At 44.8% G+C, this 144,179-nt stretch overlaps 1 protein-coding gene across 3 annotated transcripts; it reads right to left on the bottom strand.

The window, feature by feature from the left end:
- Positions 1-63,988: 63,988 nt before the first annotated feature.
- ICE1 (interactor of little elongation complex ELL subunit 1) lies at positions 63,989-122,710 on the bottom strand. 3 transcript variants are annotated; one of them, XM_067730346.1, is made up of 19 exons: positions 122,388-122,710; positions 109,429-109,487; positions 108,759-108,793; positions 106,439-106,457; positions 105,568-105,679; positions 103,973-104,049; positions 102,973-103,010; positions 100,683-100,765; positions 100,426-100,465; positions 100,286-100,342; positions 93,663-93,749; positions 91,542-91,951; positions 84,601-89,316; positions 83,200-83,368; positions 80,449-80,609; positions 77,435-77,625; positions 75,461-75,567; positions 69,097-69,195; positions 63,989-65,027 (listed from the first exon to the last, which is right to left on the bottom strand). In XM_067730346.1, the coding sequence occupies exons 1-19, from the start codon at positions 122,469-122,471 to the stop codon at positions 64,846-64,848; spliced, it is 6,726 nt and encodes a 2,241-aa protein (XP_067586447.1). In that variant the 5' UTR covers positions 122,472-122,710; the 3' UTR covers positions 63,989-64,845. The 3 variants fall into 3 exon arrangements, with proteins under 3 accessions (XP_067586447.1, XP_067586445.1, XP_067586446.1); XM_067730344.1 differs by lacking the exons at positions 106,439-106,457; positions 108,759-108,793; positions 109,429-109,487; positions 122,388-122,710 and adding an exon at positions 107,494-108,677; XM_067730345.1 differs by lacking the exons at positions 75,461-75,567; positions 108,759-108,793; positions 109,429-109,487; positions 122,388-122,710 and having other exon boundaries at positions 64,889-65,027; positions 106,439-106,932.
- Positions 122,711-144,179: the final 21,469 nt, after the last annotated feature.

The raw sequence follows: 144,179 nt of genomic DNA, 5'->3' as shown, positions 1-144,179 counted from the left end.
GTTGGTCAGAATACAGGTGACAAACAGGGACCTGCAATTTGTATGTGAAGTGGGCGCAGCCTTGTGGGTCTGGCCCTTCACCTGTGCTAACGCTCAGTAGTTAGTGTCAGAATCAAACTAAATTGTAGGTTGCTACCCACAGAGGACTGGAGAATTGCTTGGTGTGGAAAACCTATACATTTGTCAGTTTTTCTTACAAAAATCCTAAAACTATAGCTGTCCCCATTTTTTTACTATAATTCCTATAATGAGTATCTTTATGGCCAAATACTCATGCATGTCTGCGATTATCTTTCTACGATAACGCTTTTATAAGTGCAGTTGCTTATTTTAAAGACTTTGGCTGTGCATGTGCCCCATCCTGTTCTTTAATTCTGTTGGCTGGGGCGGGGGGAGATGCTCCTATTTCTGCTCTTCCTAACCCTATTATGAACCACAATAAACTCATTCTTAGTCCAGTGGGAGCCCCTTCCCAGAGACTCAAGACTCCTTCTCCTCTTGAGCTTCTCAGGTGGACCACAGGAACTTCAGCGCTGCTGCAGGTAAACAGCGTGAGGGGCTTTTATGGGGCTGGGGTGTTGCACCCCCTGAAATCTGAACCTGGACCATCAGCAGCGCCACCTGCAAATGCACCGTAGGAAGCTCCACCAGCTTGTGGGAAGGGCTCAGCATCAAGGTCTGTCAGTGTCTTTATTTGAAGAGCTACTTGCCCCAGGGCAGTTGCTGATGACGCATGTGAATCCGGACCAATATGTAAATTAACACGAAGTCTATTTTCATTCAAGTTCCAGCATAGAAGCACCTTTTCAATTTATAGTTCTGCTCAGCAACTCTATTTTTTTTTCATGTCTCATTTACGAGAAGCTTCCAAGTATAATGTGCTCAGCACTGAATTAAATCAATACCCACATTAACATTCTTTCAAAGGCAGCAGCCCATCATCCAAAGCTCTCACTTCCTGTGACCTTGCTCTACATGCAGGCTTGGCATGTGCTTAGCACCATCTTTGCGACGGCCCTTGCCAGCGCAGGCCGGGCGTCATCCCCCAGGTAATATCCAGGTTAATTAACCTTTAGGTGAAAATGCCGGGGATCCATGTGACACTCACTTCCTTCCTGCTCATTATGTTCAGTCCAAAAAGCAGCAATAAATGCATTAATTAGGAAAATGACTAAACACAGTGCCTCTATTACCTTGGCAGTTAATCTTCTCTGCAAGATGCCTGAAAAGTCACCCTCATGAGTGTGGCTTCTGCACAGGGGAGAGGAAGCTGCTTGAAGCCCTGGGCCCCCCACTCTCTTGCTAGAAGATGAACTCAAACTTCCATCAGGTAATTGCCACAAAGTGCCCAAAGGGAATGTGTGTTCACCTCTTCTCCCAAGCCACCCAGTTGAGGGGGCTCTTAGAAAAAAGCATGGGCATTGTCACCTTTGCCACCAGCAGAAAGTGCAGACCCCATCCCACAGGTGGGGATGCTCAGTGGCTGTCTAGTGTCTCATGATGCTTGGATAAAAGGTTCCATGTGTGGCTTGAATGGAAATTAATGACAATGTTCAGAGCTTGTAAGATGGAGCAACATTTCCAAAGAGAAACAGAAAGGTGATTCGTTGACATACCCCTCTATCAAGGGTACGTGATCAAAGCTAAACAGGATGATTCCTCATGCCCTGCTTCTCACCCCAGATGGGTGTGTTGGAGCCTGATCTGTTAATATCTTGCTCAACCAGGAGCATTCTTGGGGGTTGAGTTAACCTGCACTCACTGGATAAATGTCAGAGCACTCACACCCTCTTCTCTGGTCCAGGCCACCCTGGTGAGCCCCCAGGATGCTCTCCCTCCTTTTACTCACTTCCAAAACCCAACTCAGCCATCATCCACTCTTCCTGACTCTGCCAAGCTCCCTCCTCACCCACGGGCATTATTCTTTTCTCCCCTATGTCCTACTGACCTGCTTACAAACCACGCTGCTATACTCTCCCCAGTAAATCTACATCCATCACATTCATGCCCACATCCTCACACTCCAGAAGGCTGCCTACTGCATAGTGGGTGCTCATGCATGTCTATAGAATCTGATTTAGAAGCATATATACGATATCTTCTGTAGAGATTTAAGGAAAGAAAACCAAGTAAGCTACAGATTCAATGTGCAATGTTAACTAAAATGAGTGAGGCTCTCTTGACTACCTGGTGTCGGACAGAGGAGAGAAAGGGGACAAGGAACCAATGGCTGTTTCACAGCAAAGGTGCAGGATGCTTCCAGGAGAATCTTGAGCTCCAGTTCACGGCCAGCAAACTTCCTTATGAAATAACCCTCTGTCCCATTCCCTGCAAGGCCTCACAACTTTCTTTCCATCCTAGAATCTGTATGACTTACAGTAAAAATACAACTAAAGCTCTTGAAAAGTGAAGTTCGAGAGTCCAGTATTTTGACATTTTCCACTTTCTATGAGGAAAGCACTTATCAAATTATTAAAAATTAACATATTACCCAAAGTGACTGAAAATATCATTTCCTCAATCAGTTCTTAACATTTGCCTTTGACAGAACCGTTACAAGCCCTTGTTCCTTCCTTCTTGGTCCAACACCATCTGCACACCCAGGGCCTCTGTCCTGTGGGGCTGGACTGTGTACAGGCTGAAAAGTTAAAACTGCATTTCTCAAGGAATTCTGCAAGGGAACTCCAATTCTCAAGACTGGTCTTCTCTTTAATCTGAATGAGGAAGTTGCTGACATACTTAAGTATTTCCAGAGTAATTTGCTACTCTATTTGGAGAACAGTGTAAGGTCCCAGAATCCTCCAATCAGCTCCTTAAAAACTGAAGTTATTTCACTTCCAGGAAGCTCATCTACCTTGGACCTCACTTCTACTCTTATGGGAATTAAAAGTGATGTCATTTCTCTCTCTACCGAGGCCATTCCAACTGGTGCACTTGAGAGTAGGAAACTCCCAGCCCTAAAATCTGCCCTTGGCCTGTTATGGGTTGAGTCACATCCCTACAAAATTCACTGAGGTCTTCACGCCCAGAGCCTCACATGGGAATGGGGTCCTTGTAGATGGGTTAGTTAAATTTAGATGAGGTTGCAGTAGAGTACGGTGGGGTCCTAATCCAATATAACTGATGTCCTTATAAAAAGGGGAATTTGGGACATGGAGACATGCACACAAGGCGAGCACCATGTGAACATGAAGGCAGAGATCAGGCCAAGTTTCTACAAGCCAAGAAACTCCAAAGGTTGCCAATAAACCACTAGAATTGACGGGAGAAGCCTGGATCAGGTTCTCCCGCACAGCCTCAGAAGGAACCAGCCCTGAGGACACCTTGGTTGCGGACTTTCAGCCTCCAGAACTGTGAGACAATAGAGTTGTGCTGTTTAAGCTGCTCTTTCTCTGGTGCTTTGTTACAGCTGCTCCAGACCTTCCTGAGATCCCTAAATGCCTAAACCTGGCTTCTCCTGTCCTCTTGCACCCGGTGCTGGCTTCCACGAGGAGACAGGAAGCAGTCCTTCCATGTGTTTGCTGTGTCACTAGAGCATGGGGCTGACTTGTGAATGTGTCCTGAAGAGTCCCTGCAGAACAAGCTGCCACCCTGCAGGTTTAGCCAGAAAGTGCAGTGAGAGCTCAGAGACAGGAGACAACAGGAATCTGGGGATGAGAACCGTGCCTCGCATCCTTGCCCCACCTCCCTCCATGGAGACTGAGGATTGAAACCCAGGACGAGGGAACATGCTGGTCCAGGATGCAGGTCAGTATGGACACAGAGCTGGTGGGGGTGGGTCCCTTGGTCGCTGGCATCATCAGTACTGATGCTCACCCTTCCTGCAGCTGCAGTGCCAACGAGTGCCTGAGACTGCCTTCTGTCTGGCAGAGCTCAAGCCTCATCTCAGCTCTGCTCAGTGAAGACCTGGCAGCTCCACCCCCTTTGGGAAGTTCAAGCGCCCAGGTGATGCAGCAGCTAGGATCTCAGTGCACCTGCCCCTTGGAGCCTCCAAAGCGTGAGGTGGGGCATTGCGTCTGCAAAGGCCAGAGGTGAGCACGGCCGTCTGGCCACCTGTCCCCACCATGGAACCTCGCAGCCACAAGGAGCAGGTTGGGAGTGTCTGCCGTCAGGGGTGAGAGCAACAGCAACACCTCCCCATCCCATCAGACCACCCAGCAGAGTTGCCGCTGGACCCCAGGCCAAGCCTTCAGGCCACTCCCCTCTTTCTCCACGATGGTGCAGCACCCAACTCCAAAGCTGTCTTGTCTTTATTCCAGAACCAGTTCATTGGCAAGAGGAGACCCTCAGGACTGTATCCTCCATAAATTCCATGTTGAGAGTCGGGTTGAAGCATCTTGAGATGGAGAGCAAGAGTGTGAGGGAGAGAAGGAGCTGATGTAGACTGTCCCAGCAGGGAGCTGTCCCCAGACGGCCCTGTGCAGCCAACCCTCCCGCCACCCGGCCCACCACGGCTCACAGCCAAGAGGAAGGCATGCTTCTGCCTTTGGCCTTCACTTTCCTGTTTCCAAATCTCACTGCTCAGACATCCTCTCGGGAAATATTTCTACCCTGGAACTCACCAGAGTGGAAACTTCCCAGGCCCCACCTCCCATTGCACTAAACCAATGAAAGTATTTCAAAAGAGGGTTATTTTTGAATGCATAGGAAATGTCCATAGTTCACATTTGCAACCTCAGGGCGATTGTGTTGATACCACAAGGTGCTGGCATGGAGCCCCCATGGGGCCATTGAGCTGCTGTGCCTTGAGCTTGGAGAAAGGGATGGAAACCTTTTAACCCTACTCCAGGGTACAGACATCCCCTCTTTCTGCTGTCTTAGCCCAGACAGTGCTACACCACCCATGATGTCTCCCCACCTCAGCTGGAGGACAGTGTGGGCTGTGAAGCACAGAAATGAGTTCCCTTAATCACTCAGTGCCACTGTGATGCTGCTCTGACTTCCCCGCATTGAGTTAACCTTGACACGGCACCATCTGCACATCACCAACCCTCTCCGCGTCCCTGTTCCTTCTACATCAGGGGAGTCTGTTTGCAGCACATTCACCTGAAGCAAGCATCACTTCATCCTGATATTCACACCTATGTATTCCTGACATCCTAATGACTCTTAAATATGCATAATCGTTTCCAAGAAAGGCATTCCACACTTTTTAATCACTTGCATAAACCGACCGATTTTGAGAGCTCGTCCCTGGAAAGGGGCACAGGCGAGCTGTAAATTTAATTTGCTCTCACATCTGTTGTCATTACAGCGGGGCCTCCTGGGCTCGGCGACAGTCCCGGACTCATATGTTCTAACTCCTCATTTTTGTTGTGACTGTTTTTAATTATAAGCACTTCCACCAAAATGAATCACCTTTCAGAATTCCAGCCAGGGAAGCAATTTTTCCCTACTTAGCTAAACTGGACCAAAGCACATTTGGCCAAGAAACGAGGAGGCTGAGAACAAATCCATTTCAGGAGCAGTCAGTGTCTGCTGCTGTCAGTTTATGTGCTCGCGGCAGGGAGGGCTGGGCACGTTCTGGGATTCTGACCAGCATTTCCAAAATTTTCTCAGAAAAAGACTGTCAAAGGTTGAGGTGCATGTCAGTTTCAGGGATCCAAACACCCGCTAACCTTACACAGAGCCATCTTTTTGCTTAGAGGTCACCTCTTTGCTCCATACTTTTCCCTGTATTGTTCTGTAATTAGTTAATATCAAGGAGTAAGTGTTCTTAAGAAGCAAGGCTGTGGGTTCAAACGGGTTAGCTTGGCTTGTTCCTGAGCCCCCTGTTCCACCCCAGACAAACCTCAGTTGGTGTGATGCTACATGACTGATGCCCATCGGGAGGGAAAAAGGATATGTGACTCTGGGGACTTTACAATGGCTGGGGGGTCCCAAGCAGATGCTCCAGGGAAAATCCAGGTGGAGGTGATATTCAAGAAGAGGATGAAAATGGAGGTGGGCAAGGGAGGGGTTGACAGAGCGATGAGGAAAATCGTGGGATCAAGTCATCTTTGATATTAGAACTCTGCTGTAAAAAGCAGTCCATGCAGCCGTTTCATCCACCTGACAAAAGTCAGGGTTGCTGATGGACACAGGCAAAACAGGTCTCATCCAAGACACAGAAGGACTTGGTGCAGCTCCTGTCCAGGAGCTGAGTGTGTATTTCTGTGTCCTGGACAGACTGCGTGCGTTGAATTTTTCTCCTACAAGCTGGTCAAAAGCAAGTCGAATAACCCTGTGTATCACGTGTGTGAACTTCAATCTTCCTCGTGACCTTGGGATGTAAGAACCATGAATGTTCTCTGGGGCCAGACGAGGAGCCTCAGCTCCCAGAGGGCTTTGTCACCCATTGACCCCACCTGTGACCCCACCAGTGATAAAACCGTTCCCACATCCCGGTCCAGGATCCTGGGCTTTCTGAGTGTCAGCGTACGGAGTCTGCAAGCCTGCCTCATGCCACAGGTGCTGTTCTGAGCATCTGCATTTAGGGGGGCTCTGAGGGTTTCCCAGGAACTTTCCTAGGTCTCAGGGCTAGGATTTGGCCCTGGACCCTGACTCCATCCAGGCTCTTAGCCACCCGTCCCCCCTTGTCACAGCAGCGAGATTGCTCTTTTGAACCACACGGACCCGGACAGACATGGCTCAGAGGCAGCTCAAGCATCACAACCCACACACAAGACAAGAAAGTAGGTGTCTCACCACTGGCTGCATTGCCACCACCTCCCTGGTCCCCCGAGTGTGCCCAGGGCAGAGCAATGGGCATCCACCCTGCCCTGGAGGGACACTCAGTCACATCCTTGTTGGCTCCTAGTGATTCCAGCCCCCTGACCCGGTGTCAGAGAGTCCAGGATCTGGCATGCGGCCCAGTCTAAGCTGTAGGTTCCCCTCGAAGCACCAGGCAGGGTGGCGGGAGTGGGCAGGCAGGACACCATGGCCACAGGGAAGGGCTGGAGCAGCAGCTGCCCATGCAGCCCCGGTCAGCATCCTCGCACACACCTCTGCAGCACAGGTCCTGGGCATGGACGCTGCACTGCAGTTCTTTGTCTTTAGCTGAGACACTGACCAGTGTGTCTTTATTGGGGGAAGCAGGGACGTTTCTCAGTAGAAAGGGGCTCTTTCCTCTCCCATATGGTGGGGGTTCCTGGGGTCCTCCCGTTTTCCTGGTGTTTCTCCCTGTGTTGTCTCCAGATCGGGCTGGCTGGCTTTAGCAGCAGGAGGACAAGTTCTCCAGGCCCTGTACTCGGGGGGCTCCACGAGGGCCTCCTATGGCCACCTACTCTTAGCAGAATGAGGAGGCCATGGGGCCAAGGGGTGGACCCACCGGAAGCCTGTGCACATCCTTCTAGAACATCCTGCAGAGCCCAGAGCCCAGAGTTCCTCTCCCAAACGACCCCACGTCCCTTTCTCCCAGGCATTCTCCTAGCTCTGTGTCCCCAGTCCAGCTCAGCGCCCAGTGTGAAGCCCCGGCAGGGGATGCAGGAAGGGATGGACGGATGGAGCACAGACCCTGATCTAGGTTGCCCCGGGCATGAGCAAGGCCCCAGGGGCTGTGAGGACCGAGGTGGGCTCAGAACCAGGCTGCGGGCCTAGAGCCGTTCTCCCCATCCTGGAGCATCTGAGAATCCTGTATTCAGACCAGCCTTCCATCCAGGTCCCTGGAAAGACACAGCTGCCCGGGGGAGTTAGAATCTTCACTGACATCCGGCCTGGGCAAAGGGCGCTCCTCAGCACTGCCCAGGGCCCTGAGTGCTGGTCTGTCCTGCCCACGTCCAGTAAGTCCCCCACCATGTCCTGTGTGGTTTGTAAAGCAGCCAGGTTCCACACGGAATGGACATTTTCCTGTAGTTCTGTCAGAAGGACAATCCCTCCGGAACTCCTGTTCAGGTGCCTGAGGGGACCCCGGTGTTTTGTATGGTGCAAGGGGGTGATTTTTTTTCTCTCAGAGCCCAACTTCGAGGGTTAGGAAAGAGAAAGGTCCTTTTAGAGGAGAGTTTGATGCTCCCACAGAGCCAGAATCCTGACAGAAAGCAGCAGCCCAGCTCCACCTCCATCTCCCTTTACATTTACAATCCTTCATTCATGCTTCCTGCCCTGCAGGGCCCCTGGGAGCTCATGGAGACGTGGTGAGACCGCAGGAGCAGCAGCAGCGCTGGTTGGCAGTAGGGGCCACGAGGCCTCTGGCAGAGGAAAGACTTGGGGTGGGTTTTAGGGGTGTGGGGTTTGGCCGTGTGCATGGATGGAAGGTGAGAAGGCCTTCCAGAGGCAGATCTGGGTAATAAAAGGCTGAGTGCACGGAACAGGCAGAAAGTGATTGAAGACAGAGAACTTCTGATCCAGACTGTTATGGATAAACGTGGGATATGACCGGAAGCATTCATGGAGGCAGGTGGGGAGGGCTCTGGAGGCCCCTGAAGGTTCTGGACTCTCTGAGGCCATGGAGCCAGGGCACTGCCTGATGGGAGCTGTATTTCCTATGTAAGATGCCCTTGTCTGCATCACCTTTACAGGGTGTGGACCAGGAGGCGGGTGCTGAGATGTGAGGAACACAAGGGGGCCGGTTCGCACAGGGGCTGGGACCACGGCAGCACACCCTTCACACGTAGCATTTACCACCGCCTCATGGTAACTCCACAAGTGTGGGCTGGACTCCCATACAGAGACGAGGACGCAGATGAGTATAAAGCTCAAGTAATTTGCCAGGAAAAGCACAGGTGACACACCAGGATTTGTGCTTGGGCCTGACTCCAAAGACCATGTCCTATCCATTACTTCATAGTGAGGTATTAGAAATTAAAAACAAAACAAAACACATAAATCCATACAGCTTGCTGATGGATTAACATAGGAGGCAAAAGAAAAGAGAAAAAACAAAAGAAAAATGTCTTAAGTTTGAATAAACACTCCATGTATAAAGCCAGGGAAGTTCAGGGTGGGGATTTATTTGGGGAAAAGATCGTAAGCTGGGTATTAAGCATGTGGGCTTCTCGACAAAAGAGGGGCATCTGAGGTGGACTGGCCAGGATGGAGTTCAGGGCGCGTCTCTACAGCTTAGGAAGGAAACCATATCGGGGTCGGGGGCTGCATGCTGGAGACGGGGTCACAGAGGTTAAGGGTGCAGATCTCCGCAGAGAAGCGCTGCCAGGGTCAACGACACAAGGGAAAATAAAGTTTCCGGAAAGAGGAAAGGGTCCTTTGTACTGAGTGCCTCAGAGTTCAGGAAAATTTTAAAAGTATGTTCTTAATTGGTGATTTTTCTTTTCTCTGAGTAGAAAGAATTCTTGACCACCAAAAAAAAAAGGTTAATTTTTAAAAGATTTGTATATCACGGAGAAAATCAACAAAGCCAAAGTTGGTTCCCAATATTATATCTGTAAATACTCCCCCTCCGTGAGTGGGGCTTAGCCCCGCCCTAACTGCCCTTCTTGAGTGTGGGCTGCACTTAGTGACTCACCTCCAAAGACAGAGGATGGACAGGGAGAAATCAGGTGTGGAGGGTCTCCTCCATGCCCTTATCTTTGGGGAGGTCCCCATTCCACAGACGAGTCAGCAGTGGCCAAGTTTTGTGGGTGGGCTGAGGCCACGTGTGTCTTCAAGTGGGACCCCTTTACAGGAACCCACTCCTCCCCTCAGCCCTGGGTCCTGGAGCACATCCTCGGGCCGGATGTCTCCAGGGACTCATGGACAGGCAGACCAACCTCACTTTCACTGAACTAAGACCAAACCAACACATACATTCCAATAAAAACACAGATGACCAGAAAGTGACACCTGGCTGCTGGCGGAGTTCTGACCCCTGAGACAGTGAAACCAAATAAGTCTTGGCAGCATCCGCAGTGTGTGAAGAAATTTCACCTCTTAATGGATCGCACTACATTTCCTCCTGTCGTGGTCAACTGCCATGATGCTAGGATATAATAAGTGGCCCCATCATCTCCACTTGTCATCCTGTCGCCAGCTTTTTTTTCTTTTACTTTTTTTTTTTTTTTTAACGATACTGGGTTCAACTCTACAAATTCCAGGGACCCTGGTACAAATGGCTTTAAAATGCCTTATCCACACCTGAGCTGCAGCCTTCCTTTCTGAGTGTCCCATATCATCTGTCCATCCTACATGTGGAGTCACAAAAAGTGCTGCCAGCCTGATTTCTCAGACCTCTGTCTCTCTCTGCCCAGGAAAGAGGACTTGCGGAGGGATAGGCTTCCATCAGGCCCAGTAAGCGGAAGAGGAATCAGCAAGCTTATCAGGGTGGAGGTCTCAAGTGGGCACGTTTGCCCATGTCTGTGTCAAGGAAATGACACCCAGAGGACACTCTTTCTGATGCCGTTCCTTCAGCAAGGAAGAGATCACAGCAAATGATGTTTTGAGTTCTTCCAGCTTCTCCACTTCTTTGGGGTGCGGCAGAGTCCACAAGAGGCATGGCTAGAGCCCATATCTTTAGTCCAGGGGGTCCCAGGAAGGAAGGAAAGATGAGACAGAAGATGAAGATGTTTCAATAGCCTCTATACCCACTGCAGGATTCCTCTGGAAGCAACAACTTCTAAGGTTCTAAAACAGCTCACTAGTTACATGATTCATTTAAGCAAACTTTTCCTAGACTTGTCTGATCATGAAAATCTCCTGGGAAAGTTTTTAAATTCAGAATCCAAGGCCCTCACATGAAAGATTCTGATTCAGTCTTTTTTTTTTTTTTTTTTTTTTTTTTTTTTTTTTTTTGCGGTACGCGAGCCCAGGCTCCGGACGCGCAGGCTCAGCGGCCATGGCTCACAGGCCCAGCCGCTCCACGGCATGCGGGATCTTCCCAGACCGGGGCACAAACCCATGTCCCCTGCATCGGCAAGCGGACTCTCAACCACGGCGCCACCAGGGAAGCCCTGATTCAGTCTTTAATCATCACATGGAATCACATGATCACACGAGTTTGGGAATTTAAGTCTTGGTCTTTGTATTTGGAGTGATGACTCTTATGCTGAAGACTTTGCTGAGGATTATTTTCCATATTCCGATCAATATCGAGGAGTACCAAGAGCAATAGAGGACAACACAGAATCACATCCCTTCTTATGGCCCACTGTTTGTAAAGGACGCTGCCTGACCCTAGATGCTGCGCACAGGCATCCCGCAGGACGTGGGTCGGGGGGAATGCAGTGATGCAGGAATGGCCAGAGTGGAAAGGAGAGGCAGACAAAAGCATAGAAGCATCAGAAAACGGGCTCATGGTCCCCCCAAAGGGCTGTGGGATCCCCCACCTGCTCACCCACAGCACCGACTCTAACCTATCATCCTACTTAATCTTCTCAGGAGATGGTCTTCTTTGTGAGGGATGGTCTAATGGGATCAGTGATTCAGAAGCCTCTTGCCTAGTAATAATTACCTTATCCTGACTCACCTATCCTACACTAGCAAGGCTGCCACCACTCCCCAGCCCAACACCTGCACAGACATCACCAATCAATAAGTGAGCACCTTCTGAGTGAACCAGTCCTTCTCCACAGCACTCCAGGAAGCCAGAGCCACCATTCTGAGTGGACACATGAGAAGAATCCAGTTGGCCATGTCAGGGCTAGATGTTGCCCTCTCCCAGTCACACAGGATTGAATCTCTCCTTTTCTCCTTGTCCTTGTCCCTCTCACCTCATATCCATTTCCTACAAAGGAATACACGAGAATGAGAGAGAAGAAGATGACGGCAGAGCTGGATATCTTAGTATACCTTCTTGTCAAGATTATCCTGCTGGATGTCCAGGCGGGGATACGCTCAGTAGGTATATCTGAAGGGAAACTTTCCATCCAGAAGAAGAACCATCCATTTGAGTCCCATGGGCACTTTCACTTGAGGGGCATTTGTTCAAGCCACCGGTACCAGGGTACCAGGGGTGTCATTCAGTACCAGGGACATTTCAGAGTGCAGAGGTTCTGGAGTGTACATTTATTTCCGTGCACTTTAAAGAATATCACACAAAACAGCTGAGAAACTGGAAATAAGCAGACATTTAAAAGATGCTAGAAGCAAGTAAGATCATGAAAATGTGCTGGACAGAGTAATAGGAGAAGTGGTCTGTGATGAGCTCAGGAAACAAGGTAGGTACAGAGAAATAGGGACACAACTTTCCATTTGTACTTTCACCTCACAAAGCACTTTAAAACTCGTCTCACACTCCTGCATCAATGCCTCAGGGGCAGGTAGCATCAGCCCTCCTTGTCAGGTGAAGCAATGAGGAGAGACCCACCCTGTGGTCTGAACAAGGTCACAGAGCTCATTAGTGGCAGGTCTCTGACTCCTGTTGGCTCATCAGCTAAAAAGACAAAAGTACAAGAAATCACCCAAACTGGAAGCAGGGCAAAAGGGAATAGGTAGAACGGCTTGGGACAGAGGCAATGTTTAAACAAGGACACAAAGGAAGGAAACAAATTGGGAAGAATCTCTGAACAGAGGGAAAAAAGACAAGTTGGGACAGGAACAGGTCTTCATTCTGTAAGTTAATGACACGGCTCTGTGGATGTTAGGAAAATGACAGCCGGTGGAGGGAAACAGTTTAGAGTAAGCTGGTTGAAGACACAGAAGCCAAAGTTCAGGAGGAACCCTGCGAACACGACCGGTGTTGGGGAAATTTCTAACGGAACACATGGAACACATTGCTTTACAGGGGAGAACAGTGCTGTTTCAGCACGGAGAGCACCACCAGAGGGAAACCAAGGCAGAGGTGACTCACACGTCCAGGACTTTGATGAAACTTTTTAATATTTTGTGTTAAAAGAGTTTGCTGGTGTGTCTTATTTACCTATTTGACATTTATTCTCCAAGAACATTTTGAGCCAAGGACATGAAAGTTAATCCAAGGACTTCCATATAGAACTATCTGATTGGCCATGACCAGCTACTTCTAGTATTTTTATTATAGGGGTTTGCATTCACAAGACATGGTGATTCATTTTCCTTGGAGAAACATCAGAAGAGGGTAGCTTTTAGTAGCCATTAATCCTTGTGACCTCATTCACTATCTCTTCAAAGAGGGCAAAAAACAGAAACAGATTTCAAATGGAAGCTCTTTTAATGAGCAGTGACAGGCAGGCAATTTGGGTGTAATGATCCCTGAGTCTGTAATCAGCCACTTGGTTAAAAAGTGTCCCCTGGGCTTCCCTGGTGGCGCAGTGGTTGAGAGTCCGCCTGCCGATGCAGGGGACACGGGTTCGTGCCCCGGTCCGGGAGGATCCCACATGCCGCGGAGTGGCTGGGCCCGTGGGCCATGACCGCTGAGGCTGCGCGTCCGGAGCCTGGGCTCACATACCGCAAAAAAAAAGAAAAAGAAAGAAAAAAAAAACCTGCCTATCGCAATAGCCAAAAGGTGGAAACAACCCAAGTATTCATCAAATAACTGATGGATGGATAAACAAACTCAGTAAATCCATATAATTTGGCCATAAAAGGAATGAAGTCCTAAAATATGCTACAACATGGATGAGTTTTGAAAATATTATCCTAAGTTAAAGAAACCAGACACAAAAGGTCACATGTTATATAATTTCACTTATACAAGATGTCCAGAATAAGCCAATATATTGAGAAAGAAATATGTTAGTGATTGCCAGGGGTACAGGGTCTCCACTGAGGTGATGCAAATGTTCTGGAACTGGATAGAGGTGATGATTGCACAACATTGTGAAGGTACTAAAAGCCACTAAAATGTATACTTTCAAGTTGTTTAAATTGTGAATATCATATTATATGAATTTTATCACAATTTCAAAAAAAAAAGTTTTTGGGAACTTCTCTGTGGAAATCTGATGCAATGAGTTCCATTGAATGGAAAGGAAGTTAGGTATGAAAAACCATGCAGGATCTATTGACTTACGAAAAATAAAGCCAAACAAACAGCAAAAATTATCAATGCACCAGGTGTTTGTGGATGGTAAATTAAATAGCTCATTCCCCTTGGCGCTGGGCTGCACGATTCTAGGACAGGGTAAATGAATACACGACATTGAACATAAGTCGTGCCCTGCTCATTAGTCAGGTGTATTGTTCTGCCATTCCCATGCTTAATTGTTCTATGCAGCTTCATTTCATTGTGACTCAGAGAGACTTGGGCGTCATCAAGGTCAATGCCAGCCTTTGGCACAGGCTGCCTGCCCATCAGGGCTCTGAGCTCTTCCTCCCAAAGCATATCTCCACCACTGGCATCTATGGGTCCCCAACCCTAGAGACAAAACCTTGTCTTTAGATGGTCTCAGGGAGGAGACAGAGTGTCATGAGATGTCATCTGTTAAGTCTGCATGACACTTAGCAAAGTGAACAAGATCTGGGACGAGTGACCAGCAGCTGAGTTACCCAAACCACAGTGTGCTTCCTACAAAGGCTGAGGTCAAGCTGGGGAGCCCTGAGGCCTTGCACAGACTGAGGACAAGAAGGAAAAGACACAACCATTCTAAAGTAGGTGGTTTTAAACAAAAGAAGATAGGGGTGGGCTAGGAAGCATTTCCGATGAGGGGTGGTGGAGCTCTGACCATCGGCTTCATTGGTTCCACCTGTGCACAGGCTCCACCCTGACCTCAGCCCCATCCTCCTGTGGTTGGCCCTTGACCTTTGCGCAAGCACTCCAACACCTCCTTTCTTTTCCAATGCCATCAGGAAGGCAGACTTGAGGCTTCCAGAATGTTCCAGCTGCGTGTCAATCCCATGATCAAATTCATAGGGTCAGAGTCACAGCAGAGATGGAAACATCCCACCCAAGGTGTTCTCTGCAAAGGAGGGCAGGCGTGTCCAGACAGTCAGACTTTGGACCCAGTTGCTCCTGTTCATTTCTATCCCTTAATTGCATGCAGATATATTCTTGGCGTTTGGCAGTGTTAAAAGATAAACTGAAGCATCTAAAAAAATGTGAGAGTTTGAGCAAAAAAGGATTTGAATCAGGCAGCCTCCAATCCAGAAGAAAGAAAGGAGCTCAGAGGAGCTGTACAAAACGAAACACCTTTATAGGCAGAAGGAATGGGGACAAGGAAGTTATTCTAGGCAAAAAAAAAGCAGTCTGGTTATTGCCAGGTTACTTTCCTTGAGGGGATGGCAGGGTCCATCAGGCAGAGCCCTAACTGGCTCTGATCAAGAGATTCCGATTGACTGGTTTAAGATACGTTTTCAGGGAGAGACAGTACTGTAATTAAATTGTCTTGGTTGGGGGCTTAGCATAAGCAACTCCATTTGGGGCCTGTTGTCTTGTTTTTAACAGCTGACTTGGGTATTTTCTTCCATGATTTAGAGCAGTGTTTAAAAATCACCATGGCCAATTTGAAGCTTTCTAACCATGCAGAAGAAAACAATTTCCCTTTTAAGACTGTTTTAGATATTAAAGTGGGTTTTGTTTTCAATGTTCAAACAACAGCAGGAGGCTTTAATGAAACTGAAAAGAAAACCAAACCGACTAATATATAAAGTTCTGGAAACTGTAAATTTCTTTCTAGGCACCCAAGGTATGCACCCCATGCTTGTCTGGACACACATGGAGGGGATATGGAGGGCCACCCACTCCTCTGCACTGTTCGTTGATCACACTATCACATAAACAAAGCCAAAGGCCTTTGTTTTATTAAATGCCTGGGCCTCTGTGCTTGAGAGAACACAACGGTGGGCACTCACCTTACACACACCCTCCACTGTCTGTTCACACCCACTTGTCCATGGGAAATCCCTCCCCATGTCTTGTTATTTCCTCCTTAGGAACCTGATCTATTAGCTTTTTTTTTAATTGTTATTTTATATTGGGGTATAGTTGATTAACAATGTTTTGTTTCAGGTGTACAGCAAAGTGATTCAGTTATACATATACGTATACCCATACTTTTTCAGATTCTTTTTCCATATAGGTTATTACAGAATATTGAGTAGATTTACCTGTGTCATACAGTAGGTCCTTGTTGGTTGTCTATTTTATATATAGTAGTACATATCTGTTAAGCCCATTCTCCTAATTTATCCCTCCCTCTTTCCCCTTTGGTAACCATAAGTTTGTTTTCTACGTCTGTGGGTCTTTTTCTGTTTTGTATGTAAGTCCGTTTGTAGCATTTTTTTTTAGGTTCCACATATAAATGATATCATATGATACTTGTCTTTCTCCGTCTGGCTTACTTCACTTAGTGTGATAATATCTAGGTCCATCCATGTTGCTGCAAGTGGCATTATTTCATTCTTTTTCATGGCTGAGTAGTATTCCATTGTATATATACACCACATCTTCTTTATCCATTCCTCTGGACATTTAAGTTGCTTCCATATCCTGGTATTGTGAAGAGTGCGAACATTCAATTCTTTCCTGGTAGAGCTGGGGTCAAAGGAGTTCTCCCAGGTTGAGGATGGGACCATGTCAGTGCCCACAAGCAGGCCCTAGCGGGGCTGTGGGGGCACAGTCACGCCCCACCAGGGCTCTCATCTCACTCGGATCTGATGGGAGGACGCATGCCGGGCACACACGGGAAGAGAGAGGGAGGGGGTGATGTGGAGGCCAAGGTTGCTTACGGATCCCAGGCTGCTCCTCGGTCTTCAGAGAGGGAGACAGGAGGCCTGCAAGGACTTGGGGTGCGGGGGGACATTGTGGGACATTTACACATGGGAAGACTCACTCGATATGTGTGCCTGTGTGTGTGGTACGCGTGTGTGCACATATCTATATACATGCAAACACAAAGTTGAATATATAAAATACACAGCGTGCCCGTAGCAGTCAGCGAGGTCTGTCATACAGAGCACCACACGCTGGGCGGCTTAAACAACAGAAACATGTTCTCCCACAGTCTGGAGGCTAGAAGTCCAAGACCAAGGTGTCAGCGGGGCTGAGGCTGTGAAGAAGGATCTGCCCCCGACCTCTCCCCTGGCTTCTGGGTGTTTGCTGGCAATCGTTGCTCTTCCCTGGTTTCTAGAAGCATCACCCTGATCTCCGCCTTCATCTTCACATGGACTTCTCCTTGTGTGCATGTCTGTGTTCAAATAAGGACACCAATCCTAATGGATTAGGGGCACACCTGCTCCAGGGTGACCTTCTCTTAACTAAATACATCTGCAAGGTCCCTATTTGCACATAAGGGCACATTCTGAGTTCTGGAGGTTAGAACCACAACATATGAATTTGGAAGGAATGTAATTCAGCTCCTGACTATAAACACATATGTGAGTGCAACACGTACTCAGACATACTCAGCCCACATCCTGTCTGATTTCTTTCTGAAAAGCAAATATCAATTTCCACTACGGGCACACACACCTTCTGGGCCCTGTGCGGGTCCCTGTGCCATGTGGTGACAAGTACAAATGTCACAGGGAATGACAAACCTGGATTAATCCAGAATACACAGCTAACTCCTGGCTTTCTTCTTCATTGTCCTCTGTCTGTGAGTAAAACTGCCCACCGATCCAACCACCCATCAAGGGGTTTCTGAAACCCCACTAATTCTTTGACTCCATGGAGACAGGGGTTAGGAGAGACAATCTCTGGCATCAGAGGTCCCGGACACACACCCCAACTCTACCATTAATTAATGTAAACAGAAGCACTTTCCAACTTTGTGCCTTGATTTCTTCATCTAATGCAATTTATGCATTGAATGGAATTCATTCATTCCATTACACATTCAGAAAGCTCTAATACACTCACCATGTGTCAGTTACTGTGTAAAACCCTGGACAGCAGAGAGGAAGGAGAGGCAGCCTGAGGGCCCCAATCCTCCACTCTCCTCCGTCTCCCAGGTCCAGTAGTCCTGAGCTGGCAGAGCGGGAGCAACGAATTTCCAACAATCTTGTCCTGCAGTGAGCACGGCCACAGGCATCCTGCAAGCTTTGCTGCTTTCAAGGCTGCAGATATTTCTTTCTATGCAGGAATTGACACATACAGCCCACCCCCTTCCAGGGACCTTGCAAAGAGAACAGATTCGTGGGTTGCAGAGAGGAAGCACACAAAAACCTCCAGCCCGTTGGAATCTAACGGCCACGCCTATGCTGGTTGTTCTCCCTTTGCTCCCCCATCACAAGGCCCTATGGGCTGTTTGGACAGGGCTCACTTGTGTGCTGGCTTCCTTCTGGGTGTGGCCAGCAGGAGGCACCAGCAGGGGATTGGAGGGAAGGAGGGAGGACAGGCTCTCTCTCCTCCACTTCCTGTCCTAGGCCCCATTTTCCAGCGGTGACTGCGGTCCCTTCCTCACAGCTCCCGCTCAGCTCGGATAAAACCCTTTCCTCCCTTTTATTAAAGAAAAAAAATCTTCATGACACTTGTTAGAGATGGCGAGGCAGATTCACTCAGAGGGACTATGGCAATAGCTGTAGAAACTACGCAGCAGGGTTTTGCAGTAGCAGGGAGAGAGCTTGGGCTCAACTCTGAATATGGTGAGGAAAAGTAGGAAGTTACAGCCAAGGAGGGATTCTGGCTAAACTGAGCTAACAGTATTCCTGAGGAAGGCAGGCTGGGGGATCCCCCATCACCTTGGGGATGGAGAGGGTGAGGACCCTAATCAGATAGATACCATGTTCAGACACAGAGGGTAAGGGATTCTGGATAAACCAACCTAGCAGGATTGTTACTAAAATTGGGTGATGTGAAGGTGGACACAAAAGTCCAAAGGACAGGATGCAGTTGGGAAGAGGGCTCTGAGAACCCTAAGTAGAATTAGTCAAAGAGAGACACTCTGCCACCTTGGCCCTCTGGATCTGGGAGAGGAACAGTAACATTCCTTTGCTGTTTCCTTCAAACAAGGCTGCACTTCTGAGACCAGGCCTTTCCTTAAGTGCTCTTGAACCATCTGAGACCGATTCTATCTTCTGCTGAGACCCTGACAGACACAAGCCTTGAGTCCAGTCCAGAGCTGTGTGCATCACCAAGTCCTTGCAGTACCCAACACAATTTACAGTTTTGTTTCTGATGTTACCCTTCAACAGAAAGCTCCCAAAGATCTCCTAACAACAGACAGATTCCTCCTTCAAATTGGAGCCTGTGAAGGGTAGACAGACATTCCCCCTGATCTACAATGTGCTTGCAAACCTCTCAAATGAGTGGCTTGTGAATCGGAAGGATGTATCACTGTCAGTTCTGCTATAGACACAAGTCTGCCCCTCACATCAGAGAACCCCAGCTGTAGAGAACAAAGTCAGACAAAATCAGACCATGAAGACAGCTGGAAATGTGGTTCCCAGCCAGAGCGAAGGTTGTGTGCATTCTTCCTCTGATGCATGTTGATTGCCTTCAAAGACGGCTCCTCTGTTCCACACAGCGGTGCCCACACTTCCATTCTGAGCCTCTTTTTGTCACTGAGAACAATGCAAGCACCTGAGCTCACTACCAGGAGTGACCAATCTTTTCTTGCTGAAAGGGCCCAACAGGAGACTCAGGCTAGGCATATCAGAATTGGGGAAAATGTGAATTTAGATGCTTGCTGGTTTTCTCACACCCAAAAAGTAAAATAACATCTTTCTTCTATTAATCTCTTTTTTTATTGATTCCAGAGACCAACAGCAGTAGAACCAGAGTAAATACTTTGACTGTAGTTGTTTAAAAGCCACCTAATGGGGGTGCATGAAGCCTGTATTTCATAGTCTGATGGCCTGGCGCTGAACCTTGAAGTATACATTCTGAAGAGGAGCTGACCAGGCTCCAGTATATTTTCTTGTCTGTGTGGTCATCCCAACGTCCCTTCCGTCCCCGTCACTCATGTTCCCTGGGTGGCCTGTCTTGTTTTGCTGTACTTTCTGTAACTCAAAGTCAGGCATCTCCTTCTCCTGGTGACAGCTGCAGTGGTTGCCGAAAGAGACAGCGCTCAGCCCCCAGCCTCCTGCAATACTGAGTGAGAACTGAGCCTGGACAATTTATGCTGAGCATCGGAAAGACAAATCACCTTGCAAATAAAAACACGTAGAACTGTACTGAGGTTACTTCATGTTCTAGGAGTCAAATATGCAAGGCTGAACGATGCATCTACTAAAGGAAAAAACTGTTTGTTCAAAGGAAGGCTTAAGTGAATAAAAGCCTCATGTTCTCAAGTCTAAGCACCCTGCTGGCTGGATACTATCTATCTATCCATGTGCTGGAGTTTACCCTGCATTCAGGTGTATATGATGTGTGTTCATACAGTCAGGAGATGAAAGCATACCAGCTAATGTTGACCATCTTCAAGGATAAGGTGATAGATCAGGGCTCAGCAAACCATGGCCCATGAACCAAACCCATCCCACCTCTTCTTTTTGATTTGATTTGATTTGATTTTTTTGTTTGTTTGTTTTGTTTTGTTTTGTTTTGTGGTACATGGGCCTCTCACTGTTGTGGCCTCTCCCGTTGTGGAACACAGGCTCCGGATGCACAGGCCCAGCGGCCATGGCTCACGGGTCCAGCCGCTCCGTGGCATGTGGGATCTTCTCGGACCGGGGCACGAGCCCGTGTCCCCCGCATCGGCAGGCGGACTCTCAACCACTGTGCCACCAGGGAAGCCCTGATTTGATTTTTAAATATTTTTTGGGGGGGGCTTGTGTTATTAACCTATTTATTTACTTACTTACTTACTTACTTATGGCCTCACCACGTGGCATGCAGGATCCTAGTTTCCCGACCAGGGACTGAGCCTGCATCCCCACAGTGGAGGCAGAGAACCCTAACCACTGGACCAACTTGAAGTCCCCACCTCCTGTTTTTGTAAATAAAGTTTTATTGGAACACAGCTACTCACCTGTGTTTATATATTGTCTATGCTGCTTACCCACTACAGCAGTGGTATCAAGTGGTTGTAACAGTCATATCTGAGCTTCAAGCAAGAAGGGGGTGTGCCCTTCTTGCACACCCAAGGGGGCCCAAGACTCTGCAGAGTTTCTAGGGCAGCTAGGGACATAGGAGGAGCAGCCAGGTGGTCCCACACAATGTTTAAGGGGGTGACCATCTCCATGCTAACTTCACAGACCATTAACAGAAAACACAATTAAGTTGGCAGGACATCCAAGTGCCATGAACATTTTAGAGCAAAGGGATTGCAGCACTGAGTAAAAGCTGTCATTCTGAACATGACCACAGTGGTGCAGAAGAGATTGGTGAGAAAGGACCTCAGCTTGGTGGGTAGATTTAATTACTTTCTCACATGTTATGTGCAAAATTCCTGTGAAACAGATTTCTCTAATATATGGTGAAGATATTGCTATACAGATGAGTTCCAGCTCCACTGATACCAGATGAATCCTTCCCAAAGAAAACAACCAGAAGATCTGAGAAAATATTGTTGAAATGTATTTAAAGATGCCAGAAAACTAATACAGCAATAAAAATTTTACAGAACCAAGGTTTGAGAGAAAAATCAAAAAGTGAGCATGGCATTTGGGACCATATTACCCTAGATGCTTTTCTTCAAGCTGAAATGAGCTGCAGAACTTGTAGAGATAGGCAGAGCCTTTGACAGATGCCCAGGGTAGGGACAGGATCTAGAATTCAGGACATCCCCAGCATGGAGGGCAGCTCTGCTAAATACCTCAGCATTGAGTTGGGATGTCAAAGGAGGTAAACCTAGGAATAAGGGTGAACCAGAAGTAGATGGAACCTTGGAAACAAACTGCAGTCAAGCTCTGAACTATGCTCATCCCTGAGAGAGACAAGGTAATCTCAGCTTTCTAACTCCCCTGGTCTAGTTACCTTCCAGAAGTAGACAAACTCCCAGTGTAGGAAGAGAGGTCATTCAGCACCTCAAATTATCACTATGACTTTTCAAATACAACACCTGCATCCAGTGAAAAATTACCATTTATAGGGAGTCAAGAAAACATTATTTAAAACAAAGAGAAACAGTCGACTCATAAAGGATTCAGACACAGGCTTTAAAATGTCTTAATATGTTTAAGGAAATAAAGGGTAGACAGAGAATTTTTGTAAAGAGCTGGAAAATATTTTGGTACAGAATTTTATAGAGAACCAGAAACTGTTTTTAAAACCCAACTGGGCATTCTAGAGCTGAAAAGCTACAATGACACCATGTTAATGTATTTAACACAAATTATAAAAAGCTGAAGATGAAATTAGTAAACTGAAAGGTAAGTCAGAAAGAATTGTCCAGACAATGTAATATAAAAAATAGAAAGAACATAAGAGATACAGGGATGTGGTGAAATAGTCTAAACTACCTACAATTGAAGTCCCAGAAACACAAGAAAAATATAAAGAGGCAGAAGAAATAATGTCAATATGGTAACTTTACCATGGTAATAATGGTAATTTTCCAAAACTAATGAAATACACAAAGCAATATATTCAGTAAGCTTTACAAATACCAAACAGGATAAATGCAGAAACACTACACCTAGACCCAACATAGAAAAAATATTAAAAACAAAAGAGAAGGCAGGCAGAGAAAAAAGACACATTACTTTCAAAGTGTTATCATAAGATTTAAAGCTGACTGTTTGCTAGAAGTGATGGAATCCTGGAGAAAATAAAATTATATCTTCAAATAACAAAAACAAGAATTTAAATTCATGTTAATCCTAGAAAAATGTGTCTCAAAAATGAAAGTGAAATGAAAACATCTTGAGACCAAAAAGGAGAGAATTTTCAACATGAGAACCACACTAATAGAAATGCTAAGGGCAGTTCTTCAAGTAGAAGACAAAAGACTCCAGATGAAAACTGAAAGAAGAAACAAGAGTGCAAACTTAAACATGTGAATAAATCTAGGCAGAATCATCTGTACAAAATAATAATAATGTAGAATTCAAATCAAGGGCAACAGTAACACATGTGGTAGGAGGACGCTAGTAGAGTGAAGGCATCCTAAATTTCCTGGATTGGATGGAAATAAGTAAAAAGATTGATTTCTATTAGACTTTGTAAATCAAGGCTGCCTGTGGCATTCCCAAGGGTAATCACCGGTTTAAAAAGAGTACTCTCCTATGAAGCTAATATGGGTGGGGAATGTAATTGATTAATAAAAACTTAACTAGTCCAATAAAAAGGGCAATCTTGGGACTTCCCTGGTGGTCCAGTGGTTAAGAATCCAGCTTCCAATGCAGGGAATGAGGGTTGGATCCCTGGTCGGGGAACTAAAATCCCACATGCCGAGGGGCAACTAATGAGTGCTACAATGAAAGATTCCCGCATGCCACAGCTAAAACCAAACACAGCCAAATAAATAAATAAATATTTGTAAAAAGGAAAATAAGAAAGGCAATCTTAAGAAAAACAAGAAAGAAAATCTTCTCTTCCAGAGAATAACATCTTTGGAAAACCGTTTTGCATTGGCAGATAATAGAGTCACTTGTTGCATAACAAAGTGGCACTGAGAGCAAGGGAGACACGATGGGCTTTTCAATAAATGAGCCCATTGGATCAGCCATATGGAAAAGGTGAATTTTAACCCCTACTTCTCACAATACAATAAAATTAATTCCAGGTTGTTATAGATACACCTGTGAAATACAAAACAATAAAGATTCTGGAAAATAACATCAAAGAATATCTTCCTGACTGAGAAGTAGGAGAAGATAAAAATGAAAAGAGTGATAAAATGACATACGTTAAACTTAAGTGTATTCATCAAAGAGACATGACTAAGGAAGTAATATTATTGTATGAGCTTATTAGTGTATTATATTAGTTATGTTATTTACATCCTATCTAACTGCTGAAGACCTTGCATCCAACACCCCTAGAGAATAACAAGAAAAAGACAGACAATCCTATGGGAAAAAAAAAAAAAAAAAACAGGCAAGAGATTTAAACAGGCAATTTCACAAAAGAACATATCTAAATGGTTCATAAACACATGAAAATGCATCTAATATTATTAGTCATTTACAGAAATACATATTAAGACTACAATGGAACACCATGACACACCCTCCAAACTAGATGTGTCATGGATTGACAGTAACAAACAACCATGTTGCCTGGAAATGTTTGGCATCTTTTGAACAAATGCCTGCCCTACGTCGCAACCATGGTACTCTTTGGTTTGTACCCAAAGACATGTATGAGAATACTTGTGGCAGCCTTGTTCATAATAGTCCCAAACTGGAAGCAACTCTAATATCCATCAATAGCGAATGTATAAATAAATGTTAGAATACTCATACTGATGAAACAACACAAAGCAACAAAACTGAACAAACTACAGCCACATATGACAACATGGCTGAATCTCACAAATATAAGTTGAATGAAAAACAAACAATAACAAAATAATTATACTATTGTGTATGATCCCACGCAGATAAACTCAAAGCCAGGCAAAACTGATCTAAGATGTTAAAGTCACATGGTGGTTAGTTGTGACTGGGAGGCAGCATGAATGGCACTTTTGTGTGCCTGGTGATGTCCTATCCTATGTCTTGACCTAGACATTAGTACACAGGGGTATTCAACTGGTAACAATTTGTTGGTTGTACATTTATGATTTGTACATTTTATGGACATATGCTATATTTTATTTAAAAAGAGAAAATGTGTGCTTTCAAATGTCAAGCTTGAAAGCACAAGAACTTTAAAATTTGTTAGCTGACGTTGGAAATAAGTTCCTTGGGAGCCTCTAACTTACCCTTTTGACCAGATTTTGATATGTAATTCAAAATAGTTTCTGTTTACAGTACCAGTATTTGGTACTCTAAAAGACACAAAAGTTTATGGAATAAATAAACAAATGGAACTTTGAACATTTAACAACAAAAAAAGAATATAGCTATTCTTTGGGAGTAGAGGGCAGATCCACTCTGAAAAAACAAGTCCTTTATTAAGTCATCCCCTAAGGACTGATACGGAGCAGGACCTTATGGGGCTCTTGGTCACAAAAGTCTTTCTGTGTCCCGCCATTTCTTGATTATAGGAAATGGGCTTCCTTTAGCCTCCTTGACCTTCCCTGAGGCATGGACATATACACACTACCAAACTAAGATAGATAGCTAGTGGGAAGCAGCGCATAGCACAGGGAGATCAGCTCAGTGCTTTGTGACCACCTGGAGGGGTGGGATAGAGAGGGTGGGAGGGAGGGAGTCACAAGAGGGAAGAGATATGGGAACATATGTATATGTATAACTGATTCACTTTGATATAAAGCAGAAACTAACACACCATTGTAAAGCAATTATACCCCAATAAAGATGTTATAAAAAAACAAACAAACAGTTGCTAATCAGAGAAAGGAGGGGATGCAGAGACAAGGGAGGAACAGTCAAAAGAAACAATAGTGTAGCCTTGGGGCAGGGTCCTGGTTCCCCCTCAAGGGATACACACAACAATATCTTTGAGCTGTTCTGCAAGTACTGAAACCTTACCAGGTGGGAGAAGTTAACTGTCTGCTGCCCACAAGCATGGAGACCACAAACGGGTTGGAACCAGAAGGTTGATGATACTGACTCCCAATTACCTCACCACCAACCAATCAGAAGAATGTCCATGAGCTGATCACGCTCTGTTTGAACCATGACTATAAAACTCCTCACTAACCCCTCCAGGTCAGGACACACAGTCTTGGGAGCATTAGCCCACTGTGGCCCCCTTTGCCTGGCAAATCAACAAAGCTATTCTTTTCTGCTTAACCCAAAACTCTGTCTCTGAGATTTAATTCAGTGTCGAGGTACAGAGGTCAGATTTGGCTTCAGAACCTTGTAGACTGCAGAGCAGGTGTGTCTTTTGGCCCAGAGACCAGAGCCTGGTAAGAGGATCCCAGGTCTCTCATAAAGTTGAACTCTTTCTCTTGACCTCTGCCACAGAAAGGTCATCTTGAACTATGATATGGATATATGTGAGACAAAAGTACATGGAATTTGAAATCAAAACACCTACAGTTTAGACTCAATGCAGCCATTAAACTAGGTCATTTTTGTGGCATTTTAGCAAAGAAGATCTAGAAGATAAAATATAGATTATCTTATTATTCTGTAAAGTAAGCATGAAACATTACAATTCCATGGCCTTTTTCATATAGATTTTAAATAAAATGTAGATGATTGTATAGTCATAACTCCCACTGGGGTTGGGAGCGAATGAACCACAGAAAACAAAGATCTGGTAAAGAATCAGGTGGGTCAAACTCTCCCTGGGAAGTTGCCTCAGACTAGGCATTTCTGAGATCTTGAGTGATTGAGGGGTCTTCAGAGAGAAAGCATAAGGAATCCCAGTACATCTTGTAGCTCCAGGTTTCTCAGAACAAGTATGTAAAGCTGGTTCTGCTGGTATCTTCTGGAGAGTCAGTACCTTGAGCTTGTGGTCTCTCTGTGGTCTGTCAGGAGAAGCTCTGTCCAGTTCAGGTAACATTAAAATCATCATCAGCAATGACTCCTACAACAGTCCACATCCTCACCATTAACTCTGAGAGAGCCCATCTAATCTTGGATGGCATAAAATACTATGATATTCCTGGCAAAGGCTGGTATATTAAGCCCTTTTCATCTGCTCGCACCCTCCTCTAAACATTTTTGTCTTCAATCTCAACCTCTACACCTCACAGGGTCATGTGATGGATGACACCCTGACTTCAATATCACACATGTGAGGATAGGTTCATGGGAAGACCCTTCTGAGAATCCATAGCATAGCTTTTCCAAAAGAATTACCCCAAACAAGAGAAGTAAGACTCCATTAAGGAGAGTTTCCAAGTTGACCAAATCAGACTAATAATAGGAACTACATCCCAGGGCTTTAGGCTTAAGTTAGATTAAATTAGAGGTAGGTGATTGAAATAGAGTGTCCTCTATAAATGATAGGTATCACCACTATTATTATTGTCCTCATCACCATCAGCACCATCATCACCACCATCATCATTATTGTCATCATCATCATCACCATCATCATCCCCATTATTGTCATCACCACCACCAACACCATCATCATCAATCCCACCATCATCATCACTATCATTGTCACTGCTGTCATCACCATCAACACCATCACCATCATCAACATCATTCTGGAGCTAGTAGACTGCTTCTGTCTTCTTTTTATCCCACCTCCCACACTCCTGAATGCTCCACTCCAGACCTGTGGATCTAAATGTACCTAACTGTGCCCATCACAAAGGCACTGGTAAAATGGTGTGTTCTCTCCCCCTGACCATATGAAAATGGCAGGGATACATGTCAACATCCAACTGAGCACTGCGTGAGCCAGATACACCACAGACAAGCCAGGATGCATGTCTATGAGTTCAGTGGACACAGAGCAGGAGGACTCCAGTCCCAGGAGATGGTGTGACCAGATGGCTGAAAATAAAGATATTAAGAAACTGGCTGCCTGTGACCTTGAAAGTGCAATGACTCGTGGCCTCAGGGAGCATTTTTGAGACGCTTTTGCCTTGCTGTTTTGAGTGAAGCTCATTGTGATGCTTGCCTGTTCCACTTATTTATAGTGAGATGAAACCCAGGTGACTTATTTGGCAGCAGGGAATGCTGCTGTTTTTAATCAAAGCAAAAAAAAGACAATCTCTTTATTGAAAAGATGTAACCTCAAGGCCTTTTACAGATGGCAGATGTGTGTACCTTAAACTTACATTCCTTTGAAAAAATAACTCTCTTGAAAAGCAATCTGTATGTTCTTAATTTCACAATAAAACACTTCAATAGGTCGGTCTTTCTGAATCAGGAAAAAAAAAATAAAAAGCGTAAGTCCACTGTGACTCAGAAACTATCACACAACATAAGCCCCTGGAAGGTGGCGATGCTGGAGTAGTACTGAGTTCAAGACCACCGAGTCTTAGGCTGCTAAGAGGCAAATTTGATTTTATAACATAAACATGAGAAGTCAAGACAATGAATAAAATGTAAGGACACAAAATGTTGCATAGAATAGCAGAGCCCAATGTGTCTGAGGAGGCTGTAAGTGTAGATTTACTTAATGTCTGAAAAGACTTCACACCCACAATTAAAGGAGAAGTTGCATGCCACCTGGCACTATCTTCCACACAGCAACAATGGAGAGTTGAAACAACTGGATAATGATGCTTAAAAAACAATCAGAAACACAGCAACCTCTATGCTTGCCCAGGGAGAAAGCTGAGAAGGCAAATATCCAGGGAATAACTCCTTCCCAGGCTAGAGCAGACAGGAGCAGCATGATTTTTCATACCAAGCAGTGGAGAGAGATGACTTATATGGTGATGTTGCTAAGGAAAAACATTTGACTTCTTAAATTATTTGGGTCTCATGACTATAGAAGACAATGTGTAGAAAACATACATTACCTCTGGATTTCTAATATGATTTTTTCAGCCAACTAGATGAGGGAAAAAAATCATCTTTCCAAGTTACTCTTTATTTTTTAAAAAACTGGTTTGTATGAGGGCAGACATAACTTTGCCCTCTCTTTAGTTGTTCTACTATTCTCAAATGACTCGTACCATAAAACCCATTAATAGCGTAAGGAAGTCTTCATTATAAAAATAATGAGTCAGTCAAGTGAGATGAACACAGCTGAGGGGCATTAGAGCTTGGGACCTGAGATTGAGAAGAAAAGTATTGACAAGGTCTGGACTGGCTAGGAAAGTGTCTCCCCAAGACTCGAGTCTACCTTGAATCTCTTAATGTGACTTTATATGAAAAAAAGGGCCTCTGCAGATGTAATTAGTTAATGAAGTCACTGTGGATTAGGCTGGGTTCTAACCCAATGACTGTTGTCCCAATAAAAAGAAAATAGAGACACACCCGGACGAAGGCCATGTGACGACAGGGCCAGAGACTGGAGTGATGTGTCTGCAAGCCAAGGACTGCCATGGACCCATGACAACCGCCACAAGAGGAAGAGGCAAAGAAGTGTCCTTCCCTGGAGTCTTCAGAGGGAGGGAGGGAGGCCCTGCTGACACCTTGATCTCAGACTTCCGGCTCCCACAGCTGTGAGCGAATAAATCTCTGTTGTTCTAAACCATCCAGTTTGTGGTGCTTTGTTGCAGCAGTCCTGGGAATCGAAGACCAGGTCCCTTAGTCTGGAGAATGGAGCCCACAGACCCAGAACCTTGCCAGGAATCCATAAATGCTGAGCATTTTAAACCAAGCAGGACCCTGTGGGGCTCCTGGGCACAAAAGTCTTTCTGTGTCCTCCCATTTCTTGATTACAGGAAATAAGCTTCATCCAGCCTCCATGACCTTCCTTGAGTTCCAAAGGGCAGGTCCAAACAATTGCTAATTAGAGAAGGGAGGGGATTCTGGGACAAGGGAGGAACAATCAAAAGAAACAACAGTACAGACTTGGGGTCCCAAGGCTGTGTGCTGGAGTTCAGGGGTCGGAATTGGCATCACACTCAAGTGTCCTCTGAAATTGTGAAGGGCAGAAATTCCTGAAGTAGATTAAACAGTGCTGGCCTCAGTTTACCCCACTAACTGACAGACACCGTTTCCTTCCGTGAGTTCTGTTCATCCTTTGAGTGGGATGTATTCATTTTAGTCTTGATCAGGCTTAGAGAAAACTCTCTTTTATCATCTAACCTGCATTTCAAAGGCCTGGGATGTCTTTCAATAGATAGTCAAAGGTTTTTAGCTGAGAATGCGGAATTTCTGCCTGGCGTTTCAGGCTGCCCCGGCCATCCCTCCCCTTCGCTGCATCCCCTCCCTCTCCTGGCCCTTCCTGCTCTGCCTGAGCTGCACCAAGGCTCCTCTCACTGTACGTAAGTCTTCCCTGTTCTGCGCCCCGCCCCTTCTATCTTGTACGTGTCTCCTTTGCCTCTTCAGAGCGTGGTGTGCCAGTTCCCTAGGGCTGCAGTAACAGCGTCACAAACTCGGTGGCTTAATGAACAGAATTCTCTTCTCTCACAGCTCTGGAGGCCAGAAGTCTGAAACCAAAGAGTCAGCAGGTCCCCAGAGGCTCCAGGGAAGAATGCGATTCCTCCCCCTAGCTTCTGGGGTTGCCGACCCGTGCCTGGCATTCCTTGGCATGCAGCTGCATCCTGGTGACCTCTTCCTGTCACCACATGGAGTCCTCCAGTGTGCCTCTCTGTCCCTGCCTCTCTCTCCTCATCAGGCAATGCATTAGGGCCGATCCTGTACCTAGTTCTGGACCTCGCTCTCTCTTTCACAGGTTCTGGGTCCCTGGCCTCCTCTCTTTCTGGTCCATCATTTATCTCTGCGTCTCCACCAGAGGGATCTCTCCAGACAGAGATCTACTCACTGCCTTCCTGCTCGGCCTCCACTGACTCAACAGACACGGCAGAAAGCCCGAGCCTCTGAACCTGGTTTGTACAGTTCTCCCAAACCTGGGCCCTTCCTGCTGGCCCTCTCCCCTGTCTTGCTCGACACCCAAAATTTATGTCAGCAAAGCAGGACAGCTTGGAGACCATGGCCCAGAGTGGCATGTTTCATTTGGGACATTTGCTTTTCTTTTTTTCTTCCCTTTGCGCTGGGGGTAGGACACTAGCATTCTTTTCTGCTTTCTTTCCTTGTTAATTGTCACCAGTCAAGACCAAGTTCAAGGCCAATCTGCAGGAAGGCCTCTCTCCCCTCCACCCCACCCCAAACCAGGCTGGCAGGGCAGCTGCCTCTGGGCCTCCAGAACCCAGCACACCCTGCACAGTCAGCTCTAAATATTTGCCCTTCTGTCTGTCTCCTCCCCTCATCTGTGGGCTCCTTGTCTTTCCTGGGAGGGCAAAAGACTCACAAGACACTGCATAGTTAGTTAGATATGAAAGTCTGCAGTTCAGGATATTGGTCGTGGCTGGAGATATAAATTGGGAACCAAGAGTGAATGTATATTTACCACCAATAGACACAAGTTTAGCTAGAGAGGGAAGAAGTCGAGGATAGAACCTGAGGCATACCAAGTCTTAGAGATCAGAAGAAAAAGTAAGTTCTGCAAAGTCCACTTCCTGGATTCAGGAGGAGAGCCAGCTGTGTGTTCCAGAAGCTGAGTGAAGGCAGCCTTGCGGAAGGAGGCTGTGGTCAGCTGGGAGCACCTGCAGCATGAGGGCCAGGTAAGAGGGATGCCCAGAATTAACCCCTGCACGTAGCCCTGGGGTCGTCACCTGTGACCTTGACCAGAGACCACTGGAGAGGTGGGGACAAAAGCCTGATTGAGTCATTTGAAGAGAAAACACTGGGGCAGCTCCTGGAGGGACCAGTGGACTAAAAGGAAGGTCGTTTCTTAACTGTTGGAAAGAATAGCACATTCACTTGCTGGTGGAAGGACCCAGCTGGGGAGACACTGATCATGAAGGAGAAAGGGGCTGAGACGAGATTGGATTTAGGGCATATGTTCATGCCGAACACAGGCGGGAGACAGAGACATGGGCACAGCTGGCAGAAGGCAGTTGAAGAGACAGCTGGAGCTTGGAGCAGTTCTTTTCTGATCATCCCTGTTTTCTCCATGAAACTAAAGAAACAAAGACATCAGTTAATGTCGAGGATGGAGGAAGAGGTGGTGTGTATTCAAGAGACAGGAGAAGGTATAAATGGTGATCAGGGAGCATAGTATGAAGGCCAGGCAGCTTTCAGAGCCACTAGAGGTCAGTGCTCATGGGTTTAAGGGTAGAAGCGTTTGGGCAATTGTGTTTTTGTCCAAACTCAATCTTCTGCCCAGGTGAAGGGGGACTACGGTGTCACCAAGCGCATAAGATGCAGAAATAAAGGAGCAAGGCAGCTACTGTGTTAGTGACACCACCCTGTGAAGTGTAACTCCTTCTTTAAGAAAAGGAATTGAGTAACTTGCCCAAGATCACTGAGCTAGTGAGGCGATGATTTGGGATTGAAATCCAGGTCTAGCTAACTTGAAAAACATTGATCTTTCCACCACCGTATTCACTCAGTACTTAATACAGAATTTAACATTATACATACCTATGTCTTCTCTGAGTTTTCTGTGCCATTATGCCATTAATGCCATTTTGAATTGCACTGTTTTTATTATTCAGCATTAGTTCTTTGTTTTTCCAAGTGTTTTAAATTTAATTAAGGTATGTCCTAAACACAGGAAAATCAGAATTCAGACATGTATGGTTTGATGAATATCACAAAGTGATAATTACCAATGAGTTTCTTATATCTGTGAATTGACATCTTCCATTGTGTTTGGAAAATTCTCAGCGATTATCTCTTTCAGGATTGCCCCTGGTTCATTCTTGTTTTCTCACCAATTCTAGAAATGTCACTCAGTCTCTTCTTTCTTTGCCATGTTTTTCATCATTTATTCTTTCTATGATTCAATCTAGATGTTTTCTTTCAACTGTTCCTTAGTTCTTTGGTGAAATTCCTAACTTGGCTTTTAATTATTGAACATATTAATCACAGTTATTTTAAAGTCTGTGTCTGATCATTCCAATATCTGCATCTTCTGTGGTTTGGTTCCTAGTTTTTTCTATTTGTCTTTGGTCTGTCCTTATTTGTTTTCACCCCTGTTGTTTTAATCTGCATTTAGAACTTTAGGCATGAGAAATTAGAGCTCCTGTGAGGCACTGGTTTGTGCTATCATTCTTCAGGGAAGGCTTATTCTCCCTTGAGACAGGCAGTCGGGGGGCGAGGGGGCTCTAGGCTTCATTCTTTGTGAGACTTCATCTATTTCTGTTTCACCCTTATTCTTAAGTGTGACCCTGCAGGATTCCCAGCTGAAGGCCTTCTCCTTTGTGTTGGGCTCTGAGATCCAATTTTTGCTGAAAGCTCTGCAGATACTCAGACTTTTAGCCGGTACACAGGCCTTGAGGGGAAAGTGACACCTCCCTCAGGGTTTCTTCAGTGCCTCTCCTTCCATCCGGCATCCTGGACCTCAAATTCTTGCTATCTCAGGAGCTCTGCAATGTCTATACACAGATGGGCATTTTCTCATACAGTGTGTTCAGTTTTTCCTGTTACTCTTGGTGGAAAATTTGGTCTGCATTATCTCATCTTCCAATACTAGAAATGCAAGTCTCTTCTTAACTGTTTAAAGCATTTCACATGGGTTCTTTTATATCCTCCGTAGCCCATCAGCAGGGCAGATGCCTAGAAAGACACCTTTCACTGGGCAGTACCCACAGATATGAAGTCAAATGGTGCAGGGCATGCATTACATTCTTTAAAGTCATCTCCTCAACAAAGTTTTCTTTTTTCTTTTTTTCTTTTCCTGCCTCCTTTGGTTTCAGGAAGGGCCTAAAGAGTTAATTTTTATGAAACTGGGAAATCTCTCTCAGGATTCATCATATTGTGTCCTTAGATATTGTCCACCTCTCATTAAAGCATCCCAGGTTATTTACTTATAAGTTTCAAGTAGTGGTTGGGGCAGAATAAGGTATTTGGAACATGTACAACCTAACCTTAAACTTAATAATGTGTTCTCAGAAAAAAAACAAACAAACAAACAAAAAAAAACTTTAAGAAAGCCAGATGACAGAGCAGGGAAATGTAATCAAGCGACTCAGTCTTCAGTGGAAAGAAATGGGAGATTTATTATATATTTCCTCTTGAGATCCAGCCTGGAGAGTGAGGGTCAGTGATGCGTTTGAATGGAGGAGGTGCTCAGGGTTGACCAGTACACAGCCCCACGCCTGGTCACTCTTAGGACCCCATCAAGCAGCCTGCGAGGGAGGGCAAAGAGGTGAAGAAGTGGGGTGGGGAGCCACCTCTGTAGGAATGAGCAGAGGTGTGCTCACAGACATGGAAAAGCTGCAAGCCCTGTGCCCAGTGAGTATTTCTGCTCACTCAGAAACCACACTCCCTAACACAAATTTATCTCAGGTGCCAAATTTAATCTGTCAGCACTGTGTTGAGAAAGATCCTGATGCTGAATCCAGGTCAATGACAAAGGGTCCTACTACAATGAGTGGTACCAACCTGAGGCTTGGGGTGGGGAGAGCAGCAGTGCCAGTGTTGTGTATTTGCCACTTGTCTCATTGACGTATGTGTACAATGACAATTATCCTATACGTTCATTATTTATTCACTTGTTCTTAAACAACCTCATGATGTAGGTAAGACAGGTATCATAAATCCCATTTTTCAGGTAAGAAAACAGCATTTTAGAATGTAACAAGATTTGACCACATAATCCACAGCTTCCTACTGAGCTTCTGTTCCTATTCAATTTTCCCATAGCTGCTAGGAAGACAGTCAGCACCCGGTGACCAGGGCATCAGGTAAAAACGTGGACGATGCAGTAATATTCATAGCGTTGCTCTCAGAGAACACAATAAATACTCCCTAAAGAACAGTAAACTATTCTGTCCATTCATGTTAAAAATTTTTAAAAACATAATTAAAAGATAAAAGCTATGAATGATCATGAATTTAGACTTTTTATATTGCAAATGGAATAAATAAGTATAGAACAACACGTATGTGAATTTATACACGGATTTTTTTTCAGTAAACACATTCTATAGTACTAAACGATCCGTGGTTGGTTGAACCTGCAGGTGCAGAACTGCATATGCAAAGGGCCAACTGCACAGTTACACATGAATTTTCTATTGCACTGGGGGTCAATGCCCCTAACCCCTTCGTTTTTCAAAGGTCAACTGTAGTTGATGCCCCAAACGTATAAGGAAATACAAAAGAGGTTGAAAACTTTCACTGCTAATTTTTGTGCATACCTAAAAATAAGGCAGGAAAACAGCCATTTAACTAAATTAAAAATATATATTTGGGCCACGTGCTAAATGCATAAAACATACTAGAATATAATCTAGTATGGGTTAGATTAATGTATAAGTAACTATAATCCAAGACAGGATATGAGAGTACTTGCCATTGGAGAGACACAAGAAAACAGAATGGGAGATCATTGAGTCAGGAGATTTGGATATAACCATTCAGCATGATTATTGAATGAATTACATTTTTATAACTATATAAAATTTACTGTCAAATTTAAGAAAGCAAAAAAGAGAGAGGGAGAGAAAGAGAGGAGTATTTCTTTCAACCTTATAGATTGACCCTGATCCTATGTGTTCTTTTTCCTGGACTCCTCAGGTGGGTATGAACAAACCCAGTCTATAATGTACTCACATCTATTTCCTGGAAACTTTCTAGAATTGTGTATAATGAGCATCTGATAATAAACCAATTTATCTCAGGACTCGTGGCATGGATTTTAATTTCTGCTTACAAATTTTCAAAGGTTAATAAAAGAGAAAATAGAGTTTCTACAAGTGAACACAGAAATCAAGAATTTGTTGTAATTCCTGCCACCTTTAAATAGAAATGTTTTTATACTATCCAGCATGGACTACTACCCCTCTTATTACTTAGCTCTCCTGGAAACAAGATCCGAAAGCCCCTCTGCATCAAGTGTTTTGGCTTCTCTGGAGGCTGAACAGGTCTGCTGTAGGCAGAGGGAAGGTCTTTAGTTGCATTATCAATTTCTAAAGTCTCTGACCATGGACACTCTTAGCAGTGACATCTCCTCCATCCACTTATGCCTTGGTGCTTAGGTCCTTGTAGGCAAAAGAAGAAAGATCACAACTTCTTTGACACTCCTCCAGTTAAGGGGCTGAGTCTGTGTCCCCTTCCCTTAAGTGAGAGCAGGCTTGTGATTGCTTCAGTCAAGCAGAATGGTGGAAGTGACCCTGTGTCTTCTGAAGCAAGGTCATAAAAGCTGTGCTGCCTCCACGTGGTCTCCTGAACCCAGCCCCATGCAGTGAGAAGCCCAAGCTGGTGGGGAGAGGCCACGTGTGGGTGCCCCATTCAACAGTCCCAGGTGAGCCTGGCCTTCAAGCCATCCCAGCCCAGGCAACAGATGTCTGAGTGAGGAAGCATCCAGATGGTTCCAGTCCCCAGCCTCTGGTCTGCCCAGTCATTCAAGTCTTTCCAAATGAGACCTCGGACCTCCCTCCTGTGCTCTATAGAATTTCCTGACCGACAGGATTTGTGAACATAATAAAATGATTGCTGTCTTACCCCACGAAGCTTGGGGTCATTTTTTACGCAGAACTCAACCAGAACGCCCACAATTACATATGCCCATGTCACTCAAACTTGTCCTGAGTCCCACCTCTCAATCTATTTCTATCCTGACCTCAAATTCTCTGCCAGGCCTTATGCAAATTTTCCATCTTAACACTCACCCAGCTTTACACTAACATTCTTCTCATTGTACAATAATATTTTGTTGTATTTACTTCCATTTTTAAAACTATTTTACTATCACGGGATGTTTCCATTCTTTTCCACTTGGGGTAATTAAGGATGATGCCATCATAAATATCTTTGTATGTGATTTTATGCTTGAGTTTCAGATTAGTTTTAAAGGGTACATTTTCAGAAGTTCAATTACCAGGTTAAAGAGGGTTAATGACTTTAGGCTCTGGAGGCATATTGGCAAATTTATTTTCAGAGTTATAACAATTTAGAGTGACACCAATAATCTATGAGCGTACCTGTGCCTCTGTGCCCTCTCCGGCTAAATTAAGTTTTATAATTCAGAAAAGTACTAATTTGAAGCATAAAATTCACAGTTTTGTTTATCTCACAAATGCATGTAGAGGTGGAATGACACGGGCAGCTAGAATCATAAGCACATTAAAGCATGAGATACAAAAACAGACGGAATATGATTTAGAAGAAGAGAGAGAAAGCAAAAGGAATGATTGTCAAGTCTAAGTGGGAGAGAGAGAGAAAGACAGAACAAAAAAGAGATGGAAGAAGGTAGCAGAAGAGACCCTCAGATCATGGCAAGGCCAGATACATAAAGAGAGAGAGAACCAAAAAGAGAGATTAATTCCAGGCAGCTGCATGGGTCACTGTATTGAGTAGGGCTCTGTGGCTCCATCAAAGCTCATGGCGGGGGTGGCGGCGTGGCGGGGGGGGACTTCCCCAGTGGCGCAGTGGTTACGAATCCGCCTGCCAATGCAGGGAACACGGGGTCGAGCCCTGGTCCGGGAAGATCCCACATGCCGCGGAGCAATGAAACCTGTGCGCCACAACCACTGAGCCTGTGCTCTAGAGCCCGTGAACCACAACTACTGAGCCCGTGTGCTGCAACTACTGAAGCCTGTGCACCTAGAGCCTGTGCTCTGCAACAAAAGAAGCCACCACAGTGAGTAGCCCCCACTCGCTGCAACTAGAGAAAGCTGCACACAGCAACAAAGAACCCAAGCAGCCAAAAATAAAGAAATAAAATAAATAATTTTATTAAAAAAAAAAAAAAAGCTCATGAGGGGTTGTTCTCCATGGGGTTTTCCGGACAGCTGTGTCCGAGAATCAGACCAAGGTATTGGAGAGACCCAGACCCAGAGTCATTAAGAGAATGAGAAAAAAAATAATCTTGATCAGTGGTGTCACTATGATAGAATGAATACCTTGTTTATCATTCCCAGAGTTTCCTCAGAGAGTAGCAGGAGGATAGAGCACAAGCTTTAGATAAATAGCATTAGGGAAAAAAAAATTACAAAAAAATATTTGGAATGGGAGTGAATTTGGCCAAACAGATTCAAATACCCTTACTGTTATTTTCCGAAACAACTAACAATTCATCTTCTCTCAGGTAAATGTAGTTCCTTGAACTAAGAAATGTATAAGAATATTCAAAACATCCTTTTCAAGACTGTGCTCCTTGGGCTTCCCTGGTGGCGCAGTGGTTGAGAGTCTGCCTGCTGATGTAGGGGACACAGGTTCGTGCCCCAGTCCGGGAAGATCCCACATGCCGCGGACCAAAGAGTGTGCTCCTTGAAATCCCACTGTTTAATGGTCAGCTCACTGTGCTGTTTCTTTTTTTTTTCCACAGATACCAAGGGCTTACGATAAAAACATCTGGTCTGGGTGAGCTTGTTTTTGGAAGCAGCACATTATGTAAATAAATATCTGCTTAAAAATGCTTCCCACAATTGCAACTGATATTGTCAGCTCCCCAGTTTTCCAAGAGCAATATGAGATAAACCACAATTAAGTCTTCTAAACAAGAAGAGAATGACAGATAAAATAATCATTTTTGTTTAAGCTCTGTTCTGGGCTAGCATCAAGGACCTTTGTAATTCAGGACACTGCAGGCTACTGGACTTGCAGAAAGAAACACCTCTTTCCCCAGACCACACTCAAGTGCTTGGCATATACATTTCACATATACAAGCAAATTCATATTTTATTTTCTGCTTAGCTGGGAAATAGGCAAACTAAACACTAGCTTATAGTATCAGCGATATTTACATGTCAGGTGTGACCACTTATATTGGTACACTGGCCTATGATATGCAAAGGTGATTTCCTTGTATTATCCCATGTCATTAGCACAACAATTCTGACAAAAAGCTGTTAGTGTCTCCATTTTTTTCAAAAACTGGTCCTAAATAAATCCAACTGCTTGCCCACATGTGGGGAGCTCAATGCTGAGGAGAGAAATTATACAACTGCCATTTGGTGCAATTTCAAACCAATGTTCTCCTACTGCACCTGGGCCCTCAGACCCCCACCCCACCTGGGCCCTCAGAACTCACCACACCTGGGCCCTCAGACCCCACCCCACCTGGGCCCTCAGACCCCACCACACCTGGACCTTCAGACCTCCAACCCGTGCCTACCTCACCTCCCACCTCGGCGAGGGATTCTGTGCTGTGCCCAAGGGCCGGCAGGACACAGGACAGCGCGGCAGAGCAGGTTCAATCAGAGGGTCCTCGTCTGGGAGCTGGCAGCCTTTGGTGATGTTCATGGTCAGGTTCCCGAGAAGCAGACCTGAGACAAGGAATAGAGTGTGTGTGATGAGGAGGACGTGCAGGCGGGAAATGGTGTGAAGTCGAGGCTGGACCAGGAGGAAAAGTCAAGCGGGATACAGCCCCAGCCTGACCCTGGAGGGGCCGCGGGGTGTGAGTTATGCCTCAGTGCAGTTCCAGCCCGGAACAAGGATGCTGCGGTCACACTCCCACACCCGGGACTGGGTCACCAGCCACTCGGGTGGGGTGGCAGGACCTAAACTCTGGGCATTTCCTGTCTGTGCACGTGGAGGATGGGTCAAGGTCAGTGCCTCAAGGAAGAGCTACAGCTCCAGTGGGAAGGTGGACGCAAAGGCAGGGAGGGATCTGAGGGGATTTGGTAAAATACTGGCATCGTCCTCCACAGGTAATAACTATCTTACTGTTTAATGCTTACCACTGTGCTCCAGCCACTGTTGTTCAGCCCTGTATGTATGTGGATTCACTTAGAAGGATCTAACAATCCTCATTGTCCTGGTTTTGCCGATGGGCAATTTGTGCACAGAGGTTGATTCAGTGGCCCGAGGCCCGATTTCTTGATGGTCATATTCCTACAGGTGGCAGAGCCCTGCCCCGGGGGCCATATTATAGGCCAGTGTCTGCACTGCCCTTGTGTAAGAGCCCATTTCCTCCTCTGTAAGATGAAAGGGTTATGAGAAGATCCTTCTTGATTATGACACGATGGTGAATTACCCTGACCAGGAGCAGGGAGAACCAGAAAGGGAACCAGCTGACCCAGACAGCCACAGTCCTGGTCAGTTCCAAGTACAGTGAGCCTCTGGCGCCCATGATCACTTTGATACTGGAGGGAATGACCACACATGTTTAACTCCACTCTCATAGGACCTCAGTACAAGGGGACCTACCCCATCCTCTTTCATGGGTCGTAACCAACTAGCTCCTATGTTGAATTTAGTCATTTTTAAAAACTGGCAGTTTTGTTTTCTCACCTAATGAGAATTCCAGAGGCAGGTTGTTGCTGGCCTTGGTTCAGTGGCTCAGTGATATCAGGAACACAGTGTCTGCTATTTTCTTGGCTTTCCTTGTGGTTACAAGATGGCTGTTGCAGTTCCAGCCATCACATCTAAATTCTAGGCAGCAAGAAGAATGAGCAGAAAGGGAAAGGGAAAGTGGTAAGTGCCAGCTGAGCCTTCTGCCTTTTAAAGCTTTCCCAGAAAGCCCACCCAAGGGCATCTCATTTGTCAGAATAAAATCACACGGCTGAAACCAAGTTCCCCTAAAACCGAGTTCCTCTGCCGAGTTTAAGATTAACCTCTCTAGCAAAAATTTTGTTCCCTTTCTTGTCCCAAACTTGTTCCCCTCAAGATTGAGGAGTATCAAAGTGAAGGGGGAATTAAAATCACACAGAAGCCCCTGTGTACCTGTCCTTTGTAGTAAAAGGCTTTAGTCTCTCAGGTCTCCCCTGAGTCTCAAAAGGCTGGCTCAAGAGTTAATGATCAGGAAATGTGAAGGTGTAGAAACACAGACTAGCTTTTGGGCCAGGAGACAGGTAACAATTTAGACTATAGACCAGCCACATCACAGAGTCACTGAACTCCCAGTTCCCTGAAAGATAGAGATAAGGGCCTGACACATCTTCCTAAGTTGTTTTTACAGGGAGCAGACCCACCCGATGGAAACTGCTGCTGCAAGCACAGAGACCCCAGACCGGCTGAAATCAGAAGATTGGTGATGCTCAAAACTCAACCTTGATACCAACAAATCAGAGAACTGTGCACAAGCTGACCACACACCTGGCAGCCCCCTCCCTCACACTGCCTTTAAAAACCTCTCCCTGAAAGCCATCAGGGAGTTTGGGTCTTTTGAACGTGAGCTGCCCATTCTCCTTGCCTGATGCCCTACAGTAAAAGCTGCACTTTCCTTCACCACAAGCCAGTGTCAGTAGACTGGCTTTACTGTGTGGGCAAGTGGACCCAAGTCCAGGTTCAGTAACATGGCCACCCCATGTTCAAAGGAGGCTAGAAAATATACTTCCTTAATTGAGTTCATTGCTGCTCCAAAATGAGAATCCTATGGGTGTATCAGTTTCCTATTGCTACTGTAGAAAAAGTTAACACAAACTTGTTGGCTCAAAACAATATCCATTCATTCTCTTTCTGTTCTAGAGGTCAGAAATCTGCCGTGTCTTAATGGGCTACAGACAAGGTGCGGGCAGGGCTGCAATCCTCCTGGAAGTCTAGGGGAGAAGGTTTCCTTGCCTTTCCCAGCTCACAGAGGCTGCTTGCATTCCTGGGTCTGTGGCTTCCTTCTATCTTGAAAGCCAGCAAAACCCAGTCAAGTCTCTTCTGAGTTTTTATCTGTCTGGTTCTCCTTCTTCTGCCTCCCTTTTCCACTGATAAGGACCCTGAGATTACTTTGGTTCCATCTTGATCATTTAGTATCATCTCCCATCTCAAGATCAGGAAGGAATCAAAAACATTAATTTCCCTCTGCCATTTAAGGTAATGTACCCACAAGTTCCGGGAATTAAGATATGGACATCCTTTTTTGGGGGGAGTAATTTTTCTGCCTACCACAGTTGGAAGGGAAGAAAATATATATATATATATATATATATCAGGTGAGGGGCCACCAGCAGCATCTACCATTTTGGTGACTATACGCAATGCTGAAGTAAAAAGTTCAAGTAAATAATTCCTTTTTACTCAGTATGACAATCTCTAGGTCCATCCATGTTGCTGCAACTGGCAATATTTTGTTCTTTTCATGGCTGAGTAATACTCCATTGTATATGTGTACCACCTCTTCCTATCCATTCATCTGTTGAGGGACATTTAGGTTGCTTCCATGTCTTGGCTATTGTGAATAGGGTTTCAAAGATAAGTCAGACAAATATATGATATCGCTTATATGTGGAATCTAAAAAAAGGGTACAAATGAACTTATCTACAAAACAGAAATAGAGTCACAGATGTAGAAAATAAACTTACAGTTACCGGGGAGAAAGGAGGGAGGGGAGGGATAAATTGGGAGATTCGGACTGATATATACACACTACTATATATAAAATAGATAACTAATAAGGACCTACTGTGCAGCACAGGGAACTCTATGCAATACTCTGTAATGACCTATATGGGAAAAGAACCTAAAAAAGAGTGGACATATGTATATGTATGACTGAACCACTTTGCTGTACACCTGAAACTAACACAACATTGTATATCAGCTGTACCCCAATAAAAATTTTAAAAAAACAAGCACACACGCTTTTTCCCACTTTCAACAAGATTATAATATCAAGGAATTTAAGAGACAACCCTGAAGTATCTGATTTTTAGCGTGGAATTGGGAAACTGCGGGTCAAGAAGGTTGAGCAGCCTGCGCTAAGCTGCTGAGCAGCAGAGCTGGGAGTTGAAATTGGGGGTCAGGGGTCAGGGGCATGTTGGAAGCAGAGCCTGGTTCTCTTTCACCAGGAAGCCACATCATGTTTGTACACAGGTGGAGAAATTTTCTGTAAGGGACCAGATATTTAGGCTTTACGGCTGTTTGGTCTCTATCACAGGACTCAAGTCTGCTGACAGCCACAGAGAATAGTAAACAAACAGCCTGGTGGCTGAGTTCCAGCAAAACAAAAGCAGCAGGTGGACCCAGTTTGGCCCAAGGGCCTAGTTCACTGAGCCCTGGTCTAGGCAACGATATCATTGATAGTTTGTTTTATGAAACCTCCTTGAACCCTGAGTTAGTGCTGAGTCATGGCTCCTGTGGAAACATGGAGCCAGGCTCCTGCACGTCTCTGGCCACACATTTTTGTGAACCGATCAATACAGAACCTGGTTTTATGTGTGTTTCTGTTTGAAGACACTTGTTTAATGTATAGTTGAGTTATTAACATTGAACTCATGCCAGCATCTCTGTAGCTCATGATTGAGTAAAGCTCATCTAACACATGTATTTTCCCCAAAAGGCACATCACAGCCTTCTTGTCCTTAGGACCCTGGGCAGCATTTCAGCATGATGCTCGAGGGCAATTTTAAACAGTAAAGTCATCAACGAGAAGCACAAGAATGAGAAAACTGTGTCACTAAATAGACTGTGAAAAGGACGCTAGTTTACAGGGTGAGAGCCGAGACCAGGAGGCAGAGTTCCTTGGTTCCCCCTCAGCTGGGACCGTGTGTGTCAGGAACTCAAATTTCCCACTGCTCTGGGCACATCTGCCAATGACCATAAAAACACCAAGAGTATTGATTTGGGGTTACAGATAAATGTTAGCAAGTAGGTGAATGCACAAATATGGAATCCGCAAATACTAAGGACCAGCTGTGCATGATGTTGGTAACCAGGTTACCTTCACAATGAGAGATGTGACATGCTTGGTGACCGTAGGATGCTGACATCACCAATGAGAACGGACCCTGGCCAGGCCCCGCCCACAGCATCTGTCAGCATCACTGGTGGGAATCTACAGTTCTGCAGGTCAGAGTATTATGACACGGTGCTCAGAGGAATAGCATGTAAGTAGCCACATTATCCACAGAACTGGGATACTAAAAGCCCTGCCCAGGCTGGAGCAGTGACCCATGTCCCACACGATGCCTGTGAAGCCTGGTGCTAGCACAGGGCCCGAGGTGGGAGTCAGGGGAACTTCATACATGTCAACAAGACAAGTGACCAAGCTTGGGCCCCCAAGCCCTGGTGTCCTGGACAATGACCCACGGTTCTAGTGTGATGTGGCCTTGGGCAGGCTACTTAGCCTTCCTGTGCCTCGGTTTCCTGACCTAAGAGTAGCCACCTCACGGGAGCTTTGGGAGAACCAGAGTTGTCGTCTCTTCTCATCCTGTAAAATCCCAATAAGATGAGCTACGTCTGCGCTTATGGATCTCTCTATCTTATTCCATTTCACACGCAGAAACCAAACCTGGAACATCGTGTCCAGTGATGGATCCCACATAGTAGAAGACAAACTAAAGAGATGCCGTTTGCGACGATACAGATGGACCCGGAAGATATTAAGTGAAATAAGCCAGACACAGGAAAACAAACTATATGACATCATCGATATTGAGAACCTCATAAAGTCAAAGCCATAGAAGCAGAGAGGAGAAAGGTGGTTGCTGAGGGCTGGAGGGGAGCGGGGAATGGGGAGACATTGATCAAAGGGTACAAAGTTCCAGTTATAAGATGAATAAGTCCTAGAGATCCACTGTACAGCATAACGGCTACAGTTAGTGGTACTGTATTGCATACATAGAAATCTGCCAGGAGGGTAGATCTTACGTTAAGTGTTCTTATCACACACACAAAAATATTAGGAAGTAGGAGGAGGAAGAGGAAGAGGAGGAGAAAGAGAAGGGGAAGAAAAGAGGAAACCTTGGGAGGTGATGGATGTCACCTATTACACTTAGGTGGTGATGATGGTTCCATGGGTGTTTATCTCCAAATTTATCAAGTCATGTCTGTTAACTATGTACAGCTGTTTCTATGTCAATCATACCTCAACAAAGTGCTTAAAGGTACTTTATCTCAACTGTCCAAAGCACAGATTAGAGTAGAGGCTCTATTCTATCTCGCGTGGTTTCAAGCTTCAGAATTCTAGCTGGTTCTGCTGGACAAGGAGATGTAATGGTTGTGTGAGCTATAAACTACAGCAAAGTCAGAAAACAGATTAGAAGAGCTGTTTCTTACAGTGGAATTTGACCCCAAAACAAAATGGCATACAACCGTGCCGCATGATTTGGGGTGAAATTCTCTCCCAAACAGGCAAAGTCCACGTGCCAGGCTCCAAGACAGTTGCTGAGAAGCTTGACGTTTGTCAAAATGAGACGTTCAGGGTTTTCTTGAGGACCTTTCAGAAAGTCCCCACCAAGTGCAAGGGGCCAACAGCTCAGTGACAGGCAGCAGGATGAGCCGGCCAGTTCTAAACCCCGCCGGCTGGGCCTTTGTGGCTTTCTGTGCATCAGGTGGTAACGCTGTGACCTTTCCCAAACGTGTGGAAATAGAACTTTGATTAACATATTTGTACTCCTCGTAGAGACCTTTGTATATATACAGGGCAATCTGCTTGTTGGGTGAATACTTTGTACTTATTTATTTTTAATAAATTTATTTATTTGTTTGTTTTTTATTTTTGGCTGCGTTGGGTCTTTGTTGCTGCGCTCAGGCTTTCTCTAGTTGCGGTGAGCGGGGACTACTCTTCGTTGCAGTGTGCAGGTTTCTCATTGTCGTGGCTCCTCTTGTTGCAGAACAAGGGTGCGCAGGCTTCAGTAGTTGCAGCATGCTGGCTCAGTAGTTGTGGCGCATGGGCTTAGTTGCTCCGCGCGGCATGTGGGATCTTCCCGGGCCAGGGCTCGAGCCCATGTTCCCTGCGTTGGTAGGTGGATTCTTAACCACTGCACCACCAGAGAAGCACCCTTTGTACTTATTTGAAGACTATTCTGGATCCATTTCTCCCATATGTTGCAAAATAGTGAAAAGTATCTCCCTGGGAACAGAGGCAGGTCAGGCCTGGGTCAAGAGTGGCTGGAGTCAGTCCTTCTGGACCTGGACAGACCGGAGAAGGGGAGGACACCAGTGGCTCTTATCAGAAGGGTGCCTGCAGGGCCCCGTGGTGGAAGGGCTGGGCTCCCCTTGCTCAGATCCTGTGGCGTCTACACTGGGCAAGGCTCATGCAGAGTGCACGTTCCTCATATTGCCGTGAGGCTGAGCATGAAGGTCTGGTCCCACAGAGGGTACAGCCCAGCCTCCTGAAGTTGGTTCAGGTGAGGCGTTCACTGTGGACCAAGCTCCTGTGCACCCATCGCATCCGTAGGATGCCTTCCTCAGAGCCTCTCTCTGCCCAGGACCCTCAGCCCTGGCTTTGCCTGAGCCACGAGGCATCTCCTGAGCCTCTGGGGACCCCAGCTGCCTGCCCAGAGGAAGCCCTGCTCCAGCACCATCAGCGCTGGCCTGAGGCTGAGCGGCTCCCTGCCCTTGTCTCTGGTACTGGTACCACTTCTTGAACCTGTTAAAATGTCAAAGGCTTGGGACCTGGCTCCCGAGCAGCTGTCCCAGTAAAGTGCAGTCCCGTTAACTTGGGGAAAAATTTGGTCAACATGACCCAGGACACAGGAGCACACACTCCCCCTTTTTCCTTCTGCCTGGGGGCTGCTTTGCCTGGAGCCATCCTGCACAGCAGAGCAGGTTCACCTGCTGAGCACCTACCTGGCTGTGGCTCTCCCTGGCACTGCTTCCCTGCTGCTGTGGACTGAATGTGACCCCAGCCCCCCAAATTCATATGTGAGATGGTATTTGGAGATGGAGTCTTTTGGAGGTAATTAGGTTTTCATGAGGTCATGTGGGTGGGGTCCTGTGATGGGATTAGTGTCCTTAAAAGAGGAGACACCAGAACTTACTTCCTCTCTCTCTCTCTCTCTCTCTGTCTCTGTCACATTAGGACACAGCGAGAAGACCACCATCTGCAAACCAGGAAGGACGTGGCCCTTGCCAAATCTGCAGACACCTTGATCTCCAGAACTGTGAGAAATAAAGGTCTGTTTTTTAAGCCGGCCAGTCTGCATTTGTTATGGAGCAAATGAAAATGGCAGCCCTGGTGTCTCATGCCCCAGTACAGCACCAGCATGTAATCCTTTCCCCAGGCTCTGCTAAGACTTTCACAATCACAATCTCTCAGACAACCTATAGGGGTCATCCTATTGTCACCTGTTTCCCAGATGTGGAGAGTGAAGGATTCGAAGAGGTATGGCCAAGGTCAAATTGTGGTGAGGTCAGGGGCTGCACAGAACTTTGTACCCAGAGGTCTGGCACAGGGATGGCATCTCCTTACCCACCACCTGCATGATCTGTAATCTGTCCAGGAGGACAGGCCAACATGTGGAAGGGGTTCACAGACAAGAGTTTCCCTTTCCCTCCATCTGTCTCTACAATTATTATGGAACATTGGCTGTCTTTATTTCAAGATAGTTTTGTGACATGTGGTAATCCCCAAATGTGTGTTTCTAGCTGTGGGGAGAATCATTCCTGCAACATCCCTATAATCACTTGGACCGCATTGGGAATTGAGGTTCAGAAACAACAAAATGAATGGACTGTAGAACATACACCATTAAATTATTCTGCAAGATCCTTAAAATGAGTAAGCACCCATCCTGCTATTTATTCTTGGAAGCTGGTGGTTGTTTCTGAAACTACTTGCAGCATTTTGATTTGTATTATATTACCAAAAAGTTATTCAATTTTATTATATTGGGTTCTTTTTGACTTTACAAGCAACTTTCTGATCCCATAAAAACAGATAAATTAAAAGTTGGCTGTGGGGATTGAGTCGTACTTGAGTTTGGAGCCCCTCACCTTGGTTCTCCATAAGGTTCACTCACAGCAGGAGGGCCATGCACGGTGTCCTGTCCACCAACTGCTTCCCTTTCGACCTTAGAGGACATTATTATTGCTCATAGGAAGCCAGCCATGGTGGGCCACTTGCAGATAATTTGGAACCATTATTGGAGAAATTGATACTCTACGTGGTTCCTGGGCAGTTCTTAGGCACACGGCTGGTGCACACAATCCAACTGATGCTACAGGAGAGAAGCAGGTGATGGGCCTTCAGGCCAGAGCTGAGGGGCCAAGTGCAGGGCCTGGGGGTGGGGGGCAGTGGAGGGGGGTGGGCAGGAGGCAGCCTCTTCAGGGCAGGGCAAGAGGAAAGCTGCAAAGAGGGCGAGCTTTGGCTGTGTTGGGAAGATTGGTCCTTGTCCAAGATACTGACGGGAAGGGAATCCCTGGATGTGGAATATGGGGAACAAAGCCAGGCGGACGGAGCACACCCAGCAGCGTGTTCAGTGCAGATGAGTCGGGGTAGGAGCGGGAGGGGACGAGACTGGAGAAACAATGGGTAAGTGACGGTAGTCTTCCCCTGGACCCCCCAGACAGTCAACCACAGCGACAAGTAAAACTGAGCAGGTGATTGTAGAGGCAGTGAAGTAAACACACTAATGATGAACGAGAAAGGACCCAAGGCTCCCTGTGCCTCAACTCTAAGGTGGGGGTGTCAGGCCCCACCCGGGTCCCGTCTGTCTGTGCCTTTGATGAGGAAGGAAGAAAGGAGAAGAGGCGGAGCGGGTAGAGGGGCAGGAGCACGGGTACCTCTGTCTGGTGGTCGGCGGTCGGTGTGGGGAAGCATCAGGGTCTACGGTGGAATAACGGAAGGTCCTGGTGAGGGCAGCTCCTCCTGGCTTCCTCCGCAAGCCACCGCCTTACACTCCTGCTCTGGAGCCTGTGGCCTATCCCAGTTTGGATGCAACTGTCTTTTGAACTGTGTGCGCATTACAACCCCACACCCTCTCATACACTGAGGATCTCAGGCTGCAGCTGGGATTCATCGTGGGATCTTAGGGTCTGTATTGCGCACCACGTACTAGATGGAGGATGCCATGGCTTTCAGAGGCAAACATGTGACCACAGAAAGGACCTTCTGGGGACACAGAAGCAAAGGGCTTAATATATCCTGAGGGGCAGGGTGGGGCGGGGCTGCCCCCTGCCTGCACTGTGTGGTTGTGTGGGTGTGGTCCAGGTGGGATGGACAAAGCCCCCTGTCCCCTTACCCCCTTCATTCTGGGTTTCCCGTCACACTCAAGCAGCTACTCCTACGATAACTATGAGATGTTGACCTTCACCCACCTGCTGAGTTCATGCTATAGTACTCAACAATGCAATGGCCCTCAGCAGAAAGAGGTACATTGTGATTTAAAAGCCCAAAAACACCAGGAGAAAAGATTGTGGTTTAACAATTTTGCATCTGACCACTATTTTTCATGGGGGAAATAATGAACAGGTACATCAGGATGAATTATGTGGTGAGCAGTACAACACCCCATTCCAGGGATTCTGGATTCATAAATATGAATGCCCCTGTCCACAAACATGCCAGCTGGAAGACACCCTCATCAATCACTTCACGAATGCTTCCTTCCAAATAAATGACCTTTCACGTTGGGCCACCTGCTTCCTCTGACTCAGGATGCTGGGCTGGGGCGGAGGGAAATACAGCTGGTGTGTTAGTCTGGGTTCTCCGGAGACACAGAGAATAGGACATATATGTCAGGGAATGTGGCTCAGTGTTTCTGGAGGACCGTGATATGATGAATGGATGGACAGATAGACAGATAAGTGTGATTATAGTCTCTCTATACATATCTCTGGATATATAGATATATGTAGAGATATCTATATAAATTATCTATATATTTACATATATCTATATATAATCTATACTTCTAGCTATAGGTATGTAGAGACAGAGAGAGGAATTTATTTTAAGGAATTGTCTCACATGATTCTGGGGGCCAGAAAGTCTGAAGACCATGGATCAGGCTGGGAGTTCAGGTAAGATTTGCCATGGCAGTCTCAAGTCTGAATTCCCCAGGGCTGCAGGCTGGAATGTAAGGCAGGGTTTCTGTGTTGCCATCTTGAGGCAGAATAGCTGCTTCTTTGGGAAACTTCAGTCTAGCTTCTTCTTTGGGAAACTTCAGTCTTTGCTCTTGGGGCTTCAACTGATTGGATGAGGCCCACCCACACTATTAAGGGTAATCTCCTTTATTTAAAGTCAATTAACTGTAGATGTTAATCACATCTAGAAAGTACCTTCACAGCAAGAGGTATACCGGTGTTTGACCAAAGAAACAGCACAACCTAGCCAAGCTGACACCTAAAGTAACAACCCCAGCTGGTGTCTATTCCCTTCTTTCTGGAACTCCATCAGGATGAATAGTCATCTTTTCCCAGAGAGCAACCATGCTGCTGGGTCAGCTACCTCGCTGTCCATGGACCAGAGAGATCCGTGGTGGTAGGAGATCACAGAGGGAGGAGCATGGTTTCTTTCTTTCCCTCTAGAAATTTCCTTGTGAAGGCAACTTCAGGTTTCAGGTCTGCTCTCTCAGACAGAGGGTGGCAAAATGATCCAAATTCACACAAGGAAGATAATTTTTGAATATAATTTACACACATTGACATGCTCAGATATCAAGTAGAGTATTCCATGAGGTTCTATGAATACTACGAAGGCACAGAGCACTTTCACCAGCACACATCTGCTGCCTCACCTTCCCAGTCCCTCCCTCCCACCCAGAAACCATGGGTCTCTTGCTTATTCTAGACATTTATACCTATTGAATTATACAGTATGTGCTTTTCTGTTTGGCTTATTCCAGTCATCCTATTATTCTGAGAATTACACCTGTTACATGCTTATCAGTCATCTATTCCTTTTTAAAAAATTTTCACTGAGTACTAATTAACTGTATGAACAAGCAGAGCTTATCCATTCTGTTGATCAACCGTCCAGGTTTGACGGTTATAGAAGTCTTATAAGAGGTTTTGCATGGACATACATACACATTTATTTTGCACACACACCAGGAGTGGAATTACTAGGTCATAGAAGTAGATTTAACACTTCGAGAAACTGAAACTTCGCCAAAATGGCTGTATGTTTCACAGTCCCGCCAACATGTGCAGGGTCTGGCTGCCCTAGAGCTGTTCCAGATTTGCTGTGGTCAACCTTGTGCATTTTACACATTCTAATGGAGCATGTGGTAACACCTCATTGGGTTTTTAATGTACATTTTCTTGGTGATTAATGAAGTTGAATAGTTTTTCATGTGCTTATTGACCACTTATATACCTTCTTTTGTGAAGTGCCTGTGTGCCTTCGCCTCTTAAAATTGGGCTGTCTCCTTGTTATTGAATTTCAGGAGTTCTTTATATATTCTGGATACAACTACTTTGTTTTATGAACATATTCTCACAGTCTGTGACTTGCTTTCTTATTTTATTGATAAGGTTTTATGATGAAGAATTTTTGTGTATTTGATGAAGTCTAATTTATCATTTTTGATTTTATGATCACACCTTTTGTCTCACAAGAAATGTTTTCTTACCTCAAGGTCACAAATATATTCTTCTATGTTTTTTGTTTTGTTTTGTTTTAGGCTTTACATTTAGGTCTGTAATTTGTCTCAAATAGGTTTTTGTTTGGAGTGAATTAGTGACTGATGTTGTTTTTTTGGTTTTGTGTTTGTTCTGTTGGACCTCACACAAGTACATTTCAGACACTGATTTACAAGGTGTTAATATTAGCAACAATAAAATCTTTCCCCAATTTGGCTATTAACACAAGTTTTGACAAGTGGCTTTAATACACCTGGGAACATTAGGTGACCTCAAAAGAGCCAACTCCTCTTCTTGCATTTTTAAGCTTCTCTGCATGGGACCCCTCTGACTTACCAACCATATTTATTTATCACTGTCAGACTCCTGCTGTCAAAAGAGCACTTCTTTTCACTCCTCCTGTGTGTAGCATAGCATGTGTGACAGTCTCCAGATGGTATTACCTCCCTTGATTTTTTTCTCTCTCTACTTTTTTAAATTATGAAATTTACTATTCATATTGTACATATTCACTATGTACAATATTCACTATGTACAATATTCACTATTCAATTGTACATATGTACAATTCCAAGAATACACATTCACATTGATAAGGTCTTTTAAATTTATACAAATTTGTACATTTTTGGTGCTCTTCATTGCTTCCTACAGATTTGGGGTTGAATCTGATATAATTTTTATTTAGTCTGAAAAAAATATTTTGGTATTTCTTGTAGAGAAGTTCCGATGGGGAGAAATTCTCTTAACTTTCATCTCTAAAAATCTATTTATTTTGCCTCCAATTTTTTAAATTAATCTTTTCTTTTTCGGAAAATAGTAGATTCACATGCAATGGTAAGAAATAGAGAGAGATTTCATACATCCTTTACTCAGTTTCCTCTAATGATAATATCTTACAAAACTACAGTAAAATATTATAACCAAGATATCAGCACTAATGCAATCAAATACAGACTATTCCGTCACTATTAGGATCTCTCATGTTGCTCTTTTTAGTAACTTCTCTCTCCTCTCTGCCTCCATCAGTGACCCTTGGTAACCACTATTCTGTCTCCCCAGTTTATAATTTTGCCACTTCAAGAATGAAATTATTGGATGGAACAGTTTGAGATTGCTTTATCTTTATTTTTTTTTGGTAAGATATGGTAAGATATGGAATTGGTAAGATATGGAATTCTAGGTAAGATATGGAATTCTAGGTTAACATTTGTTTGTGTATGAGTGGGATATGTGTGTGTGTGTGTGTGTTAGTGTGTGTGTGTCCTTTGTATTTTTCCAGATCAGTGTTTCCTGAGCTTTTTGGATTTGTGTGTTGATGTCTTCCATCAATTTTAGACCATTCTCAGCAAATATCTAATTAAATATTGCTTCTGTTCTCTTTTTTCCTTCTTGGGCTCCAATTACAGACATGTTGGACCATTTGATATTGTCCCATAAATTAAGACACTCTTATCTATTCTGTTTTCTGTTTTTTGTTTGTTTGTTTGTTTGCTTTCTTATTTTTGGTTTACTTTTTAAACCTCAATTCACCTGTCCTCAAGTTCACTCATTATTTCCTCTGCTGAGTCATTCTGTTATTAAAACCAATCAAATATTTATTTCTGATACTCTCTCATTTCTAGAATTTCTACTTGATTCATTTTTGTAGTTTCTTTGTGTCTGCTGAAATTCACCATCTCCTTATCCATACTGCACACTTTTTCTAATAGATCATTTAGCATATTTCTAGTTATTTTAAAGATCCTGTCAAATAATTCCAACATCTCGGCCACCTACAGTTCTACTTCTATTATCTGTTTTCTTTCTTCATCATGAGATGTTAGAACAATAAAGTCTAAAGTAAATAATATTTCCCTTTAGAAAAGAGTTTTTTCTTGTGTCAGGTCACTGGTTTGGAGTGACGGAGTTAAATTTGTTCTATAGTTAAACTGGGTCTGAGCTTTTGGGCAAGTTTAGTTTGTTTCAGTTCACTACTAGCTACAGATATTTTGAGAGTCAGCTCAGAATTTTCCCTTCTGCAATGCTCTAGGTGTGAACGCTACCAAGACTCCCCAAATTTATTCATGTTTTCCACCAGCTTTCCACACCATGATGGATCTCTCTCTGATTTACAACCCTACTGACAGCTTTGTACATTGTTGGAGAGTTCCCTTTACTTTCTGGTCCAGCCACAGGCTTTTGGAACTTGTGAAGACTCTGTTCTGCCTGGAATGCCTTGGAGGGATTCCTTTCATCTTTCCTGTCCCACTTGTAGCTATTATCAGTGGAAAACCTGAAGTGTTTTGGAGAGTGGAGGATTCTCTCAGGTCTCTTGCTTATGCCCAGACCTTGGCAGCTGAAAATCCAGGATGCCTTTGGCTGACTTATCTCAGTTCTCCTCTCCTTTTGTAGCTGCATCCTCAGCTCTCTGACTGGTTTAGAAAGACGGTGACTCTGTGGCTTATACATCTTGTCTGGGTTAATGAGAACAACAGTCTCTTGTCATTTTCTACCTTCTAACCAAAGAGACATCTTCCACATGTCTTACCTTCTGTTTTCTCTCATTTCATCTCTCTGAGTTGTTTTCTGGGTAATTTTATTCAGAGCAATCTTATACCAATATCTCATCATTTGTAACTAATCTGCTTTTATCCTGTCCTTTGGCTTTGTACTTGGAATGCATGTGTGTACGTATTTGTATCTTTTTGTTTTTAGAAGTTCTATTTTATTCTTCATCAAATCTGCTGCCTCATAAATTTTCATAATCTCTTTTTCTTTTGCTATACTTTTATATTGCCCTCTTATTTCTTTAAACATATTAAAGACAATAATTTTATGTATTCTAAACCTGATAAATAAAATATATACAAACTCCATAAATCTGACTTCAAACAGAGTTTGTGGTTTCTGGAAATTCTCACTCGTGGAGTGTTTTTTTTTTTTTTTTTCTCATCTGTTTAATAATTTTGTCGGCATGAGTATGAATTCATGCTCCTTGGAACTTTATCTGTGGGGAGTCTTCAAAAATGGGGTTTAAAAAGAACTTTTCTCTAATAAGGATACACATTTGCCTTTTCCAGGTGCTTTAGTACTACTGAATTGGAAGCACTGTCAACTAATTTGGAGGGATTGAGGCCACATTCCTGCCCAAGTTCCCATGAGTACAGGCCTTTGGATAGAAATTCTCATGCAAGATTGTGTATGTGTGTGTGTGTGTGGGGGGGGGGGGTTCTTCCTGTTCCTCCCATAGCTAGGATGGTGGGGGGGGTGGGTTTCAATTCCTACCTTCTCCTGTGGATTTTTCCTTGGCTTGACCCGAAGCTTCCTGCGTTTATGGGGTGGGATTGTCAGTGATGTGACCACATTCTTCTGGCCCCAGGTTGTCTCCTTTGACCTTCCTCATGGCCCATAAACCTCAATCTCATTTACCATCCGAGACTGGTTTCCTCCCACCAGGTGCCATCCAGGCTGGTGCCCCAGTGATCCCAACCCCCATGGATTTCTTCCCTGTCCTTTATGAACTTCAGGAGATTCCCTTATTTTCTGCTGGCTCATATGGGCATTATATTTTAAATATTTGATTCAACATTTTTAGTTGTACTATTTGTCTGCAACTCTGCAGGATTCCCTCTTTATCTGCTACTTCGGCCCTGCTCTCCTGACAATGAATGGATCTGTCTGCAGTTTCCAGGGGCCCTCAGGAGCCATATTTTGAAAGCACACTTCAGGATTTGGATAAGTGTGGGGAGATGTGTGTCCTTCTCGGATAAGGTAGTTACATGCTCATCTGGATATCCACCATGCAGCCCTTCCAAAAGGGAAAGCCTGCTCCTTCCTCAAGCCACTGGCCCATTCTGACTTTAAAAATATCATGTGAAAGTGATTCTCATATTAGTCTTTATTTTGGTAACTGTAAATGTTGACATGAATGTAGATATTGCTAAGTTGAAAAGTAAATGTATCGTTACTACAACCTTACTTTTACTGTTTTAAATCTCATACAAGCCCTTATGATTTAAAGAACAGTGCTTAACACTTATTTCTAATTTTAAGTTAATTGTTTGGCAGAAATATATACTTTTAAATAATGACTAGACATTGTCTGGTGTTAATTCCTCTCACAGACTTCTGTGAGTAAAAGGTTGAATAAGTCTGTGCAAGCTTAATAATTTAGAAGGGGAGTGCATAATCAAAGCTGTAATTACACAGAAATGTTGTGAGATAGTCTGGGGTAAAATCTATCTGATAAAGTAGAAGTAACTGTGAAGTCTTAAAATGTGCTGTTTTCCCTTTCTGCAGAGAAGAAACCTCACATGTGGATACACACAATGGGGCAGTGAGCCAGTGGCATGGATGTTGAAAACCAGGTGGGTTCTAGGCTAAAGCCAGAGACCTGGTTTGCATCCTACCTCTGCTGCTGCCAGCTCTGTCCCGCCAGGGCCCTGGCACCATGGATCGGGTGAGATGGGTGGTGGCGAAGTCACTGCAGAGACCTCTGTGGGGACGATGCCTGTGTCCTGGGCTGGGGAGCAGGGGAGGCTGATAGTGATCTTGCTGCCGGTCAGCTAACTGTCCTGCTCTACCAGCCAGGGTACACCAGCATCTTTCTTCTTCCAGGAGATGCCAAGATGAGACAGGAGATACATGGGCCCCAGGCTGAGCCGCTAGAGTTTGTCCCCTGGGGACAGATACTCCAAGATGAACATAACAGCAGGAGGATAATAGGAGCAGCTGAGCCCTGCCCAGATAAAAGATAAAGACCACATATTCCTCATTCTCGAAGTCAAGGGGACCTTTCTGACCACACATGTGCAGAAAGACTCCTTGAAGGTCAAAAGGGAAGGGGCACCACCCCATAGTAGGTGATGTCAGCCTTCCCATAGGTCTCTGTGCTGGAATCCATCTTGGCTAAGGGAGCACACGCACACAGGGGAGGACCCTGAGATAAACCACATACGGACTCAGAACCAGGCAAAGCAAGATGATTGGCCACAGTAAACCCAGAAGAAATGTCCCATAAATGTGATTCAAACTACCACGAGGGCACGACTCTCTGAGCCCACCCGTGTGAGTCTATTCACAGGTACTCTTTTCCTCCTAATAAACACTTCACTTGTTTCACTACTTTCCATCTCTTTGTGGAAATTCATTTCTACACAGCTGACGGGCCAGGGGCTTGTCACTGGCCACTGTCCCTAGTGGCCTAGTGGCTAGGATTCAGTGCTCTCACTGCTGCGGCCTAACTTCAATCTCTGGCTGGGGAACTGAAATCCTGCTTCAAGCTGCTGCAGGCCAAGGCCACCCAAGATCAAAGAGACAACGAAGTGGCCTTAAACCAAGTCTGACCTTTCTGTCACCTTTGTCACGTCTGCTCAGTCTAACATGGTGAAACACATGATCTGGGATGCAGGAAACATGCTTCATCCCCGGACACTGGAGACCTCACAGGATGCTAGAAGCAGCCTCAGGTTCCTACAGTTCTACTTAGTGCTCTTTGCAAGCCCACATCCACAGATGCTGAGGTCACCATGCCTGCCTGAGCCTATGGAGATGGCAGTGCCTGACTTTCAAGCAGGCCCCCAGGAAGTCAGAGATACAGTATTCCTCTGTTTTAAAAAACGGTAGTTTGTCTTGACAAACTACCAAGTAAAACTTTTAAAAAGTTAATCAAATAAAATTAGTGGCACATAATTGCTTCAATCGTTAACAAAGAATATTGTGATATCCGTGTGTGAACTTGAACATTTAAAGCAAATTCTCACTCCCCACCCCCCCAAAAAATCACCCAGATACAACAACAACAAGAAAACAATAAAGGCAAATGCAAGCTGTCAAAATAATATCATTCCAATGGCGTCAACTAAAAAACCATCAGGATCCTACTGGAATTACTGACTGAAACAGATGTCTCCAAGGCTGAATGTCTCCTGAGCTCAGATTCTCATTATCTGCGTGGGCAGTTTTAGGGGCATTGTCTGTATTTTCTATAGAAAAAAGTTTTGAGCCCCGCAAAATTTCTTGGGTGACTCATAAAAATATCATTTACGGTATACCTGGCTTGTTTCTGCTACACTGAGACAAAAGACAAGTCCCAGGGGTGCAAAAGCCAACTGAAGTCACAAAAGAATACAGATATTCCAGACTCAGCCTCCATCTGAGAATCCACGCCAGTAATCCCGGGTGAGTTGCACTGTGGTCAGGTTAAAAGGGAAGGGTGCAATTTCTCATTGCTTTCTCAAAACTTCTGTGCTGGAGGCCCCTTCCTAGGTCCCTCAGAAGCATTGCCACCACCAGCGGATGCAGCCTTTGCCTCCGTGGAAGTTTCCTCCTTACAAGACACCAAGAGCACATTTGGGTTCCTGTGAAATCTACCTTGATGTCCTTCTGTTTCTTTTATCTCCTAAACCCGTGTTTCTGTGTCTGGGCGGAGGAGGTCCTTGGGATGGGTGGAGAGGGTCCTGTGCTCACGACCAAAAGCCCCCTGCCAGGAAGGTCAGGCAGCTGTCCGTCCCCAGCTTGGAGGGGAGCAAGGGAACTGATAAGATCAATGAGTTTTCCATTGAAAACACTTGCATGAGATTAAAGAGAAAAAAATAAAAATAAAAATCAACTTGAGGAGCCAGCACAAGGGTTTTCTTCTTTTAAGATTTCTTTCTCCCTCTCCTTTCTCTCCACTTGGTCAGATTGTGGAATTTGAGTGGAAAGGAATGCCAGGGAAGGACAAAATGCAAAGCTCAACCTGTGAATTAAAACAAATTGTTCATGGTAACATTTCCTTTTTCTAAGGTGCATTAAAAATGGGATGCACAGCTAAAGAAAGCCAGAAAAAAAGAACGTGAACTTACACTTTCTGAAATTGTATTTACCTTACTTTAGTTTTTCCAATGCCAGTATTTCTATTTAGAAATTAAAGTTATGCATTGCAAAACTGCATCAAAATCCAGAAAACTCACTTCCCCATGACTAAACAAATAGGTTTATAAACAGAAAGACACATTAAAAATATTATTCCGGATGATTGCCAAGGTGATAGGAGATAAATTTCAGTCCCTTTAAAAATACAAATAGGAAAGGTCAAGAGTGAATGCTTTTAAAATTGTATTTTCTGCTCCACTGCTGATTTAACAGACAGATTTTCAATATGCAAATAAGGGCTGGTCCTCAGTTACAGACATTCCGAGAGGTTAGACCCTGAGTTGCCCTTTTCCTCCTTCCCTGAAGGCGGCTCTCCAGTTCAACTCAGGTTCCTTGAGTCTCAGGCAGGAAGAGCAGCTATAAACTGACCTGCAGGAGGCGCTACTCACATTTCATAAAGCAATTCTTCAGCACTTTAAGGCGGGATAGGGGTTGTGTTTGGTTTTCTTGGGCTCTTCCTCGGCCGATGACACGGCTTCAGAGCAGATATCATGAGTCTGGAGAATGGCTGTCACCACAACAGAACCCAAGTCTGCTTTTCTAGATGCTTCCACACTAACAAGTCTCCGGAGGAAGCAAGCACCCTACCCTGGCAGGTTCTCCTCAATATTCCCAGGGTGATGGGAAAGCAGAAACTTGAGACAAGTCCTGCCAGCCTTTGGATCATTGATGGGAGCGTCCCAAAATGATGGCAGCTCAGGATCAGAGGCCCCTTGACCTTCCTCTGCCTGCAGGGATGTGGGCTGGCAGGGGGCTCCACTTAAGCAAAAAATAACCCTGCAAGCTAAATGCCTCTTTGTGAAAACTCTATCCTCTTTCTCTGGGAACTTATTTTTTTCCCCAAAGGTGAAGCAATGGTTGGAAAACATATAGGGATACAGGCCAGGAGACCTTTCTCCTGCAGAAGGACACCGACACTAACCCCCAGTCTTCCTATGAAGCATGTTTCTGGAGTCACGCGTGGGTTGCCCAAGCACTTGCAAATGTGACTGTTGTCTTCTATGAAAAAGTCCTGATTACCCGCTGGTGGCTGACGGGCAGCCTATGTGGGGCTTTGCCCAGCGCACGTGGGGCACGTTCCCGGCTGCTGAGAGACTCGTTGGGCAAGGTGCCCTGGGCAGGGCAGAGTACCTGGCACTCGGGTTTAGGGCCTTATCTTGTCAGTTGCCTCCCACCCCCAGGGCCCTCCTGAGTCCATGTGACCAAGGTGCCTTCAATACAGCAGGAGCAGAGCAGTAAAGGACAGACCAGCATCCCTGGTGACACGAGGGTACCTTACCATGAACGCACTGATTGCCCTAAACCCCAATCCCTGAAACATCACAAGGTGTTTTTTTCTTCAAGAACTGTCACAAAACTTTAAATGTGACCGTTACTTAAAAATCTGTATGGTTACCTCCTTTCAGGTTTTGCTGCGTTTTTATTAAGGACAGTTTTAAGAATCTAACTGATGCTGCTGGCTTGGACTTTGTTCATGAAACAAACACCCACGGAGTTAGGAGCTGAGGTGTTCAGGCTGCCTGGGGTGACAGCTGGGTGGAGACCCGACAGCACTGCCTGACAACCCTTTCCCCGGAGCTGCAGGCTCAGGAAAGGCAATGGAGAGCAGAGCCGAGCGGAGGGCACGCGGGGTTCTCCTCCTGCTGGGTGACAAGAGGACAGCAGCCCCGAAGCTCTCCCTTCCCCATGCCTTCCACACTTGGGGACAACTTCCCGAGTGGAAATGCACTCAGGAGACAAGGCAAGCGCCTGAGTTTGTTGTTAACCTCGGGGGCCATCAGAAGGAGCAGAGCAGGGGCTTCCCTGGTGGCGCAGTGGTTGAGAATCCGCCTGCCAGTGCAGGGGACACGGGTTTGAGCCCTGGCCCAGGGAGATGCCACATGCCGCAGAGCAACTAAGCCCATGAGCCACAGCTACTGAGCCTGAGCTCTAGAGCCTGCGAGCCACAACTACTGAGTCTGAGCTCTAGAGCCCGTGAGCCACAGCTACTGAGCCTGCGAGCCACAACTACTGAAGCCCGCGCACCTAGAGCCCATGCTCCGCAACAAGAGAAGCCACTGCAATGAGAAGCCCGCGCACCACAACGAAGAGTAGCCCCTGCTCCCCACAACTAGAGAGAGCCCGCACGCAGCAACGAAGACCCAACACAGTCAAAAATATATTAATTAAAAAAAAAAAAAAGGGGGCAGAGCAGGTGTGGCCCATGACGTTCCTGCTCCTCCAGCCAGAGCTGGGCCCGGGGTCTCTGGAAGGAAGCCCAGAGCCTGGTCACAGAGCTGTCTGGGGAAGCAGGGCCTGCGGGATGGCGCAGAGGGGGACGGACATTCCAGTGTGTGGACTGTTTTAATGTTTAATTTACTACATGCATACAAAACTAGCATGAAAACATTAAATAAAATAAACATACTGGATTACAATTTAAGCTATTAAAGTGGATACTTAATAGTACAAATTTACATATAAAAACATGGCAATCAAGAGCGGGCCTTCTGTGAATGCAAAGGGCGGGGTGGGGTTGAGGTTCACTTCTTTTGCCCCCATTCTCCTCCTCTTTTGAGTTTTGTCAGTTGAACACTCACAGTTTAGGGTGAGATTATCTCAGAGCAGCAATCAATGGCTATTTGTTAGGAAAAAAATAATATTCTTAAAGATGACATAAAAAATGAAAAAGAAAAAATGGTGGGGACTAGATTCAGTTCCAGATGGTGGAAGGAAGTTAACATGCTCACCTTCTCTTCTTCCTAAATCTCCACTGAAATCGACCAGGAGGGGGACAATGGGGGAGGCTGCCTGCAGAGCGGACATCTGACCTGAAGGCAGTGCAGCTGGGAGAGCAGAGGTGGCAGGCACCCAGGGCAGGGCAGGCTCCCTGGCTGCAGGGAGCACGCCCCTCCCTAGAGGCTGGTACACACCCGACAACCCAGGTTGGCACCCAGTGGGTCCAGGGTGAGGCCGTGCCCTTTGAGAACCACTGGTCTGGGGATCAGCCCGCCAGGCATCCCCTCTCCCTGTCACCCAGGGCACAGCCCCAGACAGGTGCAAGGCAGCATCACCTTTCCCAGCAGGACAGCAGAGGCCCCTGAGGCAGGAAGCCCTGATCCTAAAGCCCTTCACAAACGCCCAAAGTCCCTCGTAAAAGCAAGCAGCTGCTTCCATTTTTATAAAACTGAATCAACCATCTCTCACCACCACTCTTCACTCACAATTCTTTGTCTACATCGTTAGAACTGTTCAGCTGTGCTGAGCAAACTGATTGCAATACAGTGACGGCTCTTTAATTCATAAAAATCATCCGAGCATACGAAGACAGAAATGTCACACTATAAAAGGAGGTCTTCCTTAAAATTCTCTGTAGAAGCAAGAAAAGGAACCTCATGTTTGTTTCACAATCACAACAAGCACACTGAATTTCTCTGAGAAAGTGTCAGGCAAATTAAGGAAAAAAGAGAGGGAAGTGTTTAGGTTAATGGCTCTGTCTTACTTCCCAAAGTCCCCTAAATTCCTAGAACACTCTTCAGGGAGACCTCTGTGGCATCGTTGGCCCTGGTCAGGCAGGTTGATTAGACTCCCATTCATGATTCTCTGTACTATGGTTCTAGGAATGCTATTTGTAAAGAACTGAGCAGGTTCCAGGTGGGCAGGTGACTTAATCAGGCCCGTGTCACAGAACCTCTCACCCACTATCACTATCACCCACCTGCCACTTGTTTATTCATTTATTTATTTTTGGTCAAAGCGTTTTGTTTTAGGATCGTCAGAAAATATCCAGGAAAGAATCTGACCAAACTGGAAAAGTATTTGCTTCTATTTTGGGGGGGTGGGGTATTATTGTGCTCTTGAATTCCATCAGCTTTACAAGTCACCCTTTCCACACATCTTCTCCCACTTACTTCTGGAGATAAGGGGCCTGGGCAGTAAAACTAACTCTGTTCAAAGCCCACAGCATGAATGGAGAGCTGTCCTCCTGAGTGCCGACTGCAGACAGGAGGGCCTTTGCGTCCTGGATCTTGTTGCTCACGGTGGGACCACAGCGCCCTCTCACGGCGCCACGCTGCTCATTCCACTCCAGGTACAAACCCCTTCAGGTCTCCATCAATACCGTAAATTTGTGAGTTACGCCGTCACATCCTCTCTTATAAAAACAAAGTAAGCAATGTGACCAAGTATTCTCAGGGGGGTGGGGTGGGGGATTACAGCCTGAAGTGTCACCTCCAGGCTGATTTGTGCTCGGAAGAAAAAGCTGGGGCCTCCCTAGGAGGTGCATGGGGACAAGATGACCGTTAAGGTCACTAGCCACGCTTCTCTACGCCCTCCGCACCGCCCGCTCCTCGGGCCCCCGAGTCACGTGAGCGGCTGCAGGAACAGAGGGCCAGGCCCGGGCCAGGCTGCCTGCCGCGTGCGGGACCCAGCCAGGTTGCCAGGACCCCTGTGCCTCCTGGGTGCACAGACTGACGCCAGCCTAAAGCCCCACCCAACTACAGGTTCAAATGTTTACCTACCTTTGTGCGTGTGTGTGTGTGTGTGTGTGTGTTTTGTTTTTTTGTGTGTGTGGTACGCAGGCCTCTCACTGTTGTGGCCTCTCCCGTTGCAGAGCACGGGCTCCGGACGCGCAGGCTCAGCGGCCATGGCTCACGGGCCCAGCTGCTCCGCGGCATGTGGGATCATCCCGGACCGGGGCACAAACCCGTGTCCCCTGCATCGGCAGGCAGACTCTCAACCACTGCGCCACCAGGGAAGCCCGTGTGTGTGTGTTTTTGATAAAACTCTACAACCATGTTCTGCCCGGGGACCAAAAACTAAATTTAACCACAGCTTAAAATTGTTTCACCCTCTGAGAGTGACGCAGCACAACAGGCAAGCTCAGGCCTGTGTATTAAATTCAGGACCGGATGCTGACATGTAAGCTCCATGCATCCTCGTGGGCAAGGAACGGCAGCCGGCAGCCAATGTCAGGTGCCACCTACCCTCCACCAATTAAGAACACCTCAAACTGTTGAGGTTAAAAAACGTTTTGAATCCTGTGACAAATCTATTCACTAGGCAAATATACCCCCCAAACTGCATCTGCAGACATGCTCTCTCTCCCCTACCCCCTTTCACTCCGCAACCCTCCCCGAGCCCATCGTTTGTGGGAAACGCTCACCAGTCTCACTGCCACCCACAGGAAGCAGAATCCAACCACTGGCCACCCCCTTGCTCACCGACCTCGCAGCCTCAAGCAGCTCAGGGGCCAGCTGCCTGCCTTCCTGCCTCCCTGACTCGGGCAAGGTAGCACGAGCCGAGGTGCTTGGCCACCACCTCCTGCCCTGCCTGGCGTTTCTCCCTCCCCCCTCCCCCACGCATCTTCAAATTACCCGACCTGCCAAGTGCGGGAGGCTATCTTCCTCCCCAGGTGACCATGCGCTTTAAATAACCTGCAAACTCAATCAGCTTCCTAGCTTGTGTCCCCACCTTGCCCAAACTCGACTTCCGCCTGTAAAGGATCCCTGCCACCTCCACTTGGATGTCTCACGTCCCAGACACACGCCTAGGACGTGTAACTCCTACCACCAATCCCGGAGCTCCTGTCCCCAAGCCCAGGTGCCGTGGGAACCCTGATTCCTATCTCCCCATCACCCCCAGTTCACGAACTCAGCATTGATCCCATCTCCATGACCCGTGTGGCATCCATCCACCCCGATGGTCTGCACGGCCACCAGCGTCAACCCCCAGCCTCCTGACACGTCTGCTTCCCGCCCCACCCTTCTCCTGCCCTGCGTCACAGCACAGCACCGTGAACCATGACACCTGCTCCAATCTCCCCAGGAACGTGACCGAGCCCAGGGCCGCCCAGGTCCCAGTGACTGGCAGTTACCTGTGTCACTGAACAAAGGACGCTCGCCCACTTACACAGTATGTTCTGGCCATACCGGCCTCCTGCCCACACACGGCAGGCTCTTCCCCTCTCAGAGCCGGCGCACCTGTCTGGGAGGGACGCATTCCACGGTCCCCTCCTTTCAAGGTGGGCTCCCTTCTCTCGGGTCCGAGCTCACGTGTCGTTACTTCCTTGGAGGGACCCTCCTTGACTAACAGAGGAGTCTCCCTGCTATTCTTCTGCAGATCGCTACATCTCCCTCACCACACTTAAACCCCAAATTTGGACTGCTGATTTATTGGGGTGACTGTGTAGGGTTCTACCAACAGTTCACAGGCCTTTGAGAACCTGGCCGTGACTTTCTTCACCAGCTCCTCCCAGCAAGGCCCTGGCACAGAGCACAGGCCCAAGAGACAGAGGTAGAAAGAGGGAACACACCAACAAAAAGCATCCAAAGGGCAAGGCAGAGTTGTTTACAAATCTCAGTTTGTTATAATTACTTAAAAAACAGGAGGAAGAAGTAACAAAATACTTGTCAAATGTGATTTTTAAAGGGTAGCAACTGTAGCTAAACGAAGACATCCAACCAGCACTTATCTGGTATCTGCTCTCACTAAGAGCACCTGGGAGAGCACCCAAACCCGATTACATCCGGGCAATCCACCACGCCTCCGTCCAGGAGGGAGGTCCCTCTGGCAGGCCACTCTCCTCTGTCTTTGGTTGGCACTGACTATTTGGTTCATCGCTGGTTGGAGCAGAAGTAAGGCCAAGTGTCACTTTTTACTGATCAGGACAATCGTGTGCATGGCTTACTTTTATTTTTTATTATAAAAAACACATACAAGAGTTTTAAGAAATGATGAATATAAGACAAATCAGGACCACGGTGAGTTATTAAACCCATTTTCTATGTACAAATACTAAAATTCCGAAAGTGGAATATCATCAAATGTGAGACACATTATAGGCTGTCCATATATACACGGCACATGCAGAGACCTGCCCGCACTTGGCTGCGTCTGTATGTACACAACGAGGTACAAACACCCGCGGTGACCTCTATCCTCAGCTCTCCTTTTCCTGATACATAGTTAAATATTTGCAAGGAACTTTAGAGATCTGAAGAAATGCATTAAAGGAAGTTCTAAAGGCTCTCCCTGTTTATTTACTCTGGTCAGCTACACTCTATAACTTGAGAGGAGCTCTGTAGCCCAACTCCAGCTAAGACAGTGGAAGAGTCTTCGAGGAGCACTGTTTTAGCCTCCTCATCTTTTCCTAGTCAGTCATTTGGGCGCAAAGTCCAAAATTGGCTCAGGAACCAAATCAATGTTTTTACATTAAATTCATTACAAAATGCCACTCAATTTTTAAAAGCGACTAAAAGGACACTTTCTGCAGCAAAAAAGGGCTAAGTTCAAGTTTTTGTTGTTTGACCAAGACACAACAAATTACAATCCATGTCATGTGATCACAGCAGCCATAAGTGAAATGTGTGCGGTTTAGGGAAAGCAGCCACTGCTTCCTTCTCCGCCCCCAGCACTTGTTATCTCCCTGACGTCTCTCTCTGGAACCTCGGTTTGCACCCTGGAAGCTGACTGATCTATCTCCACTCGAGCAACGGGAAGGCACTTCTCCGGGCACAGCACGGGGCAGTCAGCCACAATCCTCCGTACACAGAGCGCTGACCTCCTCTAGGGAGCTAAGCACTGCGGAGGGGACGCGGTGAGAGGTCTCTGTGCGCCAGGCTTCCAGGATCTTGGAGATCTCCGCTGGGTTGCTGGGACTTAAGTCACACAGAGCGTACACGGCTGCCAGCTGGATACCCCATGGTATGTCTGAAAAGAATTTCCACATCAGTCATCACACAAGAAAATCTTCGTTATGCAAAATGTTAATGATCTAATAAAATACTATTCAACAAATACTTTCTTCCAGCAATGAAAAGTAAATATTAAAAAAAAAAAAAACACAATGAAAAAATTCATTTAAATCCCTTCTGCAAATGGAAAACAAAAACAAAGCAAAACACTGCACAGCTCTCTACAGGTTCCTGGCGCTGCCTGTACCCAGAGGACGACGAGCCGGAGTAGGGGCACAGGACCTGAGGCGCCTGCCCTCTCATGATCAGTGCTAAGCTTTCCAAAGTGGTCCTGGAAGGATCACACCCTCATGTTTAAGTTTTAGTAAAATGTGGACCCCAAAGCATTTGTCAAATAAATGACTCCATTATACCCCCGGAAGTGTTTATAAGTGGACTTTGGAAATGAAAAACATGATGAAATGAGAGCAAGTGAAAAACTAATTTTTAGTATGTAGTACAGCATATACAATACTCTTACACACTAGATTATAGTATATGACTATTGATCATGGCATTTAATTGTAGACTATAGCTAGGTTAGAGATTATGGTGTATTAGAGTTCTCATTCAGTATAAGTTTATTTAGGAGTTATTTAATTCAAATTTAATTTAGTTCAATTTTAGTTAAATTCACTTCAATCATTTAGTTAAAAAATTTAGGAGTTATTTCATTAAAGCTTATTAACTATACACTGTTAGTGATGCAATGCCCAATAGGGAAAACTACTACTATTTAAAAATAAATATCACAAAACCCACACATTCAAATGTTAATGCTGTAGATGTAGATAGTACTACAGCAGCTTTAAAATTACATTCCCTGGGCTTCCCCGGTGGTGCAGTGGTTAACAATACACCTGCTGATGCAGGGGACAAGGGTTCGATCCCTGGTCTGGGAAGATCCCACATGCTGCAGAGCTACTAAGCCCGTGAGCCACAACTACTGAGCCTGTGCTCTAGAGCTCGCGAGTCACAACTACTGAGCCCCCGAGACACAGCTACTGAAGCCCACGCACCTAGAGCCCGTGCGCCGCAACAAGAGAAGCCACCACAATGAGAAGCCCACGCACCACAAAGAAGAGTAGCCCACGCACCACAAGGAAGAGTAGCCCCCGCTCGCCACAACTAGAGAAAGCCCGCGCACAGCAATGAAGCCCCAACGCAGCCAAAAAAAAAAAAAAAATTTTAAATTTAAAAAATATGTTCCCCTTATCTTATCTACATGGTAATTAGAGAAGCATAGACAAGGGCACACAGTAAAGACTTAAAGTCAAACAGTCAGAGTTTTACACAGGGATTTAAAAATAATTATAAGACCATGTGCACTGTGTAGGCTCTGGACTCGGGCAGCCTGGCTGTGACCTGGTGGAGCTAACCAGTGCCAGGCCTCCAGCAAAGTATGCTTCTTGCAGGGCGTTAACTTCCTGTGCATAGAACAAAGTCAACGTTCAAGCCCTGGAGGGCCAGCCCCAGAAGGTCACCTTGGGGACCCCGTGCTGCTCTGTGGGACAGGGCCTAACCCAGAGCAAGCCCAGTGCAAGGCCCTCTCGCTCCTCCCAGCAGGAGGGCCACACTGTTGCCAGGAAATGTCCACCCGGCATCTGTGGCGAGACAACCCGTCGGCCACTCCCTGGCTACTCCCTGATGACAACACACAGTCTAGACGGTAAGAGTACATTTTCAGGGCCGTTACCTCAGCAGCTATTCTAAAATCAAAGAAGACAAAAGTTCTCATTAGCTCAACCTGCCATGCCTCACCCTGAAAGCAGAAGACAACCTACACGTTAAGATCCTCTCGGATGTAAATTTCAGATGTCACCGTGTGTTTCCGATGGAAATTGTGTAACTGCATTACTCCTTTTTTTTGTTTTAATTTTTTTTTAATTGGAGTAAAATCGCTTTACAATGTTGTGTTAGTTTTTGCTGTACAATGAAGTGAGTCAGCTATATGTATACATGTATCCCCTCCCTCCTGGACCTCCCTCCCACCCCCTCATTACACCCATCTAGGTCATCACAGAGCACCAAGCTGAGCTTCCTGTGCTTTACAGCATGTTCCCACTAGCTATTTTATACATGGTAGTGTATATATGTCTTTCCTAATCTCCCAATTTGTCCCACCCTCTCCTTCCCCCCATGTCCACATGTCTGTTCTCTACGTCTGCGTCTCTATTCCTGCCCTGCAAATAGGTTCATCTGTACCATTCTTCTGGATTCCGCATATATGCATTAATATATGACATTTGTTTTTCTCCTTCTGACTTACTTCACTCTGTATGACAGACTCTAGGTCCATCTACATCTCTACAAACGACCCATTTTCATTTGTTTTTATGGCTAATATTCCATTGTATACATATACATGTACCACATCTTCTTTATCCATTCGTCTGTCGTTGGACATTTACGATGTTCCATGTCCTGGCTATTGTAAATAGTGCTGCAGTGAACACTGGAGTGCATGTGTCTTTTTTTTTTTTTTTTTGCATGTGTCTTTTTGAATTATGGTTTTCTCAGGGTATATGCCCAATAGTGGGATTGCTGGGTTGTATGGTAGTTCTATTTTGAGTTTTTTAAGGAACCTCCATACTGTTCTCCATAGTGGCTGTATCAATTTACATTCCCACCAAAGAGTGCAAAAGGGCTCCCTTTTCTCCACATCCTCTCCAGCATTTACTGTTTGTAGATGTTTTGATGATGGCCACTCTGATCAGTGTGAGGTGATAACCTCATTGTAGTTTTGATTTGCATTTCTCAAATAATTAGTGATGTTGAGCATCCTTTCATGTGCCCCTTGGTCATCTGTATGTCCTCCTTGGAGAGATGTCTATTTAGGTCTTCTGCCCATTTTTTGATTGGGTTGTTTGTGTTTTTGATATTGAGTTGCATGAGCTGTTTGTATATTTTGGAGATTAATCTTTTGTCTGTTGCTTCATTTGCAAATATTTTCTCCCATTCTGAGGGCTGTCTTTTTGTCTTGTTTATGGTTTCCTTTGCTGTGAAAAAGTTTTTAAGTTTCATTAGGTCCCATTTATTTGGTTTTGTTTTTATTTTCATTACTCCAGGAGGTGGGTCAAAAAAGATCTTGCTGTGGTTTATGTTTATGTCAAAGAGTGTTTTTCCTATATTTTCCTCGAACAGTTTTATAGTGTCTGGTCTTACATTTAGAACAAAAAATTTACAATTTGCATGGGAACACAAAAGACCGTGAAAGCTAAAGCAATCTTGAGAAAAAAATGGAGCTGGAGGAATCAGGCTCCCCGACTTCAGACTCTGCAACCAAAGCTACAGTAATCAAGACAATATGGTACTGGCACAAAAACAGAAATACAGATCAATGGAACAGGACAGAAAGCCCAGAGATAAATCCACACACATATGGTCACCTAATTTCTGAAAAAGGATGCATTACTCCTTGATTGCATAACATTCAAATAAAAATGAGACTCATCACTTCAAAGGGTTACTTTTGAGTTTTAATCTCTTCCCACAAAGGAATAAGAATATAAAATTACATGCTCTGAGGTATACAAATGAAAAGGAAACCACTGCTATGAAGACTGGCTCACAAAAAGCCTCCAGTTTCCAAGTTCTCTGGGGATGCTAAGTACTCAGTGATACCCAGGCCACACTGGGGTCGCTGCTTCACACGTGTGACCGCACTTGGTCTTCACAACACAACTCCAGCCAGGCCTCTGCAGGCAGCTGAGGCTGAGTCACTGGTCGGAGGTCACAGGACAGCATGAAGATAGTACCGACAGTTTCTGAGACAGAACGTCAGCACCAGGACAATAAGAGAGTTTCCTCTTCCTTAGGGATGCGCTGCCCAACAGGGCGAGCCGCTACCACTGAAACAACAGGAAACCCACAAACATTCAAATGCCAGTGCTGAGAACGCAGGCAGAGTGTGGCTTCGTGATCAAACTCCTCACCCCCAAGCACTGAGAGATGCACAGAGCAATGCATGTAGTAAGAACTCAAAACAGATTTAATAAGAGGAATGCAAATGATTTAAAAATAATTATAATAAACAAAAGTTTTACCTTCATCCTGGGCATGCTGTATAAACATACCAATAACTGCACTAATGTTTTTCACAGCTGATGGAAACCCTTCCTTCAAACCCAACTGGCCTAAACGACCTAGGGGGGAAAAAAAACCAAAACAAAATGTAAACAATCTGTGGTTAAATGTTAACTTTTCATAAGAATTTAAAACTTACGTTTTCTTTCGTTTAGCATGTACATTAAGCTTCAGGATCCTGAACTGAAGCTAGGTGGGTACCTATTCTTAAATGAAAACAAATTAAACAGTAAAGCATCAGGACTCAATACAGCACCATCCGTCCCGGGGTGGGGGGCTGTTCTGACTGAATGATTCGTCATCTCTTCTGTCACTCACACATACAGGTGATACACAGATACACAATGTGTTGCTTCCCCAGTTATCATATAATAAATGGAATTTAGCAGAATGAATGGTTTTAGCAGGCTCAGTGTGAAATGACTAACTTCTGTGGGTTAACGGACTAAATATAAGACACAGTTTGCTGTTACAACGTAGTTGGCTAACACAACCTCCGTCCTCACGTAGAGCAGCCGCTCCCAAGTGTGCTCTACTAAACCCCCGGGGTCCTCAAGGTCAAAACTTTGCTTTCCCAACGACACTAAGAAGTGATGCGCTTTCCTTCCAGTGCTAAGATGTGGCCTGACAGTGCAAAGGCAGTGGCGATCAAACTAGTGGACCCTCAGCACCAGTCAGGGCAGTGACATGGGGGTCACTCTCCATGGCCAGGAGCTCACAGTCGGAAAAGCTAACTCATTCAGAATGTCCTTCATGAAACGGTAACAATGATTCTTATGAAATCCAGACCCCTAAGCACACGGCTCTGCGATCTTCCACGGATGGGACAGGAAGGGCACGTGAAGCACACCCCTGGCACCTCGGCACCCCGACTCTCTCCAGGAAAAGCACCTGTGCAGCTGCTTCAGCTGGGAGGGGAACTGGGTGCTTTCTCCACCCACTTTTCACTCAAAGAACCACTGACAAACTATGGCTATTTAGACCGAGACAGACATTTTCTCAAAAATGAGAAAAGTGAACCTGTCACTGCAAGGAAATCATTGTTGTCAATGATAAAATTTGAGCTCTTAAGCAAAATTAGAATTTTGGAAAAACTTCCATCACCTACCCTAAGCCTGACAGCTTCAAATACTTCAGATTTCTCTGATGAGATCAGTGATGATATTAATGTCTGTTTTCTTGATATTATTGACATTTGGAAGATCTGTACAGATCAGTATTTTCCAAGTGAGCAGTACATGTTACAAAATCATGAATGGGCAAAAGATCCCTTCAACAAGTCAGGTGGACCAAGGGACTCTGGTGCAACAGAGAAGCGAAGTTCACTGATGAGGTTTCAGATTTCACACTGCAACTAACCTTTAAGAAATCATCACTTGTTGAGTTGCACTGCAGTGTCAAAGAAGAATATCCACAATTACTTGAACGGGCTATTAAAACACTCCTTTAATCAAATACACATCTGTATGAGACTGGACTTTCTCCAAATACTTCAACCAAAACAACATACAGCCAGAGACTGAATGCAGAGCAGCTATGGGAAACCAGCCCTTCTATGAATCTAGACAGTCAAGAGGTTTGCAGTAAGATAATGTTCCATTCTGCTCTTATTTTTGTTTGTTTTGGAAATAGTTATTTTTCATTAAAAATATCACTTATATTAACATTAGTTTATTACTATTAATCTTAAGTGAATAGTAACATTTTTTTAAACTCCTAGTTTTAATTTCTAGTACAATAATTGACACATAAAACCTGGAGTGACAAAACCTCTTTGGGGGTCTCACTAGGGGACTAAACAGGACAACACTCCTCGCCTAGTCCCCACCCATCTGGACCCTCCTTTATTCCAATGGTCCTGTGGAAACCAGCTTGCTTCAAAGCGGAAGCCTCTGCACCTCCCTCATGGCCAGGCCTCATGTCCTTTTGCCCCGGCTGTTACAGAGGAGGAGGATTCTGAGACACACCTTGGATGCCGTCTTACCCAAGTCCTCTTCCTGTGCTCTTATGACAACATTATCCTGCATGCTCACTGTTCTGTGTCCATGTTCTCTCAATAGTACAAACAGCCCACAGGCTTAGATGTGACCCAGTCCATCAGCCTCATCTCTGTGTTGAATATGGAGAAACTGAGGCACGGGACACTAAAGGGAATTTATTACTTTGTATCCCCTATAGGAACTAGCTTAGCGCTAGTTACACGCACCCTAAATGCTGTGATAGACAGCAGACATTCAGTAAATTCCTACTGATCAATGACTCCCCGGTTAATTCCTAATCCAGGAGGAAACTGTAAACATATGGATAATCCCTTAGGAAGTCTTTCACAGGTTGAAAAGTAATGTACTTCAGAGATCAGAAATTTCAAGGTACTGAGCACTCTTAGATATCTCCTTGCAATTAGATCAAAGTTCTAATAACTGCATGTCACCAGACCTGTCCTCTGAGACAATCTATCGAGAGCATTCAATGCATGACTATTAGCAGAGAAAGGGACAGTGTGCGTGCCTAGCACAGCTATGGGATCATTTGGCCATGGGATATGCATGTGTTTCCAGATAATACACGACTGCATTATAATGACTCCCTTTCTTTTAATTAAAAATGCTTAATGAAGTGTGTTTTATAAAGCTTTATTTAAGTTAATGGAGCAAATCAGAGATAAAGTAAGAGGAAATCATGAGTCTGAGGTATATGGTTTGGGGGAAAAGGTTTACATGTATGATGACTTGACAAAGATGATGGACAAATTTGCTAAATAGACGGGAAGAAAAGTCCCTCTACAGAAGGAAGGTGAGCGAGTCCAGGGCAGTTCAGCCAACATATTAAAATTCAAGTAAGAAATGTGGAGTCAATCTCAGTGTCAAAGTCAACACACTCCCCACTCACGGAAGCCTGAAGAGGAGAGCTTGCCGGCCTTAGGGTAGGTGAGACCCAGTCTACAGGGCAGGGATCAGAGAAAGATAGTTACCCAGGGTTTTCAGTCAAGATTTCAGATGCAGGTATATTAAGGAAAGGATGAGTTAAGACAATTGCAAAGAAAACCTGAAAGACAAGGTGAGACACTGGACAGAAATCAACCAAGTACTGGCTATTGCAGCCTGACGTGCAAAAACCTGACATGAGAAACAGTGTCATCCTAGCTTCTAGGCTCTCCTAACACCAGATGGGCCACTTCAGAATTTAAAGCTCTTTGGGGGCAAAATGGGGTATTCTATACCTTTATACTCCGCTGCGTCTAGTGGCATGCAGACTTACGTCCCCACTCTGCTCCCTTCCCACCCAGGGACCTCAGACAGGGGCTCACCGCCCCCCTACCTCCTGCCCCCCCGAAGAGGTCCCGACCCCACCAGGACACGAGCCGCCTGGAGTAGGCTCTCCCCGTCCTCCACGTCCCCAGGGGTCCAGAGCGATCCAAATGTCCCACAAAACGCTCTTTAATCCATTATTGTTAAGGTAGGTTAGAGAAACCCCATTTAATAATCACATGTAACCGTTTCATTTGCTAACGGCGGTGTTCATACCCCAATCCAACATTAGATAACACTGAACCATTTTGCCAGACAGCCTGTTTTTATTTCCCATGGGGTAAAAATCCAATTAGGATTTACAAATCTGGAGTTAAGAATACAGACAATTCCTTTATTTTATGAATGCCTACTGTGTGACTTCATTTATTATTAAGAAATCACAGTCAACCAAGTTAATTATTTGCTAAAATCTTTAGCAAATGTCAGCTTCAGAAACTGCAAGAAGCTTCTCCAGCAGTTTCTTCTTAGAAACGGTTCAAACTCCAACTCAGATGGGTGTGCGGGAAGGAAAGCACACACCCACCCCTAAAGCTGCCTCTCAGGATTCCGCCCTGCTTCCACCCTCCCCCTCGGCCCACCCCTGCTCGCCGGGACCCCAGCCCCTGCTTTGCTCGGGGGGGGGGGGGGGGGTGGTGGTGGGGGGGGGGGTGGTGGTGGGGGGGGAGCCTTCAGCACCAACAGACTCCCAGCAAAGCTCAGCCCCGGTTCTCCGGGAACAGCCCAGTGGCCCCTCTCGCCCTCCCCACACCAGGCTTTTCACTCACACGAGCTCGTCCTGCCCTGGTCCACCCGCGGACCTCAGCAGGGTTTGCCAGTCCTGAGTCTGCTCTCATTTTTGACATTACACTTCCTTTCTAATTAGCCATCCTCTCAACTAAATTTATTTACTTATATATTATAATTTTATTATGCAGTATTGTTAACTATATGTTAATTATACATTATTCCTATGACACACATCATTGTATTATACCACTCCTAATTATGTAAATATACATATATTACTCTAAATAATATATATTATCAAATGTTATAAATTATTTTCCCAGAAGCTATATTTTAAAGACTTAAAGAATAAATTAGTCTGAGTTTGACTAAAACTACCAGTCAGGTTTTCTCCCTACAATTATACATCCTTGTTTTTAGACAAACTATGACCATATTCTTCTTAATTCACAAGTGAGTTACTTTTTAAGGTACATATTCAAAAGTATTTCTATAAACTTGTACGGGTTTGTCTGGAGCCTGAGCATTTGTAATTTTAAAAAAGCTTTTCAGGCAGTCTGGACAATCAACCAAAGCTGATAAGAGCTAACTGAGGAGGCGAATGACATGTGAGGCCGACCCTCCATCACAGATGCTTCTCAGAGCAGGATGGGGTCAACCACCAGAAACACATCCTCCCACTCTCACTTTCCATCCTGTTACAATCAATAAATACACAAAGAAACAACCACTGCAATGATAACAGCAAAAATCACATCATATTTTATAAGTGTGACTTCAAAAGTATATTCTTCAGCAAATTTCACAGATTCTTCATCTAGGTCAACATGTAAGCATTTACAGACCTAACACCTTTCCTAATTTCTTAAATTCTCAAAAAGCATTCTCAATTTGGAATGAATTAGTTCAAAGTATGAACACATTCTTTCTTGAATTCATAAGATAAGCTGCTACCCAAACCAGAATTTCCAGACACACACATGCCACCAGCTGACGGCTGAAAATGAGGTCACTGGCCCTTCTGTGTCCTTGCTGCTCCCACTTGGGACAGACAATGGTCCTCAGAGCAATGGACCTGAGGCATTCAGGGAAGTCCCCCACTGAGCAGTTTAGTCATCTCCACTTCCACATTTTCATGCTTTCATGTTCTGTATCTTAACTCCAAGTGTATGTTAGGTTATTTCCAGTGAAAACTGTTAGATGTCCACCTTGAAACCAGGTTTTTGTCAAGACCCAGTTTATATATTTATTTACTACAATGTTCCTGTTTGCATGTAAAATGTGCACAGTGCAGGAATGCAGATACAGCTAACAAAATTAGTCAGGGATATTATATTTCTTACTGTGGTCTATTTATAAGACTGACTTACGTGATTTAAAAATTCTCAAACCTATTTCAAATGGTTTTATCTTGGAGTTTTAATTAATTAAACACCAAAGATACTTAAAAGTCACGATAACTATCTCCAAGGATCTAAAGGGCCCTGACACAGAAATAGGCTGAACCTTGTTTTGTCAGCCCCCAAGCAATCAATACATGGCAGATAGAGGAGTCACTTCAAAGTAAAGAGAGCCTTCTGATAATGAACAGACCTCATCACTGATAATGATGCCTGGACTAGAGAGCAGTTTGTCAGAGATGGGGCAAAAGAAGAAAAACTAAGTAAAAATAAAAAATAAAGATTTATGGGTGAAAGGGAGGGAGGGACAGAACTAAATGGCCACTGAGGTCCTCTTTAGATGTGAGATTAAAAAGAATCTATATTTCACTTAAAAGATTTTTAAACAATGATTTTAATTTCTGTTTATTCATCTTACAATTTACAGAAACAAAATAAAAATAGTTTCCAATTATAGAAGTACATAGTTATCCTTATTGAGTATGAAAAAAAAACTGGGGTGCAAGCAGGGATTAGGTATCTACTTATTTTATAAATCAAATTAACTGTAATTTATAGCAATGTATCCAGCAATGTATCCTGGAGTGTGTATATGCAAGTGTGTGCATGTGTGTATATTAAAATTAATATCTGAGAATCAAGAGTTCAATTATAAATAAAATGTACTAACATGGAAAATCTTAAATCTGAAAAAGGTGAATAAAATGTTAATTTATAAAGGAAGAGTATGAGTAATGAAAATTAATTTAGTGCAAAAGTACCTACTCTCGTGGCCGTAAAGTCAGTTATTATAGCGAAGTTTCAGTCAAAATATATTATTACACACTTATTCTCTCACCAAGATACCATCAATAACAAGAACAAATTTAATACAACAGACAACTCACCAATGAGCCTCAGTATTGATGCTATGATAATATCAGGAGTGTATGCAATGTTTGCATGTCCTTTTCTGTATTTTATCCACTTATCCATTACAGGCCACAGCTCCTTACTACAAAATAACAACAACAAATATATACATGTATGTATGCATATGAAAGTATGCTCACCCACCATTGTTCAAATATTAAGAAGAAATTATCTTAAAAATCGTCCATAGGAGACAGTTAGTGAAGAGGAGGAACTTGAAAAGATGTAGCATTTTTGGCTAACATGAGAACAGACACTGAAAGCTCACATACTTTCCAACTATTCAGGATCTCTGTGCTTACGGTGGCTTTAAAAAGGCTGCAAACACCCATGCTTGCATCTTTATTCTATTTAACCCTTTTCACAAGGCTTTAGTGTAGAGATGCTGAACAATGTCCCCAAGTCACAGAACTGGAAGCAGCAGAGTCTGGATTCTCACGTGGACCATCCAGATGGAAGGTGGCACCTGCGTTCTAGAAGCCTAGTTTCCCGGGGTGGAGCAAGGACAAACAGCCTATATTTTGTAAAAAGAACTAAACCAGAGGAAATGAACCACACTTTACATGGATTAAAGAAACTAGATCTACTGACTGAAAACAGTGGCAATTCCTCTTTGCTCTCTCTTTTCAAAAATGTATTAACTTCTTACATAGTATTTATAATATCAGCAAAGTTAAATACAGACAAATGAAAGGAAAATGTACGTTAAAAAACACATTCTCAGATAACTATCACTCTTTTAATTTGGGGCTTTTCCTCCCACAGACCTCTATGCTTGCATGTATGTGACAAACACAGTCAAAGTGACTGCAGTGCTTAGGAATCAGGGTCTGGAATCGGCCAGGCAGAGATCCTGATATCCAACACTGTCCATACCGCCAGCGGGGGACCGTGGACAAAGCACCTGTGACTGGCACCATCCCTGGTTGTTTCATCTGTCACTAGGGATAGAAGGGCCCCTGCCCTCTGGGCTTCCAGGAAGATGAGGCCCAGGGTAGCCACTCACACATCATTACCCAGACAGCACTTAACAGACTGTCCTGGCACTTTCTTAGTAACAGACTGAAAAACACTTTCGTGTCAGTATATAAAAATCCATGTATAGCTATTTATTCTAACATGGCTGTATCTCATTATATAGACATTCCATAATTCTATTACCTATTATTTGACATTCAGATGTATAATCTTTCCCGAGTGTTAAGAAGGAAAAACAAGAGAACAGATTTCCACAGAATATATTCCTCAAATGTCTCAAAGATACAGACTATTAATCCTTTGGTGAATCCTTTTCAATGTGATAAACCCCTTTAAACCAGCCTTTCTCAGTCAGGGTTGTAAGAAAATTAAGGGTTGTAATTAACTGCAGAGCAGTTATTTGACTACTTTCTCCATTCTCCAAACATGCTGCATAGATAGATGAACAGAGAAAAGTTAATTCATTACATAAAATGGACGCATGAGCGTTAACAGGCTCAGTTCTCTCCTGAAATCCCAGTGAGAAGAGCTGCTGACCCAGAATTTTGAATATTTCTGCTCCTGTGGGGTTTTCCATAGTATCTGTACATTAAGATAATGACCATTACATTTCAATCTACACATATTCGCTGAGTACCTCTCTTGTGTGGGCACGGCTCTCTCTACATACATAACGGGGGAGGCCAGGGAAACCAAAGTCCCCCCTGCATGAGATTCATTTTCCTTTAGTAATAAGAGGACACAGTGAAAAGTAGTGAAAGGTACCATAAAAAAATAAAGCGAGGGGATGTGGCAGTGACACTGACATTTAAGAGTAGTTTTATTAACTCTTACCCAAATCAAAATGTGCTTTGTAAATGTTTCAGCTGCCTTAAACAGCAAAAATGATTCAAACCACAATTCAGCAATCACTGAACAGACTACCTGACAATTCAAATAACCCAACTTAAGTTAGCAGAATAGCCCTGTACCTTATAATGTTGTCATGTGTCCAAACCCACTTCTGATGGCAGCAGAGCAGATCAATGGCACATATGTACTCCCAGGTGTTATCACTTAGGTCTTCGCCAAATCTTTCACTGGACTGAAATTCTGTTTTTGGACATAACTGTATGGTCAAAAGCAGCTTAGAAACCATGAAGCCAACATCTGCAGGAGCATTCTAGCAAATAAGGTAAAAAAAAGAAAATTCAGAGTTTCAAATATAACATATCTCATGTGGGTGATCTCAAAGAGTACTAACAAGCATCAGTTGAATAATCATTTAATTTTAAAGGACAACTTTTGAAAGTTATTTTGAATAAAGAACTATGTTTATCTTGTCATAACAACTGTCCTAAAATGATTATACAATGGTGGTCAACAGGCCAGATAAAAAAGCTCCAGGCAGAATGCAGAATCCAGTCAGGTAGGAAAGACACTGCAATCCAGATAGGAATGCAAATTTTCATTAACTGAAATCAGAGAATTAAAATTTTATTACAAAACAATTTTTAATCTTTAAAAAATTCTTCAATAAATTCATTCTGTCATCTTTCTGACCCTAGATATCAGTCTGCTTTTTCCAGAGATTCATAAAATTGAATCAGATTGTACTAGACTCTTCTGTCTGGCTTCTTTTACACCTATGCATGCTTTTTTTGATATTTTTTTCCACGTTCTTGCACGTATACGTAGCTTGAACACCCCTTTTTACTGCCGAGTAGGAATCCATTGTATGGATATACCACAGTTTGCCCATTCACCTATTGACAGAAATCTGGGTTACTTCCACCTTTAGGCTGTAATTAATAATGCTGCTTTGGACATTCATGTACAAGCCTTTTTGTGGACATAAATTTGACTTTCCTTGGGTACATACCCGGCAGTGGATTTATCATTTTTTTCTTTTTTTATTGGGTTTTGTTATTAAAAATGAACAAGGGGCTTTCAATCTTCACTTACACCTGAAAAAGACTGGAATTAGTTGGTTCTTTAAAGATTAGATAAAATTCAGATGAAATCTATCCACGCTTCTTGTATACGAAATTTTTAATCACCTTTTCAACCTTTTAAAATGGAAAACAACTGGTTTATTCCAGTGTTTTACCCCTAAAGCCAATTCTGACCATTTTTATGTTGCTAAGGAACCATTCTCGGTTTCTGAACCTGTTATGAAGCTGTAGGCGGCAGTCTTCTCATTCTTCATCCTCCATCTCCACTCACACTGCCTCTCTCATTCTGAAATCTTGAACATTTTTGCTTTTCTCTTTTTACATTAATCTGAACTGAGTTACCTGTTTTATTAGTATTTTTTAAAGGCATTTTTTTTTCTCTACTTCATTACTATTACACCTCTTAAACTATATTTTTCTTCTGGATTCCTTCTCAAATTTTTAATTTTTAAGATGATTATCAGGGAACTTTACTTATTACTTGTTTAATAATGAAGACATTTAAACTATTTCAATGAGTGTAAGTTTTCCAAAAATGAGAGGTCTTCGGTATGAAGGGTTTTCCTTTCACACCAAACACTTTGATTTTACGTCTGAGTTTCTATTTGTTCACAGATTGTCCAGGACTGTGTATCTCAAGCTCCAGGGAACTTTTATAGAATCCTTTAATTCTTTGTCTAATTTTACTGAGTCATTGACAGAGAATTGAGTGTAGACTCTTTACTTTTTAAAAATTAAGGTCAAATGCATGACTGTTTTTTGCAAATCACAGACATATGAAAAACTACAGTTTTCATTCAAGTTTACTTTTTATATTGTTGAATTCTACTAACTCTTTACTTATTTTTGTGCTTCACATCTATTGAATTCTGTAGGACAGAATTTGGAAGTCTTGGACTATAATGGTATCCCCCCCAAGTGTTCCTCTTTTTTTTTTTTTAATAGCTTTGACTTTATATTTTTATTTGATATGATACAGGCTAAACACACTTATTAAAATTCTACCTTCTTCATTAATCATGTTTTATCATCCAAACATATCTGGCTTCATCCTGAACAGGACAAAGGAGAAGGCTCCAGTGCACAAGCAGGAGGACCAAGCAGGGACAGAAGTGGACCTGCAGGTAACCGCGGAGGGTGGAAATGCGTGTATGGATGCTCTTCTCACTGCTAAGGGACTGGAATCTGATGGTACCTCACACCAATACACTCTGGTTTGTCTAGGTGGATTGATGAAGAGATGATTAGAGACTTGATTTTTTAAATTCCCTAACTTTTTATCTACCAATAGCCCTTTCCTTTTCTTTTTATAAGAAAATAAAAGTCTAATGAAGAGTCACATCAAAAAGTACTAAAAAGGAAAGCAAAATGACATATAAAAGTCGACTACATGCATAAGCCAGAATTTTTTTAAAAGAGGACAGTAATACAGTCATTAAAAAGGGCAGAACAAAGTGAATGTTAACCCCTCACTGACTTCAATACCTCTTCTTAAAGATTACCACTATCAATTCAGCATCCAGTGATTCTCATTAGAGAAAATCTATGAAGAAAAGAACACCAATCTAGATACTATATTAACATATCAGTCACGAAGGGAAATAAGATAATGAAAGAAAACATGGAACACAATACTTAGAACAAACACAAATTCCATCAACTGGAAAGAAAAACAGAATATTAGATTCAGAAAAAATCGTAACAGGAAGGAATTGAGATACCAATTTTTTCACTTAAGTACCTACTGTAGAAGCAAATGATGTGCAACTCTTCTGAGCCCTCACATATATATGTGCATGTACAGATTTCATCGCCATAAATTAGCACACAAAAGAAACTTTGTTCAATTAACACAGCACACAGGTCTACAACTTCTCCCAAAGTGTCTCATGCATACTTAATGAACAAAATGCATAAGCTTAGACTAAAATGGTATTTTAAAGGATCTAATATGAAGAATATCTCTGAAGTGCTCACGAACTAATACAAAACCAAATAATAACATTTATGTAAGACCTACAAGTACAGTATTACATAAAAAGAAACCTCACCTTCTCCCAATTGAGGAAAGCTCGCAAACAGTTCAAAACTTCTCCTTTAGCGCGTTGCCTGGCTACCAACTGCATTGCCTTATTAATCACCGATTGAGAGATAAATATATCATGCCACATGTTTGCAATGAACAAAGTCAATTTTTCAGACTCTGGAAAATCTATGAGAAAGGAAACAAGATAATAAACCTTTACGTCTGATTAAGTGAATAAATGACAAACTAAGAAGATATTTGAATAATTTCCCCTTGTGCACAGCAGGGCCACCTAAAGCTAAAGGGAGGAAGCCTGACGAGGCCCCAGCCTCAGTTATTTCAACTCTGCTTCTCCATCTCTCCCGCCCATCCCTCCCCTTCCCCCCCCCCCGCCAGCCAACCTTTCTTTCTCTTTGGCAAACTTTCTTTAATCGAATTTGAAACACAGTGCATGAGTATACACCGCTGTAGAAAAGAGCAATAAACTCCAAAACAAGAAGAGAAGGCAAACCTCCTCTCGCAGGTTCCAGACCCTGCGCCCAGAACCCTCCCATCTGGTGCGTGTCCTTTCAGGCCATGTTTTATGCATTTACAAGACAGAATTCACTTGAAGAACACCTAAGGCTTTTGATATGAAGGGATGTTTTTTTATAAATTATGACTGATAATCCTTTTCTTATGAATACCTTCTCCAACGCCATGGCTTGTCTTTTCTGTTTGTCTAATCAAGTTAATCGAGGCACAGCTTACATACAATAAAATACACTCTGTAAGCAGACAGTTTGAAGGATTTTGACAAATGAACACACCCATGTAAGCCCCACTACAACCCACAGATAGAACATTTCCATCATCCCAAATTCCCATGGTCTGACCCTTTCAGTGAATCACTTTGTCCCAAATACAGACAAGCGTGATCTGCTTACGGTCACTTTGCACATGTGCCTTTTCTCAAATATTTATGAAGAGATTTGTAAAGCATGCACCCTTTTCTGTCTGGCATCCCCCTCTCAGCAAAATCCACGTTGCTGCACGCATCACTAGCCCTTTCCTCGTTTGTCTGAGTAGTATTCCAATTGCTTGATATACCACACTGGTTTTTCATTCAACTCCTGATGGACCTCTGTTTCCAACCATGGGCTATTATGAATTAAGATGCTCTGAATACCTGTGAAGTGTATATGGATATGTGGATATGTCTCTATTTCTGTTGAGTAAGTACCCGAGAGTGACATATCTGTGTCATATGACAAACTGTTTAATTTTATAAGAAACTGTCGAAGTGTTCCGCAACTGGTTTTATCAGTCAACACGAAGATTCGGATCTTGTTTGGCATGACGCCACATCTTTTTCATTGTCTCTGTTCTATTTTATCTAACACTGCACTGCAGGGTGTATAGAGAGAGGGTAACTCAAAGCATAAACTCACTGCGCTATTTTGATCTGTTACTTTGGAAACCTTGTGCTTATCTGATTATGCTTCCTCCTGTCCCAGGACTCCACGTGCTGTTCCCTCTGCCTGGAATTCTCTCCCTCACTTTTATCTTCACATCTAAGTTCAAAAGGCACTCCGATGAGGAAAGCTTCCTCGACCCCTGAGACTCTCTCAAACCCACCTTCCACAGCACAAGTCATTCAATCAGCAGATACTTAACGAGAGCATACAAGACATTCTCCTGGGGTGAGGATGTGGTAGGAACAAGACAAACAAAATCCCTGTCCTTAGAGTACACGACCTAGCAGAGGAAAGAGACAGCAAACAAAAAGGTAACAGTGTAACCATAGCAAAACAGAGGGAAAAGCTTCCCCGCAGAGAACCTGTTACAAAGACCCAGAGGTGAGAGCGGGCTGGGTGTGTTTGAGGAAGAACCAGAAATCCCACGTGGGCTCTGCAGTCCCTGTTGCCCTGCTTCCTGCTGCCCTTCACTGACAAAACCTGACGTGTGCACCCCACTGGAAGGCTGCATCTATACCTGGGTTTGGTCACCGTCAAAGCCTTAACACTTATGTGCACCCCGTAACTATTTGTTAAGTAAGTCAGTGACTGAAAAAATAAATGAAGTGGGCAACAAACACAGCAGCCTCACTCACAACTCTACAAGTGACAGATTCAATTACCCTGATTTATAAGCCCCATAAACATTATGGTAATAAAAGATTATCAGTCTTTGCAATCTAGATAAGACTCTCTGATGTAGCATTAAATTCCATTTGTGTGTCACTTTGCTATATTAAAATGTTTCCACTGATGATCTGATATGAAGGAGTCCTATTTGCTCCATTAATAGACTTAAGAAATAGTAGTAAAAGGAAAAGAGAATCAAAGGACAGCCCTCCTTTCCATTTCTCCCTGAAACTCTTCTTTCCATGAGCTTATGAATCCATCTTAGTGTTTCTGCCCTTTCCAGGTAGTAACAGAGCAGAGCGGTTTGTCACTCTAAAATGATTCCATTATCTTGTGTCAACTGTATCTGACTCTAAAGTAGATGCACAAGGAATAAAACCGACACGCGCTAATGAGAGATACACTTTTCTACACAAGTGGAAATGTATATGCTGACCTAAGGAAGCTTAAGTCACACAAATTCTCCCACTGAAAACCAGGTATGGCTGGGTCTACAGCTAAGGCTCTTCATGCCTTCTGGTAAATGCACAAGACAACATGATTTTAAAAGATACACAGCAATACCTTAGCTGAAAATGCAGATGCATATATAAGCAGATAAAAAAGCAACAACCCGTTTTCAATACAAGAATGTTGCCATCTAAACATACCTTCCTTAAGTAGACTGTAGCAAAACAAGCGAGCTCTTTCCAAGTCTCCCAGCTGCCGACAAATACCCACATACACTCTGCAGAGGGCGTGGATGTAATTGTGCTCCACAGACATCTTCTGAATTTTCAGTTCTGAGAGAATAGAGTGAAGCAAGCACTCTGCTAAAGGCTGAATTGGAAAAAAAAAAAAAAAAAAAAAAAACGAAAAGGCAATGTACACTGATACTTATCTTCAGCCTGCTAAAGACCAGCTAAAAGTTACAAAATTAAGTACCTTTTGGAAAGTTGGAAAGATAAAACGTGCCCTGTCTCAGAAAGTAGAGGACAACACCCACCGTGGTAACTTGCTTTAGCAGGGAAAGCCGTGAGGCTCGGGGAGGAGAGAGCCCATGCCTGTCGGTGTCCAGGGGTCAGCGGGGCTGCAGGGGCCACGGGGCGAGTCCCAGGACACCTGGATGCCTACTGTCACTACCACCACTCCTACAAATGACCACTTTTTGTTTTTTACTGAAATGACCTGTGTGTGTATTCAATCCACTCGTACTCTACTCCCATTCTTGTCTTCTGAGCTCCCATGTACTCGACACATTTATCCTGTTTAGATCTTAAAATACTGGGCAATGTTTTCCTCACCCAGGAAAAGGCGCATTAAATAATTTGATACATTCAGTCATTTGAAAATAAACATCTTTCCAAAGTTACCTGTACTGCTCTTTGTGCTTTCTGAAATGCAACCTAAGAAAAATAAATATTTATACCATTGTGATTCCAAGGATGTACAGATAACCGATAAAGCATAATCCATGGGACACTGGAAATCATCCACCCAGTATCAACATAAATATGTAGAAAACAAAAACCAAGGAAACTCCTAATAAACCATGTAGGTAAATCTGCATAATCCTCCCCCAGCCCCCTTCCTGAAACTAAGCATCTGTTCCTGTTTGATTTCTGACCTACACCAAGGGAAGTGGGAGGAACCCACACACTACCTTTCTGACTCTCAAAATCCTCAAGTGTGTATATAATATCATTCACAGAAAAGAAAGTCTCTATTACATAGCAATTTGATGCTTTGAAGCAAATCATTCTGAGCTTTTAAGCGTGCCAGAATCAATAGGAAATATGCAATTTAAGTCCTGACAGGCTTTTTTTTTTTTCCCTTTAAAATTTTAAAGTATTTGGTGAATACAAATTATCAAATCTCCGACATCTTATCACTTCTCAAATGTATAAAATGCTGGCTAGAAATAAAGTACAGGTCCTAATGTTTACACAGGTGACTGCCCATCTCTGAGAATAAACTTCTTTTCAGGGCCACCTCCCCTTTCGCTGACAGGAGACGGCCTCTGTCTGAGGACATGCGATTCCTAACGCTCCCAGAGCAAAGGAGCCACATACCTTTTTTGTTGTGCTAAATTCATAAACAACTTCTTTCTCTTGATCTCTCATCACAGGCTTTTTGGAGATGTTTCCCACATACACATGACTGCGAATGACAGGTAACAGGTCAAAGGACGACTCTGCGATCTTCTTCAGAGCCTCCGCTACAGCTCTGTCATAGGACTCCACGGCTTCCTTGGGGCTCAGGGGTGACTGTGAGACTGTACTGACGGCCAGAAGACGACGCCCCTCCTCCTCTGTCCTCACAGCTGCAGCCTGGGAGGGGTTCCTTTGGGGGCTCCTGCTGACACCCTCTGAGGGGGGCTCTGGCTCCGGGGACCCGCTGTCCAGGCGCAACCTCTTAGCACTCCTCGGTGTGCCCGCTGACAGTGCCCTTTTCCCACCTGAACACTGCGGAGGCTCTGGATCTCTCGACTTATCCTGCGTACAGTCACCACCAGAGCTGCCCCCTGCTTTCACAAAGGCGGTTGAGCTTGAAGTGATGGCTTTGAAGCCCCTGATGGCGCTGGCGGGCCCCGGTAGGTTCTTGGAGTCGGCTGGCGGGCCTCGCGTAAGCTGAATGTTCCCTTTGAGGATGCTGAGGGTGCGGGCCCTGGCAGACAGCTCTGGGTACATGGTGTCCAGGATCTTCACGGAATTCTCCTGGGGCGCTGCCACTGCCGGATGGGCAGAGGCGAACGGGGGCAGGCGGCCGGGCACGGGGACGGCGTGCTTTGGGGTCGCAGCACAAAACTGCAAAGGAGATGACAAGACCCTGTCATTGGCCGGGGCGGTGGACGGGGATGCATGTGGAGGAGAGGAGTGCCCCGGCTCCTCCAGCAAGGGGGACACCATAGGCGACACCGGGATCTCACACGGCGGAGAGATCGGGCCGTGGGGAGAGACGGGTGAGCAGGGGCTGGAACTTGACGTCAGTGGAGAGGCTGGCTGTGAAGTCCTCGGAGGCGTGGCTATCAGAGGAGCCAGCAACGGGGGCAGGGGGGGGCCCACCTCCTGCCGGATCTTACTTAGCGTGTCCGCACAGCAGTCCGCAGGAGTGGACGTGTCGGCGCTGGCTAGGATGGGCTGCGTCTGACTTCTCTGAGTTTTTCCGTTCCCTCTTTCTCCAGAAAATGACGGAGAAACTTCATTCTGAGTAGTCTCCATTCTGCTCGACGCTAACATCTTCACTGGTTTGTTTGTTTGATCTCTGTTTGAAATCTTTGATCGATTCTTATTTTTGCTCAGCGGCTCTAGTTTCGAATTATAGTACGTGTGATCAGAAGGAACCGTCTGAGTCTCAAAGTTCTGATCATAAATCTCAGAGCTAATCCTCACGCTGGGCTTAACGGGTCTATTCCGCAAACGACTTTTATCAAAGTTAGTACTCTGACCGCTGCTTGAAATATCGCCCTGGGTTCCGGCCACACTACTGCCACACTGGGGCTCCTGAGAAGGAGGGCCGGGGCGACCAGTCTCTGGGGACTTCTCCACGGAAGGAAGTGGAATGAAACCAGCTGCCAGCCCTTCTGGATCCGGGGAAACAGGGGCATCTTCAGCGGCGTCACACAGGATAACCTGGTCCACTTCTGGCATGAGAGCTACCCCATTGATGATGGTCCAGTTGTCCCCTTTCTCAATGACTAGATTCTGATCCTTATTTATCAGCACGTTTATAACCTCGGAAGTCACTGTAGAGATCTGACACTGAAACGCCACTTCCCCCGGCCCCACTCCCGGGGCAGCGCACAGGGGCAAGGGCTCCGGGGGTTCTGACGAGGGCTCTTCCTTACCATCCACTGGCCTGATCGCATCCAAGTTACCCGCAGATCTGCTCTGCGTGTTTTCATGTCCAGGTCCACCACTAGTGGGAGAACTGCCCCGAGTGTCCGAGCCGGCCGTCGGCAGGGGTGAAGAGGAGCCGGCTGTTTCCAGAGGCAGAACTTGCTCTTTCTCACGCTCCGCTGTGACGCTGTCAGGTGCATTTAAGAGCTGTAACTCACCAGCATCCTTCCCACCAGCGTCCTCCCGGTCGGGCTGCAGCTCCTGGTGGATCCTGGTGAGCACCTCAGGCAGCGTCTCCAGGGAGTGCTGAGCAAGCCGCCGCCTCATGTCCCTTAAAGGACAGTCGTCTTCCTCCGAGGAGCCGACGCACTCCTCAGAGGTTTCTAGTGTTTCCTCTTCACACAGTTGCTTTCTGTACTTTTCTCCTGACGGTTCACTTTGCTTTAATTCCTTGTTCATCCCTTTATTTAGGGCTCCCTTGTTAGAACATTCTGAAACAGAGTCCCCTGAACTATAATCTCTTAACTGACAACTTTCAAGAAACATCACGACCTCGGACGTGGAAAGTCCGTCTGTCTCGGAGAGCGCACTGAGGCTACAGTCCCGCAGAGCCGAGGTCAGGCACCCCACCTCGACGGAAGGTCTGGTCTCGGCCGCACCGGCGCTGGCAGCCCCCACGCCTCGTCCGGAGGCCCCACCAGCACTCTGCTGGCCGCCCTCCAGCCCGGCTTCGGGATCGTTCTCTCCCTCACTGCAGCTTGGCGCGTCACCCTCTTCTACCTCAGTGTCACCTCCGCCTGCCTCGCGGATGCCCGTGTAACAGTACAGGGCACCAGTGAGGCTGCTCTGCGGGACAACACGTTTCTCCTCATCTTTGCTGCCAAACGCTGGTGAAAAAGCAGTCTCTGTGGTGTCTAGAGCTTCAGGAGAAGCACCCCCAGGAATGTGAGACGGCAGCTGCGGATGCTCCTTTGGGCCGTGCTGTACAACAGACGGGTCCATTGTAACGGCCAGAGCCTCCCCAGAGGCTCTGACTGTGTCTCCAACAGGAAAACCTCTTGACAGCGTCACCTCCGTGGCTGGAAGTTTATCCACATCCAGCCTGGACGTGTCCACATTTGTGGCAGGAAGACACGGGCTCTGCTTCTGCACCTCTTCCTGCACTGTGGCTTCCGTCACGTCGTCTTGGTTTGGGACCAGGATGTTGTCAGAAGAGAAAGATAATGTACTATCTGTGGGATAATGGGAACTTTCTACTGGTAAAGAACCCCCTGGAGAATCAAAGTCTGATTTTCTCCAGGAGGAGGAAACTCCCAGGGCAGCGTTCTCTATAGCAGCTGCCTCCCTGCTTCTCGGTGCTGTGGGCGCTCTCTCCCCACATCTTGCTCCAGATGGTGTCCGACCAGCCCCATTATCAACGTCTGTCACTAAGGGGGGCTCCCTCCTAGACAGTCTCGAGGGTTCCCATCGTGCGCCCTGCATGGTTTCAGGCCGTGCCTGCTTGGTGATAACTGACACCTGGTTAGGCAACAAGGATGCAGGCGCCCTGAATCCTGCAGAACTGTTATCCTCTCCAGCACGTTCAGGCTTGGGTGCTGATCCTCTGCTTTCTGAGGACGCCGCCGCCTCTTGTTCACGTTCAGGTTGAGGTCCCAGCCTTTCTTCACCACTTCGCTGTAACAGATCACTGTGGTGCCACAAAGTGCTTTCACCAAAGCCAAAGCCACTCCTGATCAAGCCAGACTGAGGCCCTGCCGACGATGTGAAACCTGACCGACTCGGCGTGAGCTCGACCCTCGGACCTTGCCTTTCACCTGGCCCGCCTCTGGCGGCTCCCGAGAATCCTGACTGCAGGAGTGAGCAGATATCGTTCATGCCCTTCAAAAGGGTCGTACACCCCACCTCGCTGCCCCTCTGACCATTAGAATCAGATGCCCCCGACACTGGGCTCAGAGCATGTAAGCTGTTCTCCAGATGGCCTTCTCCTATGGGACACTCCGGGGGCTCAGAATGTACATCTAGCGTGGTGAACATGGCAGCTTGTGATTTCTGCTCCAAACGATGCAGCTCGGGAGGGCCTACTTCAGTAGGAACAGATGTTTCAGCGTCATCCTCCAACCCAGAGGGAGTCCGGGGGTGACCGCAGAGAGATGAGGCCACGGGGGAAGACAACTCCTTTCCCAGACCGAGCACCGCGGCAACCAGCGCGGCCCCTGCTGCTCCTGGGGCAGAAGGGTCTCCCGAAATGAACCCTCGCATTGCTTCTCTTTCCTTCTCCAATTCTCCAGACAGTCCCTGAAAATGACCAGAAGTGGACAGACGACCTGATGCTGAAGTGACTCCATCAGTCAGTGTCCACTTGGTCACCTCTAATTTAGGTGATCCTATCACTCTGGACACTAGGGTTTTTCCTTCAGGTGCGCTGGGCTCATTCGATGGCCACGGGCCCAGGGTAGGATGACATGAGTCTGACGTCCCAAGAGCCGTGCCCTCCTCTACAGCCAGGCCGCTCGAGAGCTGCTCAACACGCCTGCTGCCCGTGGGTTGAGGATGTGTCTTCTCTGTCTGCACTGACCCATCCATCTCCCAAGCCTCTCTCTGTCTTCCTGCCTCATCCAAAATGCCTCTTTCTCCCTTGCTCACGAACTCAGATGACACCGTCCAGTGTTTCTCATGAGCGGAGGGGAACGTGGCTGCAGGTTCTCTCAGGTTTGCTGTAAATGTCCCAAACCCAACCGCTGTCACCTCACTGACTTCCAATGTATTTAGAGCTTGGGTGGCTTCGTGTGGCTGGAGCTTTTCCTCCCATGTTCCAGTTCCTTTACTTTTTCCAGATGAGCTAAAACAATCCAGCAATTCTGGTGTATCATCTTCTGAAACAGGCTCAGAATTCCTATGTTGGGCTGAATCATGGTCACTGGAATCTGTACACTCTCCAAAGTAGATTTCCTTAAATATAAATGAATTACATTAATTAGTTAGTAAAACACTACTTCAGTCAACTAAACGGAACTACCAACTAAATGCATTAAAAAAAGTGTGTGCTTCCTGAAGAATCTGAGGAAAGGGTAGTCCACTCTCTGGACTCTATCAACGGATGGGTAGGTCTCAATGAGCACAGCACTGCTTCTTCTTTCCTTAAAGAAGCCGCCTCTCCCCAGGGTTCCCTGCACTCACACTGCTTCTCCCCAAACGGAGAAGCTTCCCAGTTCTAATCCACATGCAGCCTAGGGTTAGGTCTGTTCTCCTAACTTCGAAGCAGGCCTCCTCTCAACTCTGACGTCCCCATTTTCTGGCCCAAAAGGCTTCCGCCTCTAGCTGCCCAGCCCCGCCTGCCTTCCCCGGCGAGCCGCAGGCTCTGGCCCAGGGCAGCTCGCCCCAGCGCCAGCCCGGCCATCGCTCTGGGTGTCACCCTGCAGACCCCTCTTGCCACACCTCATGCCTGTGCTGCACCCCGACACCTCTGCCTCCTCCACAGCCCCTGACTCCCGGTCTGCTCTGGAAGCCTCCCTCCCCGTCTTGAGTGGTAGAGACCACACGGCCCCCAGGAGAGCCGGTTCAGCCACCCGTGCCCCCTGGTCTGCGAGGCCCAGGGACTGACGAAGAGTCACCACCGCTGACATGAACTTGCTCCCACTGGAGAAACCCTTTCCTCCCTTGGATGGATGCTAGGGCACCATCACCCCCTGGTCTTCCTCTGCTGTCCTGACCTCTTCTCCTCTTCTGTTTGGCCGCGTCGGCACTGACAGCTCTCCAGGACTGTCGGGACCCGACCCTCTCCTACACGTGCATTCCGGGGGGATGACAGCACGCAGCCCCGGGCCTCTGCTGGCCCCCAGGCTGAGGCACCCCGGCACCTGCGTCCACCCAGCCTGGCTCTGAGCACCAAGCCCACGGAAGGGGGTACAACTCGCACACGCCGCACCTGGAAATCCCGCGCACACCTAGCACCTAACATTCCTACGTTACCTCCCCGCCCAAAGAGGTTCTTCTTCTCTGTTGTTTCCAACATCCTCAACCCCCCACTCACCTAACAACCATACCGCAGATCTCACGAGACGTGCTGCTCGCTCAACCTCGAGACCTTTTCCAAACCAGTTGACTCAAATGCTACTACTGTTCAGGTGTCAAGAACTGAGGAAACTGCTGATTAAATGACTTCCCGACTACAGTCCTGCCTCCTTCCCGACTCTCCCCTCTCCCTCCCCATTCATACTGTGACTAAACGAAAACCTTCAAGTGGAACTCAACCATTAGCTCCACTTCTTTGGATCCATCGAGGATTTCCCTTTGCCTTCAGGATACAATGGAAAGTCCTTAGGACACACATGGACCTGGAGACCCGGTCTGGGTGAATGCCCCCAGCGTCAGGTTCGCCCTGAGTCCAACACCTCTGTGTAAACAGTTCCTCCAGCTGACACAACGCACCCCTCCACGCGCTCGGCCGGGACACCTGCTCGCTGGAGACGCTCCCGCCCGGCCTCCTTCCAGCATGAGCTCCGTGTCCAGCTCCCTCCAGCAGCATGCTTCCCAGCAGCGCGGACTCCACCACGGCCGTTATGGGGGCAACCGCCACACAAGACCCCACCAGGGGTGACCACAGCCCATGTCACCTCAGCTTTCCAGTGTCTAGCACCAGGTCCAGAACGTAACAGACATGCATTATGGTTTCTCGAATGAAGGATGTGACTCAAGGAGTCATTTATCTGTTCCTTAAGCCAAAAAGCATACAAATCTGCTTTGTCAAGACTAACTTCCTAAAAAATTACAATAAACCATTCTGCAAACACACAAAAAGATGATGAATTCATTGCATGAAGGTGGGGAATTCAGCAACCTAATTGACCTGCATGCTCTATACATGGACTTCCCATCTCTGAAAGACTCCATGTCTGTAAACACTTGTTTAATTCACTCATTCCATATCTGTTGTGTCAGGCACTAAAGATAAGAGTAAGCAATTAAGACACAGGAGACTTACAGTACACTGTAGACTAAAACAATAAAAATGCACCCCTAGTACAAAATGAAAAAAGCCGTATATTCACGTGGACCCGAGGGCACTGGCCCGCCTTGTTAAATCCTCACTTTCCTCCCTGACAGCTGGTCTGAGATCCCGTAGCAGGATGGACAACATGGCCACCAAGTAATGCAAATACAAAGTGTCAACTTACAGGTGAGAGTGAGGACGGAAATGCACCCAGGTGTGGGGACGACAGCAGAGGGGGTGAGGGCACCGGGGACAGAAGAGGAGGGGGCAGCTTGAAGAAGTCGACGGCAGCCTGAAGATCTTCATCAAAAGAATGATCATGATCAGAAAAGTCAGCACGGTCATCCTCATTCCTCTGCGTTACAGCCTCAGGATTCCGGTCCTCTTTAAAGACACCATTGTCACGGCAAGCTGCTCCACCCAGCCTCTCTCTCCCCGCGTCTTCACACGCAGAGAAGTCGCCCTCTATCTCCATGGACAGCTCTGCCAGGCACGTCTGCACAGCTGAGGTCCTGAGAGGGCTACCCCCTGCTGGAGGGGGCACACCATCCTCCCTGGACTCTAAGTATCTGGGGTTTTCTTTGGCAGGTTTTTCTGTGGGGAAAAAATATATATAAAGAAAACTTAAAAAGAAAATCCTTATTTTAACAGTTCAAAATGCTTGCATTAAATCCAAGTAGAAACATTTTTAAAAGGCAACCAATCCCTTCCTAAAGAATAACCTATAAGACTTGAACATATTCCACAGAAGTATGCTTCCCTCACAACAAGCGAACGAGAAGACAGGCAGGTGGATGGTGAGATGCCCGTGTCCCATTAGCAGCAGGGTGTCCGTGCCAAGGCGCCCATCCACCGCCATGGTAACGGGGCTTGACGATGCCCTCATTCTCTTGGGAAATCAGCAGGACTGGGGAGAAACAGCTTCTGCATACAATGTGATAGGAAACACTATTTTCCCTGTCTAAAATCAACCTATATTAGACTACTCCATGACCATATTTGTATAATTCTCTAACTAAGGAACCTGACTAGGTCACATAAATACTCTGCATTATAACGCAACAAGAAAACTACTATAAAACGTTAGTTCTCTTTGGATTTGGATTTTGGTACACTGCAGTAATGGTAATTGTTAGTAAAAACATTGTGTCCTAGGAAATAACTAGAAATAACCATTTGTCATATTTGAAAGCTGTAAAAATATATTTTGCAGAAGGCCTCAGGGCTCCTTGGAGCAGTGTTTGATAACAGGGCTGGGGAGGGGAAAATACAAGCGGAGCCTTAAACAGCTTGCAGTACCAGAAGTAAAGAAGTACTCAAAACAGGACGGGACATGCCTAAAAGACCCAGGAGCCAAACTAAAGATGGTCCCAATAACCAAATCTGGAGCAATTTGAATAAGATAATGAAAGTACTGTATTATAACATACAGAATAAAAAAAAAAATATCTGTGAGACTACACTGACAGAAATAGTGAATAAACAAGTAAGTGGTGAAAAGCAACAGCTCTTCCTTACTGAAGAATTCCAATTAATACACGTAGGAGGAATGAGGGAAATACAAAAAACACTATTAGAGTGGTAATCGTAGCAGACAAGATCCATCAATAGATGCTAAAATCAGTGGGCTACATTGGAGAGAAACAGAATATCTGCAGTGTCAAAGCATCTCCCTCAAGATAATCAATGAATAAGGAAGCAACAGAAACTTTATATGCAGGAACCTGGCCGACACCACCTTAAACAAGCAATCAAGGTTAACATCCCCAGTGACAACGCAGACCCACACACACTCTCCCCTGGCACACTACTGGGGAACTCTTGCCAAAAATACACAGCCTCGCTCTCACACAAGAAAACATCCCACAAACCAAAAGATTCGTATTCTCCAAAAGGGTCAGAGATGTGAGACAAAGAAAGAGCAGTAACTGTCAGACTGGGGGCAATTAAAGGAAGAATGACTGCTAAACGCAACATGGGGTCCTGGGATGGGAGGCGACAAAAGTGGGAAACTCGGTCTTCTGCGTACACCTGCCATATACACCTCCCACCATGTGTCTTCCAGTTTCCATGAATACTCCCTGACGAAAGGTGCTATTACAAAATAAAAAGCCAGATGTATTCACTGAGACTAGGAGTCACCCTGGAGGGAATGGAGTTCTGTATGAATTCAAGTACCCATCCTACTTTATTTCACTCTTTCAATGTGAGATTCAGGAGATATTAAAAAGTGAAGGCATATAATGCCCAAAGTAAGCATTTCTACTGCATGTATGAAATGTACTTCTGGAAGCTTCTCTCTCACCTGGGACACATCTGCTGCCTTCACCAGGTAGTCTGTGTGTTGTATTTATACAGAGCCAGAGTTCCTTCAGAAGTAGTTTTACTTTTCCTGTGAAAGAGAGTAAAGTATTAAAGTCATGTCATTTGGCTCATTCTACACGAGGCCAAAACACAGTCCTGTAAAACCGGGATTTACTAGGGAATTAGAAAACCAGGCAACTTAAAACATCTTCCCCAAATTCAATCATTGCACACAATTCAGTTAGCTACTGATAAAAAGGTCTACTGATGGGCTGAATACAAACTCAGGTTTTTTTTGGAAGGTGGGGTGCAAACAGGGGTAGGACTCAAAAAACCAAATCTACTTGTTAAAGGCCTTTATCACCGTTATGAATGCACAGTATAAATAAATCTTTGGTCTATGTATTTTCTACAGAGAGTGATAAGAGACTGGGGTCGGGGGGGAAGCATAGATACAATGACGGATGGAAGAGATTAGGGCTCCAGGTAGTCTACAAAGAACAAAGGACAGTATCCCCTCAGTTCCATGAGGCTATCAGAAAAGCCATCCGAGTTGACCATGCTGTCATTAACTTAGGGGCTTCATGGATCTTGGAAAAAATTTTAATGGCCTTAAGGGGAAATGGGAGGAGACAAAAATGGGTGTGTATAAACATGAATAGGGAGAGAGAATCACACATGAGCAGACACACAGAAAGAAGCATATGCTTCTATAAGGAAAGTGAAAACTTTGGAATTTTCATAAATATTTTTCAAACGGGTTTGATTTCCTAAAATGGTTAAGAATCACTGGTCCAAGTTGAAAGGCAAAGGGCAACTACAACAAAGACAGGCCTAATGAAAGTCATATAACATTAAGAATATTATACTATGGTTTTAAAGTCAACTTAACGTTAAGAACACAAATTCCCAAAAATGTTCCAAAGCAAAACATATTCATAAAAATATAAACATGAACAGTTCGTGTCAAATATGCATAAAAAGACAACCCACACTAGTTAAAATTTAACTGAAAATAGCATTAAGTATTAGGTAATTTCAGTCCACCCCTAAGTTCTGTTATAGTTCATTGGAAGTTCTTAAACTGAATCATTTATTGAAAACACTGAAATCTCTAATCCAGTTCTAGAGAGGCTAAAAAGACCAACCTTTTAAACCAAAATTTCTACAAGGAGTCAGCCCTCCTTAAGCCCTCCTTAAATAGGTCAGCCCTATTTAAGTTGGCAAACTACATCGCTCTAAAAAATGAAGTCCATAGTAAGAGGACCAGGACAAATGGGGCACAACAACAGAGAAGTCTGAAAAGTTGGACATTTCCAACCTCTCCTGAGACAAATCAGCCACTGTCACTGTATGAGGTACATCCATTTTTGAGTTTCAAAATTCTATGATCAAGTAGTTTATCTACATTATGATTTAACCTACCCAAAAGCCTGCTTCCAAATACTGTAATCCCCTTTGCTTAAATGACCTGACCAGGATCCCTGCTTATTACGTATACCCAAAGCAGCAAACAAGGAACCTTAAAAAAAAGAAAAAAAGTTACTTTTCTATGCTTATGGAGGCTATTAACCAGAGTTAGGCCTATTTCAACTGAGCACTCATTCATTACTTCCAGTCTGACATAAAAGAGCTATCCATTTCCAGTAAAGCAGAAAATAATTTTCATTGTGGCATCATTAGTTGTGAAAACCTCTTTCAGCTGAACTGCACACCTTCCCCTTATCCTTTCAAATGCCTCCTTTATTAAAATCCAGGCAACTCTGAGTACAGTATTTCTGGACTTTCCTACTCCACTGATTTGTCAGTTTCCACGTGAATAGCACGCTTCTTTAAACACGACAGTTTTATAAGTATGTTTTAATATCTGTACAGGCATGAATGTGGCTCAGAATTTTCCTTTTCAAAAATTAAATTATTATTCCGAACAGCTATTCTTTCCGATAAGCCTTCACCATCTGGTTTTAGAGTGTATATTTATAAATACACATGGGGAAAATGCACATCTTTATGCCTTAAGTCTTTCAATCCAGGAACATAGCATTTACACATGTGTTCAGATGGTTTAGTTTTCCTTCACCGAGGCAGGCATGCTGCTTTCAGGTCTTTCCCTGGACATCTCAGGTCGGCTGCCACCTGAGATCTGGTCGTTCTTATTCCACCCGTTTTGATAGGCTAATGATGGCCCATTGTGCGTGTCCACTGTATATACCTGCACCTTCTCCAGCTCCTACACTTCTGTTTTCCTTTTTCCACATAGATAGTCACATCATTTAAAATGCGGACAATCTGACTCTTCCTTATTAGCACTCACAGCTCCTACTCTTTGTGTCTGCCTGGCTGCACGGCTTAGGGTCTCCAGCACACACAGAAGGGATGGAACGAAAAGCAGGCTTGCCTTGTTTCTGACAGTAATGATTATGCTCTTAGGGTTTCACCTTTCTCAAGTTCAAAATGTTTTTTTCTATTATTACCTCACCAATTTTCTTTTTTAAATGAGGAATGGGTACTGAATTGAGATGATCCTATCATTTTCCTCTTAACCAGTTGTTGTGGTATTCCTGAGATAAATCCTTAAGTCGTAACTTGTCCATATTCTAAATTACTAATAGATTTGAGTTCTTAAGATTTTATTTAGTACTTTTGTAGCTGTATTCCTAAGTAACAGATTTCTGAGTCTTGAAGATATGTATGCATGTTATTCGTAACTGATCTTGGTACAGGGTTATGCTAGTCTAAGAGAACGAAACGGGAAGCATTCTACATTTTTTAAGTTCTAAAACCAAACAATAATAAAGACATCAGTTTTTCACTTCAGGCTTGCTCACCTGCAAGCCACCTAGATCTTCCATGGTGTTGGATATTTAACTATTTTTAAAATTTTCTTCTGGGTTATTTTTCTGTTCAGGATTGCAACAACTAGTCCATGTCAATTTGAGTATGTTTTCCTACAAAATGGTCCATTTTATGAACATGATAAAATCTGAATATAAATTTGTAAATTAAAAATAATTCTCCAAATGTATTTTTAAAGCTTTCTCAGTCCTGGTGCGAGTCGGGTTTTGTTTCTTCCTTTCTTGATCAGATATGCCAAAGAGCTGTCACTTTCATGAGCATTGCAAAGATCCAGTTATTAGTTTTAATGGTCCCAAATCAAATGCCTTGTTTTCTATTTCATTAATTTATGTTTCCCTCTTCATCAATTCCTTCCTTCTATTTTCCTTAGGTTTCTGCTGTATTTTCCTACCTTCTTAGTCATTCATTTTCTGTAATCCTTGCTTCATTTTCTGTAATTCTTGCTTTCTAACAATCGCTTAAGACCACAAACCACTCACTGAATGCTATATTGACTATATCTCAAAGATTTTAATAAATACTGCCCTGCTTTTGTTTATTTCCAAAACAGATTAGTATTTCAGTTTTTATTTTTTCTGTTATCCAAGAGGGGTTTGTATTTATTATGTGTGTTATCAGTTTTTCAGGGTGGAGGTAGGAGAGATTTTTATTAATATCCTATGAAATATCAGTATCTTCATATCTCCTATTAGATCGTAGCTTTTCGTTGTCTAGTAAATAGTCAGCTTTTATATATGTTTGAAAAAGTATTTTAAAGAATTCAACGTTTGTGGTTTAAGAGTTATATGTACATCATCCATCCTGCAATTATGATTCCAATTTATCTCCTATTTAAATTCTTGCTTTTACTCTGTATTTCTGAGAAACACACTGAAGCCTCCCATGAAAACAGATTTGGTTATTCCCCCTAGAATATCCAAGCATTTTACTTGACATAGTTTTATGCTCGAAGGTCATAAGAGCAGTATCTTCTTGACGAATTGTACCTTTAATCAATCTAAATATTTCCTTTTAATCCATGTAAATTCATTTCTAGGTGCGAATTATTTCTTTGTCTTGTATTACTGCTTTCAAGTTAGCATCTGCTTAGCCTTTCTTTATCCATCCTCCTATATTCAATCTTTCTGCTTCATTTGATTTTAAATGTATTTCCTTTGAACAAATCAGAGATGGAGATCATACATGAAAATCATGCTCTACAGCTGGGAGGCTTTTCTAATATAAATATTGTATCAGTGTCCTGCTCTGGGAAGTTTCTTTCTATAGAATTTCTTGATCACATTTTCTCCTTACAGCTCTGTTCTCCCCTCTGAGAAGTCCTAGATGACTACTACAACACCTGGCTCTATGCTCCAGAGTCTTAGGTTTTCCCTAATACCTTTTATTTCCTTATCTTTTTACACCACATTCTCACAGATGTCCACAATTAAATCTCTTGGTTCATTATAGCAATCTTCTATTTGTCCACTCAACAATCCAGTCTTTCGAGTGGGTTTATTTCTACAACGTATTTTTAATATTTGAGAACCCCAACTCAGATTTCACATCAGCAGCCTACGGACAGGTTCTTAGATGTTCTCTAAGGACTCTATTTCAATTGTTATCATTTTCTTCTTGTTCATGATTTAACACCGTTTCCTCAGGGACTAGTTTCTCTTGAGCTCGGTGCCTTTCTTCCCTGTCACTGCTTTTTCTCAGTGACGTCTCTCACAGCCAGAGTACATTTCTACGGCCTCCATTTTTAGTCCTATTCCTCTGGCAATCAATGCAGGTCCTCATCTCATGAACCCACAGGACCCTGTCTTCAGAAGGAGGAAGCGGAGTGAATACGGTTGTGAGGACTTACATGGCATATATACAAATATCTCATTTTCTGGGAACAGGAGGGGCTGTCCTTCAAAGCAGCCATAAGTAACCCAATTTTCTGACATCCACACCCACTCTGGGTCTTCCCATGTCCTAACAAACACTTCAGAGAACTGAACTTTGGGCCACAGCCTGTGGACCATTGCCAGGAACAGTCTCAAAGCCAGAAGGCCACAGGCTTCTCGCCCCTTCGCTGGCCACCTGGCGACTGCCAATGCACTGCCCCTTCTCCCGTGCCCGCTCCTCTGATGTAGGGAAGCACACACTTCTGTGGTGAAAACCTGCTTTTTGAGGGCTGCTGCTTTTCTCTGTAATTTGGGGTTTCATCACCAACTGACACCATCTGCTTTACACCTCCCTCATTAATTTCTAGCACGTTTTAACTATCCTTTTCTTTTTTTCTTAATCTTCTGCCATTTTCATTGGAATTTGAAAGGAAGGCAGACCAACAAAACCCCCAGGCAGTCTTCTCAAAAGTGAAGCCGACCCAGTGCTCTTTCTGCCTAATTTGTAAGGTTTTTCAGAAGTCAGGTATGAACAAAGAAAAGTGTTAAAGATTTACTTAAGAATTAGGTATTAAACCCATTAAGGTCCACAGCTAAATAATCAGCAGATTCCTAAAGACTTCATTTATTTACTTGTTTGGAAAAAATAAACAGTATCCCTTCCCTTACAGTGAGGATAGATTAAAAAAAAAATTATTTGAGAAAGTAACTAGTTCTTTGAAGTTAGAGAATGTATGGCTAGAGAGCAACTATGGAAGGGGGTGAGGGATGTGTTTTAAATAGTGAGGCCTGAGAACAGCAGAATCCTAAAAGAAAGAAGGTTAAAGTCCACAGCTGACTGTTAGCTGGGAAAGCCCAGTGCTGCCGAGTCCGGCTTCTCTCAGCAGCACCTATTACTCAAAGTCCCACTTTCCACACCTCAGAAGAGTAGGAAGAAAGGTCAAAAGCACATGGAATTATGCATCAGTGATAGTGATAAACAGACTCAGGGCCCGGGCAACTGCAAAGTATCAACTGTTAGTCTTAAACCTTGATCTATGGATTTAAAAAAAAAAAATTAAAGGAAGGAAGAAAAGGTAAAGGAGACTTCTGAAGAGACACTACATACTTGCACAAAACAGTGTAAGTGGTTTTAATAATTTCCATTTGGAGAAAACATGAGTGACATGAAAATACCATTATTTACTTATTTGCCTTTTTAAATGTATCTCTACCAAAACAGTAGAAGATAGGCAGAGAAGAAATTCATAATCTCTTTTTTACAACTAGGAATGAAAACACAAAGAAGGGAAGTCAATGGTCAAGGGTCAAACAGTAAGTAGAAAAACTGACATGAAACTCCAGCATCCCCACTTCTCATGTTACACCTCCTCATCCATGAGGTAGCAGGCTCAGTGCTGCAACGTGCCGGGGACGCTGGGGACGTCCCTGTCCTGTGAGCACCACTGCACTCCTCTGTGTAACTTCCGGCCTTCCGTAAACCCTTCTATCTTCCAACAATACACTGCAGGGCTTTGACTCCACAGTTTCCCTGCCTGACTTTAACCATTTTTATATATTTGGCACCTATGAAATCTAATACATTAACTTGATAAATTATAATCTAATGAGGAAAACATACTCATTTATTGAAAAGTGTGGAAAGTATAGCTCTCCCAGTTTTCTTTCCCAAGGAATACTGCTTTTCGACTCTTTCATTCACTATATTATTTTATCAGACAGCAAGGTGGTAACATACACAGATCTAATGAAGACAGGAAATAGGAGATGGCTTCTTCTAACAAAAAACATGTACAAGCCCAGGAATTCCCACAATTATAGGTAAGAGTAACAAGCAACCTCCCAAACCACTAAAAGAAATGCAAAGAGATTGAAACTAAATTTGCAGTATACTTACTTTTATCGATGCTTCCATAAGAATCACTTGAAATTTGTGTTCCAATATGTCTCAACTCTAAAATGTGGGGAAAAAACAGTTAGAAAAGAATACTGTATGTCAAAATAGAATTCTTAAGTAAGCATTAACTGAATACTCACCCTTTTCATTTTTCTGTTTAGAAAATTCATCAAGCTTTTCCTGTGAAAACAAAACACGAGCAGTGTTTGCAGTGGATAAAGGAGTGCTAGTTCTAGACGGGATGTAAGAGGGGGCGACCCAGGGGCACTGCTGACTGCCCTCAGCTGGGAGCCTCACGTGTGACTCCTCATGACGAGGACCCACGGGGCTTACAGAGGACCCAAGGAGTCCCGGAGGGAAGATCTGAACATGTGTGGGCACTGCTGTTATCTATTACCTGTGTCTTCCTAAATTCCTTTTCAAGTATTTTCTTTTCATTCCTTAGTTGCTTGAAGTCCTGAGTTTGCTTGACAGCAGCCTCTTTATTTAAAGAGTGCAGTGAAGTAAGAGAGAAAAATAATTTACCACATTTATAATTACCATTAATGAAGTTCTCAAAATAAACTACTGAGAGCTTTCCTCATTTCTTAAAATTTGAAACAAATTCTGTAAAAAGTTACTGTTCTTTCAGTATTCTATCAGAATCAGGGATAAATGCAGGAACACTTTTGTTTAAACTATTATCTACAAAACTGAAGAACTGGCATATAGGCCCTAAGACTCCTTTCCAATCCTGAAACAAGCCAACCCCGACCCTTTAGTCAGGCAACAAGCCAACGTACAAGATCTTTAGAGGGAGAGGCTGTGGTCCCCTTGTTCTTCAACAATCAGGAACATTCAAGTTTTAGAGATTTAGAACTGTGATTTTATCAAGCAATAGTTAAGACCATTTTCTTCATTTGGGGGAAGGGACAATCTTCTCAATGTTTACTATATTTTTACTCCTTCCTGCCTGGAGTTCCCTTGCATCAAGCCAACTCATTCTAAGTCCCTATATCTTTACATAGATCTACTTTTAAGGTATTTTTATAGCTCTCCTGTGGATCTAGAGCAAATTCTTAACTCGAGTTTTCGGTTCTGAATGGTTCAAATATACTATTAAGAACCTGAGCAGTATTGACTTTATCTGAATATGTTCATATACAATTGCTATGAAAAGTAAAATCCTATAAACACCACAGTAACAATCCTCTCCTGATTCCTCTAACAAACTTGAGTATTTCTTTACCTGATTATTAGCCCTGTCACTTACTAGAAAAATATTTTTGTCACATGGGAAATACACTTTCGCTTCAAAGGAAGTTTGCTGTAAAAGCTTCATATAGTCTCACAGGCATTTTAGATCCCTTTAAAATTTTTCCTTAAATAGACATTATCTCCACACAGTAGCAACAGAAGGTAATACTGAGAAAGAACACAGTGATGTTGTACTTACTGCCACACTCAATGTTTGTGCAACAACCAAATCAGAGGAAAACTTGTTAGCAAAACATTTAGAACCTAAGTCTGAAAAATTGGGCTCAATTAAGGCAAGTTAATGACTGGAAATATATTCAGCAACTTCTATTCAAATTCTCACTTCACACTCGAAATGAAAATAAACTGTTCTTCGACAGACTTGCGGTTGCCAATGGGGGCTGGGGGAGGGATGGAGTGGGAGTTTGGGGTTAACAGATGCAAACTATCATATACAGACTGGATACCAACAAAGTGCTACTGTCTAGCACAGGGAAACCATTCAATATCCTGTAGTAAACCATAATGGAAAAGAATATTAAAAAAAAGAATGTTTATATATGTATAACTGAATCACTCTGTACAGCAGAAATTAACTCAACATTGTAAATCAACTATACTTCAATTAAAAAAAAAAAAAACCCATTCTCTGAAGCAGAGGACTACGGGAGTGATGACAGGGCAAAGAGCAGGTCCGTGAGCCCCACAGCTACGAGGGCAGCCCCAGCCCACACTGGAGAGAAAGGAGGAGGGGATCAGGGATGGGCTGGCAGGTCACACTTGTCTCTACTTGATGTTATTTCCACGTCACAACCACCCAATAAGGAGGAGAAAACAGAAGAAAAAATCTCGGATTCAATTCCTAAAAGGGCTCTTAGCTGCCACAGGAGGGCTGAGCAGACTCTCGTGTGGCCCTCTGCCTGCTCAGTGTAGACAGAAGGCCCTGAGCAAACGTGGGGTGCCGGGGGCAGGGGGGTGGTGGGCAGGGACACAGTGGAAATTCCCAGTGTAGGGAATCTCACAGAAATCTCTCCATCATGAGTGTGTCACAACCATCCAAATACATCGAGTTTCTCAGTACTAAAAGTAGTATCCTTTTCTACTAACCATTTATTTCGTTAGTAAAAAATGAGAGGGCCCCATGAGATTCAACTTTCAAAATTTAAGTCCGTTTCTTGATCGCTGCTTTTTACAGTAAAAGTATGGGCTGTTATTATTTTGAGTGAACACTTCAAGGATATGCCACATTCCATTTCCATGTCTATCCAGTAACTGAGAGAAGTACAGTATTCAACCTTCTTCCTAACGGTACCCTTAATACACTCATCCAGGGATGCACCATCAAAAACAGGACTCAACTACTTGACCAAGTACTACAGCCTTGTACAGTTACCAATCATTCACACAAAGACAATGACTTCCACTAGCTGGACGACAAGAGTGCTAATTACCTTCCAGCTTCTTCACCTTGGCTTCTAGTTTCTTCTTCCTGATAATTGTATAAATTAAAATGGTTAAAAAAAAGTAATTTCACAATTTGTGATATACATGATTTTTTAAATTATTGAGATTTACATAATAAAGAAAATGTTAGTCACAACAAATATAACACATCAATCATTAAAAATACCAGCAACTGTTTTGAAGGTAAACTTCAGAAAGAACAGTATGCTATTTAGTGTGTAATATATGTAAGATGGATTTTTAAAACTCTGCATTTTTGCGGCATATCGTGCCTGTGTGGCTCATCTCTGAGCCAAGCTGACGCGTCCAGGTGGCATCCTGGCCTCAGTCCAGCACCTGACTAGGTGCGGTTGCTTTCAGGAGCACAGGCAGGCAAGGGCCGTACCACCATCTTACAGGAGGCAGTGGCCAGAAAACTGCACTTGTTTTAGGATAGACTTCTGAGGCAGAGAAGGTAGGAAACCCTCTGAGAAAGTCTCTGAATTACTGTGACATCACATCTACATTAAACTACTGTATGTGTAGCTCACGAGTTTTGTAAACAATGTGAATATAGTATTAAACTTCAAAACAATCAACTGACTTCTCTGGAAGAGCCCCTTTCATTAATGGAACACAGACACCCATTCCAGATGATATCTATTAAAGGAATGGTACAAAGAAGTGAGACGATAATCATGTTTTCTCTATGAAAACAAAATACAGACATAAAAGCATGTATGCATATAGACATAAAAACTTTTATGGAGTTCTTTGTGCAGGCCTTTAACATAAGATGGCTTATTTACTCCTATTAATCCTTCAACATAGGTATAATTTCCATTTTACAGATATGGAAACCAAGGTTGTGAGACTAGTTCAAGATCACCCAGTTAATTATGGTCAACATACCCAAAGACAGAGAAAAGAGAAACACTACTGATTTAAGCATTAAACATTTTCAAAGTTGAAAACACTATTTCCACAGTTAATTTCAGAAATACTTACTGAGCATCAGTTTTCAAGCATTCTTCTTTCACACGAGCATATTCCTGATGAGTATCCTGATACAACTTCAGAGAACTCTAAAAAGGAAATAAATGTGTGTGTGTGTCTGTGTGTGTATATATATATATATATATATACACACACATATATGTATATCTCAACAATTTGAAAGTCACTGACCACCAGTGACAAGGATTTTGACCCTGATAAGCTAAATTATTATCACTTAATAGTATGAAATTAACCAAATGAATACATATGATTAGGCAGGAAACCAAAGTACAATTCATTGAACATTTTAACAGATATAACCAGATCCTAAACAGAGGTAATATGATAAAACAGTCTAATCAAACAGAGCTATAAAACTTAAAATATACTAATTTTAAAATAACCCCAAATCTTCATAATATCGAATAGCTAATATTTTTGTTGCAGCCAATTAAAATTCAACAAAACCTAAAGAAATTTTAGAGGTAATAAATATAAGCTATTATTACTACTATGCAAAAATATAAAATAAAACATTATACTTAATGATAATTGGGGAAAATATGTTAACACCAATCAATATGTATACCCTATGGACACTATGGAATGGGAAAGAAACATACTGAGCCTGATAACACAGTACAATATAATGTGTATAGCTCTTCGGCCGCCAAAGCTCTGAGAGACGGGCTTTATGACCCTTTTTACAGATGAGGGGTCTGAGGATCCAGACACTGAGTAATTCTTTGAACGTCACAGTGAAAGAGTGACTATTTAGGTTTATTATTCAGCTGTGATTCCAGTGTTCATGTTTCCTCTCAGGTATGGCTGATGACATTACTTTGTAGTCAGAGGTAGACAAAATTCAACATCTTGATTGTTTCTGTTTAATTTTCACCGCATAGTTAAATATATAATAATTTCTATAGAAATAGGAAAATCGACCACTGTTTGAGTATGTAAACCTCAGAGAGGTGCATGGCATCCTAAAATGAAACAATCTGAAGACTGGGAGGCACAAATACTATCAGACCGAGGAGCCAGCAATCATTCTGGCTTGGCTACGACTTGCCTAATGCTAACCACCTAACTTCACTGGCTTCAGAGTTTATTTTAATTTGTAAAAGCCATGAATTCTCTTCTAAGGCTCCAATAAAACAAAATTTATATTAAAAATAAGTTTATAGCATCTAAAATAGTTTTACTTAGTGCAACTGGGTTTTGAAATGGAAAACATACTTTCTGTAATTTAAGTTTGAACTTTTGCAGGTTACTTTACACTTACAGCAAGAAAAATGGAAAAGGCAAGCAATGCAGGGCACATAAAGTCATAAAAATTCATAGCTAAAAAGGTTCCTCTACTGAACCTCTCAAAAAGCATAAGCAACTAATACAGCATTACATTAATTACTAATAATTACTGTAAGGACCAAGCCGTCAATCTACTAATTCCATGTTCTCTAAGTATAGCAATACATTTAGAGTCTTGACTATCATTTTTGTCCTTTGTTAAGGCATAAAATGTCCCCTTATCCCAATTATAGTAAATAAGTAGATCTTAATTTACTGACGACAACCTTCTGTAGGAAAATTACTTTAGGTACCTTTTTCTCTTCTAACTCTGCTTTTAAAGATCCCAGTTCTTCCTGACACTTCTGCAGAGGAGAAATTTTTTGAAGCATCTGTTCCACTTGGTGATGCAGAGTAATATTCTCTCTAAAAATGGACAATGCATTAACGTTATTATGCAAAAGTATCTACAGTGAATTATTAAATGTATCTACTGGTTTCAATTTTATTTCTACCTAAAAACAAAGAATCTCTCTTTTTAAATGCATTCTATTTGTACCAAAATGATTATGTATCACTTTTTATTTCTGACATGAGTCTATTTCTAATAAAAGTACATCCAAAACCATATGAGAAGCAAGCGCAATAGGCTCTCACTCTGCTGGAGAATACAAGAACACTTGGATGATCTGCCAGGTGATCTGGCTCTTCAATCCTGAGTTCATCACCACTGATTTCAATTAAATGATAGGCAACTGTGTGGTCATTTTATAACCATATTTTGCCTTCTTCTAATTGACAAATGTAATCAGAGTATAAAACATTACTAAATTCTAAGTAAGACTACTTTAAATTGATCAAAATATACAGGATAAACAACCACTTTAAATTATCCAATTCACAGAGACAACAATAACTGATAGCAATAAACTTCATCTCAGTGGCCACAAGATCTGTAAAATTTACTGAAAAATCAAACACTGGGCTGTAATTTAAGACCTCGGTAAGAAATTCATTTGGACAATTTAATAGTAAGGAAAATGTGAATCTTCTTTTATTATAAGCATCAAAGAAACAGTCTACATAATGGGTCAATTCTATGTGGCACTTTGTTGAATCTGTGTAAAAATCTAGTCCGATAAGTGTCTACCCCAAATAGACTAGGAAAACAGGTAGCTAGCTTACCTTCTTGCAAACTGCAGCTGTAAAACTTGTTAAAGAAAACTGTGACAATTTTATCTACTGACAATAAAACAATTTCATCTTGTCTGAAGATAAAACTCACCTTAAAACTCCAATAATCTGTGTTCAGTATACATACAGGCAAAATCATAATTCTTAAAAAACAACAAAGTTCCATCTACAACATACGATAAAGCTTTTTACTGAGTTACTCCTATTAATCATAACATGTGCCATAAGTCAAAATATGTACTTCTATAAATTAAAAAAGATTCTTGATTAACTATACGATTAATATTAAATTCCAAGAATAAAGACAATGCAATAAGCAACTAACGAAAACTACCTTGAATCCTGTATGTATCAGAATACCCAAACATCCTGTCCTTCTTTTCTCAGAGTCCAGAGCTCAACTCCAGCAAATAAGAGTTACATACTTACTAAAACCACGTATATATGTGTGTATGTATATATTTAATGAATATAAATATTGAATGAATTAAATATATATATATGTATGTATTTAACGAGCAATGAGAAAAGAAATACAGGGAGAACATAAAATCTGGAAAACCTTTCACTTTTTCAGTCTGCGCAATTTGGTAACTTCATTTCCCATCATGCTGCCAGTAAAATGTTCTAAGACAGTGAAAAGTCATTCCTTTAAGTTTCACCACCTGTCAAATCCTACTCTCATATCACAATATAGAAATGTCTGTTGGTCACAACACATCTGTACCCTCCTCTATTAGAATGTAAACTTCTGAAGATTAAGGAGTTTCACCCTAAATTACTGCAGTCTTTGCAAGAAAGAAAAATTAAAAAAATATGTGATGAAATAAAATATACTCTCTGCCCTGTACAAAGAGGAACTAATAAACAACAAAACAGTCAGAATTACACAAAAGAGTAAAGAATCGAGTCACACAAGAAGCCATATTAAACCTACAACGTTGGCACCTCAGGTTGTAGAGCAAACAACTGCATACTTGAGGTACAATGAATACATATTGTGAGCAAAAGTCAGATGTGTTTAAAAAAAAAAAATCTGTATTTACCTATAGTTGAGGCTGAAGCAGATTAGCACACTGCAGAAGGGAAATTCAAGAATAATCAAAAAGTTTTATCAATTTTTAATAAATTACCCTAACAATTTTGATTTTTTAAATTTTATAAATTTTAGAAAAGTAAATCAATAATTTCCCTGCTAGCTTACATTTGTAATTACCTCAAAAAGTTCATACCATTTTCTCCAAAAAGGATACAATGAACACATATTTTCCTAATACTGGAATTAACTGCCTATTTCCCTATTTAGCTAATTATAAGTGTTTATAGTAACTGTTTCTGTACAGCTTTCAAAATCAAAGATATTACTCTTGCAATAACATACATTTATAGTTAAACAGACTGATAATTTCAATAAAGCACAAGAGGAGATTTTCAAAGACCTATTTTTTTGAATGTAAAACTTGAGATACTAAAAATAAATCGAAATGCTGTGCCTTGATTTTATTCCTCTAATCACACAAATTAGATACAATGGTACCAACACAAACAAATAACTGGTGATTACATATAAGTTTAGGAATGCCAGAAATAATATTGAAACAGGCCTCAGGTTACTGCCAGAGTTGAATAGCAGTTATTTGCTCCAATACTGAAGTTAAGGCTGCGGGTCACACGTATGTGTGTTTACTGTCACAGGAGACACTTAATTCAGGTAAGTATCACCAAAAGATGTGGGAGGAATGATTGTGCACACTACTTCCGCCCTGCCAAGAAAATACAGAGGCCTGCAGGTGCTCTAAACGGCTACTGGACAAAACGGTGACACAGAGACCAAGGGCTGTCCTGGGGATACAAACTTACACTATGATTTGGGATATATTCATTAATTCTCTACAAGTCACAAAACTAATTAACAAAAGTTAATTTTCCTGCATTCTGAATATTCCTACAGTGCACTCCTTATAGAAATCCCAAAATATTCTCATAGCATCATATTCAGCTTCACATTATTCCTAAACCTAAAGAGCACAGGTCATGTCCTCAGTATAAATGAAAAAGACCTACTCTTTAAAAAGCTTACGAAACCTTAAGAAAATCAATGACAAAAACAAAACACATTCTATAACAAGGAGGCCAGCAGCCTTGACCATTAAATGTGTGTTATGAGTAGAAGACAGCTGCTCAACTGCGCTTGTCAGGGGCACTTCCTACTTGGAGCCTGTAAGCACCGCTTTCCAAAGAGTAACTATGAAATTTCTCACATTCCTTTACATTCTTAAAAATTCCAACGAAAAAGCCAGTAAAAGGATATCATCACATTTCTTCTGATATTCTGTCAACAAATTACTGTAACAAAGAAAAGAGTTATGTTACTTTTTCAATCTAGAAAACACACTATGTTAAAATCATGTCTCCAAATGTACAAGGCACCTTTCTTCCTAGGTTTCCTGCAACAAATTTATGTTTAATTAATTAAACATATGCACATACATATCACCTTAAATTCCTTAAAAGCACTGCAATGATACATGAGTTTTTAAGTTAAAATTCCTATGATCTAAATAATATCTTTGCCTACAAATTCTTGTAACTTTCACAGGATTAAAAAAACAATCACACTAGGAAATTTACTACAAAGAAATCCGATGTCCAGTCCTAAAGCTAAGAAGGCTTTAAAGATAGAAAACAGCTTTAAAAAAAATTTCCAGTTTAGCAAAAATCATGTTCTAACCGCTGAGCCTTGCTGTAAAGGTCTGAGCACTGGTAACTCCCCAGCGGGCCAGTGGTTAGGACTCTGCGCTCTGGCTGCCGAGGGCCTGGGGCAGGCCCTGAGGAGTTCCATTATAACCCACACCACACAGGCACCGGGTGAGCAACCCCAGTTCCACTCTCAGCCCGAGGGGGTCTAACACCACCACCATCTGCTCCAGCTTGTATGTCAGGTTCACGAAGTTCGGCCAAACAGAGGAAAACATACTCACTCTGTATTAATAATTTTTTGCTTCAGGGTAATTAATGCTTCAACATATTCATTTAAATTCTGAAAGAAAAAAAGCTACAGTTAGCTATTTGCTTTTATAATATAAACTACTTTATTATTTTTTCTGTAACATTATAAAATATAAACATACTGTTCACTATATTATATAAACATGGAAATATGTAAATCTATTATTTATGTTGAGTATAAACCCACAGAGATTCTATGTGACCTTGAGCCCATGCTGCATTTCTCTGAATCTCTTTCTTTACCTGAATGACGTCACTCTAACAGCAAGGCAGTTGTACTGATGCTCTGACTATGTGTGCTTTTTCACTGCGAGAACTCAATAAATATTCATTACTTTAGTTCACTGATTACTACTGACCATCAGTCTACACTTCACATTATTTCCGAAAGGACTTAATCCAAAAATACACGTAAATTATTAAAAACAGCAAAAAAATAAAAATAACATGGGAAAAGCACATAGGAATATTAAAATGGGGTCAAGATTAAGTGAAACTTCTTTTTATAAGGATCTATGTTACACTTTAGGGACAAACTGCAAATGTGGCTCTAAATTACTGCTATCAACTTGACAGAAAAAAAACATTAGTTACACTGTTCAAAATGTTCCTAAAACTGAACAGATTTAAAACTGAACAGATTTTCTTTTCTTTAAGTGACTTTTTCCTTTAATGTCTCCTTTTTTCACTGATAAACTTCAGAAATAAGAACTTATTTTTCATTAATTATCCCCAAAACATCTTTTTCTATCTAGGTAATCTAATTTTCAGAATTACAGAACTATTTTCCTTCATGCTAATATATGCATTTTCTTTGCCGTCATACATGTAACATATTTACTAAAATAAAAAAATCTACACATTAAAATATATAAAGTAAAATGTATATGTTATCTCATAATCACAACACCTGTCAAAAATCACTGTTACTTTTTGTATATATTCTTTCAGAACTATCACTATATATTTAAAATACGTCTGGATGTACTCAATTCACCAATTCTCCACTGAAAGCCAGTTAGGTCCTTTTCAGTCTTTACTAACAACAGGCAATGTATTTCCTTGCCCAGTTCTCTGGGAGACACTTCTAGTTTCCCCTAGGATAAAGTCCAAATAGGTTCCCTGCATTAGTGATAGCTAGGAGCTTTGATAATCTCAGAGACATATTTTTCATTTATATTTCTTTATGCGTGATACTGAGAAATCTTCCTTATCTCCTCATCATTTTTCTTTTAGTAAGAAAAACGGACCCTTATATCATTTGCTCATTGGTGTGGTTGCACTTTTCTTATGAGCTGCAATATATGAGGAACAGTAACATCCGGTCCAAAAGTTACAAATATATACATGTGTATGTTTCTCAATTGATCATTAAAATACAACTATATATGAATACAGTAGTTTCAAATATTCACTTAGTTGAATTTGTCATTTTTCTTAAATTTTGGTTTCCTAATATATTTAGAAGGCTCTACCCCACCTAAGATGCTAAATCATAAGGAGTCTTCCACATGTTTTTCTAGTACTTTTATGCCCTTTCTTCCTATTTCTATCTTTATTCTAGAATTGATTCTTGGGTACAGTAGAGACTCTGAACATTATAAATCAAAGGGCAATGAATGGACTATTCAATAACTTTAGTGTATTTGGCTTTCCACATTTAAAAAAAATCTTTCATTATGTAAAAAGTAAATTCTACATGGCAGATTTCTAGGCAGAGGGGGTAAATAATGCATCTGCTTTTACTCCCTCCCTAAAACCAGCTAAAACTGAAGTCAAGGGATTTCTTTTCCCAAAAGGCCAAACCCACAAGGATGAGACGAGGATAAAAGACAAAGGAACACAGGAAAGCTGACTTGAGAATACAGATTTAGCAGACCCAGGAGAGGCGGGCAGGGCGAGGGTGGGGGGCAAACCACTCAATTCTCAGTTTACACTACAAAACTTCAACAAGCACGGAGGGGCTAGGGTCCTCAGGAAGGTTGGACGGGGGTCACTAAGAAGATAACTAGTTGCAAGCTTCCTGGTAAGCATGAACCCTCAAATCCCCACTCTGCTCTGCTACCAGGAAACTGCCCCACCCCCAGCCAGCAGGAGGAGGTCTGCTTTTTGAAGAAGCCTCTGCCTAGAACACTGTGAACACTTGGGGCAGGTGGAATGCACCAAAAACAGAGGGACCAGGTACATCTAAGCACACTGCGCTGATACTGACCGCCTGCTTCTCCCCCTTAAGCTCCCAGACAGTGGCAGCCAATCCTTTTGCCCTCCAGGCAGGAGACCAGAAGCCGTTTCTCTGAGGAACTCTAACCAGCCTGGAGACAAGATCTAAAGTAGCAACATGAGATATTCTTCAGTCAAGAAGTGGCCCACCCAGACCTACTGCAATGAAGCTCAGGGTCCAAAAACCCGCAACACTCAGCATTGCCAGCCACTGCTCTATTAGCTACCGCTCTTACTATGAACAATCAAAGATTTCCAAACATCAGACAGGAACCTGTAATATGAAAGAGAGACCAAAACAAAATGAACCACAGCAACTTGCAGTAGACAAAAACTGAGAAACCTTTAAAGGTACTAATTAACATGACCTGAGATAAATGATGTTATTTTCATAAAACAAGAACAAGCAGCTATTTTTAAAAGGAATACTCAGAGTTCTTAGAAGTTTTTCAAAAAGTTTTTAAAAATTAAAAACAAACACCCACTAGGATGGCTGAAATCAAAATGACAGACAATAACAAGTGCTGGTGAGGATTCAGAGCAACTGGAGCCCTCATAGCATTGCTGGTGGAACAGGAAATGTGCAGCTGCTGTGGAAATAATTTGACACTCCTCAAAATGCTAAACAGTTAATTAGATGATTTAGCAATTCCATTCCTAGGTATATGCCCAGGAGAACTGAAAACATGCCCATGCCACATCTGTACACTCTTATTTAAAGGAGCATTTATTCACACTAGCCAAAAAGTGGAAATGCGACTGATAAATGGATGAACCATCACCTGATGAATGAATAAATAAAATGTGGTACAGCCATGCAATGTGAATATCTGACAATGAACTGGAATGAATGGCACATGCTACAATGTGGATGAACCTTGAAAACCTGCTCAGTGAAAGAAGCCAGTCACAAAAGGCGATACGCCGTATGATTCCATTCATATGAATTGTCCATAATAAGCAAATCCAGAGAGACAGAAAGTAGCCTAGTGATAGCCAGGGACTTGCAGGCTGGGGAAGGGGGATGTCTGCTGATGCTTAAGAGGTTTCTTGGCAGGGGCACGGGGCAGGGTAAACATGTTTTACAAGTGGCGACCAGGTTGTGTAACTGTGAATATGCTAAAAACCACCTAACTATACATATTAAAAGGATGAACTTTATGGTATGTGAATTACACTTCAATAAAACTGTTATAACTAAATTAAAAACAGGGAAGCAAAATAAAAGACTCAGAAGATTTGATGATAAAGCTGAAAAAATGTCCTCCAAAATTTAAACACAAACAAACAAAACACAGATGTAGGAAAGAATGAAGAAAAAATAAAAATCAGATTGTCAGTGCAAGAAGTCTCACATGCCCAACAAGAGTTCCAGTAAGAGAAGAATGGAAAAATGGAGAGATCATTGAAGAAATACTGATATTCAAGAAGAAAAAACCAAGAACTGAAGCCAGAAGTTTCTAAATTGAAAGGGCCCAGCACATCAATACAAACTGGATACAAACCATGCAACATAAGCACAAAATTTCAGAGCATCAGAGACAAAACAAAGATCCTATGAGAATCATGACAGAAAAAAATCAAAATGAAACAAGTCATGTACAAAGAACCTGGAATCAGAATGGCTTTAGACTTCAACTATCATCTAGAGACCTAGAAAGCAAGCTTTCAAAATTTTGAGAGAAAATGAATTCCAAGGTAAAATTCTGCACAAGCTATCAGCCAGTCATGATGGCAAAACAGACATTCTCAAACCTGGAGTCTCCACAAACTCACTTCCCAGACACCCTTGCTCAGGGAGGTGCCAAAGGATGTGGACACACTCCACCCAAATCCTGGAGTAAACTGAGAAAGGACGAGGTGGGCGCAGGACAGAGGTAAAGAGAATCCAGAAAGGCCGCTGCACACCAGACTGGAGCAGCTCTAAAGGCCCAGAAGGGGATTTTTTTCCCTTAAGAACAAAACGACAGAATTATCTGGTGGAATGAAGGCATTAAGATGATATTTCTACCTCACTGGCAGAGAACTGCAAGCGCCATGTAGTGTCATCACGCATTTAAATGGATTTTTTTTTTTTTTTTTTTTTTTGCGGTACGCGGGCCTCTCACTGTTGTGGCCTCTCCCGTTGCGGAGCACAGGCTCCGGACGCGCAGGCTCAGAGGCCACGGCTCACGGGGCCCAGCCGCTCCGCGGCCTGTGGGATCTTCCCGGACCGGGGCACGAACCCGGTCCGTGCAGGCGGACTCTCAACCACTGCGCCACCAGGGAAGCCCTAAATGGATTCTTTTTTAAATAACCTCCTTCTTTTCCCATTCTCTTTCGAGTTCTCTGCTAGTCAATCTCATCTTCCCAGGCTTGCTTCCAGATGCCATTCTGTAATGTCAAGAACTGTGCCAGAGACATTCCAGAAACCTCAGGCTCTAGAGGTAAGACACAGCTGGATTCAAATTCCTGTTCCACCACTTCCTGGAAGGGTACCTTGGGCAAACTGACTTAACTTACCCCTGCCTCAGTACTATTTCCAATGTTATAGATAAGGAGACTGAAACTGGTTTGGGTGTGTGTTTCGGGGGTAGGGGGTTACCTAACTGGCTTGCTATCAGGGTTAAGCAGAACGAGCCATATAAAGTGTTTAACAGTCTCTGACACATAGTGAACACTCATTAGCATTTTCAAGATGAAAACACTGAATTAAGGAAATAGGCATTAATCGGGGAAACAAGAAAACACACAGGTAAGGAAAAATCATCCTAAGTTACTCCATAGTTTGGCTCTGAAAAACAAATGGTCATAATGATGTCAACTCCAAATAGTGACCTAAGGGAAATTCACAGCTACACTGAGAGGACTTTTTTGGGGGGGGGGCGGGGGGCAGGAGGGAATGCTCAGGGGTGCTGGGGTACAGGGCAGAATGACAGCTCAATCCTCACCTTCCGAAGTCAGAAATCAAACAATATGCCTAAAACTGAAAAACAAGCAGCAGCAATATACATCTATTATTTAACCAGATGAAACACACAGAGTGCAAACAAAAGTGGTATCTCTAGGGAACGGGGACAGGCTGGCTGGGGGCTAACAAATTCTGTACATCTAGCTGTCTCTCTAAACTATGCTCATGTATAATTCTCATTTTAAAGACTTAAAAAACATAGCATTACACAGGAAAATAAAACACAAACTGAGTGAGGACAACGTCTTAGTTTCCTACAGCACTCCAGTCCCTAACTGTTTTCCTATGGCCTGGCTGAGTGGCAGCTTGAATCTGGTCTGTTACTGCAGTGTCCTAATAAAACATTCTTTGGTTTTTCTCCAATCTGATTCAAAGGTCACTTAGGCTGATTGCAATCAAGGTCTCTAATGGATCTCAGAACTGTGAATGCTGAGGGGGCTGTGTCTAGGTGGAAGGCAGTAGGGCCCTTCTGACTCACGGTCACTTACGCGTACACACACCGTGTGCCCTCCCTACTGCTGTCCAGCCTCTAGGGAAGGACGCAGGGTCCAGGGTGTTGTTCTTCCTCTCCAGGCAAGGGGAAGGTGGCCTGGCGTCTTTGATTACAGCTTCTCTCCCTGCAGTCTTGTCCTCTCCTCCTGGAACTTCTATTATAACATCTACTGGAAAGCTTTATTTATCTTTTCTGCTGTCCTAACTCCCACCTTCTGTTTTCCTCTGCCTTCGGGCCAAGCTCCTCAAGCTCTATCACGCTCACCCGCTCACGTGTTCCCTAACACAGCCCCCAGAGCAGCCCTCGCCCCGCCCCCCATGCCACTCAGACGCGCTCCCCATACCCCCGCCCCCCGCCGTAGCACACTGCATTTCAGCCATACAACAGCCTCCTGAACGTCACCGTGAGACGGAGCACTGAGGAAAAGAGAGGCAGTGCACTCTGCGCTTCCCGTCTCCCCTCCCCTTCTCGGGGAAGCGGGATCGACATGGTGGCTAAGCGCACAGGGTGAGGAGAGGGGGCCTTGGCACGGAGCACGCAGTGGGCCTGGGGGCTGAGAAGTGGACAGAGGAGACGGCAGTATAGTTAGGAAAGCGGTTTTACTAAACCACTAAGTACAATACATAGACACAGAGCGAACAAGGAAATACACAGATGATAATGGAATAACTAAATTGCCTGAGTCGACCTCAAATTATACTAACATTTGGAGATGGGAGATTCTTAGCTGTGGGGCTGCCCTTTGCACGGACAGGCCTGCCAGCTTCCCTAGCTTCTACTCACGATGTGTCCAGAGCACTGCCTCATCCCCAAGGGGTGGTGCAGACAAGAGTTCACAGAGCGGCCTGAGACTGCTGTCCTTAGAAAGGCCTGCTCGAGACGTGGGCCCTTCGCTGGCGTCTGGGAAGTTGGATTTCTGGAGGGTTCCCACCATTCCCCAAACTGACAGGAGTGGCCCCCTGTACCTCAACTGTGCAGTGTGGCCGATGCTGAAACCTGCTTTCCTTCTGGGAGTCTGGAGTTTTGGTACATGCTAGACAGGGGGTGCCCACGTGACCAGCCCCTAGCAGTCTTTGGGCTCTGAGTCTCTAATGAGAGTCCCTGGTAGAGGATACGTCACACGTGTCACAACACACTGCTAGAGGAATTCATGAGTCAAGTCACTCACTTGGCTTCCTCTGCACGTCACCCCACTCGCCTGCCCTTTGTATCCTTTCACTACAATATACCACACCCTGGAGCAGTCCCCCTAGGGAATCGCTGAATCTGGTGTGGTCTTGGGACCGCTAATACAGTGTAACCACCAAAAATGTCTCCAGATCTGGCCAAATGTTCCACAGAGGATACAAGGCTGTACTCAAACTTCCCTGAATGTGAAAGACAGAGAAAGACTAAAGGAAAAAGGCTGAAGAGACGTGACAATGACATGCAACACATCTTCCTTATAGGACCTTGAACCAGAAAGGGAAAAGCTACACCTGGGCCTAACCATAAGCACAATCGGATGGGTCTATCGGCTGCAGGGAAGTGCTGCACCGAGGCTTACATCCTGACTGGAGAGCTGTGGCTCATTCTGCTGACAAGTGCTCAGGTCTCAGGAAACACTCCGTGGAGTGCGCAGGGGAGGGAAAGTGTGCGTGTGTGTACACCATGATGGAGTGAATGCAACCATCTTGACAACCTGTGAGTGGGGTGAAGAGAATACCAGAGTTCTTCGCACTATTCTGGCAACTTTCCTATGAGTTCTCAATTATTTCAAAATAAATTATTTTTTAAAACCACACTAATCTCCTTGATTGCTCTGCTGTGGGCGATCTGCTAAATGGTCAGCTTGAATCCTCTCTGATAAGCCGCACTTCCTCCTCCTGTTTGCTAACTTCTTATTAACTGCTCTTACTTAAAACTGAGAGTCTAGGTTGAGCTCCGTCAGAGCTGAGTGTGTCTCTGAACGGTTAGACAGGACCCCCGGGTGATGCCCTCTGGCACAGTGGTAACAGCCCACCCCTTTTCACCTGCGCGCACCCACCAGGACGAGCTGAGAGGCTCTGGCGCCCGGGAAGGCAGGCTCCAGCCTCGCTGGCCTCGTTTTCCTCTCCTCGCCTTCTGCTTTGTGCTTACTCTATCACAGACTCCATTCTCCCCTCCTCGTCTTTGACATGATGCGCCCTCTGTCCATACTCTCCCTCCATCTCTTGCCTCTTATTTAGTCAGGAACCACCTTCAGGCCTAGACTCCCTTCTGCTGCAAAGCCTTCACCCATCCGTCCTTGATGCTCCCAGGGTACCTACCCTGAACATCCCCTAAAATAGTACAGTTGACCCCTGACCAACATGTATCTGACCTATGCAGGTCCACTTTTCCTCAAATTCTTTTCAATAACTATGCATACTTATTACACTACAGTTATATGGTGGTTGCTTTTTCACTCATCCGTAACTTTAGCCACAACACAAGCTCCATGCCTCTTCTGTTCATGGTTGTATTCCAACACATGCCACGGCATCACAGACACAGTGACGCTCAAAAAATGTTCACTAAATGAATGAATTACAATTTTGTAAGCATTCTTTATAACCACTTACAAATCATTATGTCTAGGGACAAGTATGTTTCAAGTTCCAAATGATGAAGTTCAAACCACTGGTGATTATCAAATAGGAGTTCAACAAAAGTTTATATAAATAATTCGCTCAAACCTGCTCCAAGGACAACCAAACACCATTTGTTCTGACTGTATTCTAGTTACATGAGCTAAACAGTATAACTATGTGCTTCAAACTCCCACCTGGATTCCCAAGAGAGTTAAACTGTTTCACTCTGCAATGACTGAAACTGGTAAAATAAAAGGGCCTCTCCTTCACCAGAATTAAAGGGACTTATGCCAGCTTGACTTAAAACCACTCAAGACTTGTTTAATTGCACATAATATCACCAGAGTAAGGATCTACCTTGGTTTAGGATTCCCAAAGCTCGGTAACCCATATGCACACTGGGCTACAGATCAGTGATAAACCATTATAACCAATAAGGATGAGCAAACAGATACGGTGATGTGAGAGACTAGAAAAAGAGAAACTAGTGGGTATCTCCGCACCCACTAAAGAAAAACAGGGCAAGGAACTCCCTGGCAGTCCGGTGGTTAAGACTCTGCACTGTCACTGCTGAGGGCTCGGGTTCAATCCCTGGTCACGGAATTAAGATCCCGCAAGCTGTGGGCACGGCCAAAAAAAAAAGAGAAAGAGGGCAGGGAGGAGTGAGACAGGAAGGAAGACTTGCAGCGCACCCCAGCACTGTTCCACTGGGGACAGAGACAGCCAGCCTCCCACGGAGGTTCAGAATGAAGCCACAGCACTGATGCCAGGGCTCCTGCAGGCAAGACGCTTGTAATGTGCTCATCTATGTCCTGCAAGATCCACAAGTCTCAGCGTGTTAGAGCTATACAGCAGGATGCCTCCTCTATGTACAGAACCTCTTCCGTTTCTCCCTGGTACAATTTTAGTTGAAATACAGAACTTGCTGTGACACTATGTAAACCTGCAGAAACTTCTTTTCTACCGGTGACCGATCATGGACCTTCTACCTGGCAAATGCCATCGCCTGTTCTCAGCCCTCCATCTTTCTCATCCTGATTTCCATATGCTTCCTGTTTAACTCTGTTTCTCCTTGCTTCACCATTCCATGCTCACCTTAGTCATGAGCCCGCTGGTTTTCTTTTAAGAGACAGAACATACTTCTCCATTCTCTCTCCCTCTCCAAATAAAATTCTTACAATGAACTCAGTGCCCATCTGACCTGGCTGCTTCACTATTTCCCTGGAAGTATATCACAGTACCTTGGAAGCACCTCGCACTACAAACAAATGTGAAAACAGCTGAAAATCCACTATGCTGACGTCATTCCAAAGCTTCGCTCCTACATTTCCAACGTCTCTCCCATCTTGGTGTCTGCTTTTTCCTACCTCTACCACAGTTCTCAGAGTCACTCAGGATTTAAATCTCTGGACCTTCTGTTTTCCTGACTCGAGATCTGTCCACTCTTTGCAGTTTCTCACACTCAGAACCTTCTTCTCTATTCCCAATCCCAAGACCCTTCAGTTAAGCCACCCTCTTATTACCACTAGCATGCATTAGTGAAATCATTTACCTCCTCAATCCAGCATGCACACCGCCACCGGTTATTTTTACTACAAACACTGCTCTTGTGTAGTAACCATACAAAACCCTTCACTCTTCATGGTGCAAACGGAATTAAGCACAAAACTTTAAGGTGGTTACCATTCAAGGTCCTCCATAATCTGCCAGGAACCTACTTTTCCAGCCTTACTTTGCAATATTAAAGACTTGTTCCATGGACTCCACTCACAACTAACCATTCTCTTCCCCTAAAAATGCATTCCAGGCAACAGAAAACCCAAATGCAATGGAGTACTGCAATCTAGGAGAGAGGTCTGCAAATAAGGTCCTTGGCCTGTTTTTGCAAATCAGGGTTCCATGGAACATAATCACACCCATTCCTTCAGTGTTATCTGTGGTCATCTTTACACTATGCAGGCAGAGCTGAGTATCTGTGAACGAGACCACAACACCTAAATATTTACGATGCTGCCCCTTACAGAAAGGCCTGCAGACCCCAGGACTTAGGGACTTCACAGGACAACTCGTACTGCTGTTTTGAGAACCAGTAGCAGGAATGTGGCATGGGAGGAAGGAAGGCAGCGACAGGAGGCTACTGCAAAAACCCCCGGGGCCAGAGATTACAGCAGTTCACACAAGAGTGGAAACAGTGGGGACGGTGAGAAATGGGTGGCTAACAAAGAAGCCAACAGAATCAGCTGATGGACTGGATGCAGGTTATTAGAGAAAAGTGAGGAACCAAGGATGATATCTAGTTTCTGGCCTAAGCTACCAGAAGGATACAGTTGCTACTTTGAACCAAGATGGGGACTACTACGGGTAGACCAAGTTTTTGAAGGAAAATCAGATCCACAACTGGACAAGATAATTTACACCAGTCGTTCTGCTGCACAAAAGCCTCTCAGGACTCACTATCCTTTCAGAGTAAGAGCCCAAATCCTTACAATGGTCTCTAAGGGCTCCCATAGTCAAGCTCTCTTCTCTCTGACTTCATTAAACTCCCTGATTGCTACAGGTCGTTTGTGTTCCCCACAAAATTCATATGCTAAAACACAATCCCCAATATGCTAGCCATTTGGAGATTGGTCCTTTGCTAGGTGAACAGGTCGTAAGGGCAAAGCCTCCATGGATGGAATTAGTGTACTTATAAATGAGACCCCAGAGAGCTCTGAGCTCTCTCCCCGCTTCTGCCATGTGAGGACACAGCAAGAAGGCATGAACCAGGCATCTTGCTCTCACCAGATACCAAAGCTGCCAGTCCCTTGATCTTGGATTTCCCAGCCACCATAACTGTAAGAAATAAATTCCTGTCGCTGACAAGCCACGCACGTTATGGGACTTCATTAGAGCAGCCCCAAGCAGACAAGACACCAACATGCACTCCACCATGCCCACAGCGCCTCCCTGCTCTCCCCGGGCACACCAGTCAAGCTCCTGCGTCAGGCCACCACACCTGACGTTTCTATTGTCTGGGATGCTTTTCTTCAAAGACATCAACAGAACTTATTCTCACCACCTCTGCTCAAATACAACCTCTGTGCGGACACCCTATTTAAATTCCACTAGCCCCTGGCCCCTTCCTCACCCTTTTGTTCTCCCCCCTTCTCTGCTCACTTTATCTCCAGCACATTTATTACCTTCTCACATAACTTGTTTAATCTGTCTCCTCCCCCCACCTCCTAGAATGGAAGCTCCAAGAGATGGAGAATATTCGCTTTTCCCCCCACTGTGTAACTGCACTGCCTAAAACACAACAGGTGATCAATAAATATTTGTTGAGTAAATAAACCGGCCCAAAGAATAAATATAACTCGTGAAAGAGTCAAGAGAACTTCACTCACGTTCCTGGGTTTTGAGGGAAAAAAACAAAAGCACGTTCTAAATGCCTACGTGTGGCAGCTCAGCTCAGACAATTATTTTACTAGTAGCTGCCCCTCTGTTTCAGAGTGCCAGCACATGACTTCCTTTTCTCCCTCCCCTGCTCTCAGCCCTTAAATGTTTGGGATCAGTTCATAGATGATGCAGTTTAAAATAAAAACAAAACAAAACCCTAAGCTTATCTAGCCTACATTCCTTTCTGGTTTCATCAGTGCTCTCCCCTCTGCGCTACACTCACACCAACCAGACTTCGTTCTGCTCCTCAAAGACACCTTGCTCCTTTTCACGTCAATAATCGCTCGCCCGTTAAGCCCTCTACCTAGAAAACTCCTCTCACACCTCTGCCAGTCTGCTTCTTCTCATCATTCAGGTGTCCGAATGCCACCACTTCAAAATCACCCTGCCTGCTGCCACCCCAGCCAAGAGACAAAACCACCACTCCAACTCCTCCTTTATTTTCCTAACACTTAAAACCTTCTAAAGTCCTATTTGCACAAATGTATCTTATTTATGACAGCAGATCTTACCTCCTTTGCTCACCACTATGTCCGTGGTGCCTAAAATACTAAGTAAAATAGGTGATAATTTAGTTACATGTCAATACCGTAGTGGACAGTTTCGCTTTACCATTAAAGACACTGATAGCCAGAAGAGAGACTCCTGATATCAGATAGCTGGGAGAGGCTACTGGAAACGACTACCTGGGACTATTTCCACGACTCCGTGAGACCTGGGGCCACACACTAGCAGCTCTTCTGTCACGGTAGCGCACAGACCACGCTACAGTTAGGAACCTCCAGTATCGTCATGCCTTTAATCGATGAATGACCTCTCGGCCAATACGCAGGCCGCATAAGAACCTGCCCCCAGGCAAGAAATATTTTAAGGACGGACCAACACAATAAAAAAAAGCTTATCCTGGGAAAGGTGGCTTCGCTTGTCATTTTGACCATCCCTCATCTACCTACAAGTCAGCCCTGGGGAGCCCTGAGACTGCATAAAGGCAGCAGGGGGCCCTCCAGAACTCGCTCCCCAACCACTGCATCCCAGTAAATGAATCCTGGATCCTAAACCTAAATAACGCAAAGGAAGCCGTTTCCAAAGCAACTAAAGGAAAGGGCGGCAGGGGGGAGGGGGGCTTCCGCCCGGGAGTGGGAGCAGCGCGCAGAAGCTTAACGCGCGCGGCCCGAACCCAGCCGGAGCCCTGAACGGCCGGCCCAGCCCCTCCGCACCCTCGGCCCGGGGGAGACGCCGTACCTGCTGCAGGGAAGCGCAGCCCTGACAGCGTGAGAGGTCCGCCGCCGTCCCGGGCGCCGCCGAGTGGGTCTCGCCCGGCATCATGGTGCCGCCGCCGGGCCCGGTGAGCCCGCGCGCCTCAGGGACCCGCGATCTCGGCCCTGTCCTGCCTCTGCTGACGCCGCCGGGGCCGCCGCCTGCCAGGCCGCTTCCCGCCGGGTCCGGGCGGGTCCATCCGTGCACAGAGGTCCCCGTGGAGCTGACAAACCACTCTCCGAGCCAGAGCTGCCTCGGGCACTAGAAAGAAACGATACCCGGCGCGGCCCCCGAGCGCGACGCAGTCCGGCCAGGACCCCGCCCCGCCCTGGCTCGCTCCGCCCCTCGCCGCGGCGCGGGGCTGCCTGAGGCGCTGCCTGAGCAAAATAGGGAGAGGAGCCGCGCCGATGTGACTGAGAAGACGGGTGCGAAGGAAACGTCGAGGAGAGAAGAGACATCGGAGGGGCCCTTCTTCCACAGTGTAGCGTTTACTCTTTCATTGCCGGCTTGCTGTGTGGCACACTTCACATAGACACCTAAAACCTTCAACGAGGGGGAGGTGACCTGAGAATGACGTCATTCCAGTCGCCTCATGGTCTTGAAGGACCCCGCACCCGGACGGGTCAGTGCGCGATTCTTAAGTGGAGGAATGGACGCTGTCCGAGTCCGGCCGGGTCCAGGAGGAGACGGCAGGACTACAGCTCCCAACGCCCCGCGCGGCGGGCGGACACCGAATGGTTCCTCCGGCCGCGCCCGGTGCGCTTTGGCGCCTCGCCTTGTTTGTCGTTGCCGCTGACCAGTCCTTTCTCCGGGAACGTCTTTCTTCCCGACAGCGCCTGCTGTGTCCACTTGCCGTCCGACCCGGCGCTCCTCGGCCGCATTCCAGACCCATCCCCGCCGCGTCCCTGAAGCCGGCTGTGGGCGCCGCCACCCACTAGGTGCCAAGCACAGCGCCTGGCCGTCTGCCACCAATTGCTAGCTACTACCAAGTCTTATTTTTTAAATCTCTTGGAAAGGGAAAAAAGAAAAGAAATCCTCACCTGACCGCAGTTCCTGGATACATTCAGGTCCCCATCTTCTTGTTTGAACCGAAGTTTTTCCCATCTGTATGCCAATACCCACCACCACCAGAATCTCTTTGATAATCACAGCTTTCTGTCATCGGTACCTTGCTCGGAAGCCTGGTTAGAAAGTCCAACTTCTTAGCATTCAGTACAAGCTTTGTATGTGTTAAGGAGACGTCCAGACCTTACCCGCTCCTTCCTAAATGTACAGGATGGAAATTGCAACTGGAAACACCCCTTCCAAGAAAGCATTCTGGGTTCCTCTCCAAATATCGCACCCCTGCCGTTGCTTACACGCTCTGTGGCTGACGCTTGCTGTGAGGTGGAGGGGCAAGGTATCCAGCAGATCCCTAGATTACCTGTCGTGGGCACTTAAGACGCACCTGTACTTGTCTCAAGAGGTGCTGTGGGATGCGAAGAAAGCAAGAGTAGGGTTAAAAGTGAAAGGAGAAGTAAGCAGATGGACAGCGGGGAAGCAGGTGTACCTTGGAAGAGAAAGGGGAAAGGAGGCCCTTGCGGTCCTGGTGACTTTCCATTTCTGGTTTCCGATCCCAGACAACTGGTCTTAAGAGTAACTTCCTTTTTATTTAAGGTTTCCCAAATGAGTGTTTCTTCCAGAGTCTCTTCGTGGAGGAGACACCAGCTTACCCTCCGGCGTTATCTCCCTCTGCACTGCACCCACGCACACAGCGCACCTCCCCTTGCTGGAACTGGGAACCCTCACTACTACCTTCCTGCCTTTGGGCCCCTGCCCTTGTCTTTCCCCCAGCTTGACAGTCTGTCGTCCTCCTGTTCCGGGTCCCACGTTTTACCTCCACAACTGCAAGTAATATCTAGGTCCCTTTTTATCCCTTAGCACTGAGCAATTTTTTTTTTTTATAACACCACATTTTGACTTGTACTGTGGTGCTTTTTATGTCTTAGAGGTGCTTTTTCCTTTCAAACGCTGCGAAGTGCTGTACACTGTAGGTGCTCCATGGATGTCAGTGAGTCAAATTTGCTGCAGCTAGCTGAAGGTGAAAGAGAATAAGCACTTGCATTAAGTGGAAGTGCATTTGTTTCAACTTCTGCCTTTCTCATAAGATATTTAAAGAAAAGTCTGGTTTGTGTAAAGTAGGGTGGGCAAACTTTCCATAAAGGGCCACATGGTAAAATATTTTAGGCTTTTGGGGCCATAAATATGCAGGTCTCTACTTCATATCTGTGTCATTTGTTTTGTTTTTGAAAAACTTTCTAAAGGTGTACCTGGCGGGCTGTACAGAAACAAGTGTCATTGTAGTTCATGATGGTAACTGATGTTGGCCACTAGCTAAGGAATGCTGAAAACATTTTTCCTCTTTCCCACATGATGGGCCACACCTGTTTTGTCATTGTGATGGAAACAAGCAAGCAAACGTCTACACTGCAGAAAGTGGTGAGCAGTGGCTTTGGAACCAAACGCCTAGCCTTAAAGTCTAGCAAGGGACCTATTTGAGCTGGTATTTCCTTACAGAGGATTAGCTATAATTTAAGTGTAAAATGACAAGGACAGGGCCAAGTCCATAGGATCTTCTATACAGAGGGTAGGTATTAGCAATTCATTGATGGTGTTACCCACTTTGGAAAATAGAGAAATAATATCCGCAGCCTACTCATTAAAAAAAAAAAATTGGTTTTGTTTGGTGTTTTAGCTTTTTTTTTGGTCAAAATTCCAAGGAAAGCTGTGTTTTTCTGTCAGACTGTTCTAAGACCTGGAGGGATGTCTAGATTCTGACTCTGATTTGGTGGACCCCTTGCCTGTAGAGTCCAGTTAGTTATTTAGAGGAGAAATAACTATAAAAGTCTCAGTTCTTGCCCTGCACCCTCATCATCAAGATACTCCCAGATACTTGGTAACTTCTCACAATTAAAGCTTTAGAGTATACCATAATTAAAAGGTCAATTAAATTGATTATTTAATTTATTAACATATGATTCCACTGAAATGTCTAGTAGATATTGTCTAGAAGTCAAGGCTTTCGTCACAGGAACTCAAAATGGAAAGTTGTTTGTTGTTTGAATGTTCTTGTATTTTGCTTTATGAAGAGCTACTCTCATCTGTTGCGTTTACCCATAAGAAAAATAAACTATGTTTCTTCTTTCTTTTAAAACCCTGAAAGATGTCTTATGGAGTAGCTGCCACTCTAGCACTCTACAACTCAGTGATGTTATCTGATGGAGTTATATTAGTTTCCACATCTGTGATGTAATGCTAACATAAGCCCACAAGATGTCTGTCTTTCCCTGTCTGTGGTTTAGGCCCAAACGGAATTTCCAGCCGTATTTATGTATGATATAGACCCTTCTTACGGGAGTAGAAATGCCGTCTCCTGGGGCATCCTGTGTGGAGGTATTTTGTAGGAGCCACCTTGCCGTCTGCCCAGTCGTGTCCACTGTGTTTGGTTCTAGCGTGCCTTTGCCTTGGTGTTTCTTACTACCCTAGGCAATGGTGGGGTTTTGATCCTCCCCCAGGGATCGGGAGCAGGCCCTGTGACTTTGCTTACAGCCCAACTCTTAAGTTCGGGGGTGGGGGGTGGGGTAAGCATGTTACTTCTTCCTGGAAGATCGAGTTCACTCAGAAACCAGAAGAACCCATTTTTGTTTGAAAACAAGCATAATTTGGAATAGAATGCAAAACTGATTCGATTGTTAACGCTGAAGCACAATTTTAAAAGGCTTTCCTGGTTGCTAGAGCCCTCTCCAGGGGAGTGTGGGGTATTTTGTTAACATCTGGCAGCTTGTCACGTGAGACAGTTCCTGTGGTCTCAGGGATTTGCTTCCTAAAAGTTTCTACACTACAGCCCCAGTAACTGGCGCATTACAGCCCCAGGATCATCTATACAGTTTGTGAGGCCAAGTGTAAGACGAAAATGCCAGACCCCTTGTTCAAAACTTCTGGAGAATCTTAAGATGCAACGGCGAAGCACCAAACAAGCACGGAGCCCTTGGGAGTGTGGATCACTCTTTGACAAAACAAGTAGAACACTGAGGAAGTGGCCCCGCCAGCCACCTTCCTTCTAACCAGAACTGCTCCCAGCCCTGCTCACCCTGCGTGGTACCACCCCCTCCCAAACCAGAGGTACAGGGCTGTGTCATCACTACTTTCAGATTCAGCCTGCCAGATGGTCGCATCTAACGCCCCACTCCCTGTCCTCAGAAACACCAGCATCTGGCCAATCCAAAGGTATCACTGATTGACTTCTCACTTCACCAAACTCTTATCCTGGGTCTCCCCTCTCTCTGTCTGTCTGTCTAGGCCCTTGATGAATCTGGTTACACATGACCTCACCCTCCCGTGCTGTATATCAGGGGTCCCCAACCCCCGGGCCACGGACAGCTGGGCCGCACAGCAGGAGGCAACCAGTGGGCGAGAGAGCGAAGCTTCATCTGCCGCTCCCCATCACTCTCCATCACTCCCCGTCGCACCCCATCGCTCCTCAATGATCCCGATCGATCCTCAACGTTCTCCATTCCTCCCCCTCACTCCACCTCGCTCCCCATCGCTCCCCATCGCTCCCCCTCGTTCCACCTCGTTCCCAACCGCTCCCCATCGCTCCCCCTCGCTCCCCATCGCTCCCCCTCGCTCCCCATCGCGCCCCATTGCTCCCAATCGTTCCCCATCTCTCCCCCTTGCTCCCCCTCGGTCCCCGTCGCTCCCCCTCGCTCCCTATCACTCCCCATCACTCCCCATCTATGCCCCTCTCTCCATCTCGCTCCGATCGCTCCCGATCAATCCCCATCTCTACCCATCACTCCGCACCACTCCCCATCTCTCCCCATCACTACTCATCACTCCCCATCCCTCCCCCTCGCTCCCCATCGCTCTCCATCACTCCCCATCGCTCCCCACCGCTCCCCATCGCTCCCCATCACTCCCTGTCGATCCCCATTTCTCCTCCTGGCTCTCCATCGCTCCCCATCACTGCCCGTCACTCCACATAGCTCCCCATGTCTCCCCATCGCTCCCCCTCGCTCCCCGTCGCTCCCTCTCACTCCCCCTCACTCCCCATCTCTCCCCATTGCTTCCCATCACTCCTCATCTCTCCCAATCAGTGCCCCTCGCTTCCCGTCACTACCCCTCCCTTCCCCTCGTTCCCCATCTCTCCCAATTGGTCCCCATCTCTCCCCATCTCTCCCTCCCCCTCTCCCTGGCTCCCCATCGCTCCCCATCACTCCCATCACTCCCCATCTCTTCCCATTGCTCCCCATCGCTCCCCATACCTCCTCATCTCTAACCATCACTCCCCATCGTTCCCCATCTCTCCCTGTCTCTCCACATCGCTCCCCATCTCTCCCCATCACTCCCCATCTCTCCCCATTGCTCCTCACCGCTCCCTATCGCCCCCCATAGCTCCCCTTCGCTCCCCATCTCTCCCCATCCCTCCACATTGCTCCCCATTGGTCCTCCTCACTCCCCACTGCTCTCAAGCACTCCCCATCACTCCCAATTGCTCCGCATCTCTCCCCGTCACTCCCCATCGCTCCCCAATGCTCACCAACTCTCCCTATCACTCCCCCTCAGTCCCCATCGCTCCCCATCACCTCCCATCTATCCCAATCGCTCGCTGTCTCTCCCCATCTCTCCCCCTCTCTCCCCCTCTCTCCCCATCTCTCTCCATTGCTCCCCATTGCTCCCCATCTCATCCCATCGCTCCCCCTCGCTCTCCCTCGCTCTCCCTCTGTCCCCATCTCTCCCCGTCACTCCCCATCGCTCCCCATCTCTCCCTATCGCTCCCCATCTCTCCCCATCTCTTTGCAACTCTCCCCATCTCTCCCCATCGCTCTCCCTCTCTCCCCATCTCTCCCCATCACTCCCCATCGCTCCCCATCTCTCCCTATCTCTCCCCACCTCTCCCCATCTCTCTGCATCTCTCCGCATCACTCCCCATCTCTCCTCACCGCTCCCCGTCACTCCCCATCTCTCCCCATCTCTCCCCATCACTCCGTGTCGCTTCCCGTCACTCCTCCTTGCTCCACATCAATCCCCATCACTCCCCATTGCTTCCCATCACTCCCCATCTCTACCCATTGCTCCCCCTCGCTCCCCAACGGTCCCCATCACTCCACCTAGCTCCACATCGCTCCCCATTGCTCTCCAACGACCCCCCTCGCTCCTCACCGCTCACCACCGCTCACCATCGCTCCCCCTTGCTCCCCATCACTCCCCAACTCTCCCCTTCAACCCACTCGATCCCTACCACTCCCCACCGCTCCCCATCTCTCCCCATCTCTCCCCGTTGCTCCCCGTCGCTCCTCCAAGGTACCCCTCGCTCCCCATCACTCCCCATCACTCCCCCTTGCTCCCCATCTGTCCCCATCTCTTCCCAATGCTCCCTATCGCTCCACATCTCTCTCCATCTCTCCCGGTCACTCCCCGCCTCTCCCCATCACTCCCCATCACTCCCCATGTCTCCCCATTGCTCCCCCTCGTTCCCCATTGCTCCGCATCACTCCCCATCTTTCCCCATCGCTCCCCCTCGCTCTTCTCTCCCCCTCACTCCCCCTTGCTCCCTCTTGCTCCCCCTCGCTCCGCATCGATCACCCTCGCTCCCCATAGTTCCCGCTCGCTCCCCATCGCTCCCCATCTTTCGTGGCACCGCCTGAATCATCCCCCGCCCACCCCAGCCCCATCCATGGAAAAAATCTCTTCCTCGAAACCAGTCACAGGTGCCAAAAAGGTTGGGGACCGCTGCTGTATATCACTCCTCTCTCCTATGTTTGTTGTCATAAGACTCCAGGGAGCCCTAGGATAACTGCAGTGTGACCCCAGGAAAATTCTGAGGCATTCCTAAAGACAAAATATTTTCTAACTGTTGAATAAAAAAACTATTCACAACACTTGACAAAGAACAGTTAAGAAGCCTTACATAACACCATCATGATAGCTGTAGGGACCACTGCAATGGGATTTCGAGGTAGCAGTTTGGGCTCAACTCCAAATACCACCAGGAAGAGTGGGAATTTATAGCCGTGGAGCAGGATGGGGGGGGGGCAGTGGAAGGAGCATTTCTAAAAGGAAACATCAGGCATGAGAGGGTGGAGGGCAGGAGTTCTGGCTAAACCATGCTAACAGGATTCTTGCTGAGGGCAGGCCGGGTGATCAGGCCTCCTGTGGGGTCGGTGGAGGATGAGGAACAGTGTTAGAAATCTTGGGAGATCCGATATCCAGGGTGGAAGATTCTGGTTCAAGTGACTTAGCAAGACCCTAGCTAAAATTGCACAAAGCATAGATGAACCCAGAATCCCGGAAGTCAGGCCCACAGTGAGAAGACAGTTCAGAGGAGTCCTGTCGAGGGACTGGCAGCTCAGGCAGCAGCTGCTGGCCTGTGGCTCTGCTCCCCCAGCCCCACTGGACCGCCTCCAGTTATCACATAAAGCAAAGATTTCTCTCCCAGGAGAGGCTTGAGGACCTCTTTCATTCTCAGAGCCACAGCTCAGCCGGAGTCTGGGTGAAGGCCTGCCTAGGGCTCTGTGCTCTTAGAAAACCCACCAGGGCACTTCCAAATCAGAATAATCTTCGCTGCTACCGCCTCAAGGCCGAGAGTGGGTCCCAGCCCAGGGCGACAGCAAGGCTGGATTCCGCAGGTGAGAGGGGGTGGAGAGGTGCCACCAGAGGCCACCCATAGATGTCTTCTGATCCCAGATCCGTTCAGGCAGATTGGAAGGAAGGGTCTCTAACAGGCGTTGTCCAAGGATGGCGGTGCTCCTTTTGAGACAGGCTTACTTTTTCCACTTCATGGGAATCAAAGCTGCTGAGGAGACGGAGCATCAGGAGGGCGGGGGCAAGCTGTCCTGCCTGTTGGACACCCTGCCTGGGTCCTCCCACCCAAACCCCTCGCCAGCCCTTGCACACCTGCACTGCTAGCTCAGTCCTCACCCAGGGAGTCCTGCTGCCACCTCGGTAGATCCAGCAGGTACTTAAAACCCTCTGCCCACCTCTAGCCATGATATTCTCTGGGATGCAAGTCTTCTTTTTTCTACTATTTTTTGGAGACAGTGACTGTTCTGCTTCCTTTTAGTCCCTTCCCTTGGGCATTGCCTTCTCTCCCGTCCCACTCACCCTCTTCAGAGTCTGTGCCCTGAGCTGAGGTTTGGTTCCCACAGTCTCTGCTGGTTTATCCTGTATCCTTGAGCTCTCAGAAGACCACCTCTGGAAATGATCTGTTTCTACGATGCCTCTGATACCCATAATTCCCATGCTCTTAGCATCCCTTCTTGTCATCATTTAAAGGGAACTATCTTTGCTAATTTAACAGGAACATCTCCTAAACTGACTTTTCTTTTTTCTTTTTTTTTGGCTGCGTTGGACCTTTGTTGCTGCGCGCAGACTTTCTCTAGTTGCAGTGAGGGAGGCTACTCTTTGTTGCGGTGTGCAGGCTTCTCATTGTGATGGCTTCTCTTGTTGGGGAGCATGGGCTCTAGGCGCACGGGCTTCAGTAGTTGTGGCTCATGGGCTTCAGTAGGTGTGGCTTGCGGGCTCTAGAGCACAGGCTCAGTAGTTGTGGTGCATGAGCTTAGCTGCTCCGCGGCCTGTGGGATCTTCCCGAACCAGGGCTCGAACCCGTGCCCCCTGCATTGGCAGGTAGATTCTTAACCACTGCACCACCAGGGAAGTCCCCTAAAATGACATTTGTGTTGAACGGCACTTCACCCTCATCTTTTCATGGTTATTAAATATGAGGTCTGGTGAACCCCATTCACGGTTTGACACAAAACTGCCCATCGGTGTCCTCAGCCCCCTCCCAGGAAATGTTTTCACGCACCTGTGAGCTTGGCTGTAGGTGAGAGTCCCATCTGGAGTCTGCTAGAAGGAGTTGAAGGTAGTGGCTGCTCAGAAGGCGGGTCTCTGAGGGGTGCCGGTCATCACATTCTCACTCCTCATCAGTGTTTCCCATCCTCATGCTGCTGCTCTCTGGGACTGGATAATTTTGGATAACTGTGGAGCCTTCCTGCGCATATCAGGATATTAAACAGCACCCCTCCAGGCTGCACACCAGATGCTAGTAACCCCTCACCCCCCAGCCCCAGTGTGAAAATCAAAACTCTCTTTAGACCTTGCTCAGTGTCCCAGGGGATGGGGGGATGGTGTTTGAGAACCACTGCTCTACATCATGGTAGTTGCATCTTTAATTTTCTTGGTGGCTGAAAGGGAAAATAGGGAGGTGAGGGAGAGATTTTTTGAAGATGGGGGATGCACATCTCAGCATGGAGTCCTCATCTTGCACAACTTTCAGCATCATTTGTCGCAGCTGTCCGTCACCCTTTCCTCCTTCATCTGGGTTTTCAGCGGGGTCCTGGTACCCTCTCTCTGAGTGTGCTCCTGCTAAGTCTCTCTTACTGGGCCCACTGGCTCACCTCGCAGGGTGTCAGTGCTGATGGCCCCACTACTGTCCTCCTCCTCTCCTCCCTCCAGGTTCACTACCTGTACAGCGGCGTTCAGCCGCCTGGCTTTAAGTACCGTCTGACTCCGTCCAGCCTGGGCCTCTGGCCTGAGCTCTAGAAGAGCATGTCACCCGCCTGTGTGCTCTCTCCCCACATCCTGACTGTCTCCACCTGGGTTAACTGCCATGTGTGCTCCCGCTTGCAGGCGCAAAGCTGAGGAGGACCCTTCCCTCCTCTCCTCTGTCAGCCCGCGTCCAACTCGCAGGCAGCTGGGCAGACTGCAGTCAAATCATGTGAAGCTCCCAGGCTCCCATAACACCTACCACCCTCCCCCACGTCTGTCCCCATAACACTCATCCTAATGATGCTTTCACACAGAAGTCCTATCAGATTCTTCTTGGACCAGGAAAGAGCAAAGTCACAGCTGTCCTTGGAAGTTCCGCTGCCTCTGTGTTCTCAAGCCCGCTCTCTCTCCCCTACTCACCCCGACCCGGCTCCTGGCCTTCAGGCTGCATCATGGCGGCAGACACCTCTGACCCCAAGGCCTTCGCAAGGCTCTTCCTTCGCCCCCAACATCTGTTGGCCTCCCTCCCCCGCCTCGTTCACGTCTCTGCTCCAGGGCCACCTGACCAGAGGGCCTGCCTGACAAGTCTGTCCAGAGCAGCCTTGTTGTCCATCCTCCTTCCTCTTCTTCTGAGGTCTCATCAGCACCCAGCATCATCTGTCTGTTTGTTGATGGCTTCCCTCCGCTAGAATGGGTGCTTCAAGGAGGAGAAGCACTTTTTATCATTCTGTGTCCCCAGTACCTAGACCGCACCTCACACGTGACAGTTATTCAACAGATCTCATTGTGGAAAGAATCGATGAGTGAATTAATAAATGAATATCTGGATAAAAAATATAGTTTAGTGAGGTTAGCAATCAAGAGCTCCACAGTCGTGCACCTTGATACTCACCCAAATGAGCTGAAAACATGTCTCCACAAAAACCTGCACACAGATGTTTATAACAGCTTTGTTCATAATTGCCAAAACCTGAAAGCAATTCAGATGATCTTCAGTGGGTGAATGGATAAAAAAACTGGTACATCCAGTCAATGGAACACTACTTAGCACTAAAAAGAAATGAGCTCTCAAGCCATGAAAGACATGGAGGAACCTTAATTGCACATCACTAAGTGGAAGAAGCCAATGTAAAAAGCTACATCCTGTATGATGCCAACTCTATGACTTTCTGGAAAAGGCAAAACTGTGACGACAGTAAAAAGATTGTGGTTGCCAGAGATTGGGGGGAGGGAGAGGTGTGTAGGTGAAGCACAGAGGATTTTTACAGCAGTGAAAACATTACTCTGGGGACTTCCCTGGTGGTGCAGTGGTTAAGGCTCCACGCTCCCAATGCAGGGGGCCTGAGTTCAATCCCTGGTCAGGGAACTAGATCCCACATGCATGCTGCAACTAAGAGTTCACATACCACAACTAAGGAGCCCGCCTGCAGCAACTAAGACCTGGCACAGCCAAATTAATTAATTAATTATTAAAAAAAAAAAAAGAGGGCTTTCCTGGTGTTGCAGTGGTTGAGAGTCTGCCTGTCGATGCAGGGGACACGGTTTTGTGCCCTGGTCCAGGAAGATCCCACATGCAATGGAGTGGCTGGGCCCGTGAGCCATGGCCGCTGAGCCTGCGCGTCCGGAGCCTGTGCTCCGCAACGGGAGAAGCCACAATAGTGAGAGGCCCGCGTACCGCAAAATAAATAAATAAATAAATAAAAATTAAAAAAAGAAAAAGAAAATATTACTCTGTGTGATATGCTAATGATGGATAGATGTCCAAACCCATAGAATGTTCAACACCAAGAGTGACCACTACCGTAAACTATGGACTTTGGGTGATTATGATGTGTCAGTGTAGCTTCATCAGTTGTAACAAATGTACCATGTGGAAGGGGCTATTGATAACGGGGGCCGGCTGTGTGTGGGGGGGACAGGGACTATATATGTACTTACCACTCTATTTTGCTGAGAACCTAAAACTGTTCTAAAAATTAAATTCTAATTTAAAAAAAGAACACAAAATTGTAGGCAGTGGGAATAACAATAAAAAGTCTCCAAGTCAGGAGGAAATTTGGCATGTTAAAGCATCATAAATCAGCTCAGGGACTCGGGAGTGTGTGAGCAAGGGACCAGTGGTGTTAATTAACTGAGGTGAGGAGGGGGACACGGACCAGATCCTACAGGGTCCTGTAAGCCAGGCTAGAAATGCTTTCGATTTTAAGTGCAATGGGCAGTCATTAAATGTTTTAAGAAATGGAATGGCCTGATCTGATTTCCATTAAAAACTTCTCATTCTGGCTGTCATATGGAAATAGACTAGGAGACCAGATGTCTTACCTGAGTTGGGTAAAAGCATCAGCTTTGGGCAGGAAATCAAGGATGTGTTTCTCCAAAGACGCGCATAACTTAAAAAGAGTTGTTTATGGATTTCACAAGGAAAGATCACACAATAGAATTATCTGGGCCCCTGAATGACAAAAAGGTTTTGAAAAATAATGTTTTGAGTTTCTTACTGGCCTTAAGAAGCCATGATTCTCAAAACTTCTTTGTTTCTGAAATTGGAGGTCCAGATTGCCAGTTGGGATGGTTTTATTCTAAAATCATGAGAATATAGCACATTCTGTAAATTATCCTGGCAGGAAAGGATTGCCAAGGAGGAAAAAAAACAAAATGACTTTCACTTAGAATAAATGTCTAGCGATTGTTTGAATTTTAGATAAAATGATACCAAACATCTTTGGCCATAAATTTTCTTTTGGCCTCATTCTCCAGCCCTGACATAAAGAAAAATGCTGCTAAAATTTAAAAATACATTCCAGATATGTGGTGTGGAGACAATCATTCAACATATTCTAAAGTGAAAAATATATATCTTAGCTTAATGTTCTTCATTAAAAAAACAGGAAAGTATGAATCCCAAATGCCTCTTGGATATATCATATTGAATTCACTATTATATATTGAATTCCTGTTAAAAAATAACTTTTCTATCAAGTAAAGAACCTTACAGCTTCTGAGGAAAATAAATTAGATATCTGCTTAAACATAGGTTGAAATTTCCTTGAAAATTCAGAAGTAGGATCTGAGAAGTGCTGTTGTGAAAACAGATCACGTCCCATTTTTAACTCTGGAAGAAGGAGTTGCAGGCTGTCAAGTCCATCTTGGTTCTCGAGAACTAGGACATCCAGTTTATGTGGAAGGAAAGAGGAAAGGGGAAAGGATAACCTTTTTCTTTGCAAAACTATAAACAATCATGGGAATTTCAAGTAGACAAAGTGATTCAACATTCTGCTAAAGCTGGGTAGCCATATCACTTAGAAATGATTCAGTTGTAAGAAATAGGAAATTTAACCTCATTTGAGTTTTAAAAGAGTGTTTTGATTCATGTTAACTAGTCTCATCCAGGGGTCAGCAAATCTGACCTTTTAACTCTGTTTCAGGGATCAGACAGGCCCTCCCTGCCCAGCCACATGGTAGGATGGGTCCTCTGGGTTCTCATCCAGTAGGAGAGAAGTACCTGCTCCTACAAACAAAATTCTGGCTAACTTACATCAGTTGCTCATACCCAAACCAGCCTCTGGGCTGGGAGAAGCTTAGGTCTGGATCACGTGTCCTGCTGGGCAGCCAAGAGCACAGGCAGCCTCCCACCCCATGACATACGGGCGGGGCCAGATACCAAAACGGAGTCAGGCACTTCTACTCGAGATAGAAGACTAGATGCTGGGCATCCCTCTAGCACAAGTGGCGATTCCAGGGGACTCTGTGACTGCACTGCCCGCTGTCATTTCCAGTGGCTCCCTTTATTCCTATGGTGACCAATAGTAGCAATGACCTCAGGAAGAGGAGACCAGATTTGGGCCGGTGATTATGACAGCAGATTTTTTTCATTTGTTCATTCACTGGACATATTTTATGGGCCACCACCCTCCTCCGTGGCAGACCCTGTGCACTGTGCTGGGATGAGGAGATGCAAGCTCATAATACCTCACCCCCAGGAGCTCACTTCTGGATCAAGTAACTGAGAGTTAGGAGGTAAGAGTGCCTGTCATTGAAACCATGCAAGAAAAAGAAGGAAGCCCTGGAAGAACTTAATGGTCAAATAACATTGGGAAATTGAGTTACACCTGGATATTTATTTAAAGAGCTTTATGGGTGCTTCCCTGGTGGCGCAGTGGTTGAGAGTCCGCCTGCCGATGCAGGGGACATGGGTTCGTGCCCCGGTCCGGGAAGATCCCACATGCCATGGAGCGGCTAGGCCCGTGAGCCATGGCCGCTGAGCCTGCGCATCCGGAGCCTGTGCTCTGCAACGGGAGACGCCACAACAGTGAGAGGCCCGCGTGCCGCAAAAAAAAAAAAAAAAAAAAAAAAAAAGAGCTTTATGGGAGTTCCCTGATGGCCTAATGGTTAGCATCCCAGGCTTTCACTGCCGTGGCCCAGGTTTAATCCCTGGTTTGGAGACTTAGATCCTACAAGCCGTGTAGCAAATAAAAGAAAAAAAAACAACCCAAACCAAATAATAATAATACACAAAAATAAATAAATAAAGAGCTTTATATCAATATCATATAAAAATCAAGGGCTTGGCCTTATACAATCAATTATCTTAAAAGGATGAGCAAAAATGCTTGCTCAGCACTTCTTTAGTAAACTGCTTAACAATGATTAGTTGTTGAGATTAAGTAGCTATAAACCAGGACACCAAAACTTAAATCATGGCAATTAAATCAAATTATAGACAAAATATAGATTGTAGAAAAGAAAACAACAAACTTCTCCAGTGGTACTGAATTTTCAAACCTTTATCTTTGAAAGAAAAAGTATACATACGGTAAACAAATTCAAAGCAAGGAAGTGGATTGTGTAAAATTAAAGTAGATACTATGCCGTTGTTTAAACATGACTTCGTGTGGTGGAGAGAGGTGATTGGCAACCACATCCCTTTACCGTCTCTCTGGCGTGTCTTTTTCAGATTTAAGGTCTAGAAAGAAAACATGACTGTGCTCATATGTCTTTGCAGTTAGACTGATGGATGTGAACTAGCTTCTGCCAATTAGATGCACTCACAAGTATTTCGGAAGAACTAAGCAAGGGGGAGGTCATGTTTCTGCTGCTGTGACTGTGTGAGGTTTGTTTTTGATTTTTTTTGCAGCAGTATTCCAGGATGCCGTCACTAGTTTCTTCGGTGTTGAGAGCCCTTTGCAGCAGTGATGGCTGGAGCTGCTTTGCACAGCTAGGAAAAGAGGTCCCTGGAGACACCAGGTTGACACTGACTCCATGACCATGGGCCTTCCCCACTTGGCCCAGGTAGACATTCCTGATCCATTTTGGCCTGCAGAGCACTGGGCCATTCCTGCAGGCACAGCCTGGGGTCACTTTTCCAACTCAGTGTCCAACGATTCTATGGTTACTTTGTTTTAAATCCCTTTATACTTAAAGTGGTTGGAGTGTTTTTTATTTCTTGCAATTTCATTCTTAACTCATATGGAATTTGGCAACAAAAGCAATTGTAGGCAACAGACCCTCAAGGACTGAGACTGTGAGATGATCTATCTGTCTTGATGGAATTCGAGGGCAGTAAGGATTCAATCACCATGAGAAAATGAGAAACTGGGCATTTATGGCACAGAATAGGAGAAGCTGTAACCGAGCAGGACCCTAAGGGGCCTTCCCAGGACGGGCCTTCCCCCATATCCTCTGCTTTAGCTCCTCTCTGAAGTACCCAGATAATAGTAATTGATGCAAATTTCCTGAGTTGTTTTGCAGATGTGAAAAACACCCACCAAATGGAAGATGTTAGCAACTTGATGACCTTGAGCACATAGCCCCAGGCCTCCTGGAGCCTAAGAACTGATAATGTGAACCCCTGTGACACCACCCTGTTCCCTCACCATCAGCCCATCAGAGAATTGTGCACGAGCGGATCACCTACCCTGAGACCCCTCACCTTCAACTGGCTTTTAAAAAGACTTTGCCGAAACCCTTCGGGGAGCTCGAGGCTTTTTAGGGCATAAGACACCTCATCTCCTTGCAAAGCCTTGCAATAAACCTTTCTCTGCTCCAAACTCCAACGTTTCAGTTTGTTTGGCCTCACTGTGCATCGGGCGCACGAACTCGTGTTCACAAAGCTGCCTAAATTGTCACCTGAAGCTTTCAGGAATAAAGAGCCTGTTAAAGCAAGACACTGGTGGGCGAGTGGCTGCTACAACCTCATGGCGAGAATGAGAAACATAAGGAGGGATGGTGGGCTGGCAGCTTGTGGCTAAACTGAAGATTTCAAAGAAAGTGTCAAGCCCAAGGGTTTACACTCTGCTTAAGGCAGTCACACAAGGAGCTCCTAAGTCTGACATGTGTTGCTCCTCTCTAGTAGCTGCCGAAGTGGCCAAAATTATCGTAGGACCCGATCACGCACATCGCTGAGTTGCAGTGTCAGCTGAATTCAAAGACTGTCCAGGCCTCTTTTGAAATACAGGGGACTGTTTGGTTGAGCTGGAACAAGAGAATTGTAGTGGGGAGATTCCCTTGCTAATGGAACTTCCTCCTTCTTTGTCTGATGAGGTCAGTCTTATCTACATCTGACAGAGTTTCCTTGAAAGGAATGCTAGTTCTCTCCTAGCCGGTTCCTACCTCCCCCATCGCCCCTAGACCTGTAATTAGAATCAGATCCCCACATGCCTTAGAAGCAAAGTATAGAATCTGACTCAGGAAGAGAAGACATACTCATCAAAATAATTATAATTTGTTTATACAGTCAGTCCTCTGTATCCATGGGTTTCACATGCACAGATTCAACCAACTGTGAATCAAAAATATTTGAAAAAAAACAAAATCCCAGAAAGTTCCAAAAAGCAAAACTTGAATTTGCCACTCACTGGCAGCTACGTACATAGCATTTACATTGTATTTACAAGTATTTACATAGAGTTCACATTGTATTTACATCTATTTACATAGTATTTGCATTGTATTAGGTATTAATCTAGAGATGATTTAAAGTTTGCTGGAAGATGTCTGTAGGTTATACGGCAAGTACTACACCATTTTACATAAGAGACTTGAACATCCACGGATTTTGGTATCCTTAGAGGGGCCCTGGAGCCAATCCCCCTTGGATACCTAAGAAGGACTGTATTTAATTACATGAGAAGAAGCCTGGGTAATACGTTTTGGAATGGATTAGAAACACACTAAATAAACTAGAGTAAAAGGAATATAACTTTAGTTTGGGCAAACTGTATCAGATATTCTAGACTCTTAACCTTCGATCTGCATCAGTATTTTCATTCTCTATAACAATGGACTCATAGGGAATTTGATTTTACCATTCTACAGGGCACCATACTGGTTCAATTTATTGATGGCATCATGCTTATTGAACTTCGTGAGCCAGAAATATCCTATCATGTGTAAGAGCAGGCAAGATAAAACTATGAAAAGTTTCATAGGTCACCACAACCAGTGAATTTTTTGCAGGTCCAGATATATCCCAGCATGGGAGAGGACAGTTTATTGGTCTTTGAGACCCTACCACTGAGAAAGAAGCTCAAGGCTTCGTCAGACGTCAGACTTCTTCTTCTTCTTTTTTTTTTTTTTTGAGGCAGAATGCACCACATTTGTGTGTGCAGCCCTGACCCATTTATTGAGTAACCTGAAAGACAACCAACTTTAGAGGAAATCAAAGCAAGAGAAGGCAAGGTGCTCTGACACCTGGCTTCCCAGCAGATGCAGAGGGACTGACCAGATGTGTCATGGAACCTACTGCAGGCCCTGCTAGGGGAACTGGTGAAGCCCTTACACTTTTGGCACAAAAAGTAATGCCTTTCATGGAAATAAGTATAACTTTTATTATTATTATTTTTTGCTAAAATGGCTCTCCTCTACTGAGCCCTGGAAGAGATTGCCTAAGCAAGGGACATTGTGTATCCTTATGAGCTAACTGACTGGGTCACGAAGTGTGGCTTCCATAATAACACCTGGTCAAAGGGAAGTGACATAGGTGAGCCTGAGCATCAGCAGGTCTTGAAGGTCAATTAAAATCGCTTAAAGAAGAGGCTCCCCCTCTTGGCGTCCCCACTAACGCTTCACTGCTCCTTTCCTGACGGGCTTCATGGAAAGGTCCTATGCCCAGCTGGCAAAGGAGGGAAACATTAAGCCTAGTTCACAGAGGGTCCTGCATGGTATGCTGGTAACAGGCCAGGATAGATTTCTGCAGAATTACAGCTCTTCTTGGGTTTGTCCTTGTAGCAGAGTAGTGAAAGAAGTTTCTCCCCGAGGCAGAAATCGAGCAGTTCATGTAATGTCTCATTTTTATTGGAAGGAGCTATGGCCGGAGGTGCAGACCTTAACTGATCCATGGGAAGTTGACGGAGTTTGGTTGCTTAGGGACTTGGAAGGAATAAGGTTGGAGGGTTGGTGACAAGGGGTCTGGAGCAGAGGCACAGACACAGAGTATAAGGGAATTTATTTCCTACAGGTGCTCTCCGAAGGGCACCAACCTCAGAGACATTTGCAGCAACCAGGTGGACCAGATGGTCTACCTGTGACAGTCAGTCAGCCTTTCCCCACATCACCTTGGTTTTCCACGAGCAAGATGGCCATGGTGAAGATGAAGGTGGGACGACAGCACTGCTTTCCCTCACAAAGCTGATCTGTCAGCCTGCCATGGGCTCAGCCTGCCAAGAGCTAACAGTACCAAGTGTCAGATATGGTGTCATTCCATGGGGAGTGAGAAAATATTGTCTGCCATATCAGTAAACAGAGGATGTAACAGCCATCGGTGATTGCAGCCACCCCATATGGCTGAGGGAACTCACGATGGAAACAAGGAATGCCAGCCGGCCACCTAGCCATCATCACACTGCAGCCACCCCAGCGGTGCAGCTTGAGGAAACTCAGGATGAGAAAGCACAGGATACTGGCCCCAGATAGCTGAGGTGCATAACAAAGGAATGATTTCAGCGAGCCCAAACTCTTGCATCTTCTCATACATAGAAAAGCGCTAAATTCCTTAACTTGAGATATCTGGTTTTATTTAATTAACAATAATCTTTTGATGTTCCAACTACCTGCCCTTTGTTGCAAAACTTCTGTAGATCCTAGCTCCCCTCTCACCTCCTTGGAGCAGTCTCTCAGAGTTGAGATTCTGTCTCCCAGGCTTGAAGTCCTATGAACGTCCACCGAATAAAACATAACTCTCAACTTTTAGGTTGTTCATTTCTTTTTACAGTCGACAGGTGTCAGACGAACACCCAGAGGAAGGTAATTACGTCGGACCCTTCCATTTTGACAGGGACCGTGATTTGTCCTCTCTGGAATAGACACTTTGGGTATGAAAAGCTTCTGCCTACACTGCCATTGAAGGAGTGCCATTTACTATCATGGTGGCACATCTACCCTTGCTTCTGACCAAAGTACACATTTTATGGAAAGAGTGGTATGGCAAAGACATACGCCTCTGGATTCTGCAGTCTTTCTTTCTTCCGCAACCTCCAGAGGCAGCTGGAGTTTCAAAATATTGGAATGATCTATTGGGTACCCAGGCAAGACATCCATCAGGAGACATCACGTGAGGGTGGGTGATGTCCTATAGAATGCAGTAGATGCTTTGAAATGCTGACCAATATTTGGTGCTATTTTCCCAGTGGCTGAAATACCTGGACCCCAGACCCTTGGAAGTAAGGTTGGCTCCTTTTGGTATTACCCCTAGTGACCATCACACAAAATTTACTCCATGTCCTCAACTTTGAGGTTTACTTGTTTAAAGGCTTTAGTTCCCAGGTAAGAGATGCTGAAACCCAGGTTATCCTCAGGGATAACTCTTAGAACTTCCCAACCAGTGGCAAAGGCTAATGGAAGATTCAATCATCCAACAGAGACAGGACCCTAAAGGGCTCAAGTCTGCTAAGAATAAAGGTTCAATTTACCAGGTAAATAGCCGAAGTATTTTCTGAGTGGAGAAAAGGAAGTAATATGTAAGTAATTACATAAATATAAATAATATCTATGGCTTTGTGACCACTTGTGGGAGTGAGGACGTAACTACAAAGGTTTCTTTCCTATTCTGTAAAGATAGCTTAGCCAAGTTCCTTTTTCCATTCTTTACTTTTCTCTTTTTATTTTACACACTGTTTGTTGGCCATGGTTAGCTTCTTAATTTAGTCTTTAGGTTGCAGAAGGTGATATTGTGGCTTCAGAGGAAATGGTCCAATGATGGACATACTGATGGACAAGACTTGGGATCTCTCCCCTTTTGCGGAGAAGGTGGAGTTACTTTTTGTTTGTATGAAGAATAAACCTATTATGTCGGACAGGAGCTTGGTTGCCCTTCTAGCGGTTTGGAAGATTCAGTGTGGGGTGTTCCTGTGGCACATTTGGAGTGGCAGCTCTCAACGTCCATTCCAAACTCTTGATGTGTCTTCCCAGAGGGCCAAGGTTGAGACGGTGTTTCTCTTATTCCTTTCCAGTTTTGGTCTGGATGGGAATTAACTTCTGAGAAGCAGATACCCTCCCAGGACAGTTGCCAGACAGAAGGGCAGCAGTGCTTACCTTGCTGCCACCTTGGCCATTTCAGCTGATTCGTAGAACAAAGATGTCGGGCTCCTGTAACCGTGCTCCACTGTCTAGGCCCTCACTTCCTGCACCTCCAGGGACAGTTTTCTGGTACCTGGAACACAGCGAAGGCTGTGTGTTCCTGAAGCCACCGGTTCTACCATGATTCTCCACCTTCCTCTTTATAGAGGAAGTACAGCCAGAAAGGACTTCCGGAATTATTCCCTGAGCCCAGTGGGTGTACAGACCCCTCCTTCTTTTGACCCTGATGGAAGCACACAATCCCTTGCACTAAATCTCTTTTTGTTTAAAATACCTAGTGATGCCTGCGTCTGGCTTGTTAGCACGCGCATTGGCTTTGGAGGCAGGAATGCAAACTACACCTGAACTCTTGATCCCTAAGCTAGTTCCTCTGCCCATCTCCCTTGTTTCCCTCAAAGACCCCTCAGTCTCCCCAACGGCTCGCAGTTCACTTGCTTCCACCCTACTCCCTCTTCTTCTCCCCATCCTTACTCTCTCCCGCTTGGCTCAGGCTGGCTCCATCACTGCCCGTTTACACCCAGACTGCTGCTGACCCACGCAGCCTCAGATATCTCCTTCCACTTGTCTTTAATAGCATCGACACATTTGTTCTCTTAAATCAAATCAGTTTTTAAAAAAACAAGTTATTCTCTTTCCCTAAAATCTCTGTCACTAAGGTAACCTACAAGAAAAAGCCCAGATGCCATAGAATGGGGTGAATATCCTCCTGCATCACCCCTCCCTCCACGTTCCCTGCACCTCTGAAGCTTTATAACCAATTAGTACATTTAATCCACCCTGGGTCTCCCAGTCACTCCTTGGGTCACCTCACCTTGTGTCCGCATTCCAAGCATCTCCCTCACGGAGAGAACTGCCTGCCCATAACTTCAGACGCCCAAATATTGCCACCTTTGATATCCTGCCCAAGCCCACATTTTCCATAACAAACCCCTAATTTATCTAGCTCGGGATAATTGCTTTGTCCTATGAACTCCTACAGGATTTAGAATACAACCTAGCTATGCACTAAATCCCGCACTGCTTTGTGTTGCTGTTGTTTAAGCCTGAGCCTCTGCTTAGAAACTTGTGTTATTGCCACCTTCCACAACGTGTATCACAAATCCATTCATAAAGCAAGCTTTACTCCATAATCATGCAACTGAAACGAACACTTGAGAATAATGGATGGGGAAGTATAACTCCTACCATCAACCTTGGAGGGTGGTGTTAAATACTTTACGTTCTAATAGCAACACGGGCATGCATTTCTTGTGTGCTTAGAACATTTTTTTCATGTGTGTTTTAAGTTTTCTGTCCCCAAAATGGGGGTATGTATATTGACTCACTTAACAGGAATCCTGTGAAGTGCAGTGTAATGTGTAAAGCACCTTGTTTCTCATTGATAAATAGCAACAAGAAGAGGACGGTGTCATTTCCTTTATGAAGTACGTTTAAGTCATAGATCTGAAATTTGAGAAAAATAAAAGGAATCCAATAAATTTTAAACTTGACAAATATGATCGATTGTCTTTGAACCAAATAGTACTAATTTGGCAAAGAAAAAGGCAAAAAAAAAAAAAAAAAAAACCTTGCTCTTGCCAGAGTATATGTTTTTAATTCCCTTATCCAAAAAGTCCCTCTTATTCTTTTTTAAGGGGAATTCTTTTTCGCACTAGGTTTGATGAAACTCCCATTTGT

Source organism: Pseudorca crassidens, chromosome 3, assembly GCF_039906515.1.
Source record: "Pseudorca crassidens isolate mPseCra1 chromosome 3, mPseCra1.hap1, whole genome shotgun sequence".
NCBI lineage: Eukaryota > Metazoa > Chordata > Mammalia > Artiodactyla > Delphinidae > Pseudorca > Pseudorca crassidens.
This window is presented reverse-complemented; position numbering and strand designations above follow the sequence as displayed.

Excerpts from the sequence above, each read along its gene's own strand:
- ICE1 (XM_067730346.1), bottom strand. The coding sequence starts at position 122,471 with ATGATGCCGGGCGAGACCCACTCGGCGGCGCCCGGGACGGCGGCGGAC. Across the intron at positions 100,343-100,425 it reads TAAACAGAAAAATGAAAAGG|AGTTGAGACATATTGGAACA; the intron begins GTGAGTATTCAG and ends CCCACATTTTAG. Across the intron at positions 93,750-100,285 it reads TTATGGAAGCATCGATAAAA|GAAAAGTAAAACTACTTCTG; the intron begins GTAAGTATACTG and ends TCTCTTTCACAG.